This window comes from Dama dama, chromosome 5 (genome assembly GCF_033118175.1).
Source record: "Dama dama isolate Ldn47 chromosome 5, ASM3311817v1, whole genome shotgun sequence".
In the NCBI taxonomy this organism is placed as follows: domain Eukaryota; kingdom Metazoa; phylum Chordata; class Mammalia; order Artiodactyla; family Cervidae; genus Dama; species Dama dama.
The window spans coordinates 146,954-257,248 of NC_083685.1; the positions used below are offsets into that span (position 1 = coordinate 146,954).

At 63.9% G+C, this 110,295-nt stretch overlaps 6 protein-coding genes and 1 non-coding gene across 11 annotated transcripts; 2 read left to right on the top strand and 5 right to left on the bottom strand.

The window, feature by feature from the left end:
- The first annotated feature begins 25,355 nt into the window (after positions 1–25,355).
- Positions 25,356–28,414, top strand: CCDC188 (coiled-coil domain containing 188). The gene is made up of 9 exons (XM_061141296.1): positions 25,356–25,895; positions 26,182–26,289; positions 26,445–26,549; positions 27,367–27,423; positions 27,542–27,601; positions 27,692–27,756; positions 27,933–27,990; positions 28,091–28,140; positions 28,228–28,414. The coding sequence occupies exons 1-9, from the start codon at positions 25,356–25,358 to the stop codon at positions 28,412–28,414; spliced, it is 1,230 nt and encodes a 409-aa protein (XP_060997279.1).
- Positions 28,415–29,083: 669 nt separating this feature from the next.
- ZDHHC8 (zinc finger DHHC-type palmitoyltransferase 8) lies at positions 29,084–42,681 on the bottom strand. 3 transcript variants are annotated; one of them, XR_009692762.1, is made up of 12 exons: positions 42,522–42,681; positions 36,593–36,714; positions 36,293–36,450; positions 35,977–36,149; positions 35,673–35,775; positions 35,102–35,193; positions 34,856–34,997; positions 34,544–34,664; positions 34,361–34,470; positions 32,406–33,370; positions 30,498–31,569; positions 29,902–30,001 (listed from the first exon to the last, which is right to left on the bottom strand). XR_009692762.1 is itself a non-coding variant. In XM_061141294.1 (11 exons), exons 1-11 carry the CDS (start codon positions 42,623–42,625, stop codon positions 29,776–29,778), a joined length of 2,316 nt encoding a protein of 771 aa, XP_060997277.1. In that variant the 5' UTR covers positions 42,626–42,681; the 3' UTR covers positions 29,084–29,775. The 3 variants fall into 3 exon arrangements, 2 of the variants coding, with proteins under 2 accessions (XP_060997277.1, XP_060997278.1); XM_061141294.1 differs by lacking the exon at positions 30,498–31,569 and having other exon boundaries at positions 29,084–30,001; XM_061141295.1 differs by lacking the exon at positions 29,902–30,001 and having other exon boundaries at positions 30,387–31,569.
- A 1,668-nt stretch (positions 42,682–44,349) lies between these two features.
- RANBP1 (RAN binding protein 1) lies at positions 44,350–49,368 on the bottom strand. Its single transcript, XM_061141298.1, has 6 exons — positions 49,233–49,368; positions 48,190–48,326; positions 46,757–46,914; positions 45,437–45,565; positions 45,094–45,159; positions 44,350–44,753 (listed from the first exon to the last, which is right to left on the bottom strand). The coding sequence occupies exons 1-6, from the start codon at positions 49,245–49,247 to the stop codon at positions 44,638–44,640; spliced, it is 621 nt and encodes a 206-aa protein (XP_060997281.1). The 5' UTR covers positions 49,248–49,368; the 3' UTR covers positions 44,350–44,637.
- On the bottom strand, positions 44,934–45,056 carry LOC133058196 (small nucleolar RNA SNORA77). Its single transcript, XR_009693301.1, has one exon. It is a non-coding gene; the product is annotated as a small nucleolar RNA SNORA77 (small nucleolar RNA).
- Positions 49,246–53,609, top strand: TRMT2A (tRNA methyltransferase 2 homolog A). The gene is made up of 13 exons (XM_061145074.1): positions 49,246–49,566; positions 49,725–49,961; positions 50,082–50,617; positions 50,808–50,916; positions 51,139–51,320; positions 51,467–51,581; positions 51,668–51,783; positions 51,853–51,964; positions 52,258–52,380; positions 52,504–52,579; positions 52,803–52,919; positions 53,026–53,122; positions 53,217–53,609. The coding sequence occupies exons 1-13, from the start codon at positions 49,246–49,248 to the stop codon at positions 53,443–53,445; spliced, it is 2,370 nt and encodes a 789-aa protein (XP_061001057.1). The 3' UTR covers positions 53,446–53,609.
- A 454-nt stretch (positions 53,610–54,063) lies between these two features.
- Positions 54,064–71,479, bottom strand: DGCR8 (DGCR8 microprocessor complex subunit). The gene is made up of 14 exons (XM_061141297.1): positions 71,431–71,479; positions 66,169–67,167; positions 65,584–65,743; positions 64,046–64,188; positions 63,672–63,915; positions 62,500–62,697; positions 62,304–62,405; positions 61,631–61,729; positions 60,538–60,620; positions 57,227–57,327; positions 56,979–57,085; positions 56,185–56,312; positions 55,305–55,418; positions 54,064–55,109 (listed from the first exon to the last, which is right to left on the bottom strand). The coding sequence occupies exons 2-14, from the start codon at positions 66,886–66,888 to the stop codon at positions 55,026–55,028; spliced, it is 2,283 nt and encodes a 760-aa protein (XP_060997280.1). The 5' UTR covers positions 66,889–67,167; positions 71,431–71,479; the 3' UTR covers positions 54,064–55,025.
- A 3,722-nt stretch (positions 71,480–75,201) lies between these two features.
- On the bottom strand, positions 75,202–93,938 carry TANGO2 (transport and golgi organization 2 homolog). Of its 3 annotated transcripts, XM_061141302.1 has the most exons (10): positions 88,609–88,751; positions 86,354–86,453; positions 86,110–86,204; positions 83,001–83,089; positions 79,805–79,924; positions 79,343–79,457; positions 78,773–78,843; positions 76,726–76,879; positions 76,329–76,433; positions 75,202–76,028 (listed from the first exon to the last, which is right to left on the bottom strand). In XM_061141302.1, exons 3-10 carry the CDS (start codon positions 86,163–86,165, stop codon positions 75,908–75,910), a joined length of 831 nt encoding a protein of 276 aa, XP_060997285.1. In that variant the 5' UTR covers positions 86,166–86,204; positions 86,354–86,453; positions 88,609–88,751; the 3' UTR covers positions 75,202–75,907. The 3 variants fall into 3 exon arrangements, with proteins under 3 accessions (XP_060997285.1, XP_060997283.1, XP_060997284.1); XM_061141300.1 differs by lacking the exons at positions 86,354–86,453; positions 88,609–88,751 and adding an exon at positions 93,884–93,938; XM_061141301.1 differs by lacking the exon at positions 86,354–86,453 and having other exon boundaries at positions 88,609–88,762.
- Positions 93,939–110,295: the final 16,357 nt, after the last annotated feature.

The window sequence follows — 110,295 nt, forward strand, 5'->3', positions numbered from 1 at the left end:
CAGTGCTGGCATCCGAGTCAGCATCCTGCCACCCCACGGACTCGTGGACTCAGTGGCCTCATTCTGGCCTCTGTCCTCGTGACCAGCCAAGCCTGCTTCTCCTCCCAACCCTGAATCATCAGGATTTGGGGCAAAGATGGGCCTGTCTGCCACGCTCAGCCCCCTCTTGTCCAAGCCACACATCACCCTGCCTCGTGGCCATGCCATCCCCGGGAGCCTCCTCATGGGTCCAGTCCCCTCCTTGGAGGGGCTGCAGCCACTCTGCATGTCTCTCCCTGGCAACTTCCGAGGGCTCTCCCAGTACTGCCACCTTCCCCGCTCCTGGTTCCCAAACGCCTGACCCAGGTACAAAGTGGGCCTCCACAGAGCACCGCCCACCCCCCACTACCCGACCGGGTGCAGCCCAGCAGGGGCGGCCGTGGTGCTGAGACTGTGCGGAATTCCCCGGCCCACTCCGCGCCCCCCACTGGCTCCAACTGCAGCTGTCCCCTCAGTAGCTACAACTCAGGCCATTGGGGGGTGGGGGCAGTTTCCTCTGAAACAGGGGGTGCCAAATCCTGGGAGATCCACGAAGAAGGAGCCAGATCCAACAGGCAAACCTGACCGCGGGCCCGAGGGGAAGGACTTCCTGAGAACAAAAGCGGGGATGCTGGGAGCTGGACTCAGGGGCTCAGCTGGAACCATGCACTGGAAAGGCCAGCCATGAACCCGGCAAAGTCCCAACACTAACACAACAGGAAGGGAACACCTTGACGCTAGGAGCACCAGGTGTGAGCAGACCTGGGGGGCAGGGCCTGCAGCCAGCTAACACCCACGGCCCACCCGGGAGCCCCAGACACCCTCACCCGCTGCCCACCCTCCAGGCAGCACAGAGGGGCCTGTCCACAGCCTCCGGGACTCGGCAGGCCGGACATCCGCCTCCCGGGTGGTCAGGGGCTGAGGCTTCACCCGGGGTTGGGGGTCCTTTCCTGTGCGGAGGAGTGGCCAGGCCAGTTCCTGAATGGGGTGGGTGGATAGAAGGATGGAGGGGCAGACGGTGTGTGGAGGGGTGGCTGGTGGATGAATGGGGGTCTCCGCTGTGTGCAGCCACTGACCCCTCCCACAGCCTGCCCCATGGCCCCTCCAGGAGCTCTGAGGGGGGCCCCCTCTTTCTGGGAAGCACACACTCCCTTTGCCATGGCCCCATCCCTGGTGACTTAGACGGTAAAGCATCTGCCTGCAATGCAGGAGACCTGGGTTCGATCCCTGGGTCAGGAAGATCCCCTGGAGAAGGAGATGGCAACACTCTCCAGTTATTCTTGCCTGGAGAATCCCGTGGATGGAGGAGCCTGGCAGGCTACAGTCCCTGGGGTTGCACAGAGTCGGACACGACTGAGCGACTTCACTTTCCTCCTTGCCTTTCCTACCTCAGCACCCTCAGCCCGGCCCCTTGCTGGGGGCTGCAGGTCGACCCACTGCCCGCCCTCTGGTTCACTGTGTGGAAGGACAGAGCCCCATGCAGCCTCCATGAGTCTTGCCCCCGCCCTGCCGCCAGTCAGTCCCCACCCAGCTCCCCAGCCCCTGCCGTCTCATCACTCCACTGCCTGGCCTGGACGGGGGCTGCAGCCGCACCAGCTCAGGATGCCTCTGGCTACATATATTGAACCTGAAGCATCGGATTACATGTTTGTTCAACAGCCATAAACTCCCAAAGTTTTATGGTGTCGTAAAACCGCTGCCTCGGCTCCCACTGTGGCGGGGGGGAGTGTGATGTACACAGGCTGGCTTCCCTGCTAATGGGGCAGCACGAATGATTTGGGCTTGTTGGCTGGAAACATCACGTCTGCGTTTCCCAAACTGTCGTAAATAAAGCCGCCTGCCAGAGCACCCCAAACCTAGCCTCAAAGTTCTGGGAGAAGGGGGGAGGCCGAGAGCACTGGAGGTGCCCCCCTGAGATGCCTGGAGGGGGTGAGGAGGGTAGGAGACAGACAGGGCCAGCTGCACCCCTGCCAGGCGGCCTGGAGTGGTCCTGCCCACCTGTACCCTGCCCTCCAGGTTAGACTCCAAGTGCACCCTCTGAGGTGCGGTTCCAGGCAGGTGTGAACTCAGAGGCCCAGCTCTCAGCTGGGGTAGGTGTGTACCACGAGGCCTGGGGCCAGCTAGGGGGTCAGACTCCTTCGGGGAGAAAGGGGCTGGGCTGGAGGGGCCAGGGCAGGCAGAGGCTGCCGGGAGGGTGCAGGCATTTGAAAGGGCGCCACATCCACGCCACATCCACGCCACATCCAGGGCTAGGCCGGGTGAGTGCGGAGGGGAGGAGATGGAAGCGGCCGCACAAGGGGCAGTGAGCCCCCTGTCCCGGGGTGCTCCCTGTCTCAGGTGCTCCCTGTCCCCGGGTGCTCCCCGTCCCGGGTGCTCCCTGTCTCAGGGGCTCCCCGTCCTCAGGTGCTCCCCGTCCTGGGTGCTCCCTGTCCCGGGTGCTCCACGTCTCAAGGGCTCCCCATCCCAGGTGCTCCCCATCCCGGGATGCTCCCCGTCCCAGGGTGCTCCCCGTCCCAGGGTGCTCTCCGTCCCGAGTGCTCTCCGTCCCGGGTACTCCCCGTCCCGGGTGCTCCCCATCTCAGGGGCTCCCCGTCCCGGGTGCTCCCCGTCCCTAGGTGCTCCCCGTCCCGGGTGCTCCACGTCTCAGGGGCTCCCCATCCCAGGTGCTCCCCATCCCTAGGTGCTCCCCATCCCCGGGTGCTCCCCGTCCCCGGGTGCTCCCCATCCCGGGTGCTCCCTGTCCCAGGTGCTCCGAGGAACAGCAACCCTGCTCCATCCCTGGGTGGGGCGGGCAGGGCCTGAGGCTCACAGGGCGGGGTGGCCTCCGGCCTTGGCTGTCCATTCATCAGCCTGCAGCTTCCCTACCCCAGCCTTTGAAGCTGCAATAAATACGTCTCAGGGGCTCCCCATCCTGGGTGCTCCCCATCCCTAGGTGCTCCCTGTCCCGGGGTGCTCCCTGTCTCGGGGGCTCCCTGTCTCGGGTGCTCCCCATCTCGGGGTCTCCCTGTCCCAGGGGGGCTCTCTGTCTCAGGGGGACTCCCTGTCTCGGGGGTTCTGTCTCAGGGGACTCCCTGTTGCAGGGGGCTGCAGAGATGGCCCCAAGGAGGGGTCCTCCGCTGTGGCCTAGACCCTCAGCTGCCAAGCCAACTACCCACGGGAGACACCTGGATGGGGCTGGCCTGAGGCAGGTCGCTCAGCCTCAGCCAGGAGAAGGCTACGGGATGCCCAGGTCTCCCACACTGCAGGCAGATTCTCCACTGTCTGAGCTACTGGGGAAGCCCCTGCCCCTGTTAACGTGGGCGCAGCTCCAACGCTGGCCCCTGGGTGGGCACACAGCCACATCCCCACAGCTCAGTGGGGGTGCTCGGCGAGTGAGTGACTTTGCCCTGATCCTTGAAACTCTGCTATTGAGCCAGTCCTCAGAAACACATCGATTTGCCCGAATCAATATTTATTGCAGCTTCAAAGGCTGGGGTAGGGGAGCTGCAGGCTGATGAATGGACAGCCAAGGCCAGAGGCCACCCTGCCCTGTGAGCCTCAGGCCCTGCCCGCCCCACCCAGGGATGGAGCAGGGTTGCTGTGCCTCGGATGCCCAGGGTCCTGGTCCCTGGGGCCATCTGCTTGCTTCCCAGCAGGTCTGGGGAGCCAAGGCCTCTCTCGGCCTCGGCCCGTGCGTGTGCGAGGCCCTAGAGGCTCGGGGTGGCATGCACTGGCCGGGCCCTTGTGGTCAGTGCCCTCCCTGTCCTCCCCAGGCTGCTGTGTGGGCGGAAAGTCAAGGCACAGCTGGTGTTGCCGCAAAAGCCATGGAGGAGGTGAGTGCAGGTGGGTGGAATCTGATGTCTTGAGCCCAGAACGTCTGCCAGAAACTCAAGGCACTTTACTGGATACTTATCCTAAAACAGCTCGTGACAGCCACCCATGAAGACACATGTTTCTGTCTCATGTCTAGCGCAAGAGACTTTTGCCTTTACAAGCCCCTCTCTCTTCCCCAGAGAGCTCTTTCTGTTTTACCCCAATCTGTGTCTTCAGAATAAACTCTCGTGTTTTGCATCTTGGAAGCTCAGGTGTGGAGACATCTCTGGGAGCCTTCTTGGAGGAGGAGGCCCGTTCCTGGCCACTCCCGGGACCCCGCAGACCAATCTTCAAAGAAGGATGAAGGTTGGGAGAAGGCCAGGGCCTGGCAGACCGTCGACCGTGTCCCGGGGTTCAGTCTCAGTGGCTCCCACCTCCTTCCGAGCCGTGCCAGTCCCCCGTCCTGTGCGGTCTTTGGGGCGGGTCTCGGGCTCCTGCCTGCTGACCCATCACCGCTAACACTGCACCCCAGCATCTCGGTCTTCCAGATTAAAGGCAGCTGTGCCCAGGGCCTCCTTCCAGGAAGCCGGGAATTCTGACTCCTCCTTGGCGGGGGCCAGGAGCAGGGGGGCGGTGGTCCCAGGCTGCAGGGTCTCAGGGCAGCGAGACCCCCAGAGCCCAGCGTAGCTTCAGGCAGACCCCAGGGGGAGGGGTCAGGTGGGCCGTGGCCCCCGAGGGGCACACGTGCGGCAGGCTGCAAGTGACCCTCTGCTCTGAATACACTGCAGCCCCTCACGCCAGCCCCTCCACCCGTGTGGGCCGTGGGCTCTGGGAACAGCCCCCTGGCAGCTCAGGGCGTCCCAGACCCCCCCAAACACTCCTTTCCTAGACGCCCTCCCGTGAATATGTGTGTGGAAGGTTAGCAGGCACATAACAAGCACACCTGGACACAAGCTGAGGGCACAAGCAGACGTGAGACCCGGGGGAGCCCAGGGCTGGACAAGCAAGGCCACGACCACTTTCTCGTGCAGGAAGCGGCCAAGGAGGCCCATGTGAGGGGGCAGCAGGGGGTTCCCCGCCCCTCCCCTCTCCTCCCCCCACCCTCTCCCCGCCCCCTCCCCGCCCCTCCCATCCATCTCCCCACACCACTCACTGCCTCACCCTGCCCATCACCAAGGCTCACTCCACTCCATCCTGCATCCGCCCACCTGCTTCACTATTGTTTACTGGAGGGTTTTCTTCAAATAGATTTTTTTTCACTTAAATGATTATATTTTGAAAGGAAATCTTACAGCACCACTGGAAATGGAAAACAAGCCTTGCAGGCGGCAAGTAGAAGGTGTCCGTACAAACAGAATGAAAACAAACCTGTCAGGAAACTCCACGAGGCCCGGACCCACAGGTCTGCAGCCCTGGTGGGAAGCTCGGCTCCACACGGAGCTGGGGGGGACAGTGGTCCCGGCACTGGGGCCCCCACCTGAGGGCCAGAGGGCCCTTCCTTCATCCAGTGGGCATTAATGGGGCATCTCCTGTGAACACTGTCTAGTGGGCCCCAGTTCAGAGGAGGCATCTGGGGATTGGAAACACACAGCTGGCACTGTCCTGGGCGGCTCCGGCCTCACCCCAAGCCCTCACACAAGGCCCAGGACAGAGCGGGAAGACAGCAGGCTGCACCTGGCAGCATCTGCCACAGACTGGGGCAGAACCGGGAAGGAAGGGGGAACTCCAGGTTAAACAGTTAAGGATGCCCTGCGGGACTTCTCAGCGCCTTGAGTCTGTGTCCAAAGGTGGCCCCACCCAGCTCCAGCCATTGGCCATGCACTCCCTGCAGGCCTTAGCAGCACCTTGACGGAAGCCCCTCTACCTGAGCCCAAAAGAGGAGAGAGGAGGTGTCCTCCTCCTGCATGGAGTCGCTTCCTGGATGGTGGGCTCTGTCTTTGGTTGTCAACAGCCAGGGGCACCATTGAGGGGGCGGCACCATGGCCGACCCTCCCCACTCCTGCCCTGAGTCCACGGAGACCCCTTGCCTGAGTGGCTCATTGGCCTCAGCTGCTGTGTGCCACTCCAAACACTGGCAACCTGTCACTGTGCCTTGTGCGGTTTCCAAGGTGTTCCCTGGATTGGTGAGGTAGGAGGTGGACCCAGAGTGCAATGGAGCTGCCACACCCGGAGCCAGCTGGGCCTTTGCAGTGCCCTTCTGCAACCACGCGGACTCTCACCCCTTGGGTCCAGCCCCAGACCCCCAGGTTCCCTGCTGCATCTTTCCACTTGTGATGGGCCCCACGGGGGATGCTCCAGGCGAAGGCAGGGCCAGGCTGCGGACAGCCCCAGGCACACCTGTGGGGGCCCCACCTCAGGGGAGATGGCATGGAGGCAGTGAAGCTCTCACTTCCCAGAGTCAGTGTTGGCAGGGTTGTGAGCACGGCCAGGTCCACGGGACCTGTGACCTGCTGGGAACCAACCGCAGGAAGGAACGGGCACGTTCATGTGGCCCTGCACTCCTGGGCACACGCCCCCCCTGTGCTCCCCAAGCCCCCATTGCTGGCCCCAAGTCTCCCCGGGACCCTGCTACCCCCGGATCTCCCCTCTGGGTTTGCTGGAAGCTGTGCACCATGCCAGCCGGGGACAGCCGGTCCTGCTGAAAGCCATCTGTCCCCCTGTGCACCGGACGCCCCAGGCGGGATTCTGTGCCAGGGACTCAGACCTGTCTTCGTGCCCAACCCTGAGCCCCCGAGGCCCTGCACCTGGGGCTCGGAGCTGGGCACTGCTCTGGGGACTCTCCAGTCTGCTCAGGGGAGGGCAGGGCCAGACACGGGGGTGGAGTCCAGCGCCTCTCTGAGTGGCTGGACCCCAGGGACACCGCCACTGGACCTCGCTGGGCTGCCTGACCACCTCGGACAGGGCAGCTGTCCACAGCCATGTGGCAGGCAGGCAGACCAGGGTAGGGACTGCCGGGTGCTCAGGACTCGTCCTGGCCCGAGCCCAGCCAGGTCACGCGGGTGCAGCGTCCACGTGCCTGGACGAGCCCACGCGGCCCGAGGGCCGGGCAGATGCAGACCCGGCTCTGGGGTGGACACGCAAGCTCAAGAAGGGAGGACTTTGTCACCCAGAGGAGCGAGAGGCGGAGGCTCAGAGTGGAGAGAACGAGGTGGGGCAGCGCGGCCGTGGGGAGCAGCCGAGGGGACCAACGCTCACGGCCCACCGCTCGGAAGTGGGGCCCGCGGGCACAGGCCGGCTGAGCCCGGCCTCTCCAGAGCACAGGCCGTGCGGAGGTCTTGCGGGAAGGTTCTTTACGCTGAGCCTCTGGGAAGCCCTGCCCTCGCCCCTGGACCGGTCCCCGACTCCTCCCCTCGCCCCGCCCCCACTCCTCCCCTCGCCCCGCCCCGCAGTCCTCCCCCTCGCCCCGCCTCTACTCCGCCCCTGCCCCGCCCCTCGTCCCTACTCCTTGCCGCCCTCTCCCCTCTGCACTCCCAGGTGTAACTGGCCCGGGCGTCTGCACAGCCGGTCTCACGTCCCCCACCCTGGGCACCTCAACACACCGGAGCTCCGGGAGGGACGCCGAGGCCCAAAGACTCTCCAGGCCCCGGGCGCGGAGCTGAGCTGGGGCCCCGCCCTCTCCAGGGGCTCCGTCCGTCAGGCGGGCCCTCAGCAGGCGGGCCCCCCTGCCTTTTGGACACCTCCCTTCCTGGGGGTGGGGTAAGCAGCGCCCAGGACACCTCCACGTCCGCAAAGTCCAGGTGCAGAGCGCGGGCTCCTCCAGGCCTGCTGCCCACCGTACCTCCTGGGGGACTGCGCTCCTGCCCCGTCCCGCGGAGTCCCTCTGGAGCTCACCACACCTGCCAGCGGGGCTGATTGATGGGCGATCTCTTCTCCGTGCAGCCCGAGCTCGAAACTCGGGACAGAGCCCAGCCACAGAAATCCCAGCCCCGGGGCCTGGCTGACAGGGGGCGACACCAGAGTTAAACAGCGGTGTCACGATTAACAGCCTGTCAGAGGGTCCAGAGTGGAGCCCAGCCCAGCGGACAAGAGACTCTCTCCCATCTGGGGGTCCTCACAGGCCGCAATGGGGTCAGCAGGACCCCAGGTGCCTGGGGGGCGGTCTCCCAGGTTTGGGGGTCTGCCTGTCCCCTCTCTGTCCCCCCACCCGCCCCACCCTCCCCCGCTTCACCCCCCAAACCAGCCCCCAACCATTATGGGGTCAGGGTTGCTCGGAGGACCTGCAGCGAGACGGGCTAGTGTGCAGCCCGCGTCTGCAAGGGCTTACATGTCCCAGTGAGGCCCCTGTGGCCACACTCCCCAGGTTTCCGCGTGCCCACCCCTCCCAGGCAAGCTCAGTCACCCTGCCCCACCCCACCCCCCTGCCAGCTGGAGCATCCTCCAGGGCACCCAGGCCCTGGGCTGATGGGAAGAGGAGCAAAGCCCGCCCAGTGCCCGTGACGTGACCTGAGGTGACCGGTGGGGGTGGGGAGCACCCACAAGCCCTGGACCTGGAGGCCCAGCTCCACAGCTTGTGCTGTGAACGACAAGACCTTCTCTTGAGGAACACAGCAGAGCCTCCACCCCCGGAATGGTCTGAAGATGAAGACCACAGGGCCCATGGGAGCCCTACTGACCTGCAGACAGACACCTCCAGGGTCCCATGGGGGTTGCATGGGGACCCAGGTGTCTGGCCATGGGCTTAACATGCAAACCTCTTACTGGGGCAAAGCAGAGCCCAGGTGAGACTTCACTGGATCAAAAGCCCCAGCCTTGCATTGGGAACAGTCAAATGGTTAGTACCAGTGTTAGTCGCTCAGTCGTGTCTGATTCTTAGCAGCTCATGGCCTGTAGCCCACCAGTCTTCTCTGTCCATGGAATTTCCCAGCCAAGAATACTGGAGTGGGTAAGCCATTTCCTTCTTCAGGGGATCTTCCAGACCCAGGGATCGAACCTGGATCTCCTGCATCGCAGGCAGATTCTTCACTGTGAGCCACTAGGGAAGCCCAAATGGCTGTGTCTCTTAATTGCCCTGGAGCTCCCTGTTTTGTAACTCGATAATTGTGATTTTGTTTTCTTATTAATGTCATTGTTTTAAACCTCCTCCTCCACGCTCTCCACTGGGCCTCAGGGTGCAAAGCAGAGGAGGCGCTGCTGAAGGGGAGGAGACATGGGAGCGGCATCTCAGGGGTGGGAGGAGCCTGGGTGGACAAGGGCTGGGGTGCTCAGGGCACGGGACCACTTGGACAAGGGCGGGAGGTGTGAGTGTGGGCACCAAAGGGGGTGGATGCTGGGGGGTTGGGGGGGCACAGAGTCAACATTGCCAGTGGCGGGGGCAGTGGGGTGTGGAGGAGCATGAACTTGACCTTGGATGTGTCACAGTGAGCTGAGGGAAGGAGTGCCCAGTGGCCCAGGGAGGGGGGCGGGGGGAGAACCCAGCCAGAACAGAGGTGGGGGCTGCCTGTGGGGGGGGGGGCGAGCCTTGGGCCCACAACACCCCAGCCCCCCCCCCCCCCCCCCGCCCCAGGCCCCAGGGAACTGCCTGCATTGGGAATTCGGGGCAGGTCCAGCCTGCTGCTGTGTCGGAGAAATGCAACACGATTAATTAGCCCCTAAAAAAAGCGTTTGAAGTGTTTATTGCAGGACGGCGCTCCTGGTTTTATAAGCAGATGGGGAAATAAAGTGGTGGGGATGACAAGCCGGGAACAGCTGCACAGGGACCCGGAACCTAATTCATAATTCAGCGGACTAATCAGAGAACATCTTCTGCCAGCACCGTGAGGAAGGGACGTGAGGCCGCAACTCATGAGCCGCCTGTGCTGGCCCAGGCCCGCCCTGCCCCAGCGCCATCCCAGGTACCCATATCACTGGGCCAGAATTTTCTCTACAACACAGTTACTCATTCACCCTCTTTCTGGTAGGGGGAGCTGAGCCCCAGGGTGCCTGAGCCTGGGGACTGGGTCCTGGCGGGCACACAGCCCCTCACCTGGGGCCGGGGTCCCCCAGCCCTGGCTGCAGGGACCACTGAGGTCACTGGCTCTGCAGCTGGGGAGGGGATGGGAGTGGGGGTACAGTGCTCAGAGCACTCCAGGGCATGGGTAGGGGGGCCCAGGGTGGGGAGGGGGCTGAGGCGGGGTCAGGGGTCTGGGGTGTACATGGGGCAGTTCACGGGTCCCCCTAGGGAATGGGACCATTGAACATCAAAAGTCACATTCATTCTGTGAATCTTCCGCTCCGAGAGGAGCCAGTGTTCACGGCAGACGAGGGCTGTAAAACGCGCAGGGGGGAGTATGTCAGCCTGTTTGCTCCTTGGCTGCTGTTGCAACAGCGGGAGGTGGAGGGTGGGAGCCGGGTGCCCCCCGCCCCGCTGGCCCCTACCCCTCCCAGGGGTTTGCTGAGCAACCCCCCCGGGACCTTCACCAGCGGGCTCTGCGTTACGGTCCATGTGCTCCATGTGTGCCTGGCCCGTGCCCCGAGCAGCTCATGGCCTCAGGCAGACAGACCGGGTCAGGCAAACGTTGCACGAGCCTTCTCCTAGACACGAGACCAGCAGGTGCTGATGCTGTAGCAGAGGAGGAGGAAGGCCCCCTGGGGGTCGCGGGGGCCTGTGGGCTGGGCTCATGGAGTCAGTAGGAGCCCGCTGGTGCGAGCAGCCCCTGTCACCGTCCTGTGTGCCGGTGGCTCTGATCAGATCTGGACTCGGATTAGAAGGCGAGCCAAGTCAGACCCGGGCCCCACTGCTCTTGGGCCCTCCGGCCAGCGCGGCTGGGTCTTTCCTCAGGAAGCCAGGCCCCTGGGCACCATCTCTCAGCCCGCAGACTGGTCACCTCCCCGCAGGCTTGAAAGGAGGGCAGGGGAAAGACAAGTTCCCGGGTACCTGCCACAGGGACAGACGGGCCCAGAGACCACAGGCTCTAGGGCCACATTTTGGCCCCAGGCTGGCCTTGCCCTTCCCTGCAGCCAGGCCCCCGGAGCCCACATCTGGGGTCCACGCTGGCCACTTTACATTTTTCCTGCGTCCGCCAGGGGGTTGGGCTCCCTTCCCCAGGGAAGGGGGCCACTCCTCCGGCCTCAGGCTCAGGGCTAGGACCCTCCCAGGGCAGCTCAGAGCCCTGGTGTCTGGGTGGAGGGTGGGTGGTGATGGCCACCGGCTGGACACCAGCTCTGGCCCCACAGCGGGGCCCACCCCGCCCCCACCCCAACCTCTGCCCTCCAGCCAGGGCTGCCCGCTCCCCCCTCCAGGCCATTGTGGGAGCCCAGGCCCAAGGCAGCCTGCGCCCACGAGGTGGCCTTCCCACTGGTTCACTCCTCCACCACCCAACTCCTCCTGGAATGGAACCAAGGCTCGGGGATGACGGGCCCACCAGGCAGGGCCCCCTTGGCCCTTGGCAGAGTGCCCGTGAGGACTGCCGTGGTCAGTGGGCCATCAGGGCAAGAGCCTATGCCCTGAGCTGGCTCCCAGCCCTGCCATCCCCTGCCCGGGGTCCTGCTTGGAACAGCTGGGTCCTGGGGTACAGGGCTCCCCACTATTGGCCTCTGTGCCTACTGCCCACCCCCAGGAACCCGACCCCCAGGACCTTGTCCCAGTGACAGCTGCGGGAATCCAGGACAGCAGAGGGGCACCGGTTTTTGCAATTTCTCTCTTCTAATTTTTCTGCGTTTCCTGTTCTTCTTACAGGGGCACGAACTTCTCAGGCAATCAGAACAGACAGTGTCAGCAGGGAGAAAACAATTCCCCTCAGGAGGGGGGAAGCTGGCAGGTGCCCCCAGGGCCCAAGGGTGCCAAGCTCCCTTGTGCTGGGCTCCCCAGCACATAGGCCAGTGAAGGGCCACCTCCTGGGCCCAGGCGGGGTGCCGTTCCTGGGCGTGGCCACCCACCCATCCATCCAGCCTCCTGGTGTGGTCCGGGCCTGTCCCTGGGGACACGCCAGCCTTATTTCACAACCACTGCGACGGTCGCATTAACTTGTATCTAACGGGATGCAGACACGGAGCAATTCCAGTTTAATTAGGCGTCAGGAAGCTGGGCATTAATTAAAGTAACAGAGTCAGCACAACGCAGGCTGGGCCAGCAGCAAAGGCTGCAGGCAGCGCACGGGACCGTGAGCCCCCAACCCCTCAGACCCATGTCCTCTACCCCAGCCAGCCTGAGCCACGCACTGAAGGCCAGTGGGTCCTCGCGTCCCGCCCACCAGGCCCCACAGCCCTGGGGCCCACCCTGGAGGAGCCTGACCCCTGCCCTGGGCACAGACCGTGCTCAGCACTGCTACCTCCCACCGTCAGCGGGCACAGGGGTGCAGGTGTGGGGACGGGGGCCCAGGACCGCGGACAGAGACGGGACCTGGGCAGACAAGGCCCCCTCACCCTCTGCCCAGCCCCTCACCTCCCACCCCCTCACCCCCGCCTTGGTTGACAGTCTCAGCAGGGTAGTGTTTGCTGCACGTATGGGAAGTGCTCTACTCAACTTTTTATTTTAAGGGCAGGAGAGTTGAGGGCTAATACTTTTTTCTCTAAGGACAAACAGAAACCAGATCAGGTGGCTCCCTTCCCCGGAACCCTGGCTGTCTCCCGGGGTCCCTCTCCACCGTGGCTGCCCTTGAGGCCTCACCGGGGCTGTCCTTGGCCCCCAGGAACAGGACCAGGGGTAGCTGACGGCTTTCCCACACCGCACAGGGTCACCTCCTCCCTCCTGGACTTCGTGGACCTGTGGATGCGCCCTGATCTCCGTCCTCACTCCCCGGGGGAGGCTGAACCTGGAGGTTTGACCCAAAGGGCACAGAGGCCCGGGTGTCCCAGCAGGTCAGGGCCAGTGGCCGTCTGATGAGCTCCAGGCTCCCAAACCTGCTTGAGTGAGACGGTTCCCGTCAAAGCCACAGGGCTGACCAGGTGGGAGCCATGGACTCCCCCGTGAGACAACGCAGCCAAGGGTCCCCATGGCCACCGCCACTTCTGGGGAGCCACCCCTGGAGGCACCTATCTCAGAAACTGTCAAGCCTGCCCACCGGCCCCGCTTCCGTGAGCACCACGGGGATGCCAGCCAGGGAGCGGCAGGGCTGCCCGTCCCGGGAAGCCAAGAAAGGGCTTCCAAGCCAGCAACGGGTGGACCCGGGCTGGAGAATAGGAGGGCCCAATCGGCTCTGCGTGGAGAGGGATGGTGGATGCCCTCGTATCGACGTTTCCCATAATGATGACCGTATTTTCCCCATCAGTCGAGCCCCAAGTCGATGGCATTTGAGTAATCGGAGATTGATTTTAATTAAGTCTTAGAAGTTTTGTGACTATGCCTGACAGAGAATGCCTGTCCGTGGCTGCAGAGGGAACAGCGGGAGCCTGCCTGGGAGCGGGGAGTCGTGGGCCCTGGTCTCCCCGGGGCCCACCGTGTCCTCTGCCCTGGTCTGCAGAATGAGCCTGGGAAAGAGCCTGGAGGTGGGTTGTGGCCAGTGCTGGGGCCTCCCTCCCAGCGCAAGTCCATCCCCGCTCCATGGCCCAGGCCCACCCTGCAGGAAGGGACGCCATTACTTCTCCGCATCACCTCGTGGGAACACCCTGAAGATGAGCTACAAGTCTCTGTCTCCGCAAACCTCCTCTTCTGTGTTTGCCACTGTCCGCAGGGCCTGGGCCAGCCTGGCCGCAGACCACACCCCACGGCTGCTGACCGCAGCACACAGACCCCTCACCTGGGTCCCCTGCCGGGTCCCGCCCACCCTCCGGAGCATCTCCCGTCAAGGCCAGGAGCTGGGGACCCCGCACAGGGCTCCACAACAGCCCCTCAGGGCAGCAGCGCCCCCCCCCCCGGGGCCCCCGGGCCCCCAGCTGCCTCCCACCAGCCACCAGCCCACTGACAGTCTCAATGCCTCAGAGGCAGGAAGGTCCTTAGCAGGAATGAATTATGAATGAGGACGCCTCGTTAGACCAGTGAGTCAGCTCTCACCCTGAGTCCCTGAGCACGATCGGGGAAGCTCCCAGGGTAAGGGTCCGCCAGGCTGCAGGGGGGCCCTGGGTACTGAGGGCCCCACGGGTGTCTGGGCCGCAGGGCAGAGCCCCAGGACTGTCCACATCAGCGCCCTGGGGACCCCAGTGCCGCCGACTGGCTGACACAGGTCCTACCTGCTGAGCCTGTGCAGTTGGCCATGGCAGCAGCTCCCCGCCCCAGACCCTGACCCCGGCCGGGGAGCCAAAAAGGTCTCAGAGTCACCGACACCTCCGGACAGAACGACGACAGGCTAACAACGGGGCGCTGGCCAGGGGTCGCACAGAGCGGTGACCCTGGGCCAAAGGTCAGGAGAGTCTGGACCTGAGAACTTGGGCGGTGAGTGGGACATGGGTGGGGCAGTGGCCAGGGGCCTAGCTCCTGCCTCTGGGGCCTTGGGCAGTCCCAGCCCTCTCAGGGCCTCAGTTTGCCTGTCCAGGGAGCCCTTGGGACAGGGCTGATGGACCAACAGGTTAGATAGACCAAGAGCCTTCAGAGCCCTAAGCAAGGATGATTTACTTAATTCCTGATAAGGATTGCAAGACTATATCTTACATCAATTGAATGCAAATCAACCACTTTAATTAAGCTAAATCCTCCCTAGATTGGTGAAGGGAGGTGGAGCCCCCCACGGCGGAAGACGGGGTGGGGGGGAGCCAGGCAAGGATGCACCTGCCCACCCAGCCGCGGCAGCCAGCTGTCTGTGCTGAGCGACGACGGGGGTCCCTGCCCAGCCCTGCCTGTGGGCTGTGGTCTTCTGTCTCTCCACCTGCTCTTAGCTTGGGCTTTGAAAACTGTGAACTCTCAGCAGAGCCGCAGGAGCAGGACTGAGCGGCCATCCGCCCACCCAGAGCAGGGCCGCGGGCCTCCCTCTCCCACCACCGCCTTGGGGCCAGCTGAGCAGGAACCGCTGGCTCTGGACGGGGACCAGGTGCCTCTGAGGGCTTGGAGGAGGGGCGTGGCTCAGGTGGGCCTGCCTTGAGGCCAGGGTGAGGGGGCCGCATGGCAGCGTCAGCTGGGAGTCTCGCCAGGTGGGGCCAGAAACCAAGATCGGAAAACATGGCTGGTGTGAAGGGCAGCAGGCCCCCCAGGGCTGTGGGCTTCCTGGCAGGCTGTCTAGGGCTGGCAGGGTCCAGAGACTCAGGCGACCAGCACCAGGCCTCTATCGCCTGGAGCTGCCCTCCTCCTCACCCTCAGGTGAAGGCTTCCAGAGACTGCAGGCCTGGGGGGTTATGGCAGCACTGAGCAACCACTCACACTTTAGTGAGAACTGGCGCTCTGATCCAGGAAACGCACCATCAGTCTCACGGCAGAAAGGGTATTGCAGGGCCCAGAGGTGGCGGAGGCCCAGAGGCCTCCCACGAGGGCAGAGAATGTCCCTGTCTACCAGACCTGAGACCCGGGACACCCACAGGTACTAGGCGGAGATTCTTGGGCTCATTGAGCCAATCTGACAGCCTCCTCATAAGCCCCCAAGGGAGGGAGACAGGCTTCACCCACCTGGCCCAGTGACTGGGCAAGAACCCCCTCAACTCTCTGCAGGAGAGCATGGGGTCCTCACCCTCTGTGTGTGGCTAACATCCACACCCAGGGCACAGGCCAGGAAGCGGGCAGCCGGTGGGTCCAGAGAACCACACCCGTGTGTGGTCCCAGAATGACTTGTCCGCTGCCCCGCCCCCAGCACCGAGGTTCCCACAGTGTGTAGAGCACTGGCAATGCTGATGGGCTTTCGTTTAACTTTTTCTTTACCACAATCACTTCGGAAGCTATTAAGTGCAGAAATAGCTGTGAAATGAAGAGAAGCGAAAAGCAAAGGAGAAAAGGAAAGCTACTCCCATTTGAATGCAGAGTTCCAAAGAAAAGCCAGGAGAGATAAGAAAGCCTTCCTCGGTGATCAATGCAAAGAAATAGAGGAAAACAACAGAATGGGAAAGACTAGAGATCTCTTCAAGAAAATTAGAGATACCAAGGGAACATTTCATGCAAAAATGGGCTCAATAAAGGACAGAAATGGTATGGACCTAACAGAAGCAGAAGATATTAAGAATAGGTGGCAAGAATACACAGAAGAACTGTACAAAAAAGATCTTCACGACCCAGATAATCACAATGGTGTGATCACTCACCTAGAGCCAGACATCCTGGAATGTGAAGTCAAGTGGGCCTTAGAAAGCATCACTACGAACTAAGCTAGTGGATGTGATGGAATTCCAGTTGACTATTTCAAATCCTGAAAGATGATGCTGTGAAAGTGCTGCACTCAATATGCCAGCAAATTTGGAAAACTCAGCAGTGGCCACAGGACTGGAAAAGGTCAGTTGTCATTCCAATCCCTAAGAAAGGCAATCCCAAAGAATGCTCAAACTACCGCACAATTACACTCAACTCAGATGCTAGTAAAGTAATGCTCAAATTCTCCAAGCCAGGCTTCAGCAATATGTGAACTGAGAACTTCCAGATGTTCAAGCTGGTTTTAGAAAAGGCAGAGGAACCAGAGATCAAATTGCCAACATCCACCGGATCATTGAAAAAGCAAGAGAGTTCCAGAAAAACATCTATGTCTTCTTTATTGACTATGCCAAAGCCTTCGACTGTGTGGATCACAATAAACTGTGGAAAATTCTGAAAGAGATGGGAACACCAGACCACCTGACCTGCCTCTTGAGAAACCTGTATGGAGATCAGGAAGCATCAGTTAGAACTGGACATGGAACAACGGACTGGTTCCAAATAGGAAAAGGAGTACTGTATATACAATATACAAATATATATAATATACAAATATATATATATGCACACACATATATGTATACACATATATATACATATATATACATACACACATATATACATACATATATACACACACATATATGTAATATACATATATATACAAATATATATATATGCAAATATATATAATATACAAATATATACAATATACTGTATATACAAAAAACAGTCAAGGCTGTATATTGTCACCCTGCTTATTTAACTTATATGCAGGGTACATCAGGAGAAACGCTGGCCTGGAGGAAGCACAAGCTGGAATCAAGATTGCCAGGAGAAATATCAATAACCTCAGATATGCAGATGACACCACCCTTACGGCAGAGAATGAAGAGGAACTAAAAAGCCTCCTGATGAAAGTGAAAGAGGAGAGTGAAAAAGTTGGCTTAAAGCTCAACATTCAGAAAACTAAGATCATGGCATCTGGTCCCATCACCTCATGGGAAATAGACGGCGAAACAGTAGAAACAGTGTCAGACTTTATTTTTTTGGGCTCCAAAATCACTGCAGATAGCGACTGCAGCCATGAAATTAAAAGACCCTTACTCCTTGGAAGGAAAGTTATGACCAACCTAGATAGCATATTAAAAAGCAGAGACATTACTTTGCCAACAAATGTCCATCTGGTCAAGGCTATGTTTGTTCCAGTGGTCATGTATGGATATGAGAGTTGGACTGTGAAGAAAGCTGAGAGCCGAAAAATTGATGCTTTTCAACTATGGTGTTGGAGAAGACTCTTGAGAGTCCCTTGGACTGCAAGGAGATCCAACCAGTCCATCCTAAAGGAAATAAGTCCTGGGTGTTCATTGGAAGGACTGATGCTGAAGCTGAAACTCCAATACTTTGGCTACCTCATGCGACGAGTTGACTCATTGGAAAAGACCATGATGCTGGGAGGGATTGGGGGCAGGAGGAGAAGGGGACGACAGAGGATGAGATGGCTGGATGGCATCACCGACTCGATGAGCATGAGTTTGAGTAAACTCTTTGAGTTTGTGATGGACAGGGAGGCCTGGCGTGCTGCAACTCATGGGGTTGCAAACAGTTGGACACGACTGAGCGACTGAACTAACTGATTCATCATTAAGTAATTATTATCTGCTCATATATTAAGTTTCTGGTCACCAAGAGTGTCACAAAGATTTAAGATCTTTAATTGTTAATAGTGTTTCCCAAACACAAGCAAGGTTTAATACCCCTCAATATGTTCCCCCCCACCGCCGCCTGGATGAGGCAGGGAGGGCCCCCCACTACATGTGTGTTCTGGGCCCTGGGCATGACCCAACCTTCCCCAGTCCCGCTTAGGGCCCCAGAACACTGGGCCAGGAGTGTGACCCTCTCCCAGGGTCCACACCCACCCACATCCACCGACATCTCTGAGGCCCTGGCACCAAGGTCGACTGGATAGTGGCTGAGCGAGAGCCCTGCTCTCCCCAGGTCAACTCCAGCCCTGTGACCAGCAGACCAGGAGGAGCCACGATGGTGGAGGTGGTGATGGTGATGGTGAAGGTAGTGATGATGGCGGTGGTGATGGTGATGGTGGAGGTGATGGTGATGGTGGAGGTGATGGTGATGGTGGAGGAGATAGTGACGGAGGAGGTGGTGGTGATGGTGATGGTGGAGGTGAAGGTGGAGGTGGTGGAGGTGATGGTGATGGTGGAGGTGATGATGGAGGTGGTGATGGTGGAGGTAGTGGAGGTGGTGATGGTGATGGTGGAGGTGGTGATGGTGATGGTGATGGTGGAGGCGATGATGGAGGTGGTGATGGTGGAGGTAGTGGAGGTGGTGATGGTGATGGTGGAGGTGGTGATGGTGATGGTGATGGTGGAGGCGATGATGGAGGTGGTGATGGTGGAGGTAGTGGAGGTGGTGATGGTGATGGTGGAGGTGGTGATGGTGATGGTGATGGTGGAGGCGATGATGGAGGTGGTGATGGTGGTGATGCTGATGGTGAAGGTGGAGGTGGTGATGGTGATGGTGGAGGTGATGGTGGTGATGGTGGATGTGGAGGTGGTGATGGTGAGGGTGGAGGTAGTGATGGTGGAGGCGATGATGGAGGTGGTGATGGTGGAGGTGGTGATGGTGATGGTGGAAGTGGTGGAGGAGGGGACAATGAGGGATGAGGTGGTGAAGGTGGTGGCAATGATGATCGGTCCGTGGTGACAGCAGTGATAATGAAGGCGGATTCTCCGGGACGCAAGTTTCCCAGACAAACGAGGTCTTGCCGCTGTCCTCACCCTAGCCGCTGGCCAGGTCCCTGCCAGTGAGCTGCCCTCGGAGGCAGCAGGAGAGAGAGCCTTGACAAGGCCTGACAGCACAGTGGGATATCCTGAGCTGACAGCGAACGTTTACTCTTAGTTAAAAATAAATAAGTTCAATTATTGGAAAGGGAAAATATAGCCTAGTGTTTACTGCAGGTGAAAGGAAGGCGATCACCCTGGGAGAAGTCCACTGCGGGACACTGGGCACCAGCCCCTGCTGTCAGGGGCCCTGCAGGCCGGTGGGGCCACCTCACCTCATGGGCCTAGTGGGAGGGGGCCAGGCCCCCCACCCCCAATCTGGGGCCTCCTTCCACCCCCTCCCACACCCCTGGCTGGGTGAGGTCACCTCCCCAAAACCAGCACCAGGGAGTGCCAAGATTTGGGGGCTGGCAGGGACCCCAGCCCCCACCCCGGGTGGCATGGTTGATGAGCAGCAGAGAGCCCCTGCCCGTGGTAATTAGCGTGAAACGTGCCACCTTCGCCAGGGAGGAAAATCTCATCTTGGAAACACACGTCCAGAGCAGGTTCAATTTCACCCGAGGGGCCATAAAACCCTTTTCCAATCACCTGGAGCCGTGGGCTGCCAGCGCCATTAATCCTGAGGATGTTATTTAAAGCCGAGACGTCACTCGGGAAGAATCAGGCCCAAGCCCCACAAGGAGCCCTTTCAGTTCCCACAGGGGCCCTGGGAGCCAGACACGGCCGTCCGGGCTCTGGGGGGGCCAGGGGCATCCTCAGCTGCCCCGGGTTCTCCCCAGTCGCCGCCAGGCTGGCGGGGCCCCACACAGGCCCACCGTAGGTGCAGCTCCGCCCGCCCCGCCCCCCCAGATTTCCATCATCCCACAGACTCTCTTTAAAAGTTGTTTCCTTGATTACCAAGGGTTACAATGAAAACATGTAATTGAATCTCCAAGAAATTACCATTTTTATAACTTGCGCCCAGTTCCTGGGGTAAATGAACGGCTCTCTGCACACGGCAGGGGCCCCACGGCGCCTCCGCCAGGGGTGAGCCTGCCCCCTGTCACTGACACAGGCCCCACGCTGTCTCCTGGTAGGAGTGTGGGGGGCTCCCCTGCTGGAAAGCCGTCAGTGGTTGGAGGGAGCAGGGTCAGGGTGGGTCAGGGAGGGCCGCAGAGAGCAGGCCTGGCCAGGGGGAATGGGGGCTCCCCACCTGCTCCCTCCTGCTGACCACCTGCCCCCAGGAGCCAACTGCCCAGCAGGCCAGGTTGGGCACCTGAGGGCCCTGGGGCATCTCAGGCTGGTGCCAGCAGGGAGGCTGGAGCGGTGACCAGTGTTGGAATGGTTGTAAGCTGGTGGGCTACTGGGTCTCGTGGGTAAGGTAAGTGCCTCTTGTGGCTGCGTGGTTGCTGGGTGGGTGGCCGGATGGTTGGGTGGGTGGCTGGGTAGCTGGGTGGGTGGCTGGCTGGCTGGGTGGCTGGCTGGCTGGGTGGCTGGCTGGGTAGCTGGGTGGATAGCTGAGTGGCTGGGTAGGTGACTGGGTGGCTGACTGGGTGGGTGGCTGGGTAGCTGGGTGGGTGGGTGAGTGGATAGTTGGGTGGGTGACTGGGTGGGTGGCTGGCTGGCTGAGTGTTGGTCCCTGCTCCCTGGGGAGGGGAAAGCCCCCAGATCAGCGCGGGAGCCTCAGCCGTCCCCAGCCTGCAGCCACCCTGGGAGCCCCGCCCAGGCCAGGCCCACTTCCCTGACTTCTGAGGCCCGCCCAGAGCCACGATGGTCCACTTCACCCTCCACGAGCGATCGGTCCTGCACCCCAAAACCCCACCTCACCAGGACACAGCCTGGCTCCACGGAGCAAGGGCTGCGTCCCCAGGGCTGAGAGGTGGAGGCCTTGGGGCCCGGTCCCACATCCAGAGAGCCTGCCCTGAGCAGCCCCAGGCTCCGTGCCCAGCACACACCCCAACACCGGATGTGTCTGCCTGACAGGCTCTAAGAAGGATGAGGCCAGGCTTGGGGGGTACAGGTGGTTCCAGGCCTGTTTCTGTGGCAGCACCGCGAGGTCACCCCCAAGACGGAGGCTGTGCCCACGGCCTGGCCAGCCCCCACCCCAGGCCCAGGGCGGCGGGCACTCGGCACGGAGCACCAGCGGCCCCCACCCCCTCAGGGGCTCCTGGCCGCCCGCACAGCCTCCCAGGCACCTTGGAGACCCTGCAGGTGACCGCCTCCTGCCCCACCCTGGCCCACAGGGAGTCCTGGACACCGGCCTGCCCCACCTCAAGACAGGCTCTCACCTCCCAGCGCCTGGGCCTCACAGGCTGGAACTGGGGCCCCCGCCAGCTGTGTGCTTACTGACAATCGGGCAGCCTGGGGCCAGCCCGGGGCCACTGGAGGGTCCACACCGGGGAGCCCCACCCCGGGCATCCACACGCAGGGCAGGGAGCAGACAAGGGGTTGAAGGAGAGGGGGTGAGCCCCAGGGTGAACCCCAGGGAGGCACTGGCAGGACGCAGTCAGACCCCCACAGGAGCACAGGTCGGGCTGCGGACGGCTTTCTACCCCACACTGGCAGATGGGGATCACCCGCCAGGCCTCAGGGTCCCGGAGCCTGCAGCCCTTCTGTGGGCTTGTGTGGCCATCTGGTGGTAGATTCTGGGACCTACGCCTGGCCGGCCTGGAGAGGATGAACCATCCTTCAGCGCCAAGGAGACGCGGCCACGTGGTCTCCGCCCCCTACCTGACTCCGGGTCTCACTCACCCTTCCACGTTCACTCCCCAGGGGCAGGGATGGGCACACAAGCCGCCCCCTGCTCCCAGCGAGCACGGGCCAGGGGCAGGGTATAGCGCAGGGTGCCCGTGCGTCCTGCACTCTGGCCCCAGGAAGGGTCTTGGGAGGTGACCCCAGCCTTGGCTGGCTGGGCTGGCTTCCCGGGCTCACTGTGGGCTGGCTCACTGTGGGCACAGGTGAGCCCAGATGGCAGGGACCCTCTCAGGGGTCTCTGGGCAGGTTCCCTCCACCCGCCCTGGGTGGGGCCTCAGCACGGCCGCCCCCCAGCCTGCAGCCCTCGGCACCCTGCTGACTGTGCCCCGTGGCGAGGATTTTCCCTGACACTTGTATTCTCTCTTCTGATTCTTAAACAAAAAATGTGTGCAGTGGCTGTCTAGAGGGGCTCTGAGGGAGGGAAGAGGAGTGGGCTGCCCAGCGCATGTCCGGGGAGCCTCTCAGTCAGCCAGGGTGGGCAGGCATACCCCCCAGCCAGCCTCTGAGACGGACCCGCTGTGGGGGGACCCCACGGGCGCCTGCTCACCCTTCAGCTGCGCCCCTCTCCCAGGGCCCAGCCCGGCCTGCTCCCCGTCCTTCAGGCCAGGGTGGGGCAGGGGCCCCCAGCAGGCAGCGGCCGGTGTCCACTCCCCCGCAGCGCGCCAGCCCTGGTCTGGGCCGGTCAGCCCCCAGGCTCCACCCCCCACTCTGTCACTCCCAGTGGACCTGTCCTCCTGGCTACAGGTCTGGCCATGCCCTTGCACCCCAGGAGGGTACCAGACCAGCCTTGGCGCCCACGAGGCCCAGCCTTGGGCTAGCGGTATCTGTCACAGACTCGGACCCCCCAGGCCCTGGGAGGACAGGATGCCCCAGGAGGAACCTGAAGGCCCAGAGACGGGGAGTCCCCAGCCTGGGGTGGCCCCAGGAAGCCTGCAGGCCTGAGGGTCTGAGGAGGGGCGGGTCCGTGTCAGGGGCCTGCCCTGGGGGTGAGGAGAGGGGGCTGCCCCCAAAGGCTGTGACTGGCCCAGGGGCCCCGACCTCCACCTGCCCAGGCCTGTTGACCCACTTGGGAAGCACACCTGGGGCCCTGAGCACTGAGGCCGGGCAGGAGGTGTGCGGCCTCCAGGCCTCTCCCTCACGGCCCCGCCCTGCTCACAACGCCAGGCTCCCTGAGGCCCCTGGGCATCACGGCACCTTGGGCAGGGAGCAGCTGCCATGGCAACTGGCATCCAGGGAGGCACGCTGCCTGGTAACAAGGGCCGTGGCTCCCCGCGATGCTCAAGCCAACCCAGCCTACTGCTGCGGCACAGAACTCGGCCACAGGGACTCACCCCCAGCTCCTCGTGAGTCTCCTGGGGCCTGGACTCGATTCAGGTGCGTGGGGGCACCCCCACACTAGTGAGATTTGCAGGGCGCTCTGCCATGGGCATGTGTGTGTGCGCACACGTGTGCTCGGTCCTGTCCAACTCTGCGACCCCATGGCCTGTCTGTGGAAATGCCATCACAGCTGGGGCTCCCTCTGAGAGCCCCCCCCCGCCCCGGGCCACGCCCAAGCTCAGGGCTGTGCTGCAAGGACCACAGGGATGGGGCGAGGAAAGTTTCAGGGCGCGGGGTCTCCGGGGCTGGGTTCCAAGCCACCAGCAATCTTCCTAGGCGGTGCACCACGGGGCTCAGGCTGTGTCCAGGAGCGGGTTCCAGGCGGCTGGGGGAGGCTCCTGTGTCATCGGGCGTCCCAGGCACCCCCTCCTGCAGACCCACCAGGGTGCCTGGGTAAGACTCGAGGCCTCTGCCAACAGTTCCCGGGGTGTCTTTGCTCTTAGCACAGAAGCCCCCGTCTCCATGAGGAGCTCCTCTCCCCTCATTGAACTTCCCAAGCACCTGCTGGCTCCTGACGGGACGGTGCCCCTGCCCCACCCCGGGGGTGCCATCTTCTCCAGCAGGGAGTGGGCTCAGGAGGCGTTCAGGAGGCCGTGGGGGCCTGAGTTGGGTTCCAGGCCCGTCTTTCCCAGCCCCTCCCAGCAGAGCCTGTTGCTAGTGCCCAGATGCACCCCCAGAAACATAGAGCAGCCTCCAGGGGCCAGGCCGGCGTGCTCAGCTGGGCACAGGCTGTGGCCAGTGCATGTCCCTTCTCTGTGGGTATCCCGCATTCAGTGGGGGAGCCAGACCACCAGCAGATGAGGGGTATTGACGGACTTCTACAGATGGGAAGAGGGGGCTGACTGTACCTGGGTGTGGACGAGGCAGGGCTGCTGACCTGGGCTGGCTAGGGGGTGGCTTGGGGGGCCACCCAGCACGTGCGAGGGTCAGCAGGTGGCAGGGGACCCACAGGCAACTCCCCGGGCTGCCCTGCTCCAGACATCTGCCCAGAGGACTCCCCGGCTGCTAATGGGGAGTAGCAAAGCCCTTAGCTATTCCTGGCAGGAAGGCCTTCCAAAGAGAAGATCCCCAGGGAGAAGCAGCAGGAAGTGAAAGCTCCCCTCCCCCCCACCCAATCCACTTTGTCCCTAAAGGACAACGGGAAGCTCTGAGAAAAGAATAGGGAGAGGCAGAGAGCAACGGAGAAGTCCTGAAACGTTACAGCAGGGTCTCACACAGGGAAGGGCCTGAGCTACCGGCCCAGCCTCACAGGCAAGCAGCCTGAGGTCAGAGTGAGCAGCCAGCTGATCCTCAGGGGTCTCCCCATCTAGCTCCCCACGCCAGAGGCTAAAGCAAACACCCATCAGCCAGGCCTGGTGCACTTGGCTGGCCTCACCGGGTGGGTCTCTGTGGTCTCGCTGGGCTTGTCAACCCCCTCCCAGGAGCTGGGGACCCGCCGGGACGACCAGAGCCCCCCCATCCCCATGACCTGGAATCTGAGAGCAAGGTCACAGAGGATCCAGATAGCAGCGAGAAAGTCACCACCCGACACACAAGAGTTGTTCAGACCTCCTGGTAAGAGCCCACAGGCCCAAGCAGGCCCCTGGGCTAGCCCAGAGCCCAGGGTCACATTGCCGAGGGTCAAGGACACAGGGACAGCCAGGATCTGCAGCTGTGTCCCCCACACGGGCACTCAGGTTTCCACCAACCCTCTTTTCTGAGAAAGCTCCTTGAGGCTGTGCTTCTGTGAAACAAGGGAGGGAACTGAAAGAGAGTGGGCTGTGAGTTGGGGGCTCCAGGAGTGGGGGGCACTGTGGAGGGTGGGGGATTGCAGTGGGACAGAGTGGGACATGGCATGAGGCTATTAATAGGGGAGGGGAAACGGGGTGGGGGGGAGGATGGGGCGCTGGATCTGGCTGGCACTCTGCAGTCCCTGAAAAGACCCCTGAAGTGGCGAAAAGCAGGCTGGACTCTGGTCCAGCCACTGAACAGGCCTTGGCCTCGAGTGGGTGACTCAACCTTGGATAACAGTCCTTGTGGGACCACTGAATGTTAAATAAATGACTTTAAAAAAAATTGGGGATTCACAGGTGAAAAGGTCAGGCTGTGGGATGATCTCTTCTGGATGGAGAGAGGCATGGCCACCGCCTCCAGGAAGGCCTCAGCCTTGGGGCTCTCGGGTGGGGCAGGGCCACAATGGGCACCTGCTTCTGTTTGACTTTGCTTTTAGCTCACGTCTGCAGGACCTGCTGTACAGTTTAAGATAGTAGCTGATGGGACGTGGTGGGAGGGGCCCAGTCAGCCCCACTCTGGCCACCACCCCAGCCCATTATGACCTCCCTGGTCCTGCCCAGGCCTTTGTGACAGTTGCCCCTGAGGTGCCTATGAGCCATGACACCCAGAGCTCCCTTAGTAAGAGGGTGGCAGGACAGGCCAGGCCAAAGCCTGGACCTGGGGTCAGGAAGGGGTCACAGGGAGGAATGGAGGGGCCAAAAACCCTGGGACCCTGTGGCCACACCCACCCCCAGTGCCCCCAGCCCCCAGCTCCGAGCAGCCACGGGGGGTGCCTGGACCCGCCCTGCCCAGTGTTCGCCAGGTGGCCCTGCATGGTGCCTCTCAGCCCCACCCACTCGATGGAGACTGCCAGGCCTTTCTCAGCCCTGGGGACAGGGAGTGGGGGGCCCAGGGTTGGGGGCGAGGTACCCGGGAACTTCATCACAAGTGAGGACGGCGAGCTGCAGCGACAGAGGCCTCGAGACCCAGCAAGGATGAGACAAGGACAGACGGACGCCAGGCTGGGGTGGGGCTGGGCCCTGCGCCCCAGCCGCGAGCGAGAGCAGAGGGCTTCCCGGCATGCGGCAGGGCCCAGCTCGGGGCCCCGGCCCTGCCCATGCCCACCCCTGATCCCGGGCACAGGGGCCTCGGCCTCGCCCAGGGCAGACCCCCCCCAGCTCCAGGGCATTCCCCTGGGGCCTGCAGAGCAGTCCTTCCTCCAGCTGGAGCAGGAGAACCAGAGTCTGGTGAGCACCAGGCCCCAGCCCCGCCAGACCCCATGCCCTGCCAGACCCCACACCCCACACCCGGGCCCCGCCAGACCCCACACCTCAGCCCCATCAGACCCCCAGCACAGCCGGGACCTGCCAGAACCCATGCCCTGGACCCCACGCCCCAGCCCTGCCAGACCTCATGCCCCACACCCAGGCCCCACCAGACCCCATGCCCCGGCCCCGCCAGGCCCACGCCCTCTCCCCAGCGCCGCCCCAGACACAGCTGTCCCCATCTCCCCATCTCTGTGCCCCACCCCAGAAGAGGCAGAACCAGGATCTGCGGGAGCAGCTGGGGGCCCTCCTGGGGCCGGGGCAGCAGTTCCTGCCCTTGTGCCCAGAGCACTCGAGCTGTACGGCCCTGGCCTGGGTGAGTGCGGGGCGGGGCACGGCCCTGGCAGGACCGCGGGTGGCTCTGCGGAGCGCCCTGTGGCTCCATGCGCTCCCCCCCACCCCACTCCCAAGCAGTCCACGACCGCGGACGCTGCCGATGGCCTTGGGGCTGAGCCAGGGGCTCCTCCGCAGCCCCCTGAGCAGGCCTGCGCCCGGCCCCTGGAGGACAGGGCCCCTCTGCAGCTGCTGCGGCAGGAGCTGTGCCGGGGCGAGGAGTCCTTCGTGCAGCAGTCCCAGGTGGGCCGGGGGTTCGGGGAGGGGAGGGGACGGGGCGGTGGGGGGAGCGAGGAGTCAGTGCTGCAGCCCCAGGTGGGACCGGGGGCGGGGCCTGAGTGGGGCCGAGGTGGGAAGGGGCGGGGCCGGGGCGAGGGGAGGAGTCCGTGCCGCAGTCCCTGGTGGGTCCGGGGGGGTGGGGCAGAGATAGGGAGGGGCGGGGCCAGGGCGGGGAGGGGCGGGGCCGGGGCGGGGGGAGGAGTACGTGCCGCAATCCCTGGGGGTCTGGGGGCGGGGCCGGGATGGGGAGGGGAGGGGCCGGGGTGGGGCGAGGCCAGGGAGTAGTTTCTGCAATAGTCCCAGGTGGTCCAGGGGGCGAGGCCTGGGAGGAGCGGGGCCGGGCGTGGGGAGGAGTTCGTGCTGCAGTCCCTTGCGGGCCCCGGGGTCGGGGCCAGTGAGGGGCGGGGTCGGGATGGGGAAGGTCCAGGGAGTCGTTCCTGCCTCAGTCCCAGGTGATCCTGGGAGCGGAGCTGGGGGCGGGGCCAGGCCGGGGCGGTGGGGAGGAGTTCGTGCTGCAGTCCCTGGTGGGCCCGGGGGGGGGGGGGGGGGGGGGGCAGGGCCGGGGTGGGGCCGGGATGGGGCGGGGCCAGACAGTCGTTCCCGCCGCAGTTCCAGGTGGTCCAGGGGGCGTGTTCGGGAGGGGCGGGTCCGGGGACGGGCGGGGCGGGGGAGGGGTCCGTGCCGTAGTCCCTGGTGGGCCCAGGGGCGGGGTGGGGCGCGGTGGAGCGGGAGCCGACTACCCTCCAGCCCTGCCTCGGCCCACACTGAGCCCCCTCCCCAGAACGAGCTGCAGCAGATCCGACTGTCCTTTGAGAGGAAGAAAATGGCTATCACCGAGGTGCCACCTGCAGGGGTGGGTGGGGGCGCCGGGCGGGGGCTCCACCTATGGAGAGGGGCGTCCAGCACGGGTCCTGCTCTATCCTGAGGGCGTGACCCAGCCTCGCCCCTCCCACCAGGTGTGGGACGGCGTGGCTGAAGTACACATGGCCCTGAACAACCAGGCCACCGGGCTCCTGGTAGGTCCCCAGAGGCTTAACGCCAGAGGATGAACGGGCGGGGACAGGGCGGGCGAGCAGGACCCCCACTTTACCCTCTCTGGCCCCCAGAACCTCAAGAAGGACATCAGGGGCGTGCTGGACCAGATGGAGGACATCCAGCTGGAGATCCTGGGGTGATGTGGGGGCTGGAGGCCCAGGGGCGGGGGCTGGCTGAGCTGCGACAGTGTCTGGGTCAGGGTGCGGTGGACCCGTCCCTGACCGGTCCCCAGTTCCCCAGCGCCAGGGCAGTGGTGCGGGCTGAGGACGGGGTATACCTATGGTGCTGACTGCAGCACTCCCGCCCTCCCAGGGAACGGGCCCAGTGTCGCACCCAAGCCAGGAAAGACCAGAAGATGGCATGCAGAGGGGTAAGCCCCCACTCCCCCCCAACCGTCCCAGAAGGCAGCGGGGGAGGAGCTGGGTGAGCAGGCCTGCCCTGACCTCACCGGCTCGGCCCCTCCTCCGCAGAAGGCACGGCCGCAGCTGGGATGCTCCGAGGGCCTCAGAGGCCAGCTCTGGTAGGTGGCCCAGCCGGCGCAGGGACCGAGCCCAGTGCCCAGGGCCCATCCCCGGGCGCCCCGCCCCCTGACCACCGCCGCCCGCAGGCTGCTGGCCCTGAGGCTGCTGCTGGGCGCCCTGCTGGCCTGCACCGCCGCCTACGTGTACGTGGTCGACCCCGCGCCCTTCGAGGGGCTGGTGCCGCCCCTGCTGAGCCGCGCCGCCGTCTGGAAGCTGCGGGCCCTACTGGGCCCGTTCCTGCGCCTCGAGGTGGACGGCTTCCTGCCCTTCTAGGCCGGAGGCCCAGCGGCCCCAGCGAGGAGGAAGCCAGCAGGCCGGCGCGGCCCCCGGCGCCCAGCGGCCGCGCCGGCCCCCGCCCACGGCACTGCGGCGCACCGTCCCCACCCGGAAGCTTGGAGAAGGGAGGGGGCGGGGGCTGTCCTGAGGGCTGGGCCTGTGACCGGACATATAGTCGTGACTCTCCGCCCGTGTGCTTGTTTCCATGGATACCAGGGCGGGCGCTGGAGGCTGTGAAGCCTTCCCGGGCTGATCTTGCAGCGAGGGTCCCCGGGGTGGCGCCCCTGTCTGGCACCCCTCACCCACCTGCTGCGGGGGCAGCCTCTCCGCAGCCTCCTTGCCACCAGGAGGGGGGAGGGAGCCCCAATGAAAGTGAGCTCCTCAGGCCTCATCCCCGGGTGGGCGGACCTTGGGGAGCAGGTTCTCTGCCCCACAGGTGCTGCTGAGCCCAAACACAACCCGCGTCCCTGTCTGGCTTGCCACCCACCTCCCACACCTGCCCAGCCACCACCCAGCCCCCTCCCTCCCTTCCCACCACCCCCCCCCCCCCCCCCCGCCCCGGCCGTTCCTGTTTACCTTCCCAACCCAGGGTCCCTGTCCAGTCCAGGCTTGAAGGACAGGGGGACCATGGTGGTGGACAGAGCCATGGGGGTAAAACACCAAAGATTTTATTTACTGCATTAAACTGGGGTGAGGGAATACCTTTTAGAACAATAGAGACCAGATTTGTGGCTGCTCGTCCCCACGTGGGAGAAACAGAGCTCTCTGCTGGCAAGGGGGGGCCGGTGCCAGCCAGGGCCCCTGCCCCGCCTCTGAGGGCATGGCGGCGGGGGGGGGGGGTGCCCAGCTGGCTAGGGGCTGCAGGGCTGGAGGCGGCAGGGCCCTCTGAGCGCCCCAGGTGTGCAGAGGAGGGAAGACCATCGGGGCAGGGCTGGTGGGCTGGGGTCTCCTCTGGCTGGCTGCTGCAGGAGCTTAAGGCATCCATTCATGTGCAGGGTGCAGGGGGAGGGGGCAGTGCAGAGACCTGCAGGGGCCGCCTGAGACCCCCGCCCAGCCCGGCCCAGCCCACAGAGGCCGGGCTCCCTGGGAAGGAAGGGACGCGTAAAGTGCTTGGTCAGGCAGGGGGTCGGGTGCAGGGGCAGCAACAGCCCAGAAGGCTGTGGTGGCCCCAGCAGCTCTGGGGACCCCGCCCGGGGGGTCTGACCCTCTGCAGCAGGCGGGGGCCTCCTGAGCGGGGAGGGCGCAGGGTCACGGGCCCTGGCAGGCTAGGGGTCAAGTCAAGCTGTGGCTGGTGGAACAGAGGCCCCCGGGGCCCCTAGGGTCCACGGCAGCCCAGCCCTCTGGGGCCCCAGAGTGGCCTACTTGCTGTCCCGCTCAGGCCCCGAGAGGCTGGGGAAGAGGCTGGAGGCAGCCAAGTGCAGCCGGCACACGGCCCCCCGGGGGGGCGCCCCTGGGGCTGGGCTCCAGGGGGCCCGCAGCGGCGGGTGGTCCTCTGGGAGGCCGAAGTGGCACAGGTGCAGGCTGGGGGGCGCCCAGGGCTGGCCGCGCCGCCCCCATCCACGGCTGCAGGTGCCGATCCAGCCCCTGCAGGTCGCAGCGTCCAGTGAGAGAAAAGCAGAAAGGCGGAGGTCAGCGGGCCAGACCCTGCCCCGGGCCTCCAGTCCCCGAAAGGCAGCAGATTCCCTCCACCCCGCCCACCATGCGTCTGAGGAGGGGCGCGGGGACTGGTCCAGCTGCCCGACATCCCCGCCCGCGGGCACCCGCTGCTCGGGGGCCCCAGGGTGGCTCAGCCCAGCCCCCTGACACCCTGTTACTGCCGGGGTGACACAGACACGGGGGGCCACACACCCCTGCCCGGCTTCCAGCCTGGCACCGGTCCAGGAGTGCCCACACAGAGCAGACAGGCTGCCACCCCCTCTCCCGCAGCCTGAGCACCTTTGCCCCACCCGGAACCCTGGTCTTGCTCAAGGAAAGGACCCAAATGACTCTTTTTCTTTTTTTAATAAAATTATAGATATATAGATGTAGATATAAAAACATAGAACAGACACAATGCAAGCGGACGCTGCCGTGTGCTTACTCTCGGGTCCCTGGCACCAGACGAAACTCCGAGCCCTCCCGATGTGCTTCCCACGTGGGCCCCAGGCTCCAGCGGGGCCTGGGCTTTGTGTGCCTTGGGTGGGGGTCTCCAGTTTGCAGGGAGGGGGCACGGGGTGGCCTGGGCCCCGAGGGGTGGTGTCAGGCCTCCTGTCTGCTAGCCCAGACCCCGTCGCCTCCCACAAGAGCATAAAGCAGAGGTTAAGGCTTCAATTAAAGCGCGTTTCCAGGCGGGACGGGGGAGGGGGACGGCAGGGGCCCGAGCGTTGACACGTGGGACACGGCATGGCAGCTCAGAGCACAGACGTGGGGACGCGCCCACCAGCGGGGGCGAGACGAGACACACGGAGCCAGGACCCCACCCACAGCTGGCTGTCTGTCCGTCTGTCCATTTGTCCACCTGTCCATCAGAATAGCTGGGTGCCTGTGGGCTGGGCCCGTGCTCCCTGCGGGAGAACTGGCCGTGCCAAGCTACAAGCTTGCAGCAGATCCCTGAAAGGCAAGGGGTCGGGGCAGCCAGGCGGCAGGGCCCTTGGCCAGGCCTCTCTGTCCGTCTCTGGGCCATGGGGACCCGCGCGGAAGGGAAGCGGTTAGGGCCAGCCGGGTGACAACCTCAGGGGCACAGGAGCGCTCTGTGCCCCTCGCCGCCCCAGCTCACGGGAGCAGGACCACCACCACACAGGCCTGCAGCCCCGCGGTGCCTGGTGAGCCGGTGCGGACGGGCGGCCGAGGACAAGGGACGGGCCGCGGAGGCGTGGCTTTCCTCGCTGAGGCGTCTGCGCCAGGCCTGGGCCTCCTCTCCAGGGGCAGAGAAGCTGGGAGGGGTGGCCGCGGGGGGTCGTGGTTCCCATGGCGCTCGGCGACGGGGGGGGGCAGTCGGTCCTCACACCGAGATCTCGTATGTGGTCCCACCCACGCCGGACACCTTCTTAACCAGCGTGTGCCGGGCGGGGCTGGCGGAGGGCCCCGGGGGGCCGGGGGCCGGCCCCAAGCGGGTCAGACCCGGGGACTGCCCATTAAGCTTACTTGGGGGGGTCTTCAGCTGAGGGTGGTCCCTGCATCGAAACAAGCAGACACACGCACACGGTGAACACGGGAACACGGCAGAACACAGCCAGCAGAGGCAATGGACAGAGGACACAGACAGACAGAGCCCTGGGCCGCCCCTGCCCTGAGCCTGGACAGTCCCACGTGGAAATGGGGGTCAGGGGGTAGAGGACAGACATCTGTCGGAACAGCCACCCTCCCTTCCCAGGCCGCTCAGCACAGACCAAGAGCACAGGGAGGCCAGGTGGACCCTGGCCAGTTCATCTATGTCCTGGAACCCTGAGCTGAGGAGCCTGCAGTGACCCTGTGGTGACCCTCTGACCTCCTCCTCGCTCCCTCCGAGGAAAGCAAGGGGCTGTCCTTCGGCCCTGCAGCCGCTGGGCACTGACCAATAGTGTGGACCTTGCCACCTGCTGGGCCTGTCACCCAGCCTCCACCCCACGCCCAAGCCTCCCTTTGCCCGTCTCTGAGCAGGGAAACCCCCCAAAGGCCAGGACCGTGGTGCCCAGAGTGCACGTCTCGCTGTGGGATGACGTCCCCCTGACTTGGCCTTCTGAACATGGACAGATGACCATCTCTAGAAGGACCTGGGATGCCCCACTCACTGGGTCTGTCAGCCTGGGAAGAGTGCAGGCTTGGCTCAAGGTACAAAATCGCCTGCACCCCCCCAGGGTGTCCAGGGCATCCTTGGAGCCGGCGACCCTGACGCTGGCCAGCAGGAGCCTCCAGGCTGGGTGAGGCCCACCCCTCAGGGTAGCCTCAGGCCTCCTGGGCAGCCCCCCAGCCAAGAGCCCTGCAGACCCCTACCCCGTGTCCGGTGGCCGGCCACACCCCCAGCACCCACCTCTGCACAGCCAGCGAGGGCGGTGGTTCCGGGAGGTCTGCGTGGATGAAGGCGACGGCCTTGGGGCCAGCATAGGAGGGCGAGCAGGGGGTGCCAGGTGGGGATGGGGGCACCTGGTGCGCTGGCGACCTGTGTGGGCCACTGGCGGGCCGGGCCCCTGGGCCGCCGCTACTGGCCAAGTCTGCCTGCAGGGAGGAGGAGGAGGTCCGTGGTGCCCGGCTCACCGCACTGGACAGCGAGGACAGTGATGTCTGCAGCGCAGGGTTGCGGGCGCCCCCAAAGCCGGGCCCGGCCACCAGGTCGTCCCGGGAGCCGCAGCGCAGCCCGGGGCCGCGGGGGCCCTCGGACAGCACGCCGGCCTGCTGCAGGCTGTAGGAGCTGGGTGTGTCATAGACACCCGAGTCGCCGAAGAGCGAGTCGGCCTGAGAACGCAGCAGCCGCTCCCGCTCCTCCCTGTCCTTGCGCTCCTGGATGGAGGCCATGATGGTCCGGGACAGGTTGTCATAGCGCACTGGCGAGGGCTCCCGCGGCCGCGGGCCCAGCACTGGGCTGAAGCTGCGGGGCGGCGGCCGCGGCGGGTCGCCTGGCACCCCCGTGTGCAGGTAGGGTGAGCGGTAGCCGGGGGCGCCGGCTGTGGGATGGGCCGGGCAGGCGTGGCCCCCGGGGGAGCCGGGGTTCAGCAGGCTATCGTAAGACAGGCTGCCGTTGCGATTGGGCAGCGCATGGGGGGCAAAGAGGCTGCGGTGGGGCGTGGGGGGCCCACCCTCGGAGCGCAGGGGCTGCAGGGCCACGTGGTCCCCGCCCCGCCGACTGGCCGCCTTGAGGCTGAGGGAGCGCAGGGCGCCTGAGAAGGTGTCGGCCGCGCTGAGGGGCGGGTAGTCGGGCAGGTCCAGGCTGGGCTCCGATGCAAAGTCCAGGCTGTGGATGCTGTCCTCCCCCAGTGTCAGGGAGTCGGTGCCCGTGACCTGCAGGGAGAGAAGGCACATCCACGTCTGCCCACTCTGGGCCCTGCCGGATGCCCTGTGCCCTCTGGGAAGCTGCTATCAAGTGGCGGCAGGTGCAGCAACAAGCTGCTCCCAGAAGCCCTTGGTCCCCTCGCCCCAGGAGAGAAGGGGCCCAGGGTGGGCACGGCAGTGTGGGTGGCCTCAGGGCACATGGACAACCAGCCAGACCCTCCATGGGATCCAGGACAGACCCAGGAAGGAGACGACCATTCCAAGAAGGGCCACCGGACCCTGGCCAGGCAGTCCATCAGTCCTGAGGGAGCTCCCTGGGGCTCCGGGCGTGCTGGCCCACCACAGGCCTGCCCTCCAGTGGCCATGAAAGAACCATGCAGCCCAGGGACCTCAAGGCTCTTGGACTCTGCTCACGCGCCCACTGCTCCACGTGAATGCAGAGAATAAATGTGCTTCCTCAAACAATCTCAAATTCCTCTGAAGCCTTCGCGGGGGCCCTGAAGGCCTCAGGCGGTGACTAACGTGGAATTCCAGGCGCCCCGCACACAGTGCTGCCGGGGGCAGCGCCCACTGTGGCCGGGGGAACACCGCCGAGCCAGCAGGCAGGCAGGCCAAGGGCCAAAAGAACCAGGACACCCTGCCCCAGCTGGCACGCTCACACCTCTGTGACCCAGGAGGGGTCTTCAGGAGAGCCGCCTGGGGGCGGGGCCTCCTCGGGTAGGAGCTCCTGGGGCGGGGCCTCCAGGGAGTGATCTTCGAAGAAGTCTGGAGGCGGGACCCTGGAGCTTCCCAGACCGGGCCTCCTGGGGCGGGGCCTCCAGGGGAGGGGCCTCCTCAGGTAGGAACTCCTGGGGCGGGGTCTCCTGGGGGCGGGGCCTCCTGGGGTAGGAAGGAACTCCTGGGATGCGGCCTCCTGGGATAGGAACTCCTGGGGGCGGGGCCTCCTGGGCGGGGCCTCCCGGGCAGAGCCTCCGGAGCCCGGGCGGGGCCAGGCCTCACCTGCTCAGCCGGCCCGCAGAATGGCGCCTTGGGACCCGTGGGAAAGGCGGGCCGGAACTTGTACATGGCAGGTGTCGGGGGACTGGTCCTCTGCGCCGACAGGGCGCTCTCTGGAGGAGACGGGCCGCGGTCAGGCTGGGATCGCTCGGCGCCCCTGCCTCCCCTCGGGCGCTCCCACCTCACCAGCACTGCCCGGGCGCGGGGTCTGCAGGTCGCTGCCAAACGTGCCGGCCTCCACCTTAGGGGGCAGTGGCGGCCCCAGGTCCAGGGGCTTCTCATCCAGCCGGTCCAGGCTGCCCTTGGACTGGAAGGGGATATGGTCAGTGGTGTGCAGGGTACAGTCCAGGGGCAGGGCTTTATCGGGGACTCCATCCTGGAGCCAAGGACCCCGACCGTTCCTTTGTTCCGCTCGGTCCTCTTCCTTCTACTTCGTGGTCCCGCCAACCTGATGGCTTCCCGCCGCTCCCCATCCCCCGCCCACCCCTGGGCACCCACCTTGCTGCGGCCCAGGCCAGCCTTCAGCCCATTGTCACTAAGCTTGACCTTGAGCGGTGGCGCTCGCTCCAGGAGCTCCGGCCGAAGGAAGGGCGGCTTCAGGCGAGCAGCCAGCGGCAGCCGGGGCGGCTCCACCACATACCTGCGCCAGGGCAGAGAATCAGTGGCCAGGGCGGCCCTGCTTGAATGCGCGCCAAGGGGAGGGCCCGCCAGGCCAGAGCAGACTGGACGGGCTGAGAGCCTCACCGGGGCGCCAGGGGGCTGCACAGCACATGCTCCACGTTCCCGTAGCAGCCGCGGGTGAAGGGGTTCACGCCCCCACGGAACTTCCCTGTCACCTGTGGATATGGAACCCCTCAGCCGGCCTGGCCACCCAGGGTCCAGCCAAGGAGGGGAGGATGACACGCAGGGACAGCGGGGTTCCTCAAAGGTCAGTTGGGCAGCGTCAGCTCAGGGGTGTCCCCCACCTAGGTCACCAGGACCTGCCCCTGCATGCAGTGGAACTTCTAGGTTCTGATTCACTGGTGGCCACAGTGGCCACCGATGGGGGTGTGGAGGGGGACAGGGCAGGCGAGACCCTATATGCCAAATCCCACTGGGGGCTCCAGAGCCAGAGCCCTACGTGCCAAACCCCACTGGGGGCTCCAGGGCCCAGAGCCTCCCCCAGCACTGCTGCGCATCAGCCAAGGGCCCCCAGGCCCCTGCTCTGACCACACTCCCGCACGTCATGTATGGCCCTGCTCCTTGCTCAGCCGGTCAGGGACCCGCCCACGCCCATCCTCATCAAGAATGCACGCCCTGCCACCCAGGTCTGCACCTGCTCATTGGTGGTGCGGCCCCGAGTGACCAGCACCACGTGGAAGCCCGTGAGGCCGACGACGGGGATGAAGAAGAGGCCAGCCACACACATGACGGCCATGCTGGCCCGTTAAGGCCAACGGCCGAGGGCGAGGACGAGCAGCTGCCTGTGGACAGACGGCCCAGGCCCTCCCCACCACCCACTCAGGGAAGGCGACCCACTCCCCTGGGGCTTCCGGGCTCCGCCCCAGCCCTCCGGGCCTCGACTTCCCCTTGAGATGTGTCCCCAGTCCACACTGCCTTTGTGGTCAGGCCAAGGATACGTGATGGTGGTGTGGGCGGCGCCCAGCCCCTCCGCGTGGTTCAGCACGTAGACCAGCCCGAAGGCGACGACGCCCACCATGTGCGCGCTGAGCGACAGCAGGAACAGGAAGAAATAGCGGTAGTTGCGGCGCCCGATGCAGTTGTTGACCCAGGGGCAGTGGTGGTCGAAGTCCTGGGTGGGAACAGCGCGTCAGCACTGCGGGGGCGAGGCGGGGCGGAGGCGGGACCGCAGGCGGAGCAGAGGAGGGGCGGAGCAGAGGAGGGGTGGGGCGGGGAGGGGCGGGGCGGGGCGAGGCAGGAGGGGCGAGCCATCACCTCCACACAGTTGTCGCAGACGCTGCAGTGGGAGCACCGCGGCGGGCGGTAGAAGTGGCAGGTGGCGCACCACTTCATACGGACCTGGATGCCCCGCACATCCACGTTCTTGTACAGCGGGGCCCGGAAGTCATCCTCCTTGTCCTCGTCCTCATCCGCTGCAGGCCGGGAGTGGCAGAAAAGTGACTGTCCTGGCAGGAGAGGCCAGCCCCTCCCCAGCCAGTCCGCTCCCGGCCCGGCTCGCCCTTGTCAGCCACTCACACTCGAGCGAGCGGGGAGCCGCCCCGCACAGGGCCCTACCTCGGGGGAAGACGCCAGGGTCCATGAAGGTGGCCATGCTGAAGTTGGCCAGGACAAAGAGGAAGAGGATGCCATTGTAGACGGGGACGGCTGGGGACACGGCGCGTGTCAACCATGGGCACCTGTGTCGGACAGCAGGGCAGAGCTGGGTCTGGGGGTGGCAGGTGTGTGGGGAGGGGACGTGGGGCAGTGGCCTTAGGCCACATGCGTGTGGCGCTCATGGTGGCCACCGGAGCCAGCTCCAACCCAGCCATCCCCAAGCGCCTGCCAGGAACTCAACTCCCAGTTGAGGAAACTGAGGCTCAGATAAGGGCAGGAGGGGTTGGCCAGAGCCAAGTCTTGTCCTCCCACCCCTGTTGGGCATCTTTCCTGGGTCCCCTGCCCCAGGAGGGGTGGACACAGACAGGGGGTGAGAGCCCCTCTCTGCCTATGCACGCTGATGGGCAAAGGCCAGTGACCCGCTGAGCAGCTCAGGCCAGCCCTGGGCCTCACCCAGACCTGTCCCCGGCCTGGCAGGCCCCTGCTTCCAGGGAGATTATAGGGTGTGATGTGAAGGGCTGCCTTCCTGGGTCTGTAAATGCATGGTGGGGAGGGTGCATGCTGTTCCCTGTGGGGTGTGGTCCCAGGGCCTGGGTCCAGGTGCGTCTGCACCCAGACAGCCTTGTCTCATTATTTTATGTATTTGTCTGTGGCTGTGTCAGGCCTCAGTTGCGTGGGCACGCAGGATCCAGGCGTGCAGGCTTCTCCCTTGTCGAGGCATGCAGGCTCAGTAGCTGCGACCCGCAGACTGAGCTGCTCCGCAGCAGGTGGGACTCAGCTCCCCAAGCAGGCATCGGATCGGCAGGCGGATCCTCAGCCACCAGGCCCCTGGGGGTCCCCAGCCCCTTCTTCCTAGTGTGTCACCTTTCTCTCCTCAGGGCAGTACAGACTTCCTGTGGACTCTGAAGGCACAAGCCCCCTACCCCTTCGCCATCTCTCATCACCCCTCCACACTGGGCTCCAGGGCTGTCCCCTCTACCAGTAAGCCTTCCCAGACTGCTGGCTCCCTGTGGAGGTCTTGCACACGTCCTCGGTGGATGCTCTGGCACCAGAGTGTCTTCCTAGCCCTCACAGGACCTGCCCGCAGCCCTCTCTGAGGATGTGCCTGGCCTCAGGAAGTGAGCCTCTGGCTCCAGGCTCCCTGTCCCTCCTGTGCTGAGTAGGGGGTGCCCGGTGGGTCCACTCCTCACACCCAGGCCCTGCATGGAGGCCAGGAGCCCCCGGGATCCCCCACATGGGGCCTGGGGACAGGCCCCATGGCCACGCGTGAGCGAATCGTGCGGGCGGCCCTGGTCAGCCCGCACCAGGCACACTGGCACCCAAGCCTGCCTTGGCCGGCTGCCAGCCCCGCCACCCCAGCAACCACCTCCGTGCGGGCGGAACTTCTCTATTTTTAGTGGAAAGCGAGAGGCTATTTAAAGACTCTGCTCCCACGGCAGCATGCTGGGCGGGCTGGGAGCCGCGCGTCACCCCTTCCTCTTCTCTGGGACCCACCGTGGAGGTGACACACAGCCCGAGGACACAGCGTCTGTGTGCCGGGCGGCCCGCCTCCACCGTGCCTACCCACGGCTGGGAGCAGACGCCTTCCCCATGCCCATCCCTGCCGGCCCGGGCATGCAGGCAGTTCTCCAGCAGGTTTGTGGCCTCCAGTCCAATGCCATTTGGAGGGTCGGTGGTGGGCCCCGGAGGCATGCCCTGCCCAACGGGGTGGGAGGGGCTACCGGCCCAGATGCCAGTGGAGACACAGAGCCAGGCCCAGCCGGGACCGGGGACAGGTGGGCACTATAGACCCACCCTGGCGCAGAGAACTGGCTCCCCACACGCCTTCTGGAGATAGCTGGCCACAGCCTCCGTGCGGAAGGAAATGTGCTCTCCTGTGCTGGTACCATGGGGGAGCCAGCCCGCTCCGGAGGAAGGGGCCAGGACCGGGAACAGACACATACGCGGCCGCAAGATGCAGTGGGGTGGCACACCTGTCAGCCCCGCTTCACCATTGGGGGCAGGTATCAGGGTCATCACCCCACCCCCCGCGGCCCATGCCGCCCTGTCCTCCCTGAGCCTCCATGGCCCTGAGCGGCAGCGGGACCCGGGCGAGAGCTGCAAGGCAGCAGAGCCATGCCTTGCTGGATGGCCTCTGCCCCGGACGGGCACCGCCCGCCCCCCCAGCGCCCATGGGCAGCATGTCCCAGGGGAGGGCAGGGTGCAGCTTCAGCGAGGGTGGGGCAAGCCTGGGGGGACACAGGTTTTCTGACAGGGGCCTGAGCCCCCACCATTTACCATCTCCAGTCCCCCAGGCTTGACTCAAACACGGGGTCAGGGGTTGCCCTGCACCATGGCCCCCGTCCTTCCGCTCGCAGCCTCCACCCCAGGCATGCTGAAAGGGGTCTCAGGCCTGGGTCCCCCACAGGGACCGGCTCAGTCACCAGTGCTGCCAGGACCCAAGAACAGCTAAGCAGGGGAGAGGATGAAAGAGCACACGTTCCTGTGAGCACGCACACATGCACATGTGTGTGGACACTGCATAAGCACGCACACACACAGGACAAGTGCAACACGACAGCCAGGTGTGCACTGACGTGTGTGCGGACAAACACACTCATGCACACAGGACATGTGATCAACACGACAGGTGTGTGTGCTGACGTGTGTACGGACAAGCACACTCGTGCACACAGTGACACATCCATACCCACAGACACGGACGCAGACATGTCCCCCTCCGGTGGACCCCCGTCCGCTCCCTGTGGGCCGGGCAAACATGAGGAGGGAGTGAGGAAGCACACGCTTGGTGGGCAAGGCCTGGCGGGCACTGCCCGGGCGTTTGAGTCTGCACCGGGCTCCAGGGGGACCTCTTGGCCCTTGGGACGACCCCCACCCCCAATCCCCCAGGGAACGGCGTGCTCCAGGCCCCCCCTGTCAGCTGGGGGTTGGACACCACCCACCGGGGCAGCCACGCTGCGGGCCCGGGCTGTCCCCCGCCTCCCGTGACCCCACCTGGGCCCACAGGAGGCCCCACCCAGCAGGATGGGGGTTCCACAGGGTAGCAAGCAGCCACGGCTAAATGTGGAATGGAAAATTTTAGCTCAGACATTTTCATTTAAATCAGATTCTTCATTAACATTGGCTAATGAAGCTCAGGCACGGGGCAGCCGGGACCAGAGGGTGGGTGGTCACTCTGTCCTGGTCCAGCCAGGAGGGCCTCTGGCGTCCTGCACCCACCCCACGGACCCCCGAGCAGAGGAGGAAGGTGCCTCAGGGCACCTGGGCTCCTCAGGCCACACTCAGCAGGTCGTAGCAGGGGGCTCACCTCTCCCTGCAGCCCCTGCCAGCGGCCCCGTCCACGTGGGCCCGCCACAGGCTGGCTTGGTCCTAGGCCGGGCCTCATGGCCCAACTGGGCATAGGGACCACTCAGGTCCATCATGCTGACCCTCATCCAGAGGGGAACCGAGTGGGTCCAGAGAGACAAGACAGCCCAGCCCCCACGACCCAGCCCCGCAGCACTGGCCCTCTGATGCTCACAGGGTCCCCATCACTCTGCAGGGTGGCTCCAGGAGTGGGAAGGGGCGGGGCAGGGACCTGGCCTGGGGCTCTCAGACCCCTCCCAGTACCTAAGCCGGCCTGAAACTGAGCCTTCTGGTGCCCAGGGGGACAGGGCTGCTCTGAGAACCCAGGAAAGCTTCCTGGAGAAGGGCTGCCAGGAACCTCCCCTGTGGCATGCTGCCCTTCGTCAGCGGGGGGAACCCCACCTCTGGGCATGCTCGCCATGCCCCAGCCTCTCCTGGTGACAGGTCTGAATGTCCTGCCGGCCAAGCCGCTTAGCGAGCTGGCCCAAGGCAGGGGTCCCCGGTCCCCTCAGCCTGGGCTCCTACTCTGAGCCACACCAGCAGCTGCTGTCTGCACCGACCTGCCTCAAATGGGCAGCTCATATTTCCTGAGCTCAGAGAGAGGCCGGGGGCCCCAGCGTCCAGCAAAGTCCATGAGGCAGAGAAGACAAGAGTCCCGATCCCACGGGGGCCTGAGGTGGGGTGGGGAGGGCCCCGGAGCGGGGGTTGAGCTCCGCGCAGGGCCTGGGACCAGAGCTAGGGGGACACGAGGCCTGTCCAAGAAGGGCACTGCCCAGCCCCCTGCCCACCCGGAATGGACCACTGCAGACGGCGTCACTGGGCCTGGGTGGCCTGGCAGAACCCCCGCAGAACCGCACCGCCTTGGTTCAGCCCAGGAGGACTGGGCTGAGAGCAGGCCGGGTTCCTTGATGGTCACTTGGCCAAGGAGCACGGCCCGGGGGTGCAAGGAGGGTCCCTGGGCAAGAGGACCGCTGCGCCTGGACCCGGGCCACACCCCTGTGCCCTCACCTTCTGCACGGAGCTGCCCTGGGGCGCTGAGCACAGAGGTAGGGCAGGGACCCTGCACGCCCGCCCCCAGGGGTGGGGCCATCGGGACCCTCTGAAATCAAGGGAAACCACAGGACAAGACCCCTTCCTTGGGGGGTCAGGGTGCTCTGAGCAGGAGAGGGGATGGTGCTGAGCTCAGCTTCTTGTTAAACTTTTCCCTTGCATCTCACAACTTCTCACCAAGAACATGAATTCCTTTTAAAGTCAGAAGGACTAACGCTGAATTGCACCTGGGGGTGAAGAACCAGGACCAGCAAGCGGAGGCCAGGCTGTGAGGAAGCAGGGTTGAGGCTCACCCGGGGACCCCTGCCTGGGCCCAGAGGCCAGAGCAGGGAGCCCGTCCCCCAGAAGCCCCCGCAGGACACGTCCCCCCTCGGCCCGCGCCCGCTGCCCACAGCCAGCACATCTCAGCGACAAGAACACGTCTGCGCGCCAAAGCCAGAAATAAGCCCGTCCACACAGCCTTTTTTAAACACGCTCCTGGCAGCCTGTGGTGCCCACCCAGCCCAGCAGGGCCCGCTCGCCTGTGGGCGCCCAGTGCAACCTGGTCGGCCTCAGGCCACTGCCCACGCCCCTGCCGAGGGGAAAGGGTGCCCGGCTGACCGTAGTCACCCCAAGCCTCGGGTCCCCAGGAAGGCCAGAGCGGTAGTTACTCCGGTCATCTGGCCATGTCCCAGTCTGGAAACTGTGGCAGGAGGTGGCCGCAGACCTGCATGGCTGAAGCCGGGGTCCCCAACCACTCCCTGTGCCTGGGGTGGGGGGCAGGGGGCGGAGACAGGGGGCAGGGTCACCACAATGCAGACGGAGCCTTGTCGTCAGCACCTGCCTGGTGTGCACCAGCCCAGGACCGGCCAGTCCCCTGCCCCAGGGTCCCAGTGCCCAGGGAACCAGTGTCCCTGGGTGTGGCCTGGTCAGGCCCTTTGGCCATGACCATTGGGCCTTCCTGAGGAGGTCAAGGGAAAGAGGAGGGCAGTACCAGGCCAGCGTCGGTGGTGGCCATGGGGCAGGCACGTGGCAGCCGGGCCAGGCCACACCTACGCGGGAACAACTTGGTTGTGGCCTGGGGCCAGATGGCAAGGAGGGCACCCGGGAGCCACCGTCCACTGTTTGCCAGCAGGGCTGGTGGCCCTGGGTGGCCAGCGTCCCCTCACGGGCCCATGGGGAGGGCAGGGCTGCAACCACACCCTGTGCAGACCCGCATGCACTCTGCTGCCCCGGGCAGGCGCCTCACACCCAGGGGGGCCCTCCTGGGCCCCGGGGGGGGGCGGGCGCCTGCCGGATCCCAGGGTCCTCACACCCAGGACTCACCTGGCCCTGCCTGGCTCCCGGCATCAGCCTTGGCCCAGGGTGGGGGCTCGCGGCACCCACAGCCCTGTGCCCCCCGCCAGGCCCAGCCCACTGTCCGGCCCCGACCGGGTCCAGTCCCACCCGGCGGCGTCCAGCACCCTGCGCGCAGCCCTGCCCCTTCTGGCCCCGGCGCCAGCCGCGGCCGACTCACGTGAATACGAAGAACAGGGTGCTGGAGCCGACCAGCAGCGCGGCCGCCGTGGCCACCGGGATGTACTTGGCGGGTTTGAGGCGCGTCCCGGGGCTGCGGGGCATCCTGGGTGCCGCGCCGCCGCATCCCTCCCCGGGGCCGGGCGGGCGGGGCCGGCAGGACGGGCAGGACCCGGCGGCGGCGGCGGCCCGGGAGGAAATCCCACCCCGCGGGCGCGGCGGCACGGCGGCGTGCTGATGTCAGCGCGCCCCTTAAGGTGGACCGGCGCGCGGGGCCAGGGGCCAGGCGGGGCCCCTCGCCACCGCCGCCCCGCCCGCGCTCCCCGGCCTTCGCTGGGGGCGGGGCCGGGCTCGGACCCTCCTGCTGGGGGGCCCCTCCGCGCCACTCTAGCCAGGAACCCGCGACCCTGGAGGGCTGCTGCGGGCCCGCGCACCTGGGGTCTGGTCTATTAGGGTTCGCGCTGCCGCCAGGCCCCACGTCCGGCCCATGGGCCCTGCGCGGGGCCCTTTCGGCGCAGACCTTTCCCTAAACACCTCCAAGCTCCTGCGGGGCAGGGCCAGGCCCCTCCTGCCTGGAGCACCCTCCCTCCCGCCCCAGGACATGTCCAAGGGTGGCCGGTCGTGACATGGCAGGGCACCTTAGTGGTTTATTCCTTGCCCACTTCATAGCCCCTGAGAAGGACGAGAGGGTGGAGGCCTGCAGGGCAAGGAGGGTGGGGCACTGGCCCTCCCTCTCCTGTCCCAGGCTACAGGCCTCACGGGAGAGTGGGGCGCCCTGCCCCTGCCTAGAACAGGACGCCTGTGGGCAGGCTCACCCCCTGCAGGAAACCCCACCTCCGGACCCCACAGCTGCCACTTAAGGTGGACCTGACCACAGTGAGGTCGGGCCAGCCTGGGTCCCCTCCCAAGTGGGAATCCATGGCGGGGGGAGGCGGGGGGTGCGGCACAGGGCCTGCTTCTCTGTGGCCAGAACCCTGTGCAGTCCTGTGCCTGGGCCACTCAGGCTGGGAGACCCTGCCTGGCCCCGGGGCCCCAGGGCAGCTGCTGGACAGAAGAGATGGTGCGGGTGTCCTCCCACCACCCCCAACCACAGCCTCTGCCCCCTGGGGAGCAGCCCCCAGGTGGCAGGCAGGTGGAGAGCAGATACCTCCTGGCTCTACCCAGCTGCCTCCACCTCCAGTGGCCCGAGGTCCTGAGGACACACTGCAGTCCTAGCCCTGCCCCCTCAGGGGCTCTGGATCTGTAGGGGGTGAGTGCAGGGCATGGGCAGGAAGGATATGAGTCCCTCTGGCGGGGGACTCGCCGGTGGTAGCAGAGGGTCCCAGGAAGCTGTGGCCCAGGGATCCCTTCCCAAGGGCAGCGGGGAGCAGGCCTGACCTGCAGGCCGCGGGCTGACATGGACCGGGCAGCCACTTCCCTTCCCCACCCCACCCTTTCGCCCCACCCCACACAGCGTGGCTCAGGGCCAAGCACAGTCGGGGTATCTTCCAGCCGGGTTCTGCCATGCTCCCCAAACCCCCGCCCCCACAGGACTCCCTCAGAGCCGGTGGTCTCTGCGGAGGACATGGCCTCACAGGCGCTGACTGTGCACTTGGGAGACCCGCCCCCCCGAGGACGCCCCACCTCTACCCAGGCAAGAGGGCCCGGAGTCACGTGGGACAGTCTTCTCTGAGGACGGTCACGGGCGAATGGGCGGTTCCGCCAGGTCAGAGGGCCACCCAAAGACGCCCGGTCAGAGCCCGGGACACACCAAGGGCACCTGGTGGGCGTCCTCACCCCAAGGCCAGGGGCAGAGCGAGGGGACGGCGCACACACGTCCTGCCTCCATGCAGGTTTCAAATGTGTTGTTTATTCGCTATTTTGATGACTATAAATAAGTGTTTCCACTATGGAAAAGAAAGTTAGCACGGTACATTCTCGTGACCAGGGAATGGATTTTCTGAAGTTGTCTTCATGAGGGCAAAAACTTAGAAAAAAACAACCTGAATGTTGGAAGTCAGTTCTTTATATAAAGTCCCTTGTAAAAACAAAACAGAATAAAAACAAACCGAAAAGAAGGCGCAGGGCAAAATTAAAAAAAGAAACCGGGGAGACGGGGGCAAGGTGCCCGGGGCGCCTCACTGCTCCTCCTCAGCCGCCGCCGGGGCCGCGTCCTGGGGCTGCTCGCTTTCCTCCACCGACAGTGCCTCGAGCTTCTCTGCCACCTTCTCGGCGCTGTCGTTCTTGCCAGACCCTGGGGGACACAGGGGCACAGTGAGAGGGGGGCGCGGCAGCCGGCCGGGCCCCAGCGTCTCCAGGTGAGCGTGTGCCCGGGACGCCGGCGGTAGCACAAGCCTGAGCAAGCAGGCACCACCAGCACCTCCCCAAGCCCTCGCAGCCCCGGGGAGACACGGCTGGCCCGTCCCCAGAAGGCACCCGTGTACCGGGGTAGCTGTGCTGCCCTTAACAGGGCAGAGGTCACAGCCCCCCGCCAGTTCCTGTGGCAGACAGAAAAAGCACCCGCCTGGGGCTGCGGCTGGGTGCAGAGTGAGTCTGCAGAGCGCCACCCCCCACACCCCACGGGCCTGCGGCACCTTTTTTTTCTTTCTCTTCGATCTCTTTCCTGCATTCTTCAAACTTCGTCTTAAATTTCTGTGCATCTGCAGAGATAAGAGAGGACGCCCCCAAAGATCCCTGAGCAGCAAGGGGGACGCGGTCCTGGACGGTCCCACGGACAGCCCACTCCCATCCGGGCAGCCCATCCTGCCGGGCACTGTGCTGGAGCAGGCCCTGCAGAGCACAGGCAGCCAGCGACCGGCTGCCACTCTTGACAACACAAGCAGGAGGATGCCCCGGCCTGGGGAGGGCAGGCTGGGCACAGCCCTGTGAGCACAGACCTCCTCAGAGGGCCCCCTGCACACATCCAGGTCCACTTACTCTCTGCATTGAGGAAGCGGATGGCCAGCAGCTCCTGCTTGGGGCACTCATCGGCAAAGTCAGCATGGGTATTCCAGACCCAGGCGCGGTCGCTGCCCGCGTTCGGCTTCAGCTCCATCATTGGCGTGACTAGAGAGAGAAACCCCATGAGGACCACGTGGCTGCCAAGCCGGCCACCCCCGCCCCGACCCCTAAAGGCCCAACTGGAGCAAAAGCCTGGTTGGGGGTTCACCAACCAGGCCCAGACAAAGGTTTGTGGGTCTGGATCTTATGCAAACCCCTGAAAACTCCCCATGTCCACTTAAAAGCAGGACTGTACTGAATCTGGGACGAGGGCAGCCACTCCCTGACCCGGAGGACACCTCAGCAGGGGTCTCCAATGCCACCAGACCCGTTCACCACCTGCTGCCCCCGGCCCTGTCCCTGTCCAAGCAGACCCAAGGCAGATGTGGACCACAGCTGGGCAGGCCCAGCCTTCCTGAACAGGGTGCCCACCACGGGGCCGAGTCCACGCCTGGCCACACATCAGGACCCAGCCCACAGGAGGCAGGGCTATAGCCGAGATGCATAAGCCACAAGTGGGGTGAAGGAGACCCACCACTCTCGGCCTTGCACTGCCCAGCGACATCCCAGGGAAAGAGGCCACTGGAAGTGGACACCGAAGGCCCACGACAAGCTAGTACGCCACAGAGATCGAGCCACGTCCAGCAATCAGCGTGGGCGCCCATCCCTCAGGCCACGCAGGAATTCAAGGAGACCAGCTTCTCAAGAAACGAGTGCCCCACGGCCACACTCGCCCCACATGCCTGGCAGAAGCCTCCCAGGACCAGCTCCACGAACACAACACACTCAGCACCAAGACCACTCATCCCAGCCCAGACCCCCGGTGAGCCCGCGTGCCTACCGGCTACTCAAGGCCCCACTCTGCCACCACCCACCCACCTGCACACCAGGCCGGAGACCCGGTGACCAGCCAGACTCTGGGAGAAGCACGATCAGGGAAAAACCCCTGGGAAACACCTCAAACTGGGCTGGAGAACAAGGACCAGGCCAGAAACGACAGGCTGGTCTGGGCTGAGCGGGGCAACCTCGGAGCGCGGACGCGGGGGCTGGCCCACGAGTGTCGATGGGACCGTGGTACTGGAAGGCCCGCGCCCACCTGTCCAGCCACATCACCCTCCCGGGCTGCTCCCTCTGGTTCCAGTCGGGTCACCCGTGGGCCCTGAGAGCACCGCGCCCTCGCCCCGCCCACTGCAGTGATTGGTGCAGATCTTGAGGGTTCCCGCCCCCCTCTGAGGCCCCGCCCCTCTCCCCGCCTACTGTAGTGGTTGGCGCAGATCTTGAGGGTCTTGTCCCTGCGCATGAGCAGGCGGATGGTCCCCTTCTCCTTGTGCTTCAGCAGCTTGACGTCCCCGGTGCCCCGCTCCTTCCACTCCGGGAGGTCATTCTCTGAAGCAAACCGGAAGAGCTTGGCTCGCCTGCAAGGAAAGCAGCGGGGCGAGGCGTTAAGCGGGCGTAGGAGGGACAAGGCCGCGTCTGCACCCGAGGCCTCGCCAGAAATCCCTTTTACTCCAGAACTGCAGGTCAGGACATCACCAGAAAAGCGAGGAGGCCCAACGAACCCCAAGTCTTACAGAAAAGCCTGACCGCTCAGAGGGCCCACTGCACTGCCGGCCGAGGAGGCCATCACGGTGCGGGGGCTCCCTGGCGCCACGGATGCGGGCCGGGGACGAGGAGCCTTTCCTTTGCTGGGAAGACAGAATGCAGGCCTCCACTAGGGCCACAGGCTCTGGGCCGAGACCTGGCCTTCCCGCCCACAGCAGCCCGGCCCTCTGCCTTGCCAAGGACCCCAACTCTGCCGGTCCCTTTCCTACGGAGACTGCTCTCCGCGCCACACGCAACCATCAAGGGAGCAGTGGGCCCACGAGGAGGCCCCTCCCGCTGGCCAAGCCTCCCTGGGGAGGTACAGAAGGCGCTCCCACCCCAGGCACTTGGGACTGGTGTCCAGCCTCCCGGTCTTAGAGGAGGGTCGCAGTGCTGGTGATCCCCTCTGCTTCCCTCCTCTGACCCACAGCAGAGGACTCAAACCGTACTCTGGTGTTTCCCAGGGAACTTGAAGGGGTGGAGAGTCGGCTCCTCCTTCCCTCCCACGGCCCAGCGATTCCCACTAACTTGCAGCTGCCTCTCCCAAGGGTTAGGGTGTGTCGTGCAGTGCCGGCACTCTGTCACTATCACCTAGCCACACGGCTTCTGTGAGTGCTTTTCAAGGTGACATGGCCACCGTAACCCCTTGTTGAAGGCACCAAGATCACAAATGATTTTTTAAAATATAACTTCGATGACTAACCACCCACCTTTTATCTGTAATTCCAAGCATCATTTCGTACATTAAAAATCTGAATGAATCGGAATTCAGGAGCTTCAAAGAGTGCCAGTGCCGAAGAAGAAAAGACAGTGTTGGTAAAGACCCGATGCTCAACCAGAGACAGGGGGCTGTGGGAGTCTTAAAGGCGAGGTGGCAAAGACGGGGGTCTGTGAAGATGTCAGTTGTGGGCAAAGCGGGACAGGCCTCAGGGCAGTGTGGGTCCCAGGGGCCAGGAATGAGTGTATTCAAGAGCTGCTTAATTTCAATATGGGAGTAACCATCACAAAATCCTGTGGTTAAAGATCAAGCTGAGACCTTAACACCTGTTAAGAAATACACTTTCAACCTCAAAGTGAATGTGCCTGCTTCTGAAAAGATGCCAACTTACATTTTAAAAAGTTCCTCTTCATCTTCTTCCAGCGTTTTAATTTCTTGCTCGGGAAGAGAAACTATTGGCTCAAACTGGGGGTCGTGGTTGGACTCATCAGCATTCTCGGTGGAGGTGTCGTGGTCCTCGTGGGTGTCCTGCAGTGGCGGGTGGAGACGTGAGTGACCCTTCTGGCTGCGTCAGACCCCACCAGTGCCCAGAGCGAGGCATTCCCACTAGTGAGGCATTCCCACATTCTCCAATCTGCAGTGAGACACTGGACTCCGACATCCTCTTTCAGATGCAAGGACACCATCTCAGACTCCCCAAACTCCCCCGCACTTCATCTGTAAGATGGGAACACAGATGCTGCCACGTGCAGATTAAGGGGACAACGGCGGGGTGGAGGGGTGGGGAAGGGCCTCAGGTCGAGCACTCCTCTTACAAGCCCTTTTGAGTTTTTATTGGGTGAGAAAAATCTGTGCTCTTGCTTAAAAGTTGTGGCGGCGTCCTAGTACGTGTGCAGAATTCAGTTCTGCCAATAATTTTATCTCGGTTGGGGAAATGACGTGTAAATCAAGAGGATTCACGCAAATAAAAGCCCCAAAGTTCGGATCCAGCGCGGAGGACTAACTACGGGGCACAAAGGTTCAGGTTTTGGGCTGTCTCACGGAGCACGTGGCTTGGAGATCCATAGCCCCAGAGAGTAAGACGCCCGGACTGAGCTCCCCGGCTCGGCTCAGGAACGCAGGCCTCCGCCGGCCACTCGACACCCACCCCGCCACAAGCCCCGGTGGCCACGGGCTGCCCGCCAGGCCGCGCGGGCGCGGAGGCGGGTAGCGGCTCGCGGACCGACACCGGATGAATGGAGAGCCTAGCGGGCCGGCCGTGTCCGCGCTGGGGGCCGGGGTCGGGCGCGAGGCCCGGCCGCCCCAAGGTCACGCGGCGCGGCGCCCGGGCCCGCGGGGGTTGGAGACGGCGCGGCCCGCCCACGTGGCCGCCGGCGGCAGCGGCCCCGGCGCCCCCCGGCGCCCGCCCCGGCCCGCTCGCCCGGCCCGGCCCACCTTGGCGGCCGCCATGGGCGCGGCGGCGGCGGCGGCGGCGGCGGCGGCTCGGCGGGCTCGGTCGTCGCGGGCTCCGCGGGCTCTCGGCGGCTGCTCGCAGATCCTTCCTCCGCGTCTGGCGCCGGCGCCTCCCGCCCGCCCGCTGGCTCGCTCACTCGCTCTTCCCTCCGCCCCGCGACCCGAACCCCGACCCCTGACCCCGGCGGCGGGAAACGCGCCGCTATTCAAAACCGGCGCAGCTTTATTGGGCTCGCGCGGCGGACACTCGCATTGTCCGGCCCGCCCCGCGCTTCCCGCCAAAACGCCCGCGGCGCATGCCCGGCCAGCCAGGCAGGCTAGGAGGGGGACACGGGGGAACACGCACTCCCGGCGGCCCTCGCGCACACTTCCGTCCCGCGGCCGCGCGCGCGCCCCTGGAGCTAGAGGTCTGGGCTGGGGGAGGGGGTGCTCGAACGGCGTGTGGTGATGACGTCCCGGAAGCAGGGACGATAGAGACGCGCCTTCTGCGCTGTGCACGCCGGCGGCCCGGCGGGAGGGCGGCAGGCTCAGGTAGCAGGCGGGCGCGGGCCCCTGGCGGGCGGGCGGCGCAGCGCGTGGCCGAGGCCCGGCCCCGAGCACCGGGGGTTCGAGTCCCGGGCCCCTCCCAGGCCGCAGCCGGACGGTGTGCGCTCCAGGCCCCAGGCGAGGGGGCGGACGCTGCGGACGATGGGGGACGAGCTGGACGGCGAAGTACGGTGCGGGGGAGCCGGCCGGGCCGGGGGCCGGGGCCGCGATGGGCTGGGGAGGCCGGGGCGGGGCTCCGGGCGCGCGCGGGCCGCTGCCAGCCCCGCGCCTGCCGTCTGCACGCAGGGCCAGGCGCACGTCGGGGATCCCGGCCAGGACGGCGCCGCGGCGCCGGGCCCGCGGCGGGAGGAGGAGCAGGCAGCGGCGGCCGGGCTGGCGGGGCCGGGGCCCTACGGATACATCCGGGCCGGCCTGTTCACCTCGGAGGTCTTCAAGCTGGAGCTGCAGAACGTGCCGCGCCACGCCAGCTTCAGCGACGTGCGGCGCTTCTTGGGCCGCTTCGGGCTGCAGCCCCACAAGACGAAGCTCTTCGGGCAGCCGCCCTGCGCCTTCGTGACTTTCCGCAGCGCCGCCGAGCGCGACAAGGCCCTGTGCGTGCTGCACGGGGCGCTTTGGAAGGGCCGCCCGCTCAGCGCGCGCCTGGCCAGGCCCAAGGCTGACCCCTTGGCCAGGAAGAGGCGGCAAGAAGACCGGGGGGAGCTCTCCGCCGGCCCGGCCGCGTGCGTCGCCGACGTGGTGACCCCTCTCTGGGCCGTTCCCTACGAGGAGCAGCTGGAGCGGAAGCGGCAGGAGTGTGAGCAAGTGCTGCAGAAGTTGGCCAGGTGAGTGTGGGCGCGGGCACCCCGGGCTGGGCGCTGCGTTCGCTCAGCCCACTCCCTGAATCTCAGACACAGGCTCTTAGGGAGTCATCCCAGTAAGAGCCCTGTGTTCCTGGCTCAGGACAGTGGGTCCTGAGCGACCCCCAAGTGGGGGGTGTTCGGAGCCCCACCCATGCCCCTTCTCTGCCCACAGGGAGATCGGGAGCACCAACCGCGCCTTGTTGCCCTGGCTGCTCTCACAGAGGCACAAGCACAACAAGGCCTGCTGCCCGCTGGAGGGCATCCGGCCCTCCCCCCAGCAGGTTAGGTCTTGAGGTCCTACAGAAACTTCTCCCACTTGGTCCTCCCGCCCTCAAAGCTGCTTCTGGTTCTCACCAAACACCCGTTGGTTGCTGTCAGCATGGTGCCCTCGGCTGCCAGGCCCGTGGGGGAGCCTGGGCCTCACATCACCTCTGCGCTGCCGGTGTTGGGACGGTCAGAGTGAGAACCAGTGTCTTTCTTGTTTCCGTTGGCCTGTCCTGCAGACCGAGTATCGGAACAAATGCGAGTTCCTGGTTGGTGTTGGCGTGGACGGGGAGGACAACACAGTGGGCTGCCGGCTCAGCAAGTACAAGAGCGGGACGTGTGCCGTGGCAGCCCCCTTCGACACCGTGCACATCCCTGGGGCCACCAAGCAGGTGGTGAAGTCGTTCCAGGAGTTCATCCGGTGAGGTTGCTGGCGGCCTGGGATATCTGAGGCTGTCTGAGAGCAGAAGACGGGGTCCCGCCCAGGAGGGGGCTCTGTTGGTGGGGCTGGAGGACACAGAACTGGGGGCAGACATGGGCACTCAGGGCCCTCTGTGGCTCCCGCAGGTCCACTCCCTACTCAGCATACGACCCGGAGACATACTCAGGTCACTGGAAGCAGCTGACCGTGCGTACCAGCCGCCGCGGCCAAGCCATGGCCATTGCCTACTTCCACCCACAGGTCTCAGGCGGGCAGCGTGTGGGAGGGGCGTCTGGGCCAGACTGGACTTGGACGGTCTCATTGGCCCTTTCTACCGCCTGCTCCAGAACCTGAGCCCAGAGGAGCTGGCGGGGCTGAAGACATCTCTGGCACAGTACTTCATGGAGGGACCGGGCAAGGCCAGTGGGGTGACCTGCCTCTACTTCGTGGAGGAAGGACAGCGGTCAGTAGTTGGGACGGCTGGGGTGGTCTTCGTGAGGACTGTGAGTGACTGCTCCTCTCGCACCCACAGAAAGACCCCCAGCCAGGAGGGCCTGCCTCTGGAGCACGTGGCCGGGGACCGATGCATCCGTGAGGACGTGCTTGGGCTGACCTTCCGCATCTCTCCCCACGCCTTCTTCCAGGTGGCTGGAGCCTGGGCTCAGGAGGGCACTTGGGGTGGCGGGCCAGGGTGGCCAATGGGCAGAGTATCTGGGGGGAGCCCAGGGCCATAGGTGGGATCTGCGGTGCCTGCTGCCACGGGGCCTGCCAGGGCCAGCACTCAGGAGGAAGTAGGGGGTGGCAGCACTGAGCTGTGCTCTTGAGCCAGGAGACTGAGAGTGGCTGGAGGGGCCTCAGGGCGCCCAGGGAGTCGGAGGTGGGGGAGCAGTGAGGGAGCCGGGCGGGGGGTTGCTCTGATGGCCCGGCCCGCACCCAGGTGAACACCGCTGCAGCTGAGGTGCTCTACGCGCTCATCCGGGACTGGGCCCAGCTGGACGCGGGCAGCACGGTGCTGGACGTGTGCTGTGGCACAGGCACCATCGGCCTGGCCCTGGCCCGGGTGAGCCCCACCAACCAGCCAGGCGCACCCTCTGCCCCGCCCCCCACCCTGTACCAGCCCCTCCTTCACTGCCCCAGGAGGCCCAGGCTGGGCAGTCATCAGTCCCTCCTGTCCCCGCTCCAGAAGGTGAAGAGAGTCGTGGGGGTCGAGCTGTCCCAGGAGGCTGTGGAGGATGCACGGGTGAACGCCCTGGACAACGGTGAGGGTGCGGGGTGGCCAGGTGGCCCTGAGCCCTTACCGCCCATGGGGCAAGGGCAGAGAAGGCCCCACTGCGGACCCACGGTGCACCACACCACCTGGGGCCGCCCCGCAGGGAAGGGCTTTCCTGAAGCATCTTGGTCCTGGGGCTCTGGGATGTGGTGGTCTGGCAGGCCTGTGGGAGGGGTCGCGGGCCGCCTGACATGGCTGCCCTGCCCTTGCAGAGCTGAGCAACGTGGAATTCCACTGCGGCAGGGCCGAGGAGCTGGTGCCCACCCTGGTGAGCAGGCTGGCCTCCCAGCAGCTCGTGGCCATTCTGGACCCGCCCCGTGCCGGCCTGCGTGAGTGGCCGCCTCCCCAGGGGCTGCTGGGAGGCAGGGGTCTGCCCGGGCCTTTCCCTTGGCGGGCAGCATTGGGGACCCCCGTTGAGGTTCTGTGTCCCCCCAGACTCCAAGGTGGTCCTGGCCGTGCGCCGAGCAGAGAACCTGCGGCGGCTGCTGTATGTGTCCTGCAACCCGCGGGCAGCCATGGGCAACTTCGTGGAGTGAGTGTGGGGTCAGGTGGGTGGCTGTGCGCCTGGTTCACCCCTGCGGGGGGCCTGCCACACCCCTACACTGACCGTGCTCCACCCTATACAGCCTCTGCAGGGCCCCGTCCAACCGCGTCAAGGGCATTCCCTTCCGGCCAGTCAAGGCTGTGGCCGTGGACATGTTCCCTCAGACCCCGCACTGTGAGATGCTCATTCTCTTTGAGAGGGTGGAGCACCCCAATGGTGCGGGGGCCCTGGAGCCCCACAAGTCTGTGGTCCAGATCCCACCAGCACCCCCAGGTGACACCCCACCGGAAGCCAGGTCCTCCCCAACTTAGGGGCTGCAGAAACCAACCCTTCTGCAATACCTGGACAGCCATAGGCAGAGCCTGGGGTCCTCAAGGCCCACCCAGGATGGCCAGGCAGCTACAGAGGCCACCAAGCCTGTCCCTCACCCCCAAATGGGCCACAAGGACTGGAATAAACAAGTGCTGAACCGCCAGTGTGTGTGGTGTGAATACAGGGGGGCAGGCCCCAGAAGGCATCTCAGAACTGGGAGCAGCCAGGAGTCCCAGCAGAGCCTGTGCTGCTCAGAGGTGCAGGGCCTGGGAGCCAGCCACACAGGGCACAGTGCTGCCACCCCACCTGCCTGTCTCTGCCCCAGAGGAGGCCCTCCTGGTGGCAGTGAGTGCTGAGGAGAGCTGGGAACCCCCACTCTCCAGGAGGCTGCAGCCTGTGGAGGACCGGCAGGTTGTTCCCCTTGCTGCCCATCGAGGCTCGTGCCTGTGGCTGTGGCCTAGCTGCCCCTGCAGCAGAGCCGTGCCCATGCCTGGGGAAGGGAACAGAGGGAGGACAGGCTGTGGCGAGGTCACCACCTCGTCTGCGCGAGGCATTGTGTCAAGGTGGCACACTGGCTGTTTTAAGGGCAAACACTCAAGCTGTTATTCACCACTGTAGACAGGACAGGACAGAAGCGTATAATTACAGCGACTTGATTCGTGGATTGTTTTACAAAGGTCCGCGGGGGCCGACCTCAGTCATGTAGGGGGGCATTCTGAAGGCTCCGTGGCTGAGGGTGGAACAGACCCACCCCCATCCACGGGACCGCCTGGTCACGCCGCACAGCTGCACGTAGTCAAGGGCCACCTGCACCAGCGTGAGCATCTTCAGCTCCTCTTTATAAGTAAGTCCATGAGCTAAAATGCATTAACTGGTCACATCTGCTACGTGATTCCATACCTATCTTCTACCCTCACTGTAAAAGCTTCTTTCCAAACACTAAAATACAATAAAAGCTTTAAAAATTGATGGGTGGACAGACTGGACTGTGCAAAAATTTAGTAAAAAATCAGCAGAGGCCAGCAAACGTGAGGGGCCTCTGTCCACGAAGGTGTGTTCAGGGCTCTGAGAACAGATGCCGGGCCGGCAAGCAGGCAGGGCAGCGCCCGTGCCACGGGCAGCGCCTCTCTGGGTGAAGAAAGATCACCATGGTGGTTTGCCTGCAACCTCTGAAATACTCCTTCCTACTGTTAACTTTTTCCAGAGAAAAGAAGGAAAACCCAGGAGGCTGGAAGGGGAGGGGTACCGGCCTGCGCCTTCTGGTTGGGTCCCTACATGCCTGTGGGAGCCAGGGTGCACGGCCTTCGCATTTCATGTCATCAACTATCACTTCTGGTCAGTGCACGTTACACAGAAAATTCATGAAAAGCTTCAGGGTCTGTCCACATGAGCAGAGCCCCACGGCGATCTCCCAGCTGTCCACGTCCGCCTGTGTGGCAGGTGGGTGGAAGCCGGAACAGTCACCGGGGCCTTAGGTGGCCCCCAGAAGGAGCTGCATGGGCCTGCTGTCAGGCACGCAGTGGGGCCGTGGAACCAGAGGCAGATCCCCAGTGCACTGGCGGCCCCGAGCTGGCCGCCCTCACACGTCCACGGTGCAGAGGGGCTCGCCGCCAGGCTGCGCAGACGCCACAATGGACATCTTGGGCTTCTTGCGTGTCTCCTCCTGGAAGGACATTGAAGTCAGTGGTGGGGCCACAGGGACCGCAGCCCGAAGTCAGGGGCGGGCCCACAGGCACTGTAGAGCCCTGGGGAGGGAGCGAGCCCAGCACACAGCACCACACGCTGGCGCTTCCCAGGACGGACGCCCCAGAGAGGAGGGTTAGGTTCCCAGTCCCCAGGGATTTAAGCCACCGCGCACCCGCTCCTCCGCCAGCCGCCGCATCTCCTCCTGCAGCTTGCTCAGGATATGCAGGTTGGGCTTGTTCTTGCGGGCAAACTGCTGCAGCTCGATCACACTTTTGTCCGAGGTCTCCTGGGGAGCAGAGCCTGCTGGCGGCACCGGCCGGGCCTCCCGTCCCATGACCCACCTGCCAGGCTGCTAGCCATCCCTGCTTCCACTGCCTTGGGTGCGGGGGTCCACCGGCCCCCACAGCCTGCCAGCCACAAGTCAGGCACACACCATGCCCAGAGGCCTCCGCCGAGGGTGACCAGGTCCCAACGTGGTCGGGGGGACAGCATGCAGGGGCCCAGGCTTGCCCTGCCCCATGGCCACGAGAAGCCTGAGGACCGACACCACGCTCCCCGCACTCTCGTGGGGTGAGCGCCGTGTGAGGACGCCTATGGGCCGCACCCCCCGATGGCTCTGGGGCCTCCCAGCAGGGCCGGGCATACTTCTCCCCAGCTCCTGGCCGAGGAGGACCCTCTCTCCACGCAGAGACAGGAAGGCAGCGGCTCAGCCACGCATGGCCCAGCACCTCAGGGCCCCCCCCACTCCCCCAGCCCAGACCCAGGAGCTCTTTGGGGATGGCTGGGGTGCCCCCCGCAGTCCTCACCCTCCACACCCACCACTCACTGGGGACCATTTCTGAAGTCAGGGGAAAAAAATCAAAGACCACAGATGTCAGTTCCCTGTACTTTGCCCTAAATGCACAAAAACTTAACAGTGTTGTGAAATCTCAACATCTTGGCCAAAACAGAGGACACACATGGGCTGTTCAGAGGCACACGATGCTGGTGCCTGGGACAGCACCCGCATGCACTCGCCCGCCCGCTGTGCCCCGCGCCCCCCCCCCAATTACCTGCTTGACCATCTTGCTGCTCTCACGGCCATACATGCGCAGCAAGGACCCCCAGTTCTTGACGTGCGGGTGCAGCAGCTGCAGGATCTTCTGAGATGCCAACTGCTTCCCAACGCGCTTGTTCTTACCTGGGCGGAGATGTGGACATGGAGTCAAGACATCCACGTCCACAGGGCACCGTGTCCAGACAGGCACACTCCACACAGCCCCGCCTGCCAGAGGCTCGGGGAGGGCAGGATGCCCCCCAGGACGCGGCTCTCGAGGCCCCCTGCCTGCAGCTGCAGACACACAGATGATGCGTCCCGCAAGGCAGGCTGGGGGCGGGGGAGAGTCCTGTGCGGCAGATGTTTCTAGACAGAGGGAGGAGAGGCCAGGGTGCAGAACAGACTGGAGGGGCACGGGGCCTCTGCCCCCTACTCAGGGCTGGGCTCAGCAAGCGCTGGTGTCCGTGGGGACGGCCTGGTCTGCACGGTCTCCGCGGCCTGCTTGGGCACGACCTTCTCCCTTACCCGGTGCTGGGCTGTGTGAGCCGCCCCCCTCCCAGGGACCCAGCAGTGGGCGGGCCGTGCCGGCAGCCGGGGCCACGGCCCAACCAGGTGAGCAGCTCAAGCCCGGGACGCCAGCCACCACAGCGGCGCGCAGGCTGGCTGGGTCTCAGGGTGACGTGCGGTGTGGCGGGTGCACCTGGGCGCCGTCAGCATGTGGCTGAGGCCCAGGTGAGCCCGGGCAGCAGACCCTGCGGTCACTGAAAGCAGGTACACACGTGTGCAGGGTGGAGGGGTGGGGGGGCTTACACCAGCCGCGCACTGTGTGCTTGCCACACGCCATGACGTATTCGCTCTTCTGGTTTTTACCAGGAACTACTTCAAACTTGATGGAGGTGTCTCCCATCCCGTGGTTTCTGGGGGACAAAGCAGATAGTAGGCAACATCGCCCCGAGATGGCACCCACCATCCTTCCCAAACCGTGGCTCCCATCCCAGAAGGGCTCTCTCAGGACCCCCGCCAGTCCCCTGGAGAGGTCCCGGGCAGGGACACCCCACCTTTTAAGGCACTCATGGAGGATCTGGTAGGGCGACAGCAGCCCGGCCTTGCTGGTCAGCTCGTAGACCCGCGAGTCCTCGATACTGATGTGGTTGAAATACTACAAAGGGAAGCGGCTGGTGAGTGCCGGCCACGCCCGGGGCCCATCCAGCTGCCCCCGCCCTTGTCACGGCCTCTCAGTGACGCTGCACTCACACCTCGGGCCCGGTCGCCCGAGACACAACTGCCTGCTGGCCTCAGAGCCCGTCCTGAACCAGAGTCTGATCAGACCATTGGCCAGAAAGCTAAAGACACACAACCTTTGGGAAAAAACCTTGAAAACCATCGTAAGTGAATTTAGAATAGAGAAAGTGACCAGACACGACAGAAGAGAAACTTGGCCACGGTGACGAAGAGCAGGCGCCCAGCCGGTTCAGAGAACGAGGCTGGCGACAGAGGCCTTGTCAGCCCGCAGCAGCTGGGACCCTCAGGAGCACAGCGCCCTCCCTGGTGGGGCTGTGTTCACCTCGCAGGCTGGCAGTGACCCACAACCACACACTCTGTCAGAGCCTCTCAGGGAGGCCCCTTCCCCGACTGTCCAGCTCCTGGGGCCCCGAGCCCCACCTTCTTCATACAGAACTCCAGGAACCTGCTCCTCCAGGAGCGAGGGAGCTTCCTCCCCGACAGCGTCAGGAGGTGGCCCTGGTCCCAGCGAGCGGGAAAGCATCCTGTCTGAGCGTGCCTCCCTCCCCGCACCTCTGGGTGTTCGCCGGCCAGGGCACCCTAAGCCCCGCAGTCAGGGTGCTGCTCAGACCACCGGCCACAACGGGAGAGCCCACCCCGGGCACGGGTGGTGGAGGATAGGGCTGCAGTCCTACCCCCGACTGCACAGGGGTGCCCCCAGCAACCAGCCCCCCGCCTCAGGCCACCTCGACATGAACTCAGGCAGAGGGAAGGGGTTAGAATAAAGGGTTCCCTTCACTTAAATTGTTTTTACTTTTTGGCTGCACCTCCTGGCACACAGGATCCCAATTCCCCTGCATCCGAGGTGTGCAGTCCCAACCACAGGACTGCCAGGAAAGTCCCAAATGTCCCCTTCACTTTTATCAAACGGAGCTATTTCAGGAACTGAGGACAAAAACCAAATGGTAATTTCTCTTCTTCATGAGCTCTTTGCAGGAATCAAGGACAGAGACCAAACATCTACTTGTTACTTTATTACATTATCACAAAGACATAGGCGCCTAACAGCCCCAAATACAGGGAGCAAACATGATGGCAGTGAACAGACAACTCGGCAGTAACTGAGGACTCACACCTCTCCCTCCAGGACAGACCCTCCAGAAAGGTGAGCACTCCCCTCACCAGCTCGGCCAGTTCACTCCGCCGGCAAGCACACACGCCCAGCCTCTCGGGCGGGCACAGTACAAGCCTTGACAAACGTTCAAGGACTGACTGGAATCACACAAGCTGTGGTTCTGAATCACAATGGAATTAAGTTATAAATCAATAACTGAAGGAAACTGGGGAGATTCACAAATATATGAAAAGTAAATGGTCCTAAAATAACTACTGGTTCAAAGAAAAAAAAATCACAAGAGTAATTAGGAAAATATCTTGACATAGATAAAAACAAAAACACAACATATATTAAAGGAAAATTATGGGATGCAAATTAGTACACAGAAGAAAATTGACAGCTGTAAACCCCACATTTAAAAAGACCTCAAATCAATACCCTAAACCTTAAGAAACTAGAACAAAGGACAAACCAAACACAAGCCTGGCAGGAAAAAGAAAAAAAAAAAAAAACAATAAGGCTGGAACTGAAACAGAGAAGAAAAAAGAGAACTTCCACACAACCAGAAGCTGTGTATTTGAAAAGACCAACAACACTGACAAACACTTAGAATGGCCAAAAGAAAACAAAGACTCAAACTGCTAAAACTCAGGAACGAAAGCAAGGACATCACAACCCCGCTGAAGTAAAAAGGGTCACAAGAGGGCACTGTGAATGCCAGTCCCCTAGAGGACCTGGTCACCTGGGAAAACTCCTGCCGAGACACAGAATCCCACAACCGGCTCGAGAAGCAGCAGAAAGCCTGAGAATGCACAAGTGAACAACCTGAAAACAAAGAAGAGTCCAGGCCCAGATGGTTTCACTGGTGAATTCTACCAAGTGTTTAAAAATTAACACCAATCCTTCGCAAACTTTTCCACACGATGAAAGAGGAAGGAAGACTTTCCCACTCATTCTACGAGGCAAGTACTGCCCTGATACCAACACCAAAGACATCATAAGGAAAAAAAATACAGACCAGCACCCCTTAGAAACACAGCTGCAGAAATCCTTAAAAAAACAGCAGCAAGCCAAGCCGATCCACACATAAAGAGAACCGTGCACCGCAACTGAGTGGGACTTATCCCAGGAATGTGAGGTTTGTTTTATATTCAAAAGCTAATGGAACATAACCCCACATCAGTAAAATCAAAGATAAAAACCATGTGATCATCTCACAGAAGCAGAAAATTCAAAACCCAACATCCATTGCAGACAGAAACAGTCAACAAACCAAGAGTGGAAGGAAACGTCCTCACGCTGATAAAGCCCCGGGTCACCAGCAGTCAGTAGGAGCACCTGGGTCTGGCTCCACTGACTGCAGACGTCAGAGGCGGCGGACCCAGCACAGAAAGCAGCCAGTGCCGCCAGGGTCGGGGAGCTGGACGAGACGGGGGACCAGATAACAGGGACAGGGTTTCCTTCAGGAGTGATAAACACAATCTGAGAATACAAAAACCTACTGTGTTGTGTAGCTGAAAAGGGAAAAACTACGGCATATATGAGTTAAACTTCAATAAAGGTGTTATAAAAAAAGAGCGCAGGGGCTTCCCGATGGTCCGGTGGTTAAGACACCATGCTTCCAACGCAAGGGGCCTGGGTTCTATCCCTGGTCAGGGGACTAGAACCCACGTGACAGAACTAAAACCTGGCAAACCAAACAAATAGAAATAGTTTGGTTTTAAAATAAGGATGTATCCTTCAGTGTAAGAAGCCCTTGCTACAAAAACCCACAGAAGCAATCTACCCAAAGCAGCTCACAGTTTTAAGTGGTTCTCAACACAAAGAACAGTCCAGCTTTTGCAGCCTCTGCCTCGAAGGCTCGTCTACCGCACAGCTCTCAGCGCAGCGTGACTTCCGTGCAGTACGGCAAACACAGTTTCTCACACCCACGGCAAGACAGGGAGACGGAGACCTGCTAGGGGGACAGCCCTCGCCCGCAGAAACAGGCAGGCCTCCCCGTCCTGACGAGAGCGGCGGGCCCAGGCTCACCTCCAGCTCCTCACTGTCTCTGGGCTTCTCCTCTGATGTCTGCTTGACGAAGTCAGGGATGAGGATCTCCAGCGTGGCGCGGGCTGCCGGGAGGAGCACTGGGTGAGGGGCCAAGTTCAGACAGCAGCCAGGCCCCAGGGGCGGGGCGGCACTCGGGGGAGCTCTGCGGGCCCAGTGTGGGCGCCCCGGGCACAGGAGCGCGCCTGCAGGGGCCAGCCTCGCCAGGGTGGGGGTGGGGGTGCCATGAGGACGGCTGCACCTCACAGCTTTCTGCCTTGAGAGCCTGCGAACAGCCCACGGGTGGGTGGAGCCGGAAGACCCTCTGGAGCCTCTCTGAAGTGGAGGGGCCTCCTGGGGCGGGGGAGGCAGACCACGCAACCCTGGCGCAGCCTGGCGAGGGGACGGCCACACAGTCCATCATCCTCAGCATCAGCCACCAAGGGAGACCAAGGGGGGCGGACTCTGAGCCCCGGAGCTCAGACCCTGCGCCAGCCTGAGCCGCGGGGAGGTGGCAAGGGAGCGGACATGGCCCAGGTTTTGTGAGCACAGAGTTGCTCTAAGACATGCGGAGACGGGGCGCCAGGGCCTAGGGCACAGCCACAGCCAGCCCGCCACGGGTCCTCCCCAGGAGATGCTAAATGGCTCCCAGAAGCACGCTCCCGCCCGGTGTGCAAATACAGCCAGCAGCAGGCGCAACAGGAGGAGCTCCCAGGGCCTGCCCGGCTGTGCTCTGGACCGGCAGCCCCAAGTCTCAGCCAGAAGCACTCGGGAGCGGTCCTCACGGACATCAGGACCCCTGAGGAGCACGTCCGCCGTGCAGGGTCTACACAGATGGCGCCCAGGCTCAGGCAACCCAGAGCGCTGTGTGTGCTGGGGGAGTGGAGGGCTGGGGCAGGAGGCGCGGGCCCACCCATCCAAGCGGACGAAAGCCTTCTATGTTCGCTTCTCACAGCCTGCCTCTTGGTGAATCCTTGCCAGTGAGTGCATGACTTAAAAACATCCAAGTGGATAACTCCATAAATACCCGACTCGCCCACCCCACCTCCAGCCAGGGTGGTTCACACGGTCCCCCAGACACCAGCAGGCACGTTACCAGCTTTGTTCTTGGCCAGTTTTTTGCTGCTTGCCGTTCCAGATCCATAGGTCACACCGTCAATGGTCACTGAGGCACCAAAAGGCTCGCTTGGGTTCTCTTAAATTAAAACGACCACTTTAAAACACATGTGCCAGGACATTCAGAGCACACCAGCACACACACACTCTACACTCTGCTCACCGCAGAGCGTGGGGCACGGCTGCGGCAGGAAGGCAAGGCGGGGGTCCCCGGGACACTGGGCAGCCACAGAGGGAGACAGGCCAGAGGCAGAGCCACCCGGGACAGAGACCGAGGTCTGAGAAAGGTGGATGGGCGCAGGGGCACACACAAAAGGCGGGGGTGGGAATGCAGACTAGGCAAGCCCAAGAAGCAGGGAGACCACGGCGGACCCGAGCTTCCGGCCTTCACTCAGGAGCGCTGAGGGCGGCACAGAGGGAGCCGGAAACCAGCACAGGGCCGCGGCTCCTCCAGCCGGAGGCCTGGGGGGGCTGTGGGGGGACAGGCGCGGTGCACAGGGCGTGGGGAGGGGACGGCAGGTGAGGACGACCCCCTCCATTTCCTGTCTCATCCCAGCAGGCGGGGCTGACAAGCAGCCCCAGGCAGCGCCTGATGCCTGAGGAGGCCGAGACAGAGGCGGGACGGGAAGGCCGGGAGGGGCGGCGGCACTCACCGCACTCGAAGAAGCTGTACACGGGGCGGACCTTGAGCACGCGCTGCATGTACTCGTGCAAGATGCACACCTCAGACTTCCCGTTGGGGTTGATGACAAACTCTGTGACGTGACGACAGGGGCCGTCTCAGAGCAGTCTGGGACCCCGCCTGTGCAGGGGACCTCTGCGCCGCAGGGCGGACGGGGCTGGGCTCACCTTTCTTCGTGGGCGCGTCCTGCACAGACAGTGTGATGAGCTTCTGGTTGGCGGGCAGGATGGGCCTCTCTGACTCAGCCTGTTTTCGCTTCATTTCTCGGTTGAACTGCCGACGCTCAGCCCACGTCCTGAACTTCTTCACGGTCACTTGCTCAAAGTCAAAGCGCTTCTCCAGGTAATTCCGAAACTCCTCAAGGTCTGCACGGATTGACCAGAGACCCGAGTGACGGACTCCCAACCAGAGTCACCCCCTCGGTGGCAGGACAGGTCCTGGCTACACGACACCCCTCCCGCTTCCCCTCAAGGATGAGGGGCCAAGCAATCAGGCTCCTTCGCTCTGCCAGGTTCCCTAGGGAGAAACTTCTGGGCTATCCTTTTAGTTTATTTAGAACAAAAAAACAAAAATAAACAAAGAAAAAGGAATGTTAGAAAAACAACACCACTATCAGCCTCCAGGACCTTCTCCCCATGGGAACCAGGTGCCGATGGCCCGCAGCAGAGGCATCGCGCCCAGCACAGCCTCCTGCCCCCGCCTCTCCCCCAGGATCCCAGGCCTCCCATCAGCCCCACCCCGCTGCTTCCCCCAGAGGCCTGAGGCACCACGCACATGCGTGCACACTTAGGGACGGAGCGAAACCACAGAGCTCCCCACACAGGAGTGTAGAGCAGTGGGCACGCGCTGAGGATGGTGCCATGGGGAGACCATCAGGCAGACGAGGGCCCCTTCCAGCTGTGTCTCGAGAACACCCCCGTCCCTGCAGAGCACCAGCGCGCTCCCCAGAGGCCTCCCTGCCAGCCCCAGACGCGGCCCCTCCTTGGGAGCAGCCCCCAGCCCCTCACGGACAGGAGCACACAGACACCTGGGGCTCGAAAACGCGCTGCTCTCTAACAGGGACTGGACAGGGGCTAAGAGAGCCCGCCCCCATGGAAGAGACATGGGAGGGACGGCCCACGACCGAGGGCGCCCACAGGGCTGAAACAGCAGCTGCGCCCACCCCGGCGGTGGGACCCCAGGGCCCACACGAGCACGCCGCGGCGCAGAGGCCGGACGGTCACCACCAAAGGCTGTCCGGGCGGCGACACGGTCAGCGGGCGGGTCTCCTGAGCTCGGGGGCGGGCAGGCACAGACGGGGCCCCTCCTCCCTAGGGACCAAGTTCGCCCCAAAGCTTACCAACTGACTCGTCCTTGCACACCTCCACCTTGGCCTTCACCTGCCCCAGGGCCCCAGGCGCGGCCTCAGCCCCCAGTGGGTCCTTCTCGTCTGGGGGCCCCGCGTCGGCCCCTAGGGGGTCAGGCTCGTCTGGGGGCAGCTCTGGCTCTGGGGGGGCGAGCCCCACGCCCCGCTCCCGCTCCTCGCTGTCCTTCATCTTCCGGTAGTGCAGGCAGGGAATGCTGGTCAGGGGAGGGCCGTGTTTCTACAAGCAGGGAGACCGCGCAGGTCACCAGGCCGGACGCACAGGCCTCTGATGCCCCCACGGGCCTGCCTGGCGGCCACCCTCCTCCTGCAACTCACAAGACCAAGCGCACAAGGGACGCGGCCCCTACCCGTATGCTTCCCGTCCCCAGGAAGTAGGGCCTGGACCAGGTGACCACCCGCGACTCCCGGTGCAGGTACACGGGCACTCCGGAGTTGTGGAACGTCATGATCCAGCCGTCGGGCAGTGGCTCCGTCGGTGGGCGGCCACGGCCTGCGCGGGGCAAGAACAGCTGTGGTCACAGCCGCGTGGGCACCGTCAGGACAGTCACAGTCAGCCCCCGGGCAGAAACAGCAGCATGCCGGAGCTGGCCTTACAGAAAAGCTCTGAGCAGGGTGGGGACGGCCCACCCCCACCAGGAGAGCCCAGCCCCGCCTGCAAGCCCGCTCCTCTGCGTGCTGGGTCCGAGCCTCTGTGGGACCCGTGGGCGCCAAGACCCTCTTCACCTGCTCTAGTCCCCGGACACACCGCAGAGCCCAAGCAGTGCTCCGCGAGACACAGGGCCTCGCTGCAGCTCTGCCACCCTGACACTGCGTCTCCGCCCGCCTCCCGCGGGTGCAGCCACAGGAGCTGGGTAGGCTCCGCTAGGAACTGCAGACTGTGGGTCACTGCTCCCTGTGACCAGATGGCAAGCCTGCACTGTCCCGAGCTGCCACGGACAGGCCTGGCTGCTGGGAGATGCACAAGACAAAGACTCAAGGACAGCTTGCTTTTCTTACCGGTATTGGGAGCAAGTGAAAAACTCAGAAACAAAAGCGAAATGCCACGTGGAATCTAAAAAAACACATGGACGAGATGAAAACAGCCCCACCAACACTTGGGGGAACGGAAACGACTCCCTTGTGTCAGGTCTGACACCTGCACGTGGCTGATGCCAGGCGAACACCAGCGTCAGGACGGCCCTGGGAGGGAGGGCAAGGCTGGGCACGCACAATCACCCCGGGCCTGTGGGCTGGGCCAGGAGCTGCCTGCAACCAGCCCTGGGTAACCGAGGAGGAGGAGGCGTGTCCGTGACCGTGAGCAGACCACAGCCCACGCGGCACACACACACCCAGCCCCGCCGACGGGTCTGCTCTGCGGCCGGGAGAAGGCGCGCCGGCCACTCCTCAGTTCCTCCTGTCACGCTGGCCACCTGCACGGTGCTCAGCGGAAGGCATCACCTGTGTGCCCGAGTCCCTCCAGCCCCTTCCCATCGCCCACCCGACACCAAGAGGCACCCCAACCGCTCTTCCCAGTGTACCCATGACCCCTCCACCTCTGCCCACGTGTGAGCCACGGGTCTGCTTTCAGAGCAGACTGTGGAATGAGTCCTGCCTGCTTCCAGCAGCTTCCCCAGCGCTCGGCACAGAACTGAGAACTCAGACAGGGGCCACGAGCAGCCCCCACACTCAGCACTGCCTCTGTCTGCAGCCTCCACACGCCGGGAAGCCCCCTTCCCACACCACGGCAGTGTGTAGGGTGTGTCCTCACATTCCAAGCTTCCCGTCACTGACAGGACCCTCCTGCCCGCAGATACACACGGCCGCCCAGACTGCCGCCCAGCAACCTGAGGGCTCTCCCAGCGTAGCATGCGGCCGAGCACTCTCGCTACTTCCTGGCCCGACTTACTTTTGAGCACGGTTTTAATCTTGGTCATCATTGGCTGCACGCTTGTCTCCCCGTCCGATGGGTGATCGCTGTCTCCTCCGTATTTCTCCTCCATTCGCCTCTTTTTGGGAGCACAGAGGCCCTCTTCCAGGAGAGCATCAACATCATTGTCAAAATCATCCTGCAAAACACACTGTTCAGAAACCGCGGCCCCTGGCACCCACACTCCTGCCCAAGGGCAGGCATCAGCGACAACATAGAGAGGAGGTGGTCTCAGGGGCCTAGGGGCACCTCTGTGGCGCACGAGCATCTGAAAAACAAAGAGGATGAAACGGCCAGCCAAAGCACACGCTCGTGACCAGCAGATCGTTCCAAGTCGGCTGAGACACGGGTACAAGGCAGACCTGTCAGCCAAACTCTGTTAGCAGAGGCGGGACCCCTGGACTCCTGATGGCTCTTTCTTTCCGCATGGACCTTTCTACCTCCTGTGGATTTTTTTTTTCCTCTGTAACATCGCAACATGGGCTTCCCAGAGATGCTGCAACTCCCAAACACCTCTCTCTGGGTTTTGCTAAGAGTGCGCCAAAGGAGGGGACGCCGACATACCTCATAGGAGAAAGTCAAGGCCTCTTCGTCCACTCTGTCTCTCTGCGCGATCGCTTTAGCCGTGAACCCGCCTGCGCCTTCTTCCTCTAGCTCCAAATTGTCAGTAAAGTCTTCTAACTCATCGAGCACTGCGTACTCCACTCTCCTTTCCTGATCCAGCTCATGCTCCTCGTCCCTCCTACCCGCACTCTCACCCCCGGCGCCTACCCCGTTCCCCGCGCCCCCGCCACAGGGACCAGCATGCACGTCCCCACTGACAGGGCTGAGGGCCAGGCCACACTCTGCCCGCACGTCGCGCTCCGCTCCCGTGTACAGCACCTTCCTGTCCTCACTCCTGCAGCTCTCCGTAAAGCTCACGCTAATCTTTACATCCTTAAGCAACTTAAGGTCAGGGGAGAACTTCCGGACCGCAGGTGCGTGCCGCGCAGTGCGCGGGCTGTGGCCACTACAGTTCGGGTCTACGAGGAGGCGGGCCTTAGAGGAGGATCCTTTGGAGAGAAGAGAAGCTCCGTAGAAGTTGAGCGGGTCCTCGGCAGGGGGTTCGGCCTGTCCATCACCACCAGAGCCAACGTCCATTACCTCTGCATCACTGGACGTTTGCAGGGGAGGTGGTGGAGACTGTCCACGGGGCAGCGAGCGGAGGGGGCAAGCTCGGTCCTCCATCGCCACTCCTCCTGCGGGCTCACGCGGGAGAGGAGAGGGGCTCTCACATGTCTCCATAGTAAAGTGGTTAGGACTACTTTAAAAGACCAGAGTTTTTAAAAACCTGACATAACTCTAGACAGCTAACATGCACAAGTCCGTCGAGACCCGGGTGCGTCCTGCCCGCGCTGCGCACGCTGGCGGCTTAGTCAAGCTGGCCACATTGCTCTTTTCATTAATGTAGACAGCTTTTAGAACCACTGCCTCAATTATTGGAAATCACAATGCACTCAGCTTAAATGACTGACGACTACGCGAGTCTGTCCTCGAGCCGAAGGGGCACCCGTCTTCCTCCACCTGCAAAGAGACGTAAAGGCATCGTCACACATTGACAGAGACCTTCCGCTTCCTGGCACCGAGAGTCCAGTGCTACGGACGGTGCAGAAAAGACTTCAGTGACACTGCCTGAGAAGAGCACCTTCTACACTTCAGAACAGGCGAACCTGACTCCCTTCTTCAGAACCTAAATTATAACTTAAGTCCTAAGTCAAGTATTTTACTAGTTGTCCACTGTATTTCCAACTTCAGAAACACAAAAAACATATTATAATTAGGTTCAAAAAGGATTAAAAAAACCAGAACTCCTCCACTACACTGCACCGCGGCACTCCCCTGGCTCGGCTCATGCGGCCGCCCTTCCACAGCACACGGGGGTGTGCAGCTTCCCTCCAGCACCAGTGATGTGGGTCCACTCACCTGCGTGGGCCGGTCAGTCAAAGGGCAAGCGGGCGGCCCTCCGCTCAGCTCTGCGGCACTATGGCCTCAGAGGCACGGCTGGGGCTCCGCCACCCAGGACCTCAGGGCATGGGGGCAGGGGCAGGGATGCAGCGGGCTGGGCGTGGCTCTGCTCCCGGGACGGAGCCCGGCCGGGCGGGCAAGGAGAGGCTGCAGGGGCTGGCTAAGCCCAGGCACAGGAGTCCTGGCAGCCGCCTGGAGCCTGGCTCCATGAGGGGGCAACAGGGAGGCCCGGGGTGAAGGGACCCTCAGGCCACAGTTCAGTCCCTAAGCAGAAGGGAGGCCCGCACCCGTGAGAACAGTGGACACAGAACTGACCACACTGCTGAGCGGGTGGAGGCCGAGAACAGGACAAGGCAGCCCCAAAGACCAACAGGGCCACTCCCCAGGGGACACTCAGGCAGGGCCTGCAAAGAAGGGTGCTCGGAGCCTCTGGGCAGACCCGGCCAACAGGGCCGAGGCCACCAGGATGCGTCGGCCAGGCGGTCACCCAAACCACAGGAGAGGCCACCCAGAGAGCAAGGGCAGACCAAGAAAAGGGCTGAGGATGCAACCCTGGGGAGTTTGCACCAGGGAAGACACCAGGCTGAGAAGGCAGGGCGGGGCGTCCAAACACAGGGCCGCGGGAGGGAGGTTCCAGCAGAGCAGAACACGTGCAGACACGCACGCACGTGCACACACGCACGCACGTGCACACACGCACCCCCACACCGTGCAGACACGCACGAACATGCCATGCACATGGATGCAGACACACATGCGTGCCCACACCACTCAGGGAGGCTTGCGGGTTGCAGACAGACAGGAAACAGCAGACACCACACATTTAAGAGGTTACAGTGGAGGGACAGGACATAAAAGACAAAGACTTGTTTAGATGTAATCAATTCATCCGACAACTATTCACTGACCACCTACTCTGATGGGGGTATCAGCATGAACAAGGGGGCAGCAACCACTGACCTGTCTTCTACTTCCCGGGTCCCAAGGTGTCCTCATGTTTCTGAACACAATACCTCCCCCGCAGGCATGTCTGCCAAAAGTGCTAAGGACCAAGGAAACATGGCACACAGGTGATGACGGATGCGGAACCGGGAGACCACTGAGGAGGCACCAGACGTGCACAAGGACCACCGAGCGGGGTAAGGCCAGTCTCCTGGCACCAAGAAAGCTCATTTCAGAGGACAGGTCAGCACGCCCAGCACTATGGAACACAGACACGACCAGGGCCAAAGCCCTGGGCACCAGGCAGGTCTGCAGAGACCCCAGCAAGAGCCCACACGTGATTCTGGGGGCCAAAAAGGCTAAAACGAAGAGACGTGAAGAGGACGGGGACACCTCCGGCCATGTTCAGAGGCTGAGAAGCTCAGTTTAGAAGCAAAGAACCAAGATGATAACTATGAAACCTGATGAAGGGAGGCCTTGAAGAGGTGCCCAGAGTGCAGGCTAGGAGCCGCAGCGAGTGGTCCTTGGAGTTTGGGGAGCCGCCTGGCCCTGGGGCGGCAGTGCGCTGAGGGCTCCGCTGCAGGCTGTCCCGAGCACGCTCCTGACCTTCCCTGTTCGCTATCTGCACCCGTCAACGCCTTCCATGTGGCGCACACAGAACACTGCAGATGCTGAGGACGGGAGACAGACAAAACCCCCAGCCCCAGAGCTCACACATTAGCAGAGAGATGGACAAGTAACAACTAAGGAAAACTGAGACGCGTTCAAGAGAAAGCAAAGCAAGGAGTTGAGGAAAGGGTGGGCAGTGAAGGCTTCACAGCCAACACCCCCTGAAGGCGGAGGAGGGGATATTCCAGGCAACCCTGAGAAGAGCAAAGGCCCCGGGGTGGAGCACGGGGTGGTGGATGACAGCAGTGTGCCCGGGGGAAGAGGCCAGGGCAGTGAGGGCAAGGGAGACCAGGACTCCGGCTCTTATCTCGAGAGACGGGCCCCTGGACAGGAGGGTCCAAGCGGTGAGGTCACACGATCCAAGGTCAGCAGTCACAACCAACCCTCGGGCAGGCCCTGTTCTAAGCATGTTATGCACTATCACTCACCAGTTCTCACAGAGCACTGTGAGAAAAAGGTTAAGGACAGAGAGGTTAAGCAACTTGCTCAAGGTCACACAGCGAGAAGGTGGTGGAGTGCTTTACCACTCAGACAAGGTAGCTCCGGTCTGCACTGCCTTGGTATTAGACTTACGGTTGAAAAGAACAGCTCTGTGTCCAGAAAATCCCTAAGTGGGTAGATAATAGGAGGCACAGGGTGAGAGCAAAGAAACAAATAAAGAGGCTCACCAGGCAGCCTGGACCAGCATGTCAAGCTGGAGGTGGTGAGAAACTGCCCTGAGGAGTGTATGGAGGCCGAGGAGACTCCACACTCCGGGACAGAGGTGTCGCGCGCAGAGGTGGTGAAGTCAGCGTGGGGAGTGTTCGGGCAGGTGAAGATCATAGCCTAGGTTTAGACACGGCTACTTGGCACCAAAGTAACACGTGGAGGTGTAGAAGAGGCAGCCAAAAGCGTGCAGCTGTCAGAAGGGAGGCCGGGGCTGGAGACGGACAGGCAGGTGTCAGGAGAGACAGCGTTAAAATCAGGGACTGGAGGAGATCGCCAAGGAAGGGAGCGCAGATCCTACAAGAGGCCAAGACTCACTTCCCTACCCTGAGGTCACAGTCAGATTATAAAAGCCCGGGGACGTGCCCCACGCGGTGGCCGGGGCCACAACAGGCTGAGGCTGGTCCTCCTGCCATTGCTACTGCTCCAGCTGACGGCACACAGGGATGCAAACCCGGCTCACCAAGTGGACCACCAAGTGGACGGTGAGCCAGCAGCAGACTTGCAGCAGGCACCCCCAGGTCACAGCACAGTGTAAAACCAAGACACTCCGACAGCGCCCTTCACTTGGGTCCACTTGCTGGGCTGGCGTGGAGGCGCCGTCTCGGATGGTCCAGTGCTGTGGCTGCCGCCTTTCAGTCAAGCCTCTCGTTGCAGCCTTCCGCCCAACCCAGCGGCAGAATGACCTCACCCGTCCTTTTCTCATCCTGTCAGCCTCACATCCCACACTCACAGGCGCCACTGCTGACTGGCCATCCCCCCTTCTGGGGGGTGACCGACTGCGGCAGAGTTTCTGGTCCGCTCTACCCGCCGCCCAGGACTGGAGTCCAGTCTGCGGCCAGGACACAGGACACTTGTCTAGCATTTGGGGCCTGCCACAGTCCCCTGCCCGATCCCGGACTGCTGGGCGCCGGGTAACTGAGGCACATGCGAGCATGCAAACAAGTCAAGTTCCTACCCTGAGCAACCCAGGTCCATCGGAGGACACCTGGCGGGGACCACTGTCAACAGGTGGTCACCTTCCACTTGTTTCTACCCCCGGGTCATTGTTACGACAAAACCACATTCCGATCGTCTACGTGACCCTGGGTCCGTGAGCGTGTGGTGGAAAAGAAGGGCGGCTTCTCAGGCTTCCCAGGCTCTCGCGCCCGGCAGGGTCCCGGGCCGGCACCGCCGCGGTCGGGACCTTGCCCGCCCGAAAGCTGTCTACGGCTTCGGGCCCACGGGACGAGGGATCTCCTCACACCCCGGGGCCGGCCCGCGCGTAGAGCGAGCGGCGCGGCGGCCCCCGGCCCCGGCCCAGACCGCGGCGGGCCCCGCGCCCGCTCCCGCGGCGCCTCACAAAGGCGGACCGGGGACTCGGCGTGGCCAGGCCCGCCCGCGCCCGCCCGCCCGCCGCCCGCCGGCCCCGCGGCCTCGGCCCGGGAGCGGAAGGGCGAGCCTCACGCAGGCCACAGCGCCGCCCACCCGCCCGGCCGCGGGGCGCCCCTCGCGCCCCGCACCTACCTCCGGCGCCCGCGGCCCGCCCGCAGCGCAGAGCCTCGCGGCCCGGCCGCCGCCGCCGCCGCCGCCGCCGCCCTCCAGAGGGGCCGCGCGGGCGCTCTTCACTCGGCGGGACCCGCCTGCCGCGCGCGGCGAGCGGAGGGCGGGCCTTGGCGCGCGCAGCCAATCCTGCGCGCGGCCTGCCCGCATTGGGGGAGCCGCCGGGCTGGCTGCAGAGGCCGCCAATAGGCGGCGCGCGGCGCTCGCGGCCGCGGAGCGCGGCCCAATGAAATGCGCGGCTGCGCGGGCGCGACCGGGCGCTGAGGCGGCCGCCGCGCTAACGGTCGCCGCCGGGGCGGGGCTTGGAGCGCGGAGGACGGCGGCCGCGGAGGGCGCCGGGGGGAGCGCGGGGAACGCCGGGAGCGAGGGCGCGCGGGGGACGCCGGGAGCGGGGCGTGGGAGCCCAGGGCGCGCCTCGGGCCTGGGCGAGACCGCAGGCACGCCGGCCTCCACGCTTTCCGTGTGAAGGCGGTGAGCGTAACGATAAGCGGGGCGCCGCTGTCCGGCCCTTCTCGGCTCGCTTGTCCTGCGCGAGGAGCCAGGACTGTCCCTGCCAAGGCGGGAGCTCCCCTGGCACGGAGACGGCTGCAGGCCAAAGCCGGCGGTGCGGACCGAGGGCCGGACAGAGCCCGTCAGTTTGACGGCGTTACAGAGCCCCCCCACCCCCCAACACTCCCTGGCTGCAAGGCCAAGGCGGTGACTTTGCAGGAGCCAACTGGGAAGACCTCTCCGCCAGGCGCCCCAGCAGAGGTGCGCACGTCCATCATCAGAGCAGATAAAGACGTGTTGCTTTGTGTCTTCAAGATGCTTCGATAAAAGAAAAGAGGGGGAAAAGCCAATAAAGGGACATACGGAGGGCCTCCGGAGAAGGACATACTAAAGCCGCAAAGGCAAAACCCGTGTGTAATCACAAAGACCCCACAAACCCACAGGAGGGTCCTTCTACCCCCAAAATGGCCAGTGCTTTTCAAAAAATGTCAAGATCATTCAAGTCAGAGAGAGACTGGGGAGCCCTCTAGGGCTGTAGGAGCAACAACTAAGTGTGATGAGGGGGTCTTTGCTCAGGCAAAGGTTATTAGTGGGACAAAGGTCAGCAGATTAGTTAACCATATTGTATCAATGCTAATTTCATGGTTGTAAACGTTTACTGTGGTTAGGTAAGGTATTGAGATTGGATCTCCTGAAGGATATTGGATTCTTTGTTCCATTTTTCAAGTTTGTAGCAAGTTGAAATCATTTCCTAAAAAGAGCCAGGGGAGGGGTGCTGCAGGTCCCTAAGCTGAAGGCCCACCTAGGCCTTCCCTCTGCTTGGCAGGCTGCACCATGAGGTTGGCACCAGGCACTCCACAGCGGGCACCGAGCCCTGTGAGGGTCTGGTACTTGGACTCGGCCAGCTGCTGGCCTTGCCCAGTGCAGTCAGAGCCCATGGGAACCCCCAGCCCACCACCCTCCAGCTAGCTGCCTCACCACACTTCATTGCCTGGTGAGGTAGGGACCCCACCTACCCCAGTCAAACTTGAGACCTCAGCCCTGCACACTACAGCCAACTTCCCACTTGGCCTGGCACCAAGCAGGTGACAGACAAGGACCTTACCACGGGACCGCCCCGCTGTCCTCAGCCAGCTCCAGCATCGGAGTCACAAAGATCAATGCCTGGAAGCTGGAACTCCAGCACAAGCTGGGGGAGGAAACCTTTCCCTCTGGGCTTCTGGGTTTCCATCTCAGCCTGGCTCACTTGAGGGGGTCTCTGCCAGCACAGGAGATCAAAAGACGGGGAGGGGGGAGGGGGATCTCTGCTGACAGGAGCCCAGGCCCGACAGACTGACTAGACCTGAAGATCCCTGCATCCCTCGCTGGTGGTGTGCTCACAGGAGCCAGGAGCCTAGGCCGGACAGGACTGGACCCGAGGTCCCCGAGGTCCCTCACTGGCTGTGCTCACAGACGGGCCTCTATATTGCTCAGTCCCAGGCCTCCAGCCTCTGTGCCTGCATACCTCCACTCGGCCGTCCTGGGGCTGAACAAGCAGTTCATTGGGGAAGGGGCACGAGAGACCCTGGCAGGGACTCAGGGATCAGATGCATCTGGTGACAAACACAGAGGCCTCTTCTGGGCATGTCAAAGGCCCTTCCAGGAGACAGCTAACCCGGGTCCTGAATCCGCCAAACAACAGAGACCTCGCTTCCAGACACTGGCCTGAGCCAAGGGGGCGTGCAAAGGGCCAGCACTGTCATCCTTGGCTCTACTATCTATCTGGCTGGGGCATCAGGACACAGGGGTGGAACAGAGAAAAGGTCTTCACGCTCTTGTTCCTACCGGGAGACACACAAGCAACACTCGGTCAATGCACAGCCTGTCAAGACAAGGGCTTTCTGTTGTGCAGCAGAGACCAAGATGGGGAGGCTGCCTCAGACAGGGTGACTGTCAGGACTTGAGCAAAGACCTGCGGGATGGGGGAGGGGGAGTGCGGCATGGGCATCTGCGGGAGGAGCCCTTCAGGCAGAGGGAACCTCACAGCAAAGGCCCTGGGGCAGGAGCAGCAGTGAGAGCGGGGCACATGGGCGAGCCCAGCACGGCTGGACCCCAAGGGCCACCTGGCCTCACCCTGCCCCCTCCTGGCCTGCGGGCTGTGGGGCTGTCCCTGTGTCTCCACAGGTGCGTAAAACAAGGTCACAATTTTTCATTTTGCTCGGCTGCCAAGATAAAGTACGCCAGTGAGGGGCTCACACAACAGAGATTTATTCTCCTGGTTCGAGGCTGGCCGTCTGAGGTCGGGGTGTCCGTCACAGGCCCTGCTCCCTCTGAGGGTTCCCGGGGATGGCAGGCCCCCCTCCCTGAGTCTGGGGCCCCTGGGCAGGAGGCAGCTTGGCCCCGGCCTTCGCAGGCGTCTGTCTGTGTGCCTGCCTGTGCCTGTGTGTCCCTTTTCATAGGACACCGCTCCTACCAATTCTCTTCTGATTACCTCTGGAAACACCTGACAAAGTCACCTGAGGGGCCGGAGCCCAGCGTCATCTCCCAGGGGGCGCCCAGGTCAGCCCAGATCCACAGAACCAAGTCTGGAGCTGCTTCCTCGGGCCCGGGCTGCCCAGGAACACAGGGCAGAGGGCGCATGGGGAATGTGGGCAGCAGACATCTAAAAGCCTCTCCGGATGGCCCTGCACCAGCGCAGCGGCACCCCAAAGGCCAGCATGGCTGCCTGGGGGGCCTGTGAGGCAGACAGAGGGGGCTGGCTGGGCCAGAGCCAGGGGCCTGGCCAATGGCGGCTGGGCGAGACGTGGCGGGGGCGGGGAGCGGCACAGGCTGCCTCATACGGGGCCACTTCCCACTGGGCCGTGAGGAGTGAAGAGGAGACAGAGGAGGGCTAGGGAGGCAGGGCGGGCCCAGGGTGTGCCCAGCCCACCCGAGCCATCAACACACTGAGGAAGCCAGGTTAGGCAGGGGTCGGCCGCCGAGGCGGAGCGAAGCTGGGTGCCCACACTGGATGCAGGACTCCAGGTGCCGGGGCCCAGCTGCGGACAAGAGCACCAGGGTGCTCGTCCAAAGCCAGGGCCCAGTGCTGCACGGAGGACGGACGCCACTGCCCCCTTAGCTGGTGCACAGCCCCTCCACCACCCACGGGCCTCCACAGGCCTGACCCCAGGGCTCCCCAGGGGTGCAGGGCGCCACCTGCACCAGGGTCTACAGACCAAAAGGGCAGCTCCCCAACCCACACGGTCATTCTGTCTCACAGTCGAGAAGTGGAATGCACCGGCCTCAGTTTTATTGTCAGCGTCCCCCATTCATGTACAGAGTCCTACGATGTTTAGTTTCTCGGGAGGAGAATGGCAGGGGCCTCCGTGTGCCCTCCCTGAGATGGGCCTGCCTGGAGCCCCGGAGCCCCACGCAGCGCAGTGCGCACGGACGCCCCTCGTGGACGGCCCCATGCACACGGCGCCCCCGGGCCCCAGGCTGTGTCTCTCTAGGGGGCAGGCTTTCATCCCTCCAGAGGGTCTGTCCCCTTCCAGGAGCAGGGCTGGGGGCAGCAAAGGCCATGGCCAGGACAGGAGGGGCTGCTCTGAAGCGGACATCCACCCTTGTGTCTGGATCGCAGCGAGACTCACAGGACAAAGCGCATGAGGATGAGAGGCACTCGCCATGGGGCCGGCTCTTGTGGGTGGCGCGCCTGGAGCATGTGTGCGTCTGAGCACATGTGCACATGCCCATGGCCTGCAATGTGTGCACACCTGCATGACTTGTGTCACATGGGGCTCTGCACACAGGCAGGGGAGGCCCAGCACCCTGACTGCAGGCCACTGTCATTTCCAGGGCCTAAGGCTGGACCCCGAGCTAGACCTGGGGACGCAGACAGTTCACACAGAGGGCTCTGCCCTGGGGGACGCCGGCCAGGTCACAGGCAGCACCTGTGACAGGGCCTCCCGGGAGCCCCAGCCACAGTGGCTGTGGGCTAGCTCTGCAGCCGGAACTCATGGGTAGTGGTCTCCCAGCGGGTGGGGTCCGAGCCCAGCATGCTGCGCTCCGTGAAGGTCACGTGCCCGTCTGCATCCACAAGGATGACCGTGTTTGTCCTGAAAGAGCCCAGGGCCCATGTTCCGACCCGAAAGGTGCAGGTCGGAGGTGGGAGGGGCCTCGCTGGGCTCCGGCCTGGCTCCGGTCTCGGGGCTCTCAGGCCCAGTGCCTCTGGGCCTCAGGGCGGCGGGGGGTCACTGAGCTGAGGGCCCCACAGGTTTCTGCCCAGCGGGACCACCCCCCCACCACTCGGCCGGTGGGCCCTGGGCTGACGAGGCAGAGCACCCGGGGCTCCCAGCACCACCACGGGGCTCCCAGCCAGGGAGGGCGGAGGTGGCACCTGCACCTGCCTGTCGTACCTGGTGCCGTAGTCCGGGCAGCGCACGCACACGGCCGCGTACTTGCTGAGGATGGGTCGCACGTACTCCCTGCCCTGGGCCTCAATGGCCGGGTCTGGCAGCTGCCTGAAGGACAGAGGCGGCGTTCTTGCTGCCAGCCCGCAGCCCTGCAGCGCCCGGGAGCCCACCAGACTGGGTGGGGGAGCCACACGAGCTGCTCCCTGCACGTCCAGGTCAGGGCCCGGAACCCCCACTCAGCCTTTTACTCGGGGCTCCGCTGTAGGGGCCACGGGACAGCGACTGCCAGCCCGTCCCTGTGCCAGGTCCCCCCAGAGCTGCCCAGGGCCCAACCACACGGGCCCCACGAACTGAAGCAGCCGGCTCACAGAGCCTTGGTGTGTGTGTGGGGGGCACTCACGCCTCGTCATTGCTGAGCACGTCCAGGAGCTGGGCCACCAGCGCGTCCCTGGGGAGCTCCCGGCCCCGCTCCACGGCCTCCAGGAAGAGCTGCTTCCCGAAGCACAGCTTCCTCCAGGGCGTCTCCAGCAGCGCGTTGCTCAGCCCGTAGGTCCCTGCAGGAGGCCAGGGGTTCTGCCAGCATGGGGGCGGGGGGACTGTGACCCACACTCCACCCACCCACTCCTTCTCTGCACACCTCCGTCTCCAGGAACTTGCCAGCCCTGGCTGTGGGGAGGGCTCGGGTGATCGGAATCCACCGGGGGAAGATCCGTCCCTAAGTAGGGGTGGCCCGAGGTGGGGGCCAACTGGGAAGGTTCAGGCTGGGAACCCCGCAGCCTCAGGCCAGGAGGCTGCCCGCCAGGGTCAGCCGGGGTCAGGGAGCCCGACCCTGGGATGCCCCAGGTGCCAACACGTAAACTGGACGTCATCAAAATTTTAAATGACGTGCTTCAGAAGACACCAACGAGAAGGTGGGAAGACAGGACAGGAGAAAACATTAGAAAAATCAAGTATCTGATGGGAGACTTGTATTTAGAACACATAAAATAATTCTTGCAATTCAATAACAGAAGATGACCCAACTGAAAAATAGAGACAGGACTGAGTAAACACTTCTCTGAGTAAGACACAAGAATGACCAACAAACAGGTGAAAAGTTGCTCAATGTTATTAACTACCATGGAAATGCAAACCAAGGCCACAGTGCGACCACATCACGCTGGGGACAGCTGCAATGAGAAGTCAGCCAGTGACAAGTCCTGGCGAGACTCGTAAAGTTGCTGCTGGCAATGCAAAATGGTGCAGCTGCTTTGGGAAATAGCCTGGCAACTCACCAAATGTTCAGTTACTTTATAATCTGCCAACTCCACTCAAAGTACCCACACAAGAGAGATGACGGTACCCACACTGAAACGTGGAACCAACATTCACAGCACCCAATAGCGGGGACAGCCAAGCGTCCTTCAGTGGGCAAGGGATAAATGAGGCAGAAAACCCACAGGATGGAATACTATTCAGTCACAAACAGGAACGGAACCCTCACACCACAGAAGGATGAACCTTGAAAGCGTTCCTCAAAGGGAAAGGCCAGATACAAAGGCCGGTACTGTCTGCGCCTGTCTACATAAGATACGCAGAGTGGGCAAACCCACAGAGAGAGAAAGCAGACGGCAGTCTCCAGGGCTGGGGGGTAACAGCCCCAAGGGGTGAGCTTCCCTTCTGGAGTTGGATCTTGATGGCGGCTGCACCACTTTAGGGACAGTGAAAGCGACTGAAGGAATACTCTAACAGGTGGGCTGGATGCCGCGTGGTCACGGCTCGATGGAGCAGTTCCTTTTTTTCTTTTAAAGTAACATGGAGGGCTTCCCTGGTGGCTCAGTGGTAGAGAATTCATCTGCCAATGCAGGAGACAGGGGTTCGATCCCTGACCCCGGGAAGTCCCCACGTGCCGTGGAGCATCTCTGCCCCTGCGCCACAACTACGGGGCCTGCCCTAGAGCCCCTGCCCCGCAACAAGGAAAGCTACCGCAGGGAGCAGCCCACACACTCCAGTAGGAGCAGCCCCGCTCGCCACAACTAGGGAGAGCCCGCAGCAAGGGAGACCCAGCACAGCCAAAAATGAATAAATAGACAGAACTGTTTAAAGAGACAGAAAGCGACAGGGGTCAGGCGAGGTAGGCTCTCGGACGACACAGCAGTGGGGAGGTGACAGGAATTCCATCCCAGCAGCAATTTGCAGACGGGCAGCCTCTCTGGGCGTGGCTGAGGGCAGCGTGGGGGGGTCCTGGCGCTGCCACAGGGTCACAAACTGGGGGCACGAAGGGCTCCGCATGGGCGGAAGCAGCCCGCCTGTGGGCCAGGTGAGGCCACAGCCACCACTGGCCACAGGGGGCATGAACGGCTGCAAACAGCCCCAAGAGAGACACCAGCAGAGCCCCAGGCCCGGAAAGCGGCAAGGGGCCCCCAGGGAAGCAGCCCACCCTGCGCCACCCGCCGGGGCGGCCTCACCTGGCACCAAGACGACAGGCTCCCGCTCCCCCCGGTTTCCATAGTAGCAAACGACGTCTCCCTTCTCTGTGCTGCAGCCGAGGGCAGAGAGGGTCAGCTGGGGCCACCGGGGCCACACCCTTCCGCACAGGCGCCACTGTTACGAGCCACCTGTGCCTGATCAGCCCGACACCTCTCTGTGCATCAACATGGGCCTGCCCACAACCCGACCGCTGCGTCCCCAGGGCCCCCGCAGGGCCCAGCAGCCCAGCTCCTGGACCTCACGGCCAGGACGGATGCCCAGGGCTCCAGGGCCCCAACCTCCACGGGTGAACAGCTCCTCCCACCTTGGGGACAGGCCTCTCCCTGGCTTTCGCTGTCCCCCCACCCCGGGCGGGGAACGCCCCTCGCCCCTCGCCCCACGTCCTCTGCCCACAGGGCCCATGTCTGGCTTGGCTGGCGTCGCGGCCCCCTGGCGGCTCCGGACAGGCCGACAGACAGCTCCCGAGCCCTCAGAGGACCTGGGGTCACCTCGCTGCCCTCGGCCCTATCCCAGGTAGCACAAGGGGGCGTCCCCACCTGAAGACCCACCTCAGGTCGGCTGCGATGAGGTTGAAGCCGTTGTACAGGTGGCCTTCGGCTGAGACCTTCTTCAGGTAGGACAAGCTGTCCATGTCCGAGGTCAGGAACTGGGCCACGAGCTCACCTGTGGCAGGGGACACATGCCCATGGGAGGGCGGCAGGACTGAGCCCCTCTCCCGGGAGACAACCGTCCCCCCGGGCCAGCCCCCCCCACCAACTGGCAGCCAAGGAGATGAGTGCTGAGACTTCTGACTCTGAACACCCTCCTGCTGAGCCCCCACGGGGAGGTCCGGCACAAGGGGACGCCAGGGGGACAGCATGTGTCACAGGGCGGGGTGACCACAGCGGTCAGGAGCCAGGCCGCAGCCAGGCCGCGGCAGCTCCCGGCGTCACCAGCCAGGGGGCTGCAGAGGCCCTCTCCTCACCCCGCCTGCCGCGCCTGCAGTTGTCCGCGAGCCCGCAGCCCCGTACCTCGGCCCCGGGCGTCATGGTTCAGCCGCGGCTGCAAGTAGTTGGTCAGCGCGGCCAGCTTGCCCCGTGTGCTGACACCCAGCCACGTGCCGCCCTCCTTGCCTTCCTCCATGTCCAGCCCTGCAGCAGACGACAGCGTCACCAGCAGCCCTGGGGCCGCCCAGGGCTCAAACTCTGCGGGACGAGGCAGCCTGCAGGCCCACAGATCTGCGGGGTGACCTTCATCAGGGACAACACCCGCCGTCCCTGGGACCTCCGGCCCCACACACACATGCTGGCACCTGGTGGGCGTCAGGCTGGGGCACACGCAGCATCAGCTCTGCCGCGGGAACCACGCCAGGCCCCAGCCAGGTGCAGGGACACTGGCTGTCGTCCCTGGGCAGGACCAGGCTTCACTGGGAGCCCTCCTGCTATAACCTTCCACGACCACGGGCCCACCCCGGGCTGGCAAGGTGGCTACAGCCACCAGCAGTGAGCTCCTAGGCCGGCGGGGTCACTTCCCTGAAGACTGGGGTGAAAACAACTAAGTCACTAACACATTATTATTACAACACTAATAAACTGCAACAGTACGCGCTAAGTCGCTCAGTCATGTCCTACTCTTTGCGACCCCATGGACTGTAGCCTGCCAGGCTCTTCTGTCCATGGGACTTACCAGGCAAGAATACTGGAGTGGGTTGCCTTATCCTCCTCCAGGGAAATTACAATAGTAGAACTAAAAGAGGGAAAGATCTGAAAGAAGTATTGAAATAAAACTGCCCTTATTCGTACGTGAAAAAGATCCAAAGAGAATCTACAAAAAAAAAAAAAAAAGCCTTCCATAACTAATGAGTAAATACTAACAAAAACTGGAAAATGAAAATTTAATTATCATTTACAAGAGCACCAAATGATTTTCAAAACACATAGGAAAATGTTACAGGAAAGAGACGTGTGCTGAGGACACGTGTCAGGCAGACCTGACTGAACGAAGAGCCCCGCTTGGCGCCCGGTCGCTCACGTGGTCAAGAGGAGCTCTGCCAGAGCACGGACAAAAGGGAGCCCTCTGACACCGCTGGGGGGAGTGCGCGCTGGTGCGGCCACTATGAAGACCAGTACGGAGGTTCCTTAGAACACTAACACAGAACTACCATACAATCCAACAAGTCCACTCCTGGGTATGTATCTGGACAAATTAACGTGGAAAGACCCACACACCCCAGTGTTCACTGCAGCACTATTTACAACAATCACAATGTAAAAGCACAGTAAATGTTCATCAACAGATGAATGGATGAAGACCTGGTGTATTTACACCATGGAATACTATTCAGCCATAAGAAGAACAAAATAATGCCATCTGCAGCAACATGGGTAAAACCCAGAGATTATCATACTGAGTGAAGTCAGTCACACAAAGACAGACAAACACCGCCTGGTATGGCCTGTGTGTGGACTCTAAAATAGGACCCAGTGGCTAAGACTCTGTGCTCCGAATGAAGAGGGCGCAGGTTCGATCCCTGGTCGGGGAACTAGATCCTGCATGTGGCAACTAAAGATTCCTGATGCCGCAACTAAGACACAGTACAGCCGAATAAATACTCTAAAAATAAAATGTGACACAAATGAACTTATCTACAAAACAAGCAGACTCACAGACACAGAGAACGGACTTGTGGTTGCCAAGGGAGCGGGAGAGGAAGTTTGGGTTAGCAAAAGCAAACTCGTGTATATAGGGCGAATAAACAGGGTCCTACCACATGGCACAAAACATTATACACAACATCTTGTGATAAACCATAACAGAAAACACTATGAAAAAATATATATATGCACATATGTAAGACTGAATCACTGTGTTGAACAGGAGAAACTAACGCAACACTGTAAACCAACTATAAAAAAAAAGGATGACGGTTCTCTCCAAATGACCAAGAGTGACCACAATCAAATGAAGACCTGGCAGGCTGGCGTTTCACAGAAATCACAGACCTAAGCATAAACAAAACCAGAAGGCTTCCAGAACCACATAGAGGAAGGTATCTTTACAATCTCACGATAGGCAAAGACTTTGGGTAAGATGCAAAAAAACCTATGACAAACCTAGACAGCATATTAAAAGCAGAGACATCACTTTGCCAACACAAGTCTGTATTGTCAAAGCTATGGTTTTCCCAGTAGTCATGCATGGATATCAAAGTTGGACCATAAAAAAGGCTGAGCACCATAGAATTGATGCTTTTGAACTGTAGTGTTGGAGAAGACTCTTGAGAGTCCGTTGGACTGCAAGGAGATCCAACCAGTCCATCCTAAAGGAAATCTGTCCTGAATATTCATTGGAAGGACTGATGCTGAAGCTGAAACTCCAATATTTTGGCCACCTGACACGAAGAATTGACTCATTTGAAAAGACCTTGATGCTGGGAAAGACTGAAGGCAGAAGAAGGGGATGACAGAGAATGACACAGTTGGATGGCATCACCTATTCGATGGACATGAGTTTGAGCAAGCTCCAGGAGTTGGTGATGGACAGGGAGGCCTGGCGTGCAGCAGTCCATAGGGTCGCAGAGAGTTGGTGATGACTTTGTGACTGAACAACAGCAAACCCAGAATGTTCCTTGGCCATGCCCACGGGCTCCCCTCAGTCCTCCTCCAGTGGCTCCCATGCCTCTGGGAAGCCAGGCCAGCCCAGGCAAAGACCCCACACACAGGACCGCCATGTCCAGAGCTCAGGGCGCAGGGGCCGGCCCACCCCACCCCACCCCCAGTGCTCTCCCCACCTCCCGCAGGACCTGCTCGTTCTCCCTGTGCCCAGCCTCCTCTGCCCAACTCTGCACACAGGAAGCCTCCACGGATGTCCAAGGGCCCTGGCCCATGCACACGTACACGCCCTTTGGGTGCCGGGAGCTGCTCCCAAGGGGCCCGTCTGCTCCACAGGCCCCCCATTGGCCCCCAAACTCCAGCGGCCCTCCCTGGGGCCAGGGGTGCTCGAGGGTACCATAACCTCGTGTGGCTGCGCATGCGCATGTTCCGCCAGGATGCCTCGAGGACAGCGGCCCGGACTCACACACGCGCACATGCCACCAGGCTGCCTCAAGGACAGCGGCCCGGACTCGCGCAGGACCAGCCCCAGCGGAGGGTGGATCCAGGTACAGCCCCCACCTTCCGGCCGCTTCCCCGGGGCACCAGGTGCATGGAGGGCGGCGGGGACACTCACCGCTGAGGACCTCGTTGTTGCTCCCCCAGAAGTCTGCGGCCCTGGCCGGCCGGTGGTAGAACTCGTCCCTGTTGGCGGCCAGGATAAGCCTGAGGAGAGAGCACAGAGAAGGGTCTCACGGGAACTGGAGCATCTCGCGTGGGCGGATGGTCTCGGGGGAACTCCGGAGGTCTAACGTGGGCAGACGGTCTCTTGGGAACAGCCTTGGTTTTCCTCTCGTTACCAAGTCAGCGGTGCCTCAGTAGTCAGGACGCAAGCCCACGGGAAGGGGAAAGCGGACTCGGCCCAGCCCCACTCCCCAGTCACCAGGGACAGGGCACCAGGCGCCTCCTCTGGCCCACGGGCCCCTTCCCCGAGGACGCCGTGAAACCCCCAGCAGCGCTGAGGGCGTCCCAGGGCTGCTCCCTCCTGCACTCTGGGGCGTCTCTGGGAGGGGGCAGCTGGGGATTTCTCTGTATTCCCTTCCTGTTTAGTATTATGAATCATACAAGTATTTATTTGGCAACTAGAAAACATGTTGATGTTTTCAGAGCACTGGTTTTGAGGTACAAAGTTTCTCGTCACTTTTGCCACTTAAAATAACTGTGCGGGAAGAGCCCCTGGAGAAGGGCATGGTAACCCGCTCCAGTACTCTTGTCTGGGAAACCCCACGAACAGAGGAGCCTAAGGGGCTACAGGCCATGCAGTCGCAAAACAGTCCCACGTGACTTAATGACTAAAAAACAACAAGCTGTTCCTCTGCCTCCAGTTTTTCGGCTTTCGATCTAGGAAGTCCAGGGCCACGATCAGCAAACACAACCTCCCCAACAGGTCTAAATGAACATTCAAAGCTACCCTGAGCTCTAGAGGGACTTCCCTGGCAGTCCAGTGGTTAAGACTCCGTGCTTCTGCTGTGGGGGGTGCAGTGTGATCCCTAATCAGGGAACTAAAATCCTGAGTGAGGCTTGGCAGGGCCCAGATACCCCAAAAGACAACAGAAACAACTCCACACACAGGTGGTAGTCAAGTGGGCGGGGTCACCCTGAAGGCTCCCAGAGACCCAGCGTCTGTTTCTGATGAGGGACCCTGCGAGCAGCATGGGCTGGTGTGGGGCCGGGGACCAGCCCGTACTCCTCAAAACTGCCCAAGAGTACCGTTCACATGGACGCCTGGCTCCATGAACACTGGCTTGTGGGGAACACTGGGAACACTGGCTTGTGCACCCCAACACCCACACAATTATCGTCTCAGCGAGGTGTTCAGCTCGGGGCCCTGGGGGCGATGCAGGTGCTGGCTGGCGGGGTCTCCGCTGCTGCAGGGGTCAGTCCCCTGAAGCCACAGGACCAGACCGCCTGGTCTCACCTGTCGTGGGCCAGGGTCACTCTCCTCCCGGAGGCCACCTGCAAGCTCTGGCCATGGGCCCATCCAAGAGCAGCAACCCCTTTGAGGTCAGAAACCCCCCCGCAGGACACACCCCCTGCGAACTCGGGGTCACCTGATTCAAGATTTCCATCATTTGGCAAAATATGGAGGCAAAGTGCTGGGCAACAACAGGCACGGGGGCACAGAGGCCGGGACCTCCCACAGGGGTCATACCCAGGAGGGGCATGGGGGGTGGGGCGGGCATGTCGAGCCAAGGGCAGCCCCAGGAAGGTCCGACACCAGTGCATGTGGCCGGGCGCAGAGCCTGGAAGGCAGGTCAAACCTGAGGGCACCTGAGGGGTCGTGCCGGAGGTGATGGCAATGGGAGGTGACGTGAGGAGGGGTGGGTGCCCCAAAACAGAGGGCAGTGGGGTGGCAACACAGGGGCGCAGCGCAGGGCACAGACGAGGGGTCCAGACGGCCTCGGCCTGGAGCTACTCTGCCGAGCCACTCATGCAGCCCAGGCCCCTGCACGTGCCCCAGCCTCCCAGATGTACCCCAGCCCCCCACCAGCCACGCTGTCTCCCTCCCCCCACACCCCCGAGGGCACTCTGCCGAACAGCCCACAGGACACGCGCTCTCACAGGGTGGGCCCGGATCGCAGGAGAGCTCGGCAGCGTGGCACCAGCGTCCACCGCCGCCCTTCCCAGGGTTCTGCAGCGGCTGCGGGCCCAGTGTTGTCAGCAGAGGGCACTGGAGGGATGCTGCTGGGGAGAGGTTTTCGCTTCCTGACTCGGGGCACAGCCCAGACGGTGGCCAGTGCAAGCAGGCAGATCTCCAAGTGCCCAGAGAGCTTCTGGCCACCCAGTGTGCCAGCCCGGGCTGGGGCTCAGCCCAGGGGTGGAGGGCGGGCTCTGCCCCCGGGCATCCTGACGCCACAATAGCTAATAATCCCACGTTAGAGCTCCCTGCTGTAATCACAGTCCTGGGGCTCTGTCCACTGGCTGGACCCCAACTCCCAGCTCGCTCTGCTGGGGGCTGTCGAGGGCCAGCTCCCAGCCCCCAGCCTGGCCCTGCAGCCTACTCCCCCGCAGGAAGGGGACGCTGGGCACCGTTCATTCCCTGGCCTGGAGTGAGTGACCTCAGCCACACGTCAGGCACCAGAGAAGCAGCTGAAATGACCCAGGCCCTGGGACAACGGCGACTTCACAGCAGCTGCACCAGTGACTCTCTGTGGCTGGGGGTCACAACCCAGCCTCCCTCTCCGCGTGGATCAGTGTTGGGGGGTCCCCACCATGGAGCTGGAAGACAGAGGGGTGCCCCCCAGAGCCAGCGGCCCCTCCCTGGCCTCAGCCTCCTGCCTGCTCCGGCGGGTCCCCCAGTGCCCCTGACCCCTGCACAGGCGGCCCTCACGATGCTGGCTGCTTGCTGGCCCAGGACTCCAGCCCCCAGGCCAGTCTCCCTCACTACCACTCTGTCCTGCTGCCGCCAGGTCCCCAGCTGGGGGCACGGGGCTGTGTGCACGTCCACTCCATCCTCCGTCCTGCCCACGCAGCCATCTCCAGCGGCTAAGTCTGAGCACCTCTGCACATTGACTCGGGGTCCCTGCCCCAGGAGGAACCCCCTGTGGGGCCTATTGAGCAGCTGCTGTGGGGGGACCCGGGCGCTGGCCTGTGCCTCCACCCCGCATGCGGTGCCCACGCAGGCTCCCAAGGATGGTGGGCTCCCGAGGCTGAGCGGGACAGTGGGTGCAGCCCGGGGGGGTTACCTGTATGCATTTTTGGAAACAGGGCGAGGATCAAACTTAAAGAAGATGATGCACATGAGTCCCAAGGGGGGGCTTGGCTCCACGGGTCACGAGCTCTGCAGGAGAAGGAAACGTGTTGAGTGAATGGCAGACGACAGGAGCACCTCCCAGATCGGCAGGACCCCCTTGCCCGAACTGAGCCAGGCTTCAGTGCCCAGACCCTTGCTGGACGAGGGACCTGCGTGGTGCATGCCGCTATGCTCACCCGTCTCTGTAAACATGCTCTGAGGCAGTGGCCAGACACTTCCCCGAGGCCAGTGACCTCGCTGGCCCTGGTGGCTGGCGATTGCTCCCTGGTCTGGGGTCTGAAACAGAGCATCTCCCGTCTCAGGACTCACAGGAGGACATTCCCAGCACACTGACCCGCCTTCAAAGCAGGCGAGCAGGTACGGGAGCCCTGGCCGCCCCGCTCGGAGATGCTGAGGAGGGCCGGAGCCCACGGCCAGTGCCATGGCTGCGACCGCGACGCAGAGTCACGCAGGAGCCGCCCGGCTCATGGTCTTCCAGCAGCCCCTCCCCTCACTCCCCTCACTGGTCTGATGGAATGGCCGGCGGACACTGGATGCACCCGGAACTCTCCCCGGCTGTGCCCACAGGCCCAGAGGGACCTCCAACTCAGCCCCGTGCTCGTCCAGGCACAGGTGTGCTGACGGTCCAGTCCACCGACCTCTGCCCTCAGTAAGGCGCCGTGGCCATGCAGGGGAGGTGCGGCCATGGTGACCAGTGCCATGTGCGGGAGCCCAGGGCACCGCACCACATGCAGCGCACACACAGAGGGCCCCCGGGTGGTGTGGACAGGCTGGGTTCCCACCCATCAGGGACCACTGGTGCCCAGCGTCCCAAGAGTGCCCAGCAATCCCCATCCTGTGGGCAGACCACTGGGACCAACCTCCTTTGTAAAAGTGACTCAAAACACTTGAAAAAACATGGAAAACCCTCAAAGCCAAGAACTGACAAGGTCATGCAGGATTTAGCTGACATCTGAGAGAACACAAAAACCCAGAGAAGAAAGAGAGCAGAGAATGGTGCCCATTCCTGCCCCAGGGGCCGCCCATGGCGCGACCTGGGCTCTGGCAGCCTCGGGGATGAGGAGACAGGGACCCAGTCTGTCTGCACGGCCACACGGGGGCTGCAGGGAAGGTGCACAGAAGTGAGAGGGTCTCTAAGAAGCTCCATGTGCAGAGCCAGGGACACCCGGGGTCCCTAGGGACTTGGTCTGAGGTGCGTCTGCACTGGCGGGGCCCCTGGGCACCCTGAAGTGTCCGTCTTCATCCCAGACTTCCGAGAGTCTCTGGAGTGATTTCCAGGACAGAGAGCAACGCGGTGGAAAGACCCGCATGACGAGATGGAGCACCGCGAGCAAGAAGCGGCAGGGAGCCCCCACGTCCCACGACCCCGCCCATCTGAGCACAGGAGAGGGGCTCGGGGCCACGTGTGCGGAGAGGATGCCGGGGGCCTCCCAGCGCCAGAAAGACCCTCCAGAAGCAGTGGCCTCAGGGACCTCCCTGCACGCCCAGCACAGGGGCGCGGGTTTGATCCCTGGTCGGGGAACTAAGGTAGGCGAGCCCCGCGGCATGGTAGTGAACAAAAGAGAAGAAACAGACGCACGGGTGAGCGTGAGACCTTGGCTGACGGTGCTGGGGCAGGTCAGACACAGAAGATGGGACAGTCAGCGAGATCACCCAGGAGGCAGGGCAGGGTGACGGGCGGCCACTGGGTGCCTCAGGACCCCGGCATCCCACCTGCCCCGTGACCAGAGTGAGGCACCCGAGACACAGACCCCCGCCCGCCCGGGGGCTGCTCACTCCTGGACACACGGACACCCCAGGCGGGTCGGCCAGGGCCATCTGCGGTGACCAGGCTGGCCGCAGGCAGCAGGAGGAGCCCCACTGGGTTCCTGCCAACTCCCAGCCCCGCCAGGACGGAGGGCCACCTCACCGGGAACATGCCACGCTGAACGTGCCCTCCCTGGCCTGCCCTCCCCCGCCATGTCTAGCCCAGGCTGCCTGCCGGGGGCCCAGGGGTGGCGGGGGGGGGGGGGGGGGGGGGCGGGGCGGGGCACCAGCCACTGCTGAGCACAGACGCAGAGCCCCTCCTCCACTTGGCTACAGGGCCCTCGCGGGGGGTCCAAGCCACCCAGGGCAGGGGTAGACGAGCCCCCAAGAGGCGGTGGTGAGCAGGGCTCCCAGTACCAGGAAGGCCGCGGCGGGTCTCCGGGCAGGTGTGGGCGCGGGCACAGGGCTGCAGCCTCGGTGCAGACGCGGTCATCGGGAGGGAGGGGCCGGAGGAAAGCCAGCCCCTGGGGAGGGGACCATCAGGAACTGCCTTTCTCTCCAGTCCCTCGCCCCCCACTCAGCAGGCCCGCTGCCCCGGCCCCTCCCAGTCCCAAGTCTCCCTGCCCCCCATGCCCTCCTCCAGGGCCTCCTCCCAGCCTGCCCCGCCCAGGCCCTGTGGGCTCACAAGAGGCTCCATATCCGCTCCGGGGTCTGAGTCCTCCCTGACAGCCCCGCTGACATCCAGGGCTCCCAGGGCAAGCCCTGGACACTGCACTGGTGTCGTCCCACAGCCCCGCAGCAGGGCACGCAGGCGCTCCCCTTTGCTTGCTTCCCGAGACTTCCGAGGTCAGGGCGGGGCAGTGAACCGAGGGCTCAAGGTCCCAGTGCTCCCAGTGAGCCGGGGCTCCTCCTCTCCAAGTGACACTGAGGCCGGGGTCAGGACGAGGTTATCCTGAAGGGCACCGGGCCGGGGGTGTGGGGACGCCGTTCCTGTCCCTCTCGGGGGGTCCCCACCCCACCCAGCCCAACTCCACCTGCAGCCCAGGGTGCCCACAGGCCCAGGGCAGCCTGAGATGTCAGAACTCTGCAGGCCTGGCACGGCCCCGAGGGCCGGGTGGGCGCATGGAGGTGGGCGAAGCTGGGGGCACCACCGGGCGCTGAAGGAAGCCGTCCAGCCCGGCGGGCAGGGGGGCCGCGGTAGTGACAGCCCCCTGCCAGGGGTGCCAGCCACGGTCGGACACCAGCCGCCCACCCTCTGCGGGCGAGGGGGCTCGGCCCGCGGCAAGCAGGGTGGCCAGGGGGACCCAGGCCGGGGGGCAGGGTCCCCACTGATGGGGTGGCTGCCATGGAACTCAGCTCTCTGGGCTCGGGACATGCAGATCTGGAGCAGAGCGGGCCGCAAGGCCACAGGCGGGGCAAGGACAGCGGCAGCCGGTTCCCAGGCAGGCTCCTCGGGCTCCTCCCACACCAAGTGCCCGGCGGTTACATGCATCTCGCTGGGGGTGCAGCCAGGCCCCAGACAGGTCCCCGGGGAAGGAAGCCCCCAGACGGCGGCGGCCTGGGCTGAAAGAGGACCAGAGCGTGGAGACTGAGAGATGGCTGAACACCCAGGTGGAGGGAGCGGCATCCCCGGGTAACCCCGGAGTTTCCGGTTGGCTGTGTGCTTCCAGACCTTTCTCGGCAAAGTACAGTGCATGCCGGAGTCATCGCTCACACAGGACCCTGCCACCCTGTCTTCCTGCCCACTGGCTGTCAGTCCGTGCCCCCCGTGGCAGGAGGTGCTCTGCGCATCTGCTGGCCGCTGTCCCTCAACGCGGTGGCCGGGGGGTGGCCCTGCCCGCTGCCCAAGTTGCCCCCGTAAAAACCTGCCCGTCCTCCCAGAGCACGTCTCTGCATCCAAGCTGCACGGCACGTGCCCCCTCGTCCCAGAGCGACACCCCTTTCTCCTGAGCTCCACGCACGGCTGCCTTCAGGCTCCATTCTCGGATGTGTCTGCCCAGGTGGGAGGCATGAGCCAGGGACCCCCGTGCTCCCCGGTGGAGGTGTCCTGTCTGCACCAGCAGGCCTCCCCGGATGCCCACCACACGACTTCTTGGGGTCGAGCTTCGGCACGCGCTGCGCTATCTCGGGGCGGGAGTCCCCCGCTCAGCTTTTCACAGAAGCCGCTGACACTGACAGATCTGGCACACCAGGCGCCCGTGTTTGTGAAGTGACACGGGTGAGGAAGTCCGCTCCCGGAGCCGGAGGCCAGCCTGCCTGTCTGGGGACCCACAGGGGTCCCCAGTCTCAGTGCCCGTGGCAGGTCCACACCCTGATCTGGGCAGCAGCCTGCAGGGCTCGCTCTGTGCCATCCTGCGAGCTGGCCGCTTAGAACAGGTGCCCTTCCTGGGGGGAACCGGAGCACCCTCCCGGAGCGGCCCACAAGAAAACCTTGACAGACCCTGCCCTCCTTCCCCACAGGCTCTGAGATGTTCCGGGAGCAGGCAGGAAGAGGGGTTCTCGGTAGACCGGGGACGCCAGATGCAGCCCCGGCTTGGAGCGGCCAGTGGCCAAGAGACTGGCACAAGGATTCACGCGCTCAGGTGGCCGCTGGCTGGGGTGGGGCCTACACCCTCAGCTAAAGAAGCAAAGAGGGCACCTGGACAAGGGGGCATACCTGAGGACTAAGGGACACACCTGGGAACCAGGGGGGAACACCTGGGGACAGGGGGGCACACCTGGGGACCGGGGGGAACACCTGGGGACGGGGGGACACACCTGGGGATGGGGGGGGACACCTGGGGACAGGGGAAAACTCCTGAGGATGTGGGGACACACCTGGGGATGGGGGACACCTCAGGACCGGTGGGCACATCTGGGGATGGGGGGACACAGCTGGGGATGGGGGAGCACACCTGGGGACCAGGGGGGCACACCTGGGGACACACCTGGGGACAGAGGGACACACCTGGGGACTGAGGGGAACACCTGGGGACGGGGGACACACCTGGGGACAGAGGGGGGACACCTGGGGACACACCTGGGGACAGGGGGAAACACCTGGGGACCGGGGGACACACCTGGGGATGGGGGGACACAGCTGGGGATGGGAGAACACCTGGGGACCGGGGGGGAACACCTGGGGACACACCTGGGGACCGGGGGACACACCTGGGGACGGGGGGGCACACCTGGGGACGGGGGGACACACCTGGGGATGGGGGGGCACACCTGGGGATGGGGGGAACACCTGGGGAGGAGGGGAACACCTGGGGACAGGGGGACACACCTGGGGACGGGGGGGCACACCTGGGGACAGGGGACACACCTGGGGACAGGGAGACACACCTGGGGATGGGGGGCACACCTGGGGACGGGGGGACACACCTGGGGACCGGGGGACACACCTGGGGATGGGGGGGCACACCTGGGGACAGGGGGAACACCTGGGGATGGGAGACACACCTGGGGACCGGGAGACACACCTGGGGACAGGGGAGCACACTGGCCAGAGGAGTCAGGAGTGGGTGACCCATGAATGCAAGCAGTGGGGGAGTGGGTGCGGGAGAGGGATCCAGGGGCCTGGCAATCACTCTCCTCCAGCTGCTCCCTAGGGCTCTGGGCAGGGGGTGACCGAGCCCTGGGGTCAGCAGGTCCACTCCTTCTGTCCCCCACCGCACAATCTTGGCGGAAGGCAGTCAAGGCCAGCCAGCCAGCCCATCTGGCCTGGAGCCAAGGCGCCAGGCACCCCGCCCACCATGTGGGGCGGAGCTTGGAGCTCCAGGCAGGAGCTGCTCATAAGTGACGCGTGACGCGTGACTCCATGGCGGCTGCCAGCCCAGGACAGAAACACACGGGGACACAAGCCCTACCAGCCCAAACTAATCATTCAGAGCAGCCGGCTGCCCACCCCGCCACCGCCCACTGCACCCTCTCCCCGCCCAGGACTCCGCAACCCAGCTCTGTGGCTCTGGCTGATAAGCAGCATTTCACAATGACACATTTTCTACAGCGACAATGTTTCCTGAGATCTTAGAGCCGTTTGAGGGGCACTCATTCAGCCTCACAGTGAGTGTCATTGTCCCCTCAGGGTTCAAAAGAGCAACACCAACAAGGGACGCAGAGAGTCATGGCGCACGCTGGACGCTCTGCACTTTGGTCCCCATCCCCCCACAGGAACACGGTTTCCCCACAAACCGGGGGCTAGCCCTGCAGCTCAAGGGGTTAAAGGGAGGAAGGGGGCACTCCCACCAGCCCCTAAAAGGAGTGTGGAAGCAAGTACTTCTATTGGGCATGGTCTTAAGGACCAGGGAGAGACACCAGGTGGTAGGGCCTGGGCCTCTTCACTGTGAAGCGTGTATCCAGCACTTCTGCAACCTAGAAAGAAAGTTGAGAAGGAGGAAACACAGCTGCACCGACACCCTGAAAAGGGAACTCAGTGGCCCAGAGGCGACCTTGTTCTCTCAGAGCCCATCACCAAACCCCAAGGTCCAGACCAACCAATTGTCCTCACACACTGGCTGACAGACCTACACTCACACACCCAGGGTGTCAGTGACGAGTGTGGCCCCACTTGCAGTGGCCTCCCTGCCCAGGGCCACGGACAGACACCCTCAGAAGTAGCACGCAGGGTGCCAAGTGGCCAGGAGGGGCCTTCTAGAGCCGCAGCCAGTACAGGATGAAGTCCCCAGGACACCGCACGTGACTGTGCCAGGGTGAAACACGACCTAAGTGACAGCCCAGAAATGAACACACAAAGAGCCCACAAGGCAGTCCTAACAGCTCAGGGACAGGGCAGCGGGGCAGAGTAGACGGCTGGAGGCCTGGTCCAAGGGGCCTACATCCTGCTGACACACCAGTGACACAAAGCCACGGTACTGGGTATGCGTGCTTCTGCAGTCAGCGGTCAGGGGTCCCAGCAGGTGGGAGCGCCAGGACAGCACGCTCTCCCCACCGGGAACCCTGGGCCCCAGGGAGCAGGAGTGGAGGCTCTGCTGTATCCACCTGCCAACACGCCCACCCTCTCACCCCACCCCACACGATAGGTCACTCGAGGCAGGAAGGTTTCTGGGAGAGGGGCTCAGGAGGAAAGGCCAGCCTAGCTCTGAGTGACCTTGGGGACACCACTGGCCCTCAACCTGAGTTTTCTTCACTGTGAATGCTGTCGTCTGGCCAACAGACACTTGCCCTGAAAGGCTGCCCAGAGGACAAGGCGCAAGCAGCAGAAAGCAGTTCCCAGGAGCTCCCGGCTGCAGGCACCCCTCACAGCTCTATCCCTTGTCCACCAAGACCAAAAAAGCAAGACACCGGTGGGCAGGCCCGCAGCAGGACAGCAGAGCAGGCCTGGATAACCACGTGACTGCCCCAGCAGAGGCCAGCTGGGCCTCAGGAGCTGTCCAAGGGCAGAAGGCCCACACCAGATCTGTGGCCCAGAGGCGCGTGGGGCAGCTGCTGGGGCAGGAGTATCTTCAAAACCAGTGGCTACAGGGCCTTACCCTGGGTACAGCCCTGCCCAGCCCCTTGCCCTGAACTCCCGTGGGGAGGGCCTGACGACCGAGCCAGCCCAGGAAGGCAGTGTCCAGGAGCGCACATGACCTGGCCCCGGCTGCCTCCCCGGACAGGCATCAGCTATCCCCTGCAGCAGGGCGCAAGGAGGGAGCAACGTGTCTCAGGTCTCCCCGGCCCACCGCCGCGTAGCCCACCCACCCTGGCAGGGACACCGGCCAGGCCTGCGGGGCCCGCGCCCCGTCCCGGCGGGGACACTGGAAACGCGGTTTCAGGAACGCGAAGGACGCTCCGTCGGCCGGGGTCGGCTCGGTCTCCGACCGGACCGGGCGCTGAACGGGCAATCACCGCCTCGAGAAGGGGAAATCGGGGCGGGCGCGGTGGCCGCTGCCGAGTCCGAGCCCCGCGCCCCGCAGGGAGCGCCGCCCGCCCCCCGCCGCCCGCCGCCCGCCGCCCGCATCCCGGCGCGCACTCACCGCCTCCGCCACGGCCGCCGACTTCCGGGTGCCGCGCCCGCGCGCCGCAGCCGCCACCAACCAGGCCCCTCCCCCCGCCGCCCGCGCGCTCGCCATTGGGCAGTCAGGCTAGGGGGCGGGGCGGCGCGGCGCTAGCCCGGACACCATTGGCTGCCCACGCCGTCGCTCCGGGCTGCACCTCCCGGCGCCCCGCCCCCGGGGCTGCGCCAAGCGCCCGGGGGCGCCTCGTGACCCCCGCGGGCAAGACGGCGCCGGCGCCCAGCCCTACTCTCGTGGACACGTTCCTGCCCGCCCAGCGGCCAGCGCTGCACGGGGCCCTGCAGGAGGCTCCGCAGGGTGCGCACCTGGGGGCTGCCTCCCCGCCTCCCCAGTCCATGCCTGTAAATTGGCCATCTTTCCCTATTGCAGTTCTGAGCGCGGACATCCTTGCTGCGCTCAGGACAGACGTCGGACCGGTCACCGCAGCAGTTCACCCGCCTCGAGGCTGTTGGCAGGGCCGACCCCAGGATGCGGGGCTGTCGGCCTGATCTCCACACCATCGCAACTGAGCAAAAGCCACTGACTAGATCCTTTACCGGAGGACAGAGGCGTTCGTTGCGGCTCCCTGCCCACAGTGTCCTCTGGGCTGTGTCTGGGGTCTGAGTGGAGATTCAGAGGCCCAGAGCTTGCTCCAAATGGGTCCTCAGCAAACTACGACGAGGATGACAATTATATTAAGGTTGCTAATAATGGTGCTTCCCAGGTGGCATAGTTGTAAAGAATCCGCCTGCCAATGCAGGAGATGCAAGAGATGCTGGTTTGATCCCTGAGTCCGGAAGATCCCTTGGAGGAGGAAATGACAACTCACTCTGCTCCTGTATTCTTGCCTGGAAAACCCCGTGAACAGAGGAGCCTGGCGGTCTGTGTATAGTCTTTGGGGTCAGAAAGGGTCAGACAGGACTGAGCACACACACAACAGTGTGCTTTGTTGTTCAGTAATTAAGTCGTGTCCAGCTCTTTGCGACCTCGGGGACTGCAGCACACCAGGCTTCCCTGTCCCTCACTATCTTCTAGAGTTTGCTCAAATTCGTGTCCTTTGAGTCGGTGATGCCATCCAACCATCTCATCCTCTGTTGCCCCCCTTCTCCTCCTGCCCTCAATCTCTCCCAGCATCAGGGTCTTTTCCAATGAGTTGGCTCTTCACTTCAGTGTGCTAAGTGCTCTGACCCAGCATTCCAGGACACAGCTCTCATTTTTCCATTTTACAGATGCAAACATTGAGACTTAGAGCAATTTTGTGTCACTTGCCTGAAGTCAGAATTAGGTGGCCAGTGGCAGTGGCTGAATTAATTTCACAACCCTGCAGTGAGGATGTAGGTGCCTGATCCTTTCTTGGAGATCTGATGCCCTGTGGAAACTGGGACTCAGAGAGGGCAAGGGCCAGACTGGTATTAACCCCAGGCAAGATTCCATCTCAAACCTGCATGACACCCCTAAAAGCCCATTCCACTCCACTGTTGTGCTGTCTCATCTGTGCTACTCCTCGAAGTCCACAGAAGCCCTTTGCAGGCAAGGAAAGCAAGGACTCCCTGTGTCCCGGGGCTCTGCCTGTCCTGGGGCTCCCGTGTCCAAGGACTCCTCCTGTCCAGGGACTCCCCAGGCCCCCCATGGCCAGGGCTCCGCCTGTCCTTGGGCTCCCTGTGTCCCAGGACTCCTGGCCAGCAGGTGGCAGACCTAGCGAGAGACACTCAGTCCTCCTCGCGCCACCTGGCAAGAGTCAAGCTGGGTGGTGCCAGTGATTCCCCTCTGGGCAGCTGGATTCTGCAGTCCAGCTGAGAGGTGGTAGTGTTGGATAAGCAGAATCCAGGGCTTGGAGGCGAGTGGCCATGCCTGGGGGGACAACAGGCAGCAGCTGCAGAGTGATCTGCCCCAAACCACTGGGCCCAGAGGTGCGGGACCCCGAGTGGCCAAGCCCTCCTGACCAGTACCTTCCCATTATCTGCAAAGGGGATGCAGCCATGCTTAGGTTGGGGAGGTGGAAATCCCACTCCGCCATCAGCCAATGAGATGGGTCGGGGTGGGGGTCTCAGGGCCACCACGGGTTCCCTGTCACCCTACCTCTGAACACATACATCCTTAGATGGGAGCTCATGACCTCTTGTGGTCACCCTTTTGACCTCAAGCAGTTGCAGCTGTTGGGAACTTCTAACATCCAGCAGAAACCTGGTTCTCCCTGCAGCTTTTCACATATGCCCGAGGGATGGCCTTATAGAACTGGCCAGAAGCCAGGTAGAGGGAGGGTGAGAGGGAGAGACGGGGCTCCTGGGCCCTGTGGCGGTGGGCCAGGGGCAGAGGCTACCTTCCCTGAACTCTGACTCTTTCCAGCCCTCATCTGCAGCCTGGGTCAGAGAGGGAAGCCAGTCCCCGGGCCCTGCAGGGTGGGCGGAGCCCACGGAGTGGTAAATTCACCCCTGGGAGGAGAAAAGTCACTGTTCCCCGAGAGGTCCCACCCACTCGGGCCTCCACAGTGGGAACCCTGGGGCGATGAGGGTGGGAGACTGCCCAGATGGACTGGGTTGGAGCCCCACCGCCTCCTCCCAGTGACCTAAAGCTGGCGAGAACCTCTCTACGCCTCTATGGGTCTTCCGTCTGTAAAAACGGGAGGACAGCAGAACGCTCCCTCGCGGACTGTGGGAATACAACTGGTGCCAGTGGGCGGGCGCCGCGTGCAGCCAACAGCAGGCGCTGGAGGAGGATACCCGGGAAACTGGGGGTGACGAGAGAGCCGACCGGCCCAAGTCCGGGGATGGGGCGCCAGGCCTGCCCCGCTCCCCGCGCGGGCCGCATGGCCCGGGCAAGTCCTCGAAGGAGCCCGGGAGAGGGCGTCCGGCAGCCCGGGCCACAGCCGCATAGGTCCCGGCAGGTGCCCGGGCCTCCGCTGCTCCACGAGGGGCCGTGGTCGGCAGAGACGGACACCCCCAGCGCCCAATGGCAAGCCGGCGTCTCCCCGCGCTCGTCCAATCGGCGCCGGTTGCCGGGCCTCCCGACCAATGAGAACGGTGGCGGCGGCGGGGAGGGGCGAGGGTCGCGGCGCTGGCAGGCCGGCTTTGCGCACCGGCGGAGCAAGGGGCGGAGGGCTGGCCCCGGTTGCGCGGGGCGCTGAGGGTGCGCCCCGCACCGGCGCGATCGGAGGCCCCCGGACGGTCACCCGCGCCCGCCCGGGGACGCCGCGCGCCGAGGGACAGGCGGACGCCCGTCTGGGGCGGGGGCCGTGCTGCGGCGCCGCCCACAACCGCGCTCCAGGTAGGCTCCGGCCGGGAACCCGGGTCGGGGTCGGGGCCGGCATCCCGGCTGCGGGCCGGGCAGGGGCCGGAATCGAGGTCTGGGCAGGGGTCCGTGCGGGGATCCAGGCCGGCCCCGCTCCACCCGCACCGCGCCGCGGTGCGCGAGACCCCGGACCGGCGGGGGCGGGTCCCTTTGTGCGCGGCCTGGGGTCCTGCCCGGCCGGCCGTGCCCCTAGCTCCGCGCACCGGTCGCGGCGCAACCTGAGCCGTGTCCGCCCTACTCGACCGGGCGCCTTGGGCCGGCGCTACGCAGCCACGGAAACTTTCCATCGGCAGAGCGGATCAGGGGCTGGGGAACTTTCCCGGGGCGGCTAGCCGCCGGGAAGCACCGGCACGGCGGGGACGGGGAATGCCCCGGCCGGCGCCGCGCCGCGCCGCGCCCGCCGCCCAGAGGACGAGGGAGGGAACGCTGCCCGGGGTCCCTGCCCGGAGCCCCAACCTGGCTCCCCCTCCTCGCCTCCCCAGCGCCCCGCTGGTGGGTCCCCAACCGCTGGTGTGAGGCGCGTTCACCCTGACCCGAAGTGGGACTCGGCCCAAATTGGCTGTTAACCTGAACGCGCAGCCGGAGATCTCCAGCCTGCCTCTTTTGCTCTTAAATAATTAAATATTGGGTTATTACAACATGTCACCATTTCTAACCTCTACACAACGTGTCACAGTGAAAACGGGAGTTTGAGACTCCCGTGCCCCTTTCCCTTTAACCCAAAGGTGTTTAGGAACAAGAACAGCTGCTCCGAGGGTCTCATTCCATGTGTAACCCGCCCCCCCCCCCCCGCACCCCTTTCACAGGTCACCCGAGTCACCGTGCAGGGCACACGCCAGGTGAGGGTCTATGAGCCCAGGGGTGTCCTCCCAGTGAGGGCATGCCCAGCCCAGCACTGGGAGCCTCGGGGTCCAGGCTCCCGGAGGTCCGCCCGGCCCAAGCAGGTCCCACCTGCCCTGCCTCAGTGTATCTGGACCCGCAGCAGTCAGTTCCGGAGCAGGTGGTCTGGGTCTGGGGTTCAGCCACAGCGTGTGGAGCTGTGAATCTGGCATTTGTGCTTTCCCGCAGCCTCGCTCGTCCCTTCCACAGTGCCCTGTCTCTCCCCCGTTGCCCACACCCCCAAGTCTGAGGTCCACTGGCACCCAGCCCAGGCCCGGGCATAGAGCATGCACTGCGCTCAGGACTCTGGTCTGGCCATGGCCTGGGGAGGAGGTCCCGCAAGAACAGCCCGGCCAGCCCCTACCCCGCTCTCAACATGGGCACGATGCCTGCTAAACACGTGCCTCCTGGAGGAGCGGGGCCCACCCTCAGTCCTGCCAGGCTAGAGCTGCCCCCCCCACCCAGCCTGGGCCGCATGCCTCCCCCCAGGGTGGCCCCTCAGGTCACTTCTCCATCCCAGGAGTCCCTCTACGTCTCCCAGTTTCCTTGGGGGCTGCACCACCAGCCCCATCTGTGCTGCACGGGATTGAGGTGGGTTCCTTCCCCTCCACCCCGGGGCGACCAGTGAGATCCTCCACCTCCAAGAGGAGCCAAGGGGTGGATGGAGACCCCAGCCCACCAGAGCCAGTGGGGGGGGAGGGTGGGGACAGCCGGGGTGGGGGTCCTGGGGTAAGTGCTGTGAGGTGCTAGGGGGTAGCCAGGATTCCCGGGGCTTTCCCCAGCGGTGGCTCAGTTGGGCACCTGCTCCTCTGCTGCCTCATCCATCAAGACTCAAATGAGGTGTCAGCCACTCAGCAGGAACCCCAGAGTCAGAGTGTAAGTGAGAACTCTGGGGTCAGAGAGTTACAGGGGGACTCAGGGCCAGAGAGGAACTGGGGGAATTCGGGGTCAGAGAGTAGCCAGCGAGACTCGGGGTCCAAGAAGAATAAGCAGGGGGACTCGGGGTCAGGAGCCCCTTCCTGGGGCTTCGCCCAGGAGGCCTGCACAGCCGACCTGTCTGGAGCTGGGGGGCATCCGTATCACCTGCGGGGCCCCTCCCTGGGTGTGGGAGGGCCCGGTGGGTGTGAGGCACAGCCCTAACCGCGGCCCTGGCGGACCCTGAACGGCCGGCGCCCTCCAGCAGAGCAGGCACAAGCTGAGAGCGGCCAGCAGAGGGCGCCCGGGGCTGCCACAGCCAGCAAGAGCGGCTCCACCCAGCCCCCCAGTGCAGGGGAGGATGAGGTGACCCTTTCCCAGGCGCCCAGAGGCACTCACTGGAGCTTTGCTCTGTCTGGGCCCCCTGCCCAGGGTGGGGAGCTAGAGAGGGCAAGGCCCCTGGGTACTGGGCACAGCAGGGGGAGCAGGCTGGAGCCGGGCTCCCAGTGGCCATCCTGTCATGCATGGCCCCTGGGTCCAGGCCAGGCCTCAGTGCCAGCCACTCAACACCAGGCCGTGCCTCTCTGTCTCAGTGTCCTGGGTGGCACAGAGGGCGCAACCAAAGGGGGTCCTTTCAAGATGCACAGAGTGACCAGCGGCCAGCAGGGGCTGGCCAGGATTTCTGTGGTGGAGCAGGACTCCAGGCTAAGTGCAGGGCAAGCTTGGGCTCCTCACCACCTTCCACGGCCCAGAGCTGCCTGCCTATTCCCCCCAGCCCGAGCCCCCAGCCCCCCTCCCCCCATCTCCCGCCCCAAGCCTCCAGCCTCCCAGCCTGGGCCCCCTCCCCCCAACCTGGGCCCCATCCTCCCATCCCCCCAGCCCAGGCCCCATCCCCTCAGCCTGGGCACCACCCCCCAGCCTGGGCCCCAACCCCCGAGCCCGGGCCCCATCCCACCAGCCTGGGCCCCATCCCTCCATCCCCCCCCGCCCCCCAGCCCAAGCCCCACATCCCTCTGGACTGGGATTATGCTGTGGGGGCTCCCTCTCACTGCCAGGCATCTCCCGCCTGTGCTTGCTGTCGTGGCTCTTGGCCAGCCTGTGCAGATGGCTCCTGCCCAGACGGGGACACTGCAGGCCTTTCCGGGGCAGGGGCAGCCCCCTCAGCCCCCGGGCTCTTGGTGCAGGGTCCTTGTTCCACAGGGAACCCCAAGCCCGCCGACCGGCTCTGAGGGTTGCTGAGGAGGGCTCCCTGCGACAGGCACCCTCAGCCTTGCAGCACAAGCCCTACCGCTGCTTCTGCCTTCAGGTCTCAGGCCTGCCCGTCTGTCTGTCCATCTGTGCGGCTCTTATGAGACTCTGCCCCCAGCACCCCAGCATACAATGCCGCGGAGGTGAGGCGCCCTGGGCACGCAGACCCCGCCCAGGTCCACGCCCACCGTGCACCATCTAGACCCTCCCGGTCCTCGGTCCTTCTCATCCTGAAGACGCCCCCCACCCCCACACTGGCCTGTACCCTGGGTTGCCTCTGCTTTGGTGGCTTCTTGGCCTGCTGGAGCCCCTGAGGTGGGAGCCACGTTCTTCCTATGGTTGGGTGGTTATCAGGACTGAGAATAAAGACACGTCGTTCTTGTGGGACGAGGTCTTTGTCAACGCTTAAGCCAGAAGCAGGCGTGCCCCAGACATACCACATTTGGACCAAACATTGATTCCTGACCTCAGGGTGGGGGCCACAGGTCCTGCCACGGGCAGGCAGACACCCAACCACGCCTCCCTCCCAGGCACTCACACACACACACGTGTACACGCGTGCACACACACACGCCTGGCTCGAGCACCCACCCCCCCGCCCCACCTTCTTCCTTGGTTCTGGCCCTGGCCTCCTGCTCTCCTGTCACAATTCTGTCCCGACTGGAAGCCCTTCCCCTTGTTGAAGGGGGCTGCCAGGAGACATAAGGCCGCACCCTCAGGTCCCCGAATGAGCCATGTCCACAAGGAAAGGCTGGATGGAGGCTTGGAACACTTGGGTGACACGCAGAGCCGGGGGGAGAACCCCTGTCACTGTGATCCCTGGAGGGGCCTCCCGCCTGTCTGTACCACCCTGTTTTTCATTTTTTCAGCAATATTGCCAGACCTAGATGCAAGCACAGGGGAGGTGTCCCCAGGCCTGGACACAGACGGAGGGGAGGTGTCCCCAGCCCCCTGGCTGAGACAGGCACCTCCAAGGTCCTTGGTCTGGGCCTGGGAGGCTCGCTGCCTGCCTACGAGGCACACGGATAGGGCCGGCCTCAGGGGACCTGGGGAGGTGGGGCGCGGACCCCTGCACTGGCCCTGGTGTGGGAGCTTATCATAGCAGAGCGCGCCCAGCCTTGGGAACCCGGAGAGGTTATCCGCTTACAACTCTGAACACTCTGGGTTTTGAAGGATAGTCAGAAGCATTAGAAATGCCCAGGCGGCCAATGCTAAGTGTGGACGCAACAGACCCAGTGGGAGGGGGGATGAGAACGTGCTCACGGTCCTGTGGGGCGGGCCCCTGTCGGCGCGCCATGGGATGCCCCTGGGCTGGGATGACCAGGGATGACCAGCCGGGGTCTGACCCCATCCAGGAGGGACTCGGCCCCACAGATTGGCCTCAGCAGGTGTCCTCTGGCTCCCTGCTGGATGAAGAGCCCGCCGATGGGTGTCTGGACGTGCTGACCTCCCCGGGGACATTCCATCCTCACATGGGTGGTGGGCAGGGTGGCTTGTGGTCAACAGAAGGATGGGCTGTGGCCTGAGTGTGTGTGTGCACCTCTGGTCAGCCTCAGCCCAGGTGGGCACAGCCCCCGGGCTGGACAGTGAGGCCTCCTGCCAGCCCTGCTTGAATCCACTGACAGGCTGGGCGTGGACCACAGATGCTGGCTTGTGGGACGCCCCTGCATTGGGGACAACCCACCAGGACATCAGAAGGGCAGGTCTGCGCTGCCCTGACGTGGACGCCCAGCAGGTCGGTGCCCACATGTTGCACAGGCCGCCAGCTCCGCTCCTGCTCAGGGCAGCTCCTGCCGAACCAGAGAGGCTGGAGCCGCCAGCATTGATGGGCAACGGGCCCACGTGCCGCGGGAGGCTCTGTCCTTCAGGGCCGGGTGGCCTCCGGCACACAGAGCCACGCCGGGCCACGGTCGGGGGGAGGGACTGTGCCCGGCGTGCGTCACCCCTGCCTCATGGGCTCCTCTGCAGTGACAGCTCCAGGGGCACGGGGCGCAGCGCCCGGGGAGGGAGGCAGGGACAGAGGCAGAGGGGGCCCCTGGCCCGCGTGGCCGGGCGGTCTGTTTGCCGCGCCGTTGGACTCACGGAGGGTGGCGGCCTCTGAGAACCCCAACCCAGCGTCTCCGTGGCCAGGCCGCGGGGCCGCGTGGGGCCTGCTTGGTCAGGATGAGGAGGCTCGACCCCGTCCAGGCTATGGGCCTCTTGGGGTCAGGGCCACAGGCATCGGCCATGGCGGGCTTTTTACAGCCTTTCAGTGTTTGCCTGTGGCTGGTGACTTTCCGTTCGAGAAAGTTTCAAACTGCACGTTCTACGCGGAAGCTGTGGAAGTCTTCTTCTTCCGACGGTTCCACGTCCCACACGTGTCCTCTGAGCATGGCTGGGCGAGCTCATGTTCGTCCAGCCCGTTGGTGTTTGCAGGTCGGCGTCCACACCCGAGATTTCACCCACCTGGAGTCTGCGTTGATGCAGATGGGAGGCGAGGGCTGATCTTAATTGACACAGTTGTATGTGAACTGTTACCTGAGCAATGTGTCCTGTCAGCGGAACCCCAAAACAGTACCCCTGGGTCCTCCTTGGCAGCTCCAGCCAACCAGCCTCTGTGGGACAGTCCTGGGCGACCTCAAACTGGCCCCGCAGGTCTGGGCTGGTCCACGTGGTCGGCGGGCCCCCACCATGCTGGCCGGCCTGCACGCAAGTCCCATTCTGGTCTCCCTGAGTCTCCAGCCCCTCTGAGCCCCCTTGGTGATGGAGAACAGGTCCCTGCTGTGGGGAAGCCTCTCGGAAGCCCCCGCAGTGATGCGGGCCCCCTTTGTGGCGTCCAGCCTCTGAGCATGCGGCTGCCTGCGGCTGGGCGGGCCTGGGCGGTCCCCCGAGGCGCTCCTGCTCCCTGGCGGCCTGCAGGGAGTGTGTGGATCTCCTCTAGGTGTGGGCTTGGCACGCCTGTGACCTCCAGTGGATGCAGCGCCAGCTGCCCCCACATCTGCCTGTTTGCGTCTCAGCTCGGGGTGGGGCCTCGCCCGCCAACCACAATCAGCTTCTGCCTGTCCCCCGGGTGCTCTGCTCTGCTCCCAGCCTGGACCAGTCTGTCAGCTTCCTTCCCCAGGCCCGGAGCCTGTGCCCGTCCCAGCCCGGTGTGACCCTCCGCAGGGCACCGGAGTCGTCCGCTCCACCCTGAGTTCTGTCTTGTGCTCGGATCTGGGGAGGGCCCCGGTTGACGTTTGCAATCGATGAGTTTGGTATTTCAAATATGCCTTTAGTTAAACTTTCTCTTTTCAAAATATTTTCACTCTCCGTGAAATCCTAATTAGGCCATTCATTCGTCTGAATGTACTTGCTGCTCTCTACATTTTGCAAGATAACGAGACGGAGCCGGCTGGCAGCCCGTCCTCCGGGGCCTCCACTTGCTCGTGCCCGGCAGGGAGAGCCTGGCGCCCTTGGGCCGTGGGTGGGGGTCAAGTGTGCAGGTGGGCACACGGGGCCTGGGTGGCATGCTGGCTCTGACAATGGGAACGCTGTCCGATGTTTCCTTAGAATGTCCAGAGCTGGGTTTACCCTCGAGATATTGAGACACGGGAGAAAGGAAGGCTCCTGTTTGCAGAGCTGTCAGCTGGTCCTCACAGTAGAGGAGCATCTGTCTGCAAATAGGGTGGGTGGGCCGCGGGGGGCTGAGCCAACATCACAGACCGCCTGGGGGCACCGTGGACCCCTTGGTGCTCCCTGGGGTGGCCCGGTGCTCGGTGGCCTGAGGAGGGGCAGCAGCCTGGCGGCCGGGGCGCAGAGCCCGGGGAGAGCACACCATGCGGCCCCATTGGTGTGAGCACAGCCTTCCCGGCTTCCTCCTAGGCGGGTAGCTCAGGCCCGCCGCGCCCCTGCAGCCTTGCTGGAGGCCACTCTGTGGGGCGGCTCCCGGCCGGATCTGGGGTCTCTCGGGGACCCCCTGCGCCGGCGGCCGTGGCCCCAGCATCCCAGTCTCACCACCGCCGTCCTCCATCCTGACGGCTCGGGGTTGTTCTCCGCGTTTGGCAGGTGTGCCTCTGGTCTGTGTCCCGTGGCCTCGGACAGCATCCCAGCCACCAAGCCTCCACTGTGTTTTTCTTCAAATCCCCGTGGGGTCCATGAAGAGTCCTTCTTATAGTTTGTTCCCAGTTCATCAGATCAAGGTCATCGTTCACCTCTCAAGGACGCATATCAGCAGCTCCCTCAGGCTTGCGTCAGTTACCTGCAGCTCTCTGGGGCCCTGGGGCGGCAGGGGCGGCCCCGGGGCGGCAGGGGCGGCCCCGGGCGCTGGGGTCTCTGCCGCCTCAGGGCTTCTGTCCAGGGTCCTGGCCCGGCCACACCCACCCTCCCATCACAGGGACCTCCGGCGTGGACCGAGGCTGGGTGCTGCAGGCCAGGCCTCACGGGTCTGCCCGATCCTCCAGGAGCCAGACTCCTGCCTCCCCCAGCACACGGATGTCAGAGACCACCCACCACCCATTCCCCAGGGCAGGCAAGGCCGCTTAGGGCAGCTTGGTGGGCTCACAGCCATACAGCGTGGACGGGCATGTGTGCGCATGACCTTGTGGGTGGCTGCAGGCGTGTGCCCGCAGGGGGGTCCGAGGAGGCCCCCAAACTGCCAGTCGGCCTGCTGCAGTGATCCACATCCTGCTGGTGAGGCCAGGGCACACGCCCCTTCGGTCTCATGGGATGGGGGGGTGGTCAGGGAGCCAGGCAGGGGCACTGAGGAGGGGCGGGGGGTGTGGGGGCAGAGTCTGCACTGGGTGGGGTCGGGTGGAGCCCCCTGCCCCTGCTGGGGCATTTGCATATAAAATATGAGACTGCACTGTTGGCTGGAGGCTGTTGGTGTCTGGACCTGTTGCCATGGGCACCCCTGGGCTTCGGGCACCGGTCTGGCTCCCAGGGTCCTGGGGGAGGGGGAAGGGCAGTCTGGAGCAGAGGAACTGGCATCCAGATCAGCTTGTGGGGGCAGGTGGGGGTTCCAGGGCCCCCGGGAGGGGCCGGTGCCAGCTGGAGGCCACATGGGACCCTGGGCAAGGGCAGACCAGCGGGGCCCTTAGATGCTGTGGGCTGGGGGCGAGGCTGGAAGGGCCCGGGGCCCCCTTCCCGGGGCAAGGTCTGCTCAGTCACCCGCTCATTCGCGCCCAGGTGACCCAGCCGCCCTGCCTCTGCCCACAGCCACTGGAGGGTCTTCTGAAACCGTCACCCCCCAGGCTTTGGGAGCGGTGTTTGCAGGGCCCCCCGTTATTCCCCGATGAGGGGATGGGTGACCCGTTTCCCACTCTCTCACTTCCCGGGGAACCTCCCCGAAGCCAAGCCGCAGGACCGTGAGGCCCCGGGCTGGGCTTGGCGGGGGGAGGGGGGCGGTGGTGCCGGGACTGCTGACAGTGGTCCGTGCGAGCCCGTCTGGGAGCCCAGAAGAGTCAGCAGCTCCCAGGAATGCTGGCAGGGCAGCCAGCCAGGCAGGCGAGGGGCCCCCGCCCCTGACCATGGGGGCCGCCCCTTGGCAGCCCGCGCCCCTGCCCCATGTGGGTCTGCCCACAGAGAACCGACCTTCCCGGACCAGCGCAGCCCCAAGCTGCCCCCAGGGCTGTGGTCCCTGCTCCAGGCGCTGGGTTAGCAAAGCTGCAGGGGTCAGACTGAGGTCACCCGGGGAGGGCCGCCGGGCAGGGTGCCCAACACATGGGGCACTGCCAACTGCCTGGTCAGCAGTGGCCAGGGTGGCCGAGGCCCACAGGGATGGGGGCGGCGGGGACCAAGCAACACGCTAGGGGGGCTCCGTGCTGGGCCCACACCGCCCCGAGGGTCCCACCTCCCCTCCCCGGCAAGGCCCCCTCCTGCCCCAGTCTGTCCTGAGCTCCTGGCTGTGGCAAGCCTGCCCCGGGCCACTCGCTGGCCAGGCTGCGCATCCTCAGGGCAGGCAGGTGAAGGTGGGGTGGGATGGGGGACAGGGCCAGCCTGGCTCCAGACCTGCGCCCTGTGTCCCCCACCCTGTCCTGAATCCGACTTCCCATCCGGCAGGGGGCTTCCCTGCTGCTTCCGCCCCCTCCCCTTATCCAGGAAGAGCAGGTCTTCTGTCAAAGGCGGGGAGGCCGTGGGAAGTCCCCAGGCCCCCACAGGGAGCCCCGCTGGGCCCAGGGACTCACCCCAGGAACCCTTCTGTAGGCAGGCAGTGCTGGGGGTGGTATCCTGAAACACCAGACTCTCCAGCTGGCTCTGCAGCCTCGGGGTGGGGGCGGGGCTGAGGGGCCCAACCGTGTCCCCCAGAGACTCACTGGCCACAGGCTCCCCGGGGCTGAAGCCCCGCCACCCCTCAAAGGGCCTTTGTACCATCACAAAGAGGCTCTGTGCCTCTCAGGGAAGCTTGGGCGTTGCCATGGTGACATAGGGGCCTGGGAAGAAGGGGTCCTACGTCTTGGGGGGGAAGGGGTATTCCCGGCAGAGGGCACTGGTGCACACGGGCCACAGCCCTCGGCCTGGACGGACAGCTGCCCAGCTGCGCCTCGCTGGACTCCTTGAGGTCTCACTGACCTCCTGGCCGTGGGGCATGAGCTGGGCTCCCAGGCCTGGGGGCCAGCGGGACCCTCCAGGTTTGGCCCCTCCTCAGGAATGCCTTGGCCTGATGCCCATCCCATAGCACGGTGCGGAGGAGTTCTCCCGGGGTGGAACGGTGGTGGGGGACCCTGGGGGAGGCGATGCAGACAACAGGCTGCTCCCCCACGCAGCCCACCATGGGCTCTGCTGTCGTGGCCGGGCTGGAGGGGGTGGTGTGCCCGCCAGCCCCGTGCCTCCATGCCCTGCCCTGTCCTGGCTGCTGCAGACACCGTGGGGAGGGGTCCTGGGTGCTCAGCACCCCCTGGGAGCCTGTCGGGCTTCACCTTTGGGCTGTGATGCACCCAGAGTCTGGGGTAGAGGCAGGGGGCGGCCGTCCATCAAGTCTCCCCAGAGTGGCAAGGCCCCCGTGACTCGGAGCACGCATCTGTAACCCACCCCAGCAGGAATCTCAGACCAAGACCCTTCTGGGGTCTAATAGGGGCTCCCTGTGGCCCAGGCCTCCCATCCCAGCAGCTGGCACGCTCACCCACCCTCTGGCCAGGGCCAGGCCTGTCCCTGCCATGTCCAGCCTGTGGCTACCTGGCCGCTTCCAGGTCCTGGCCCTGGACCCAGCCCTAGGCTCTTGGATGCCGGACCTCAGGTTCCACATGCCCCAGAAAACGTTCTGCCTTAGCCTGCCTCCAGGCCTCCTGCAACTGCCCCTCACATCCTCAGTTCCTCCCGGACTGCCCGTCCAGCAGCCCCCTGCCCTGCAGCTGGCCAGTGCTGCCCAGGCCCTGAGTGTCCCCTTCATGCAGGGCAGGAACCCCTCAGGAATTGCCCCTTCCCAGAGTGGCCATCCTCTGTGTGGTTAGTGGATGCTCCTGGGTGTTCATGGGGACGGCCTGGGGGCAGGAGGAGGGGCCATCTGTGTCCATCTCCCACCCCTGCGGTGTCTGGCCCAGGTGGAAGCGGGGCACCTCCTCTGCTGGGCAGAGCTGACTTCCAGCCTGACGCCCAGTTCCCTGAAGACCTGGCTGCTTCCCTCCGGGCCCCGGGGCGAGCTTCCGGACCCTGCCCTCACCTGCCAGGCTGCTGCGGGGAGGACACCCGCCTTCCCAGCTCTTACCTGCTTCCTGCAGTGGCTCATGTACCCCTCCCCCAGAGCCCCACCACAGCCCGTGTGTGTGCTGACGTGCACGCATGTGACCATTTCCACACTCACCCTTCGCACAGCATCGCTGGGCCACACACCTGGTCTAGTAGGGTCTAGTGAAAGTCGCTCCGTCATGTCCGACTCTTTGCGGCCCCATGGGCTATGCAGTCCATGGAATTCTCCAGGTCAGAATACTGGAGTGGGTAGCCTTTCCCTTCTCTGGGGGAATCTTCCCAACCCAGGGATCGAAACAGGGTTTCCTGTATTGCAGGCAGGTTCTTTACCAGCCGAGCCTCCAAGGAAGCCCAGCACGCCTGGCAGGCGCCCTGTTCACTCTTGGGCTTGGCTCGGCTTCTGCTGACTCCCAGACACTGTGTAGATGGCGGGGATCACTTGTCTACTGGACGTTGTGAACCCTTGGCTCCCACATGGCGACGGTATCTCGGTTTTGTGTTTTTTTTCCTACTGCCTATCGTGGAAAATTAGAAACAAGCACCAGTGGAGAGCGGTGGCGTGTGTCCCCACGTGCCTGCCCGGCTTCCGCGGTGGTGGGCGTGTGGCCCACCGGCCTCCATCTGAGCGCTCACTCCTGTCGGTGGACCAAGCACAACCTCGGCCCGGGGCACTTTTTCTGGATGTTCAGAAACCCTTCTTTCCTGTGAAGGCAAGCCGGTCCCTTCTCCCCTGCAGTTTTTTCCACGGCCTTATGGTCGAGGACAGTCTCTTCCCACCCAGGCCTGCCCCCAGCCCTGCACCAACGCCGGGTGACCCCGCGGGCCTCGCCGTGATGGGCAAATGCAGACCCTGCCTGGCCGTGGCCCCGTGCCGTCCTCGTGGCTTTGGCCGGCAGCTCTCCCCAGGGCTGAGGGCGCCCTCTGACCCCTGCGGGGCGGTGGGGTGAAGGTAGGCCCCTGCAAGACCAGGGGCAACACGGCACCCTCCCAGGCAGTGGGCTGTGGCCCACTCCCCTCCCGCCCAGGGGAAGGGGCCAGTGCGGAAGCAGAGCCCTGTCCTTCCCTCACGGAGGTCGGGGGCACTGGGCAGCGCGCCAGCAAAGGGCCTGTGAGGGGAGGGCCCCGGAGCCCTGGCCTCCCGCCTGCCTCCCCACCAGCCTGACCCATCGGAAATTCCTCTAATTCCTCAGCCCAGACTGGACTCCGTCCCCATAATTTGATTTCTGGATCCGGGTTTGGCCAGGCCTGTGAGGAGGAGGAGCAGCTGGCTCAGCACGAAGACGGATGCCCGAGTGCAGGCACGGTTTAGGGGGACGGTCAGCACCCCCCCAGTCCTTCTGGGCGCCCGCGCCCTCCTTGGGGAGTGAGTGCTGGCCACATTGCCACCCCGGCCAGCTGGGAGCCCCTGGGGGGTGTCTCCGCCTCACCCCTCCCCACCCACTCAGCCCCCGCTGCCTGTCCCTGCCCTGCTGTGGCCAGCCTCCCTTCCTCCCCGAGCTGCCCCCTATAGATCCCCCCCGGCCTCCCCTGCAGCATCCACGTGTCTCCTCACCACTCCCCGTGCTCTCCTCACCGCTCCCCTGCACTCCCTTCCACCTGCTTCCTGCCCTTCCATCCCTCCACACACCCGGGGCTCCTCCTGGGGGGCTCAGCCTGGACACCTGCCCCGGGACAGGCGAGGTGGTCTCTGGACGGTGCATCTGTCCCTGTCTTCCTGCTAGATGTCCCCCCCTCCAAGAGCAGCCCGCACCCGGGACTCAAGACACTGGGGTCAATGTCTGGGTGGGGCTGTGAGGGGTCAGCCCGGCGGGCAGTGCGAGGCCTTCACTGGACGGGGGCAGGGAAGGTGTTAGCCAGGCAGGAGGACGAAGGTCACTGCAGTCCCACAGGGCACAATGCCCCAGCCTCCAGGCCTCCCGGGTCAGCAGAGAGGCGAGCCTGGCTCCCACCTCTCCCCAGAATCTGCCGTAGAAGGCATCATCACAGTTTCTCGGTCCAGCTTAAAAACACATGGCCTGCAGTGGCCCACCGCCCGTGTTGACCCCTGTCCCGGCAACTCCGCTTGCTGCTGTGTCATTGGTGTGACAGACGCTAGGCAGGCGAAGGCCGGCTCCGGGGCCCCGCTGACCCCTCCCCTCGTGGGGCCGTGTTCTGCCCATCTGTCATGGGTGTGGGGGGTCTCTGAGGTGTGCCCACGCCCCCGGCCCAGCCACGCTGGTACAAGCCGAGCCCAGGGCTGACCCTCCTTCAGGGGCACCCAGCGGCTGCAGGGCAGCTTCCCACTCCCTGTGCGCTGGTGTCCTGGGCCCGCCGGGCCACTCCTGTGGCCACAGAGGGGCCTCCCATGCTGTCCGGGCTCCAGCGTCCACCTCTGAGCTGGGCCTGCACGGGGGCCATGAGGCTGGGGTGAGCTGGTGGGTGCCGTG

Coding starts and splice junctions, on each gene's coding strand:
- CCDC188 (XM_061141296.1), top strand. CDS start 25,356: ATGGAGGGGCCAAAAACCCTGGGACCCTGTGGCCACACCCACCCCCAG. Junction 27,757..27,932: donor ATCCAGCTGGAGATCCTGGG/GTGATGTGGGGG, acceptor CCGCCCTCCCAG/GGAACGGGCCCAGTGTCGCA. Junction 27,991..28,090: donor AGAAGATGGCATGCAGAGGG/GTAAGCCCCCAC, acceptor CCTCCTCCGCAG/AAGGCACGGCCGCAGCTGGG.
- ZDHHC8 (XM_061141294.1), bottom strand. CDS start 42,625: ATGCCCCGCAGCCCCGGGACGCGCCTCAAACCCGCCAAGTACATCCCG. Junction 36,451..36,592: donor CCCTGGCGTCTTCCCCCGAG/GTAGGGCCCTGT, acceptor CCCGGCCTGCAG/CGGATGAGGACGAGGACAAG. Junction 36,150..36,292: donor TCTGCGACAACTGTGTGGAG/GTGATGGCTCGC, acceptor GTTCCCACCCAG/GACTTCGACCACCACTGCCC.
- TRMT2A (XM_061145074.1), top strand. CDS start 49,246: ATGGGCGCGGCGGCGGCGGCGGCGGCGGCGGCGGCTCGGCGGGCTCGG. Junction 50,618..50,807: donor GTGCTGCAGAAGTTGGCCAG/GTGAGTGTGGGC, acceptor CTCTGCCCACAG/GGAGATCGGGAGCACCAACC. Junction 53,123..53,216: donor GCCATGGGCAACTTCGTGGA/GTGAGTGTGGGG, acceptor CACCCTATACAG/CCTCTGCAGGGCCCCGTCCA.
- RANBP1 (XM_061141298.1), bottom strand. Junction 45,566..46,756: donor GATCTGCGCCAACCACTACA/GTAGGCGGGGAG, acceptor TTCTCTCTCTAG/TCACGCCAATGATGGAGCTG. Junction 45,160..45,436: donor CCGCTTCCTCAATGCAGAGA/GTAAGTGGACCT, acceptor TTATCTCTGCAG/ATGCACAGAAATTTAAGACG.
- DGCR8 (XM_061141297.1), bottom strand. CDS start 66,888: ATGGAGACATGTGAGAGCCCCTCTCCTCTCCCGCGTGAGCCCGCAGGA. Junction 60,621..61,630: donor ACTGGCCAAGAACAAAGCTG/GTAACGTGCCTG, acceptor TCCTCCCGGCAG/CCCGCGCCACGCTGGAGATC. Junction 55,110..55,304: donor GGCGGCTGGCGGAGGAGCGG/GTGCGCGGTGGC, acceptor ATGTCCTTCCAG/GAGGAGACACGCAAGAAGCC.
- TANGO2 (XM_061141300.1), bottom strand. CDS start 86,165: ATGTGCATCATCTTCTTTAAGTTTGATCCTCGCCCTGTTTCCAAAAAT. Junction 76,434..76,725: donor GTGCTCAGCAATGACGAGGC/GTGAGTGCCCCC, acceptor TCTGTCCTTCAG/GCAGCTGCCAGACCCGGCCA. Junction 76,029..76,328: donor TGCCCGGACTACGGCACCAG/GTACGACAGGCA, acceptor GGGCTCTTTCAG/GACAAACACGGTCATCCTTG.